The sequence below is a fragment of the Papaver somniferum genome, chromosome 8 (genome assembly GCF_003573695.1).
Source record: "Papaver somniferum cultivar HN1 chromosome 8, ASM357369v1, whole genome shotgun sequence".
In the NCBI taxonomy this organism is placed as follows: Eukaryota; Viridiplantae; Streptophyta; class Magnoliopsida; order Ranunculales; family Papaveraceae; genus Papaver; species Papaver somniferum.
Genome location: NC_039365.1, coordinates 8763308 through 8907486, shown reverse-complemented (window position 1 = coordinate 8907486; position 144179 = coordinate 8763308). Strand labels below are relative to the sequence as shown.

Below are 144179 nucleotides of genomic sequence, written 5' to 3'. Positions count from 1 at the left end.
GATCGAGTTTGGGCAGTAGTTCTCGGATTTTTCTCAATTATTTATATTAATGTGGGCCCGTTATAGATAAACAAGTCCGGTAAGTATTCCAGAGTCGAAGAAAAGATTTCCATTCTATAAAACAAATGAACTTTTCTCGGGATTGTTTTGGTTTGGAATAAGGAAATTACGTGGGTTAGAGGAGAGGATATTCTCTGGAGATTTGTTGCTATCAGTTCTTGACAGAGTTTGGAAAGTTTTGAAGATTTCATCCGCATGAAAAAATAGGAGTATCCTCGAAGTTTTATCAAATCAGGGAAGGTGATATTCACGGGACTTTTGGATGATTTAATTATGGAGGTTACGTGCAGTTATTTCCCTAGAATCGTTATCTTACCAAATACATAGGATTTGGAATAAGTCAGATCTCATAACGCGTAGAAGATGAGAGGAGAAAATACCGTGACTTGCCGACGAGGAGAAGAAGAGATTTTCTCGGTATTTTTAGCCCCTGTTTGATATATATAGGTTGTTTTCGAGTCAAAAAGGGATATATAGACCTAGGAGATAGTTTGGGATAGTTTCATAGCAAGAAAAAAGGTTGCAGAGGCGTCGGAGCAGAGAAGACACAGTCGAGAGGAAGAAGACGACCAAAAACCGTCACCTTTTCTTTCCAAATATTTGCTAGGGATTCTCCGTAACACTAGCTTCTGTAACAGCGGGTTCTGTAACAACTATATCTGTTACAAACTCGCTGCATGATATTATTTTTCAATAAAAACACCTTTTGAGCCATGTTTCTATCTTTTGGATGCGTTTTGAGAATGAGGAGCTAAACCCCAGCACTGGGACAACGGAGGAAGCCATGTTTTACAATTGATTGGTAACTATAATTGATTCTTTTTACTATTTGCACTTGTTTTTATTGATTTGTGATTTTTATTAATTAGTTGTGTCTTCGTTTGATGATGTATGCTTAGACTTAGAGCTTTTGATGCGTCTTGCTTATGATCTACAATTAATGTTTAAAAAATCTACTATTGGCAAAGAAATAGAATTAACAAAAGAGCTTGAACTGTCTAGAATCATTATATGAACCAATTGAATGTGATTAATGTTGGAATCCTGAGTCTCAGTCTCTCGAATTATTGATATCATCTTCTTCATATTTTCTTGTTTAATTAAGAATTAGTTCTAATATCAATCTTTATACGTCCGAGTTGAACGAACTTTTACTACCACTTTCTACAACTTGTTAAAACCACATCAATTTTGGCGCTACCGACGCAATCTTGTATTTAGGTTTAGGTTTAGGTTTTAGGTTTATTTTATTTTTAGGTATTGTATATTTATTTTTATTATTTTTTGTTCTTTTTTTACGTCTCTGGGTAGTTTTGTTTTTGGTGTGCAAGTTTTGCTGGATATTAAAGGTGGAAAGTTGGACTTGCCTAAAAGAGCAGAAAATCCCAAACTTATTTTATTTATTTTTGGAACTTTTTTTTTATATATTTTACTTTTATATAAAAAAAACAAAAACACGAAAGCACACGTGCACAACATTAATGCATCGTCTGGCATCGATTATTAGGAAAACACGTGGTTTAGTACGGTGAACCCTCTGGGCATGATCATCCGAAAAACCACAAGCCTTAGCCTCGTACCTTTGACCAGTGTTTGACTGTAGGTATATTTTTCTAAAGGTAACCCAAGCCTACCCGAAATAGTCAAATCCAACATTTGCATCTGCACAATTTTATTGCTTCACTAGTATTATTGCTTGTGTATGCGACGTTGGAAACGGGTAGGAGATAGACTTGAGGAAAACGAACTTTTTAATTTGTGTCAATCCCGTTACTCGGATTTAGGTGGTACTTATATTTTTGTCTAAATGATTAATGAAAATTATGATGATGTCCCGTTAAAAACCCTTAGGGATCGTTTGAACCCGTCAAAAGTAGTGTGTGACCCAGGTGTAGAGGTCATCTTCTACGGTCCAATTTGATATTATACCTGAGACTATTTGCATGCTTCGTACCTTTAGGGGGTTAGAAAATGAAAACCCGCATACCCATTTAAGAGACTTTAAAATGATTTGTGACACAATGAACTATCTGAATGTTCCCAAAGATGTGATTAGGTTACGTTTGTTTCACTTCTCTCTTGATGGGAAAGCCAAAGACTGGTATCATTTTATTCCTTCTAAAAAAATTACCACCTGGGATGGTCAAGTAGAGTTATTTGTTAAGAAATTTTATACACACCATAAGACTTCTTCTGTTCTGCAGTCTATCCAAACCTTTAAGCAGAAATTAGGTGAAAACTTCATGATTATGTATAAAGGTTTAGTGAATTGTTATACCAGTGTCCACATCACGGCTTTGCAAAAGCCCATATGGCCCAAATTTTATATGAGAGCCTTGATAGTGAAACCCGTATGCAGGTAGAAACAATTAGTGGTGGAGAATTTACCCATCAATATCCTGCCTGATGAATGTTTTGACGAGTTCATCGAATTAGCTGAGAAAACTAGGCAATGGGCTTCAATGAGAGAACCATAAATACCTAGAAATCCTATCCATAGGGTCGATAGAGTTGATTATGGGTCAGATATTCTTACAGGTCTAGAGGCCTTAGAAATGAATCAAGGGTCACACCATGCCAGATACGAAGAGCAAGCCCATGCTCTTTATAACAACTCTAGGTTTGAAAAACGTCAGATATTTGATATATATTCTGAGACTTATAATCCTGATTGGAGAGACTATCCTAATTTTTCATGGTCTAAGGGCCCGAATCAAGGCCAGACTAGTAATTCTCAGGCTCTCTCAGGGTTTGGATATATACTAAGAATATTTTAGGACCAGCATAATTTAAAAGCGTTTCAGATAAGAAGATCATGAGTTTAGAAGAGTCGTTAACCATCTTATCTCATACCACTGCAAAGGTTTAAGCAATCAGTTGACAAAGGTTTACAAGAAAACTCTCAGACTATTTCCGAGCTAAAAACCCAAGTTAGTCTCATTGCTGAGTCTTTGAATGAGAGAGAGAAAGGAAAGTTCCCCAATCAACCACTACCCAATCCAAGAGGAATTCATAAAGTTTCCTCTAGAGAGAAATATTTCAATCATGTGAACTATGTAACAACCCTTAGAAGTGGTAAAATAGTAGACAATAAGGTAACCATGCCTAATAGTGGACATACTGTATATCCACCCTCTAATTACCAAGATGAGGCCCAGGAGGAGCCACTAGATGAAGAGACTGATAAAATTTCTAGTGATGCCAATGTGGTTCCCGATAGGTCCAATTTGTGCCAAAGCACCATATCCACAGTTGTTAGCTCCAACAAAGAGAGAGTCGACTTTCAACGAAATACTGGAGATATTTAAGCAGGTAAACATTAACATCCCTTTATTAGAAGAAATTAGGCAAATGCCTGCTTATGCCAAGTTCCTTAAGGACCTTTGTACAAGAAAGCATAAGCTTAATGTCCATAAGAAAGCCTTTTTAGCTGGTCGGGTAAGTTCAATCCTTCTGAACCAAACAACCCTTAAGTATAAAGACCCTGGATGCCCCACCATATCTTGTACAATTGGTAATCACATGGTTGATAAGTAATTACTTGACTTAGGATCTAGTGTTAACTTACTTCCTTACCACGTGTATACCCATCTAGGTTTTGGAGAGTTGAAACCGACAAAAATGACACTACAATTAGCCGATAGGTCTGTCAAAGTCCCTCGTGGTGTCATAGAGGATGTTCTGATTGAGGTTGATAAATTTATTTATTCTAGTGGATTTTTTTGTTCTAGAAACCCAACCTGTTCACGACCCTAATGCTCAAATTCCGGTGATTTTAGGTCGGCCATTTTTATCCACGTCTAATGCTATCATCAACTGTAGGACCGGGCTTATGAAAATATCCTTTGGTAATACGACAACTGAACTAAATGTATTTAATGTTACTAGACAACCTTCTGATGAATTAGAGGAAGTGAATATGATTAGCACTTTAGTACAAGATCTAGTTCAGGATAATTGGGACGAGATTTTATTTGATGATTCCTTAGATGACTTTGATGAGACAATTCTCTTAAGTCAGATAGGTGACCAAACTGTAGAACTAAAATAAGCTCTCGATTACTTTAAAAACTCTACGGACCCTGAAATTCAAGCAATAGTTTTAGGTCTTACAAAGAGTAATGTTGACCCTAAGTTTGGGGGTAATGATCTAGAATAAGCTCTTGAGTATTTTAAAGCTCTTGAGTATTTTAGAGAAAGTTTCATATTTATCTTCATTCCTTATAGAACTTTTTTTTGTAACTACAAATGTTAGATTCTTTACACAACTAAAAATATTATATACACGACATCTATTTTTAGTTTTAATAATAATGTAGCATTTGATAGGGGTAGATTTAGATATTTCTCCGATCTCCTTTATATGTGAGTTTTTCAAAGCGGACTAATAAAAAAGACGGATGGAGTAGATTTTAATGTTAAGTTTTTATAAAATTAAAATGGGTGAATAATTAAGAGTAGTTTAGTAAAATTTTAATGCTTTTCATAGTGTATTGAAAAATTCAAAGAGGACTAAATAAATAAAAAAAAAGGAGAGATTATTTGTTAAGTTCATAATTTTTTCACGTTCCACGGTTTTAATTTGCCAACTTTGTCCTCTCTACAAATGAGTCACACCTACTATTAAAGAATTACACCTGAACATTGTTACAAGGAATCATTGAAAGACCAAAAGCTTAATGCGGGTCTTATAATAGGGTTACAACATCCAAAATTTTGTGATAAATTCGAAGTCGAGTTTATTGATTCTTGGATATGAAGATACAACATAGGATATAACAAACTGGCATGCCTAATAACTCATATGTGGTACTAGAAAATGTCTTCCTAGTTATATCGCGGATATTTTTGACAAACCTCCTTCCTATTCATTTCAAACGATATCTTATTGAACCAAACATCAATATATCGATTCATTTGGATCTCACGCTTAGTTACTTATAATACGTCCCAAAAATTAAAACTGGATAGACTTCCCTAAAGAAACATGTTTCTTGGTGAAAACCACTCCTTATTTTACAGCTCGTATCGTCTGTCCCCAAGGTTTCATGATCCCAATGTGCCAAGATATTGAAATTGTATTAGAGCACTACTCAGTCAAACTCGCAAGTCTTATTTTATTTTTTTTAATCTCAAGATTGTTTTCAATGTTAGTTGCATAAAATTATTTCTTGATTTCTAGTTCACCAAACTCAAGTCTCGGACAAGGATTTGAGTATGGTAGTTGGGTGTCAGACAACACTGAATAACCCTCAAATATCGAAGACTGAATACAAACGAAGACATTTGAAGAACTCCATTGACAAAGAGGTATATGAAAACTGAACCATCCTATTTCCTCAATACATTTACCATTCTATCTTATGAGACTATATCATATGATTTTAGAAGATTTATTATTTCAAAGAATAAATGTCGAGTCAAGATTGTCTTGATAAATCTCTCGAAATATGATTCAAGAAATGTATGTCCGTATATCCCTAACAATCGTGGTTAAAAACAATTTATTGTTCATGAAATATTCTTGTTTCAAGATGTTCATTTGGAAATTTCCCAAGGAATATATTAACTATACATGGCGATTGGGAACGTTTCGAATCAATACAATAGAGTTTTCATAACTTACTGAAATTCTAGATACATAGGAGGTACACCTACCTTAGTGGGCTGAGTTTCAGAATGGGCAAGGATACACATACCCTAAGGTTCCGAGTTCGTGAAATGTACAGAGTGACACGCACCCAATACGCTTATCCCAAGTATTTGAGTTCGTGAATAGCTAATGGTACACATAGACGGTACATGTACTCCAACAACATGAGTTCACAGACTGGTCTATAGGTATGCATACCCCTAAATATACTTACCCAGTATCGAACTAAGCATATTCTGGTAAATTACTTTCACAAATACGTGACATTGCTACAACTTTGACCGACACTTCTAAGACAACTTTTTTCACCAAATTCACTATGTGTTTGTGAATCATGGATTAAGTATTGGGTGTTCCATGAACACGATTTAGGCTTGTAAGTTCATAATTTATATGTTCCACAAACTATCATTGTACATGGTTTCATGACCCTGGACCATACTGTATATTCTTATGTGTAATTTCAAGGAAAACTTCTCACATGCTTACATGAATTCCTAATAAAAATTTCATTTAAACTGAGAAAGTGTTTTCTTGAATCCCAAGTTATCTTATTTTGATATCAAAAATACTTAAAGCTTTGAAAAAAATAATAAACAATGAGACTCATGCAACATGCCTTCTCCATCCCGGAAATTTCGGCGTCCCAGTTACTAGAGTTGTCATATCTTAACCTAGGTTTCCTATAAGAAACATAATTATGTTTACGACTTAAAGACTTTACTTAGTGATTCGTGAAGCTATGCCCGACTATCTTTTACCTGATAGTTCGTATATCATGATCTTGTTCTTATTGATAGTTGAGGTTCTCGTCGATATCAAGTCAGTAACGAGACATATAGTAATCACAAAGATCTCTTAGTCTCAGACTATGTGATTCCTCAAGATAGATATCTAAAACTATTCTTTGTTTATATTTATATTGAGAGGTGGTCAGTAATCCAGGCTTCTCAGCTAATTAAATGTAAGTGTTCCGGGTTTGTGAGGTTTGCCAGACTTTGTCTATTACAAACAAATTAAAAAACCTAGATACAAAAATCAAAACAGAAATCAAATAGGATATCTATTAGAGGAAGATTGGTATCAAAGGGTATCAATTACATAGAGTTTTGCGAGGTTCAAGAAGCACGACAGCAACTTAATTTCTTAGAGGGTTAATTCATCTCAACCAAATTCTAGTCCAAAGTATAATAGTAGGTTAGTATCTTTAGCGGATTAATACAGTTTGGTGTTCAAAGTTGAACGAGTTCTCGAGGTTTTTCTGCATGTGCAATTTTTCCCTTTAACAAAACTTCTAATATCTTGTGTTTTTTCTTTTCTGCATTATATAGTTTTATCTTTATTTAAGAATAACACAAGTAGTTTGTATTTGATCCAGATAGTTTAATTTTTTATGTAAAAATAACACAAGACAGATCACAAGTTTCATAACTCGTTATAACTCGAATCCTCTTGATTTGTATACGACTAAATTGATCTCAGATATTGATTTTTAAGATTGTACAAGAACTCTTCTATGCAATAAATTTCACGAACTTCTTAGTCTAACCATATTGATTGTGGAATATTAAGAGAAGAACTCTATATACATATTGTTAAGGATCTTTAATTTAATTAGATCGACTTGAAATTGTAATAGGTTATGTCCTTACAGGTTTCCAAAAAAAATATTTTGTGGTGTACTTGGTACCCTCTCCTTTTCAGTAGTGACATTTGTCATCTTAATTTGTTTCATCTACTACAATTCCATATTCTATATTTACCTTTAGTCAATGGGAATAATAAACAAGTTTAAAAAAACTAAGATATTATATAAATTTATTTTATGATTTAAAAGTGTCCTACCAGTTATATTCCACTGCGAGGAACAAAAAGTATATAATTAAATGATATATTCAATGTACTCATAATTAAAAAAAAAAATTATTACCTTCAATATCAATTAAGGATAATCATAATTTTGTTTGAACTCATAATATTGTTACAAATTTTGATTTTAAAACATGTTTGGATCTTCGGATTCTTTATGTTGCGATCATAATATATTATGGTTGATTTATGATCAACATCAATTAGAACAAGCAATGGTCCTTTTTATACAATCTAATCTATTTGAAATTAGTTTTTCAAATAAAGAACATAAATCATTGTAAATAAATTATCAAAGCTAATATATTCACTTAGACTTTTTCAATGGAGTGTATGTGAAGAAAAATTTCTAAATCGCTGTAGGATGCATTTTCATTTTCTTAAAAACAATTTCCAAACCTAACTTCTTAAGCCAATATGTAGATGACGTGGCCTAATTTTGGATAGAGGTTGTCAAAGTCAATGTCGAAACTTGACATTCACATAGAGGATGTGAATCGATCCTAGTCATCTTTTATTTATTAAATTATTTTTTTTAGGGGAGAGCAAAATGTGATGCTATGAGAGAAAAAATCGTACTCATTAATTAGAAAAACTCGATATTTTTTTAGTTTGGTCTAAAATATGCTTACAAAGCGCATAATCTTCCCAGTTAACACATATTGATTTTTTTTACTATATACTCTTTCTGTCTCAATATGTAAACCCAAAAAATAAAAACTAAGTTTTTTTTATGTTGTGAAAAAATAAACATTCTTTACAAGACTTCTCAAATGTATAATTGCAGCTTAAGTATGCACATAAGGCATTAACAAAGCTAAATTTCATTTTTATATTTTTACTAGATCCTAACTCGTGCCATGATGGTACATTCATAATTTTTTAACTGGTTATGTAGTTCCTGACGTTTGGATATTAAATTTAATACTTATCTAATGTCGAGTTTATCCCTCTTATCATTACAAAAATGAAGGAAAAACTTGAGAAGTATTTCCTCATGTATTCATATATGATACATTTTTATATGTTTAACGCTTTTACATTCTTCCAAATAATGCACCTCCCCGCTCGAGTTATATCCTAAAGCTAGCCATGAAATTATATCAGAATTAATTTTCAAGTGTCCTTTACCAGAGAACGACCGTATTTGATCATTTTTATTGTTTGCAATGATATCTTATTGATCATATGAAATGATACCGTCCTTTTGCATCCCCCTTATTTAAGTGACCTCGCAAAACCAAACATTGAACTATCCATGCTTTAACAAAATTACATCGCGCGAATTTATTCCTTCCAACAATAATTGTGTAGGTATCAACAAAATCCAGATCCTTGCTGATTTTGTTCCTTTTTTGAATAGTCCAAAAAAATTAAAATCCATAATAGACAACATTACATATCGCATGTATGTGAAATCATTTGAGATAAAAACCCATTCTACTCACATAATATGTATCTCCGATTCTTCAAAACTCCCACACATTCTACAACATCGACCTTAGAAGTGTAAGATTATTTGCCGCATAAAAATAATAAAACCATGATTATCTAGATCGCACCTCAATTAAAAAATAACAATAGACTCTGTTATCCGTTATTTTCAAATAAAAATAACATTGTATCATTTAATTTAAAAATATGTGAGAGTACACGAAATTAGTCTCTGGTCAACTCCTCACCAATACTTGACACAACCAAAACACCACCCACCACTACTATTGTTACTGAGACATATTACATCACAGCTTCCAACCACACCATTTATGTTAACGCCACCAAGATCACCACTACTGTTCACTTCTGTAATGTTTAACCAATCTAAGTATTAGTTTATTATCATTTTTAATTTGAAATTGTTGTAAAAAATTATTGAAAAATTATTAATACAGTAAGTACATTTTGGTGTTTAGAGGCAATTCTAATCCCAATCACAATCACCATTTATGACAAACAATTAGAGTCGCAGATTTTTCTTTGTATGGAAAAATCTCATTTGTTCTTTATCTATCCTAACTTATCCAAATTTTATTTTTTACTCTAGATCGCAGTGTTTGAGTTTGAGAAGAAGTAACAAAGTTGCTTACAACTTATAAGCCGGATTAATTAGTGTTTTTATCTTCCTCCATCATTTCTTGTTTGAATTTGAAAACTTAATCCTATTTCCCAAAATTTTCAATGAACCTATTTGTTCCGATATGGTGTCTTTTCCATGAGACACCATTAATAGATGTCTTTTGAAGGCGACTATTGGAGATGAAAAGACACCTCCAATAGTCATGAAACCCTCTATAAATTGTGAAGGATTTCTCCCATTTCATCACATCAAAATCTCTGATTTCTTTTTCTCTCTAAGCATCATCAAAATCCAATTATAACGTATTTTTTTGGTTGGGTTAAGGGAGTACAAATCTTGAATCAAAATCGCCGTCAAGGCTTCACCATATCCTGAAAGCATTATTACATTGACCGATTGTACTCATCAATTATTTGGGAAGAGTCGAAATATTTGCTGAAAAAATCTCAAGGGATTGAATTCGTTGTTACAACATTCTTTTCAGTTTTCTGACTTTACACCCTCTGGTACCCAATTTCCAACAATAACAAGGATAAACTCGAGGTGCTTTTTTTTGTTTAATAGTTAATAACTTGTTCATGCATTTTTAACTTAGCACCTAGAAAATCTACTAATTTCTTCAAGGGAACTTATGCTTATGCCTCGTTATGGTTCTAACGATTAAGTTGTTTTGATACAGAACATATAAAAATGAAATTTTTTAAAAAGTACGATTCCCTTCCTTATTTTAATTGAGTTCTACCCTATACTACAAATGGAGGAAATCAACATTTTAATAATTTGAGAAAAAATTTGATGGAGCCGTTTTTTGATGGGGGTATGGAGGACAAAACACATTTTGATATGTGTCTTTCATATTTATTATTTCAACAAATTTTGTTTCCAAAAATAAAGAAGATAAAATATATTCAATTAAGATAACCAATATCTTGTCCAAAAATACACTTCCTTTCTGTTTTTGGAAACAAAATTTGTTAGAAACAATTAATTGAAAAAACACATGCCAACATCTGATTTATCCCCCATGCCCCATCTAAAAACGATCCCATAAAAAAAAATCGTTACTTTTTGACTTTCAGAAGCAGAAAAATCAGAAATTAGTTTGCGCACATAATTTCAAAAAGACTTCTAGAAAAATAAGTTAACTCATTTTGCTTCTAACTTCTGCTTTTGGTATCCAAACAAGATACAAATATTGAGGGTCAGTTTCATCCTTTTATAACTCGTACATGGGAGGAGATTTTTTTTTCAGATGACATTTTTAACCTGCCTGAAGAGTTTGTGTGGCTAAGCGCTATTTAGACCGAAAATATTGGCAATAATTAGTGAGTCAAATACGAGTTGGTCTCTCCTCGTATCGCATTTTGCTTTCCTATAACAAAAATCTCATTAAATAAGTAATTTTTAATTGTAAAATTTATTTCATCAAATCTTTCCCCATAACTTTTTCCCTCTCTCTCTTTTTCTTGCAAATACATTTCACCAAATCTAATAAAATTTTAAATTAAGTTTGAAAATAAAATTTACACCTAAACAAAGAAGTTGATAAAAAAATAGCCAGTTGGAGATCAACTTTTTCCTTTAATTTTAAGGAAAAATTAAACCTTTTTTTTATTTTAAAACACACAATCACCGCTAGAGAAACTTTTAAGAAGTAGTAGATTTTTTTTTGAAGCATTAGAAAATATCCTATGATTCGATTTTTTTTGTAAGCTTTGATACGTTTTTCTTTTTCTTTTTGAAGGCATACTATATGGATTACTATATGAATCGATAAAATATATCAAATATGTTTATTTATTTATTTATTTATTTTTAATATATCAAATATCTTTGTTTCCATATTTCACTAATAATGAAATTATTCATATTTCCTAATTAAGAAAAAACATGTGACATACTGGCTTGGCACAGGCGTATACACACGATTTCCTTTCTCCCAGGTGTATACACACGGTTTCTTTTCTCCCAAGTTCAGATCGACATTTCCAACATTCTCTCATTCCACCATAAATACCACCATGCATGTGTATTCCAAATTAGTAAAGTAATTGGTGTGGAAGCCAAGGTATTACATGCAAAACCTCGCCATATACTATTTCATAACTTCATGATTTTGCCACATTCCATGGTTTGGAAGGCATTTTATTTGATAAAACTAAATTCCCTTTATTCATTTATTTATAATATACTCCCTCATAATGAAATGAACCATCTTTCTTAATCAAGTAAAACATGTGTCAGACTTAAACATGTATTGGATTGGCAAAAGTGTACATACATATGATTTGCAGTTTTCTTATTTTTTTCCGTCATTTTCTCCCAAGTTAACGGACCGATATTCCAAACATTCTTTCATTCCACAGTGAATACCCCCATATTTCTTTCTTACACACAAATTCATCCATTTATCTTCTTCCTCTTCGATCAAAACCCCATTTTCTCATTAAAGGATTTCAAAGTTGGTACTCTTGATACACCGAAACATGCTAGTAGAGAGGTGGGTTCTTTAGATACAAATCATGTATCAACAATTACGACTTCAACGTCATCAACACAATTATGTTAAGCTGAAGAAACATTAAGAAGATATTTAGCAAGACATCAATTTTTTACACGAATATCCATTTCAAAATTTTAAAGAATATTTGTATAATCAGGAAGTAAATGTGTTTAAGAGGACTGATAAAGAGACGGACGGCGTAGATTTTAAAATTAAGTTTTTTATAAAAATAAAATGGGTGAATAATTAAGGGTAGTCTAGTAAAGTTTAATGGTTTTCTCAATGTACTAAAAAATTCAGAGAAGACTAAAAAATAAATAAAAATGGAGGGATTATTTGTTAAGTTCACAATTTTTTCACGGTCCACGGTTTTAATTTGCCAACTTTGGCCTCTCTATAGATGACTCACACATATTATTCAAGAATTACACCTGACATTTGTCACTAGGAATCATTGAAAGACCAAAAGCTTAATGCGGGTCCTATAATAGGGGTACTCCATCCGAAATTTCGTGATCAATACGAAGTCGAATTTATTGATTCTTGAATACTAAGATACCACATGGGGTATAACAAACCCGCATTCCCAATAACTCATATGTGGTACTTGAAAATGTGTTCCTACTTATACCGCAGATCTTTTAGACAAACCTTCTTCCTATTTATTTCAAACTTCAACGATATCTTATTGGACCAAACATGAATATTTCAATTCATTTAGCTTTCACGCCCAGAAACTTATAATATAAATCTCAAAAATTAAAACTGAATAGACCTCCCCTAAAGAAACATGTTTCTCAATGAAAACCACTCCTTAGTTTCGGATCATATAGTATGTACCCCAAGGTTTCATGATCATAATGTGCCAATATATTGAAATTGTGTTAGAGCACTACTCAGTCAAACTCGCAAGTTTTATATCTCAAGCTTGTTTTCAATGTTAGTTGCATAAAATTATGTCTTGGTTTCCAGTTCACTAAAGTCAAATCTCTGACAAGGATTTGAGTATGGTAGTTGGGTGTCAGATGATATTGAATAACCCTCGAATACCGAAGACTGAATGTCAAAGGAATACATTTGAAGAACTTCATCGACAAAGAGGTATATGAATACTGAACCATCCTATTTACTCAAGACGTTTACCATTCTTTCTTATGAGACTATCTCATATGATTTTGGAATATTTATTATTGCAAATAAAAATGTCGAGTCAAGCTTGTCTTGATAAATCTCTCGAAATACGATTCAAGCAATGGATTTCCATAGATCCTTAACAATCTTGGTTAAAAACAATTTATTGTTCATGAAATATTTTTGTTTCAAGTTTTTCATTTGGAAATTTCCCTAGGAATATATTTATTATACATAGCGATTGGGAATGTTTCGAATCAATAAAAGAGAGTTTTCATAACTTACCGAAATTATATACACACAGTAGGTACGCCTACCTTAGTGGTCTGAGTTTCATAACGAGTAAGGATACACATACACATACACTAAGGTTCTGAGTTCGTGAATGTACCGAAGGACACACACCCAGTACGATTATCCCAAGGATTTGAGTTCGTAAATATCTAATGGTACACATAAACGGTACATGTAAGCCAACAACATGATTTCACTGAATGGTGTATAGGTATGCATACCCATACATATACCTACCCCGTATTGAACTAAGCATATGTTGGTAAACTACTTTCAAGAATATGTGACATTTCTAAAACTCTCATTGACACTTCTGAGACAATATTTTTCACCAAATCACTCTGTGATTGTGATTCATGGGTTAAGTCTTGAACGTTCATTAATACAATTTATGCTTGTAAGTTCATAAGGTATATTTTCGACAAACTATTATTGTACACGGTTCCATAAACCTGGACCATAATGTATATTCTTATTTGTAATTTCAAGGAAAACTTCTTACATGCTTACATGAATTCCTAATAAAAATTTCATTTAAACTGGGAAAGTGTTTTCTTGAATCCCAAGTTATCTTGTCTTGATATCAAAAATACTTAAAGCTTTGAAAAAATAAAATAAACAGTGAGACTCATGCGACATGCCTTCTCCTTCCTAGAAATTTCTGTGTCCCAATTTCTTGCTAGTCGTCCTCTATTAACCAAGGTTTCCTATAAGAAACATAATTAAGATTACGACTTAAACACTTTACTTAGAGATTCGTGAAGTTAGGCCCGACTATCTTTTACCTGATAGTTTGTATATCATGATCTTGTTCTTATTGATAGTTGAGGTTCTCATCAATATTAAATCAGGAACGAGATATATAGTAATCACAAGATTACTTAGTCTCATGATCTTTGATTCCTAAAGATATATATATCTAAAACTCTTCTTCTTTAATTTTCTTATATTTATATTGATAGGTGGTCAGTAATCCAGGCTTCTCAGCTAATTAAATGTAAGTTTTCCGGGTTCATGAGGTTTGGTAGACTTTGTTTATTTCCAAAAGGTTTAAAAACCTAGATACAAAGATCAAAACGGAAATTAAATAGTTTATATGTTAGAGGACAATTGGAATCAAAAGTATCCACTTAGGTTGAAGCAACTCTAAGATTGTAAAGGACGTCATCTAAGGATATCAATTACGTAGTAAAGTTTTGCGAGGTTCAAGAAGCAGGACTGCAATTGAATTTCTTGGAGGGTTAATTCATCTCAATCACATTCCAGTCCAAAGTATGATATTAGGTTAGTGTCTGTAGCGGCTTAATACAATTTGGTGTTCAAAATTGAACGAGTTCCCAGGGTTTTTCAGCAGGTGCAATTTTTCCGCTAACAAAACTTCTGGTATCTTGTGTATATTCTTTTCTTCATTATATATTTTTATCTTTATGTAAGAATAACACAAACAATATGTATTCAATCTATATAGTTTAACCTTTTATGCAAAAATAACACAAGACAGATTGCAAGTTTCATAACTCGTTAGAATTCAAATTCTCTTGATTTGGATACAACTAAATTGATCTCAGATATTGATTTGTGAGATTGTATAAGAACTCTTCTATGCAATCAATTGCACGAACTTCTTAGTCTAAGCATATTGATTGTGGAAGAGAAAGGGAAAAACTCTATATACATATTGTTAAGGATCTTTAATTTAATTAGATCGACTTGAAATTGTAATAGGTTACGTCCATACAGGTTGCCGGACAAAATAGTTGGTGGTGTACTTGGTACCCTCCCTTTTTAGTAGTGGAATTTGTATTCTTTAATTTGTTTCATCTACTTCAATTGCGTATTCTATATTTAACTTTAATCAATCGGGAAATAATCAACAATTTTAGGAAAAATAAGATATCATATAAACTTATGTTTATCTATTTTTTTTATTATTTATTTATTTTTATATAAATAAGTTATTATATAACTTTATGTTTATGTATTTTATGTTTTAGAAAAGTCTTACCGGTTATATTGCACGTCGAAGAAAAAAATTATATAATTATCTAATATATTCAATGTACTTATAAGAAAAGAAAATTATTACCTTCAATAACAATAAAGGATAATCATAAAAAAAATAAAAAAAATTGAACTCATAATATTGTTATAAATTATGATTTTAAAACATGTTTGGATCTTTGACTTATTTACGTTGCAATCATAATATATTATTATTTTGGGTCTGTCAAGTATCGATGGTTTATGTGGTTTCCTTGAGGTAAATATGACAATTAGACAATATATATATCCTTAGTGAAAAGCAGAAGTACCATGTATACCGCCAATTTTTTCGTTTGGTATGAGTATGAACCTGCGTAGTACTTTTTGATAATCAAAAGAATAAATTTTAATATGGAAGAGTAAAAAGCACAGATACAAGAATTTTGTAACCAGGAAAACTGCATCTGCAGAAAACCCAGGGACCTCGTCGAGCTTTGAACACCTTATTGTATTAAACACCTACAATACAAGCCTACTATCAATGTTTGGATATGAATGCAATTGACACCGAATTAAGCCTCTAAGCAATTCAACTACATTCGTGTTCCATACATCTCTTGAACCTCGTAATATCCTAAGAACTTGATTCCTTTAGTTGACGTCATATCCTAAGAGTTACTTCAATTTCAGTGAATACTTGTGATACAAATCTTCCTCTAACAGACAAGCATGTTTGATTTCCTTATGATATGTTTCAATCTAAGTTTAGAAATCTGTTTTCAATAGACAAAGTCCAGCAAACCTCACGAATTTGGAACACTTACACTCAGTTAGATGAGAATAAGGGTCTATTAACCACCTCTTAAGAATAATCCAAACAAATAAAAAAAGAGTTTAGATATCTATCTTGAGGAATCACAAAGTCCGAGAAGGAGAGAACTTTTTTATATCTTTCTTGATCTAATATTATGAAAACCTAAAAGATGAATAAAAACAATATTCGAATTCAAGAACTATCAAGTAAAAGATGGTACTTGAATGAGATTCATGAATCCCTAAGTGAAGTCTTCAAAGTCGTAACCTAGATAAAAGTTGTATAAAGAACCTAAGTTATATAGGACAACTCTATCTTAGTAACTGTGACACAAGAGTGCCAGCGATTATAAATATAAATCATGTTGCAACAATCTCTTTATTTATAGATTTTTAAGGTTCCAGGTATCTTTGCATTCAAGTTGATTGGAATTCAGTAAAATACTTTCTCATTTTAGATAAAATATTTATTAGGAATTCATGTAAGTATATGAGATATTTACCTTGAAATTACACAGAAGAATATGCATTATGGTCTAGGATTCTGGAACCATACACATTAATGGTTCATAGTGGCTAAGTCACCTTTTAACTTACAAGAACATAAAATGTTCAATATTACTCATATACAATAGAATTGTCTATCAGAGTTGTAGCAAAAGCGAACATAGTCATGTACAACAGTTCATGTACATCTGCTAATACTGGAACTGGACAAGTTTGCAAACCTTTTGGTAGTTCGCAAAGTCAAGGCTCAAGGGTTTCCTAACCTTGGAAATTCGCGAAAGTTAGATGATAGGGGTAAGCAAGCCGGATCTATGAACCTACCTCATTCCAAAACTAAGATGTAAAGGGTTTGCAAACATATACATTTCACAGATTTCATACTGCTTTGATAAAGAGCTATGAGGACATAGAGTTTCTGCATGCTAGTAATAAGAAGTTAGAAATATCAAAGAAAATATTATCATTCTTAAATGTTGTGTGACAAATAACCACACCATAATGAGAGAAAGCGTGTTGAGAGCGATCAATAAGCATTTCTCCTCGACTTCTGCCTCACTTAAAAGGATTTTATGATAATTGCACTCAATAAGACGGCTTTTTTATGGGTCTCACATGTGTGAAGGTAGGAATGAAGAGAGAAATCCTACACACGTTGAATGGCGGGAAGGAAACCTTACGAATTATTTCTGGAGACCCCACAAGATCGTGGGAAATAAAAGACTTTTTTTGATGATCTCTAAGAAAGGAAATCAGCCACTATTGCGAGGATGAGAGTACTTACCACCTTCACATCTGATCGGCAGTGACGAAAGCACCACTCACACAACATACAATAGAAACATCTTCCTTCCTTCGGCTCGTCTTCTTCATCTTCTCAGTCTTCGTCTTCGGTCTTCTACTATTGATGACAAACTCTTGAACTTCATAAAAATTTGACAGTTGTAACTCTTTTCACTTCAATTTCCTTGTTGCTTGAAACTTCCTTATAGATTTTTCTTCCCCATGGCCTTATTGAACAAATAACATCCTAAATGCAAATCTTTATCAACATCAGTTAGAACAATCAAAGGTTCCTTCTTATACAAGCTAACCTATTCGAAATTAGTTTTTCAAATAAAGAGCATAAATCATTGTAAATTACTTATCAGAGCTAATATATTCACTTAGACTTTCTCCAACGGAATGTATGTGAAGAATTTTTTTTAAATCATTGTAGGATGCACTTTCATTTTCCTTAAAATCATTTTCCAACCCTAACTTCTTAATCCAATGTGTAGATGACATGATGTAGTTTTGGTTAGAGGATGTCAAATTTAATATATGTGAATCGATCCTAGTCATCTTTTATTTATAAAATTATTTTTTTTAGGGGAGAGAAAAATGTGATCCTAGGAGAGAAAAAATCACACTCATTAATTAGGAAAACTTAGTATTTTTTTTAGTTCGGTCTAAAATATGCTTACAAAGCGCACATAATCTTCTCAATTCACACGCATTAAAAAAAAAATTTATTCTATGCTCTTTTTGTCCCAACATGTAAACTCAAAAAATAAAAAGTAATATTTTTACGTTGTGTGAAAAATAAAATATTCTCTGCAGGATTTCTCAAATGTATAATTGCAGATTAAGTATGTACATAAGGTATCAAAAAATCTCAAGTTCCTTTTTATATCTTTACCAAAGCTTAACTCGTGTAATGGCACATACATAAATTTTTTATCTGGTTATGCATTTTATGAAGTTTGGATATTAAATCTAATACTTGTTAACTGTCGAGTTTATCCCTCTTATCATTACACAAATCAAGGAAAAACCTATAGGTATATCCACTCTTCACTCGACAAGTCTTTTCTCATGTATTCATATATGATACACTTTTGTATGTTTAACACCTTGACATTCTCCCAAATAATGCACCTCCCTGCTCGAGTTGTATCCTCAAGCTAGCCATGAAATTATATCAGATTCAATTTTGAAATGGCCTTTACCTGAAAAAGACTGTATTTGATCGGCTTTATTGTTTGCAAAGATTTGAAATGTTACCGTCCTTATGCACCCCCCCTTATTCAAACGAACTCTCAAAACCAAACATTGAACTATGTAAGCTATAACAAAATTGTTGGAGGAAACTGAGTTTTCACTTAAAATGTTTTTGGTCTTGGTGTGTTTTGATCTTAGGACTTAGGGGTTTTATAGATGCTCACTCATTTCTTTGAGTGAATGAATCTCTCTTTAGCCGCACATTGGATATAATATAGAAGAAGCTCCACTATATAACCATTTTCTTATGGATATATTTACACACGAGGGTGGATGGGGTGGCCAAATATACATGTTTCGACCCATGCATATGTGTGTAAACCATGCACCAAGTCCCGTGTCTAATATAATTTATTTTTGCAAGATTTTCTTTAAGAAATTAATTCCAAAAATATTTTATTAAGAGTTTTATTTTGGGAAAATTCCTTTTACGCGTTTAATTTTTTTACAAGACACAAAAACTTGATTTACAAGAAATCCGAAACCCTAGATATTAAATTTTCTTATATAAATACTAAAGGTTTTCATAGTTAAAATTACACATGAAGTGCACCTTAGTTCTGTCTTCTTTTCTTCATATTCTTCGTTTTATGCGACGTGTTTTTCATCCAATCCCTGTTGCTAAGTTAAAGAGTGGGTAGCTTGAGTTGTGCCAACACGAGCTATATCGGGCAGTATTATCCTGGACACATCTTCTCTGTAAGGGGTTTAGCATTACTCATCTCGATTATACCCGCGAACTAATGTGTTTAGGACAACTTGTTGAACCTGTGATTCTTCCCTTGTCAAGTTGTTTGTGGTATAATTTTCGTCTATTCTTTTATATCTAACGAGCTGTTCATTGTTGCAAGATTCCAACAATTTATAACATTATCATCCGCGCAACAATGGCAACAAAGATCGACGTTAAAATACCATAGAAGTTTAACATAAAGGATTTCAAGAGATGGAATCCAAGATGTTGTTTTTCCTGAGCAATCATGATCTTGATGCAGTGTTGCAAGGTCCTCTTGATGTTTCGATGAATAAAGAAGATAACAATGATGATGATAAAGCGTATTATACAAGGGGTAACTATATGGATAAAAATCATATCATGAACGGTTTGGAAGATGCGACGTATTATTTTTTCAATGCTAAAGATAAATTGAACGCTTATGATTTGTGGACTTCATTAGAAGCAAAGTACCAAGATGAGACTGCAGTAAGCAAGAAATTTCTGGTAGCAAAGTTTATGGATTTAAAGATGACGAATCATAATCATGTTGTTGATCAATTCCTTGAACTTTAGAAAATCATGAACGAGATTCTCGCTGAAAGTATGGTCATTCATGAGAGATTTCAAGTATCCGTGGTAATTGAGAAGTTACCATATTCTTGGACGGAGTACAAGAGAAAGCTAAGATATGACACATCCGAGATCAACATGATTGAATTGGGAAAGAAGAGTCAAGTGGAATAGATGTTGTGCACCAAAAACAAGAATGTGTCATCTTCAAGGGGCATGACTAATAAGGATCATGTGTAGGACCTGTTCACCTCCTATCAGAAGGTAGGAGAAGGAGAGAAACTATATATGAGTAACTCATCTGCATCAGGGGATACGGGAAAGGGAAAGGTCGGTCTGAATGTCACATTTAACAAGACTCTCACATTGAATGAAGTTCTTCATGTTCCATACATCTGCAAAAATCTTGTTTCTTGCTCTGTTTTAGATGATAAGGGTTTTAAAGTTACAAATTGAGTATGGAAAAGTTGTAGTAATTAAGGGAAAAGATTATGTGGGTCAGGGTTATAAGACTGAGGGTTTATATAAACTTAATGTAACCTGTCCTGAAGTGAAATTAATGATGCTTATGCTTACATGTGTGTGTCATTTAATGTTTGGCATGGTATACTTGGTCAAATAAACTATAAATCGATGCATAAATTGGCTAGCGTAGTCTGCATACCCAAATTCACTTTAGAAAAAAATCATAAGTGTGAGATTTGAGTAGAATATAAGCATGCTAAGAAATCATTCAGTAAGAATGTCCAGAGAAACTATAAACCTTTAGAATTAATCCATTTAGACCTAGTTGATATGAAGGAAGTTCAAATAAGAGGTGGTAATAAATGGTTTGTTACTTTTATGGGTGATTATACGAGGTACTTCCATGTTTATTTACTTAGAGGGAAGGATGACGCCTTAGAATCCTCTAAAATATATAAACGTGAAGTTGAAAACCAATTAAATGCTACCATTAAAAATTGTTAGGTCTGACCGTGGTGGTGAATATGAAATTCCTGTAGAATATTTCTGTAAAGAAAATGGCATAGTACATGAAACTACAACCCCTTGTTCACTTGAATCCAATGGTGTAGTTGAACGTAATAATCGTACCCTTCAGGAAATGATGAATGACATGTTTATTAGTTTGGTATTACCTTCGAATTTGTGGGGGAGGCTATCTTCTCATCCAATTACATCCTGAATAGAGTACTCTTTAAAGGATCAGATAAAACTCCATATGAGTTATGGAAAGGTAGAAAACCATCTTATGCTTACTTCAAAGTGTGGGGTTGCTTGGAAAAGGTGACCATCCCTCCTCGTAAGAGAACTAAGATAGGACCCAAAAGTGTTGATTGTGTTTTCATAGGGTATTCCGAGCATACTAGTGCTTATAGGTTTATGGTTACGAGTTCTAAAATTTCTGACATATGGTTGAATACAATTATGAAGTCTAAACACGCTGAGTTTTTTGAGAATGGTTTTCCTACGAAACGTGATTCTATAAAGAGATGTTTATATGATCCCTTAGATCAGTCGTAAACTAGTCAGTCTTTACCTTTAGAGGAAGATGCACCAGAAATAGAGCCTAGAAGAGGTAAAAGGGTTAGAACTGAGAAAACCTATACTGGTTGCAATAAATACCTAGTTGAGTCTGATCCACATACTTATAAAGAAGCCATGAATTATCCTGAAGCTCCATAGTGGAAAGAAGCTTCGAGTAGTGAAATGGATTCCATCCGAGAGCTTGCAGATTTACCTCCATGGTCTAAGGCCATAGGTTTTAAATGGATCTTCAATAAGAAACGTAAGATAAATTGAAATGTTGAAAAATACAAGGATTGGTTGGTAGCTAAAGGCTACAAATAGAGAGAAGATATATAGTTGTTTGACACCTATTCACCATTGACTAGAATTAACTCCATTAGGATGTTAATTTCTATAACTTGTGTCTATAACATAGAGATACATCAAATGGATGTAAAGATAGCGTTTCTTAATGGTGAATTAAATGATGAAATTTATGTGAAACAACTCGAGGTCTTTGTAGTTAAATGTTGTGAGAATAAAGTTTGTAAACTGATTAAATCTTTGTATGGATCGAAACAAGCACCTAAACAGTGACATGATAAATTTGATCATGTGATGATTTCTAGTGGTTTTAGAATTAATGAATCTGAGAAGTGTGTTTATACTAAAATTTTCAAGGATGTCAGTGTGATTGTGTTCTTGTTGATGATATGCTTATACTAGGTACAAACATGGATGTTATCGATTCCACTAATAAGTTGCTAAATGAGAACTTTGACATGGAAGACTTAGGCCCCGTTGATGTAATATTAGGGATGAAGATTAAAAGAACTTCTAATGGATATATTTTGAGTTAATGTCATTATGTTGAATTTATACTTTGGAAATTTAATCAGTTTAACTGTAAACCTTCTTGTACTCCATATGATTCTTTTTGTACTCTCAAGAATAATAAGGGTGATAGAGTTAATCAACTTGAATAATCGAGAGTCATAAAAAGTCCGTTGTTTTTGATGAACTGTATGAGACCAGACATTTCTTATGCTGTGAGTAGGTTAAGCATATATACTTGTAATTCGGGGCAGATGCATTGGGATGCACTTATTAGAGTGTTGTGATACTTGAAGTACGCAATGAAATTGTATTTGAGTTACAAATGGTATCCTTCCATCCTTGAGGGATTTTGTGACACAAACTGGATAACAGACTCAGAGGAGTCTAAGTCTACGTGTGGATATGTATTTACTCTAGTTGGTGTGTCTGTTTCTTGGAAGAGTTCCAAACAGACATGTATAGCTCGATCCACTATGGAATCGGAGTATTGCATTAGATAAAGCAGGAGAGGAGGCCGAATGTCTAAGATGCTTTTTAGAAGACATTCCTCTCTAGAATAGGCCTGTGCCAGCTATATCTATACACTGTGAGAGCCAAGATGCTATATCGAGAGCTAAAAATAACATTTATAATGGGAAGTCCATACATATACGTAGAAAACACAATTGTCTGAAAGAATAATCTCAAGAGGCATTATTTCCATTGATTGGATAAGGTCAAAGGAGAATATCGTGGACCCTTTGACGAAAGGTTTGTCCAAAGAGATAGTTAGTAATTCATCGGGGGGGATGGGGTTTAGGCTCAATAATTAAAATTTCCATGAAGGATACTCAACCTTGCTGATTGGAGATCACAAAATCAAGGTTTTGAATGAGACAACTAATTTGTGGTGGGCAAAGGAAACACTATCAGAGAATTTCATTATATGTCCCTTACTTACGGTGTAGATGTAATAGTGTGACTGCATGTGGATGATGACTTTTAAATAAGACTCAATGAGTTCTATAGTTTCAGTTTAAGATTGAAGTGGGGTGTAGCAGTAAACACTCTTGATGGAACTCACATATATGAATGAGGAAGTGGGTCTGCTTCCTATAAGAATTAATAAAGTCGATTTTCTAGAGCATTCTGAGAAAAAGGATATGCCCAGGGCCAAATTGGACAAAACGGCACGAACTTAGCAACAACTGGAGGATATCATGCGTGGTTGTTATCGCAAATTGGAGTAACACTAGAAGTTCAATACATCGCGTTCATTGTTTCTAGCAAGTAGTTTCGGTAACTTCTCACTAAGCAAGGGTTCAAGACCTCATGGACACCTTTTCCTAAATGGTATTTTCCGTATTCTGATTTTTCATCTTTTTGTCGAGATTTAATTCATGTGGGGGATTGTTGCAAAAAATGAGTTTTCACTTAAAATGTTTTTGTTGTTGGTGGGGTTTGATCTTAGGACTCAAGGATTCTATGGATGCTCACTCGTTTATTTGAGTGAATGAATTTCTCTTTAGAGAAGGAGTTCCACTATATAACCATTTTCTTATGGATATATTGACAAACGAGGGTGGATTGGGTGGATCAAAATATGGCTGAAATATACATGTTTCGACTCATGCATATGCGCGCAAACCATGCACCAAGTTTTTTTTGTAAGAAATTAATTCCAAAATATTTTCTTAAGAGTTTTATTTTGGGAAAATTCCTTTTACGCGTTTAATTGTTTTACAAGAAGAAAAAACTTGATTTACAAGAAATCTGAAACCCTAAAGGGTTTTTTTTTTTTATTTATGAATACTAAAAGTTTTCATAGTAAAAATTAAAAATGAAGTGCATCTTAGCTCTGTCCTCTTTTCTTCATCTTCTTTGTTTTGCGAGGCGTGTTTTTCATCCAATCCATGTTGCTAAGTTCAAGAGTGGGTAGCTTGCGTTGTGCCAACACGAGCTATATCGGGCAGTATTATCCTGGACATATCTTCGCCGTGAGGGGTTTAGCTTACTCATCTCGAGTATACCCGCGAACTAATTTGTTAAGGATAACTTGTTGAACCTGTGATTCTGTCCTCGTCAAGTTGTTTGTAGTAGAGTTAATTTTCATTCAGTCTTTTATATCTAACGGGTTATTCATTGTTGAAAGATTCCAACAAAAATTACATCGCGCAAACTCATTCGTTCCAAGAATAATTGTGTAGGTATCAATAATGTCCAGATTCTTGTTGATTTTGTTCCTTTTCTGAATAGTCCAAGAATATTAAAACCCAGAATAGACAACATTACGTGTCACACGTATGTGAAATTATTTGAAATAAAAACCCATTCTACTTACATAATATGTATCTCCGATTCTTTAAAACTCCCGCACATTCTACAACATCGACCTTAGAAATGTAACATTATTTGTTGCATAAAAATAATGAAACCATGATTATCTAGCTCATAACTCAATTAACGAACAACAATGGACTCTGTTATCCATTATAGTCAAATAAAATTAAAGTTATACCATTTAATTTAAAAATATGTGAGACTACGCAAAATTAGTCCCTGAACAACTCCTCATTAATACTTGCCACCACCACAACACCACCCACTAATACTATTGTTACCGAAACATCTTACACCAGCATTTCCAATCATGCCATAACGTTTTCCGTTAACGCCACCAAGATCAACACTACTTTCCACTTCTATAATGTTTAACCAATCTAAGTATTAGTTAGTATGAATATACTATATATATTATAATTTCCAATAAAATAATTAGTTTATCATTTTTAATATGAAATTGTAGAAAATTTATCGTAAAAGATTAATGAAACATTAGTGATACAATAAGTAAATTTTGGTGTTTAGATGCACGAAATTCGACGCCCAATCACAATCACCACTTATGAGAAACAATTACAGTCGCAGATTTATCTTCGTAAGGACAAGTCTCGTTTATTCTTTATCTATTCTAACTTATCCAAATTTTATTTTTTACTATGGATCGCAGTATTTTGAAGAAGTAACAAAGTTTCTTATGTTAGAGCATAGCTCGATTGAACCCACTAAGCGTCGGTATGTCAAGTTTGGTTGTCATATTTTAGTGAATCAAAACTCATTTAAAAGAGTTGATTGATTATACTAGAGTCAACTTCGTGTAGGTTATCTTGAAAGTATTAGGATATGAGACTTATAAGTATTAAATGAAGACTTGAAGATTGTGAAGAAGTATGGAGCTATAACGACAACATCATCCTTCCTCTTGAGGTTAGTAATATTTGACTTGAAATATTTCATTCCCTAACGTCCCTTTTAAGTCGTGCATATTGAAAACATAACTGTGAAGCTGTGTATGATACTCTAGTTAGACATAATATTAAGGAATACAATACGAGGTTTATTGCTTAACCATTAAACTTTGTATATAAGACATCGACATAATCGTATGAATGCTACTGTGATTGTGTATGGGTATGAGTGAAGATTTCATCTTAGGAAACAATGTTTTACATTCTTTTAAAGGAAGAAAGTTCACAAACCTGTTTTGTGGATCGAAAGGGAAATCTCTAGGTTTATTGGTATTGTTATTCATTGCAAATATATTTTAAATTACCAATATGTGTGTTTAGTATAACCGTTCATAAACTTGTTTATGTACCATGGTAAAACTATTCACAAGGCCTAATTTATGTATTGGTATGACTTTTATTAGTGAAACCGATCTTAAGTACTCACTCAAGATAGTATGATCGATGCCTTGTAAACATCAACTTTTATTTGGTGATGGGGGAACCGATCCTAGTAAAAGGTGCAACAAATTTGAAAGAGGGGAATCGATCCTTGTAAGAGGTGCAACACGTTTTTAATAGATGGAGGAAACGATCCTATGAACATGTGCAACAAGTTCTTAGAAGATGGGGGAACCGATCCTATGGACATGTGCACCAAATACAGGTAGTTACCATAAGTATGTGGGGAGCCGATCCTAGTACCTAGTCAACCGAGTTTTGGTAACTAGCGTGACTATGCACGATATTCACATGGAGGTAGAATCGAAACTTGTTTTTGTAGAACCGTGAAACCCATCATTGGTGATTTGATAGGATAATCAATCACATAGTTCTTGGAAGTCAGATGAACCAATTCTAAATTCGTTTGGAAGTGTGACAAATCGGTTTCAAGATTGTAAGTATGAAAAAAGACTTGCAAAGTAAAGATGTCGACATACTTTGAACATGTGCATTAACTCTTATCATTAGTTGCTCAAAGATATTCCTTAATATCTAAAGGAGAATCCCAGGACCGAAATAAATTGAGAATATTTTAATTAAGGTTTCTTAGTTTTTATAAGCTATATAATTTCCAGCAATTAAATGCATATATTTAGAAAATAATAATTAGTAATGTGCATTCACTGATTATAGATTTTTCTATTGGGATTTCGGTCAATATTTGGACAGTGCATTTCCAGGAGTTATGAAAACCGATTTTGTTTTTATTGCATATCTTTAAGAGTATTCGGTTTTGGAAATTCCTTGGTGTCCAAACTTCCTTGTCTATAAATATTGAAGTTTGCATCTCTAGCAAACTAATCCTCGGAGCCAGCAAAACTACCTCAGTTATGTTGTTACCGATGGAGCCGCCTATTAGAGAGGAGAGTACCCTAATTAGGAGAAATCTCTTACGGCCGCTCGGTTTAAAGAATTCTTTGGCATTGAGAATCTCTATTTGTACCGTTGGTAGGAAACTAGATAATTGCAGTTTATTTTAGTTTTCGATTGATTTGGTTGACTAAAGGTGGTTGAACTTTGATTGCACCTAGTTTGTTTATGCTTGAGAATATTCTCTTCTGATATAAGATTCACTCAAACTAGATCAAAGTTTTGACGGGTATCTTTAGACTGTTTGTAGATCTAAATACGTCTTGTGATAATCCAACATTAATAGACTCCGTTCTGTGTGTGATTGATCACAAGAAATACAAGTTGATTGTGTGCAGGTGCTGATTGAAGATCAAAGAAGATTCGAAGACAAGAATATTTTTTGGGTTCATAATATTTGGTGTGCACAATACTTGTTTCGGCTGGAAAGGGATACAACTATAATCGTTTTATCTTTGTGATATATTGGATTGATTAGTTGAGTAGATTGACATCAATACACTTCTTTGTGATTAATAGTATTGATTGCATAGTCTAACAATTACTTCGATGATTGTTGAGAGATAGATCTAAGGACCTAAATAAGGAGTTTATTGGTTAAACGGAAGAGCCTTTGTCAAACTCATATCACGTTGTTTGAAAAGAGTTGTTACCGAACAGATTTGTTGTTCCTTTACTGTTTGGAATACGAACCAAGGGAATTTTTCCAAGTGCGTGACTTACTGCAAGTTGGAGACGCATAAATACTGAATAAACTAAGTGAACTATAGGTTTAGTTGCTTGGTCTCAACTATATGAAGTTGATTTATATTTTGTATAGCGGCTTAATTCTGAGAGTATTCAATCTGGACTAGGTACCGAGGTTTTTCTTCATTTGCGGTTTCCTCGTTAACAAAGTCTTGTTGTGTCATTTACTTTTATTTTCCGCAATTATAATTGTGCTATTATAATTTAAAGTAAATTACACAAGCGTTAATTCATATTTTACTTGATAGTCAATCCCTAGAGTTTGGTTAAGTCCGAACCTATTATCAAGTAAACATACTTCGTTGTTGTATTGGCTCGATCTCGTATCCATAGACGATCACACGAAGTGTGAACCGATTAGTTGTATTGTCTCGACTCAGTACATAGACAATCACTTTCGGAGAAGGACTTATATGTGGAATTTTTTTAGATTGAGGTATATTTGGGTACCCTCGTCTTTTCAGCTTACAACTTATAAGCCAGGTTATTTGGTATTTTTATCTTCATATATTGTATCTTGTTTGAATTTGAAAACTTAATTCTATTTTCCCAATTTCTATAAACGTGTCTGTTCCGATAAGGTATCTTTTCCATGATACACCATTATTAGATGTCTTTTGAAGGCGTCTATTGGAGATGAAGAGACACCTCCAACAAACATGAAACCTCTATAAATTGCGAAGGCTTTCTCCCATTTCAACACATCAAAATCTCTGATTTCTTTTTCTTTCTAAGCATCATCAAAATCCAATAATTTTTTTTGTTGTTGTTGGATTAAGGAAGTACAACTCTTGAATCAAAATTGTCGTCATGGCTTCATTATATCCTAAAAGCATTATTACATTGACCGACTGTACTCATTAGTTATTTGGAGAAGGTCGAGATATTTGATGAAAAAATCACAAGGGCTTGAAGTCGTTGTTATAACATTCTTCTTTATTTTTTGATGTTACGCCCTTTGATGCCCAATTTCCAACAATAACATTGGTAAATTTGAGTTGCTTTTTTTTTTTAATTTGATAATTAATAACTTGTTCATGCATTTTTGACTTAGCACCTAAAAAATCTACTAATTTCTTTAGGGAAACTTATGATTGTGCCTCATTATGATGCTAACAATTAGGTTGTTTTCTTACAGGAACAGATAGAAATGATTGTTTTTAGAATTTACAGTTCTCTTCTTTATTAGGCCGATGGATGAATCTATATATAATGACTTTGTTTCAATGCGAAGCATGACTGTTTTTTCTAATTTAACACAAAAAGATTGGATTTGGGTGGTTTGGTGTCATATCCTGGAAATTTCCAAATTGTCCCTACCTTTTGTTCCAATTACTATAACTACTCGTGTGTCGTATTTTTTTAGGGGTATAATTGACAATCAAACTTTAATATAACGTATCTAAAAATTCGTGCCTTGGATTTTACAAATTTTATCTCGTTGGAATGGTCTTAAAAAGCTCTACGCAATGAGTACAAACAACAATATCAAATTTAGAGATTTTATCAAAAATTCAGAAGTGTTTATCATTTTAGAGACAATTTTCAAAAATTAAATGTATATCTGTGATGCAAACCACCACAAAGTATACGTAATACTTATGTAGCCATATTTTGGTTTATGCATCACATTATTTTCCATTGCAACTAATAAAACGATGTACTCCCTCCATTTTAAAAAAAGCGATACTTTCAGTTTAGGCACAATTTTCGAAAATTGAATGAATGACCATTATGCAAACCACCACAAAGGATGCTTAGCACATTATGTCAGGAAAAATGATACTTTCACGCCGTGTCACGAAAAATGATACTTTGCGCCATCGGGAAAACTAATACTTTCGCGCCGATTTCTTCGATCGGCCGACCCACTGTGACAATGGTCATTTAGTCTTAATTAGCTTCTACCCTATACCACAAATGGAGGAAATCCACAATTTAATTAAGTTGTTCAGATATCATTCTAGAGGTTGCCTTTTGGTTTCCGGAGATAGAAAAATTAGAGATTAGTTTGGGTACAGAATTTCAAAATGATTTCTAGAAAAAGTAAGTTAATTCATTTCACTTTTGATTTCTGCTTCTAGTATCCAAACAAGATACAAATATTTAGGTCAGCTTCTTTTCCTTTAGAAATCGAATATGGGAGATCTTCTTTTTAGATCACAATTTTAACCTGTCTAAAGGAGCTAAACACTATTTAGAACGAGTTAGGAAAAATACCGGTTGTACATTTTGCCTTCCTTATGAGAAAAATATTATTAAATAATGATTTTTAATTCTTAAATATATTTCACCGAATCTTTCCACCATAATTTTTTGGTTCTCCCTCTTATTCTTGCAAATATATTTCACCATAATAAAATCCTAAATTAAGTTGGAAAAGGATATTTACACCTAAACAAAAACGTTCCTAAAAATATAGCGAGTTGGAGATTAATTTTTTTCCTCTAACTTTAAGGAATAATTAAACATATAAATTGATTTAAGGATGTCTAGCTTATGGCGCCACATTCTAAACGCACACAGCGGTCGTTAAAGAAGCTCTTAAGAAACATTGTTATTTTATTTTTTTTTTATTTTTTCTTCTTCTTCTTGAAAATCCGTCTAATCATTTATTTTTAATAATATCAAATATTCTCTTTCCTTATTTCCCTAAAAATAAAATTAATCATCTTTCCTAATTAAGGAAAAGCACGCGTCAGACTCAAACAAGTACATGTGTTGACACAGGCGTACACAGACGATCTGTTTTCTTCTTTCTTTTCTCCCAAGTTAAACAGACCGACACGTTCTCATTCCACAATAAATACAACCATGCATGTCTTTCTTACGCAAAAATTCATCTTCTTTCTTCTTCCTCTCAAATCAAAACCCACATTTCTCATTAATGGATTTCAAAGTTGGTTCTCTCGATACACCCAAACCCTCTAATGGAGACGTGGGTTCTTTAGCTACAAATCAAGTATCAACCCTTAAGACTTCGGCTTCATCAACACAGTTATGTTCAGCTGAAGCAACGTTAGGAAGACATCTAGCAAGACGTTTAGTACAAGTTGGTGTGAGTGATGTATTTGCAGTGCCTGGTGATTTTAATCTAACGTTACTTGATGATCTTATTGCTGAACCTGGGTTAAAACTAATTGGTTGTTGTAATGAACTGAATGCTGGTTATGCTGCTGATGGTTATGCGAGATCTCGTGGTGTTGCTGCTTGTGCTGTTACTTTTACTGTTGGTGGTTTAAGTATTTTAAATGCTATTGCTGGTGCTTACAGTGAGAATTTGCCAATCATTTGTATTGTTGGTGGTCCTAATTCTAATGATTATGGGACTAATCGCATCTTGCATCATACTATTGGGTTGCCGGATTTTAGTCAAGAGCTTCGTTGTTTCCGGACCGTCACTTGTTATCAGGTATGAATCTTTGCTTTGGTTTTTGCTATGTGTTTTGTGATTTTGGTGGTGATCATTTTGTTTCTGGTTTTTTTGTGTAGGCAATTGTTAATAACTTGGAAGATGCACATGAACAAATTGATACTGCGATTTCGACAGCTTTGAAGGAAAGCAAGCCTGTTTACATCAGTGTCAGTTGCAACTTGTCTGCCATACCACATCCCACGTTTAGCCGAGAGCCTGTTCCATTCTGTTTAGCATCCAAGTAGGAATCTCTAACTTTCTTGTGTTTTTCAATTTTGGGGTGGTTTTGCTAGGTGTTTATGTTTTTGTTTATTGTGGGATTAATTGCAGGTTGAGTAATAGTTTGGGTTTGGAAGCAGCAGTGGATGCTGCAGCTGAGTTCTTGAATAAGGCAGTAAAGCCTGTGATGGTGGCAGGTCCAAAACTAAGGGTTTCCAAGGCTTGCACTGCATTTCTTGAATTGGCTGATGCTTGTGGTTATCCAGTTGCGGTGATGCCATCAGCCAAAGGACTAATGAAGGAGACTCATCCACATTTCATTGGGACTTACTGGGGTGCAGTAAGCACAGCTTTCTGTGCTGAAATCGTCGAATCAGCTGATGCTTACATATTTGCAGGACCAATCTTCAATGACTATAGCTCTGTTGGGTACTCACTACTTCTGAAGAAGGAGAAGGCGATTATCGTTCAACCTGACCGTGTTGTGATTGCTAATGGACCTGCATTTGGATGTGTTTTGATGAAGGATTTCTTACCAGCATTGGCTAAGAAACTTAAGCGAAACACAACTGCTTATGAGAATTACCACAGGATTTATGTCCCAGAAGGGCTTCCTCTTCAGTGTGACCCAAAAGAGCCATTGAGGGTTAATATATTGTTCAAACACATTCAAAAGATGCTATCAGGTGACAGTGCTGTGATTGCCGAGACGGGTGATTCCTGGTTTAACTGCCAGAAGTTGAAATTACCCGAAGGGTGCGGGTGAGAAATTTGCATCAGCATCATATTCTTGTTATCTGCTCTTGTTTGTTATAGTGTTTTTAGAATTTACATAAGAATATATATCTAAGTGTTGTTATTGTAGGTATGAATTCCAAATGCAGTATGGGTCTATTGGTTGGTCAGTTGGTGCAACACTTGGATATGCTCAGGCTGCAAAGGATAAGCGAGTGATTGCTTGTATTGGTGATGGAAGCTTCCAAGTAACTGCACAAGATATATCAACAATGTTGAGGTGTGAGCAGAACCCCATCATTTTCCTGATAAATAATGGTGGGTACACCATCGAAGTTGAGATCCATGATGGACCTTACAATGTGATCAAGAACTGGAATTACACTGCCTTAGTTGATTCTATTCATAATGGTGATGGGAAATGCTGGACCACCAAGGTATATTGGGATATCAAATTTTATAGTTTGCTTGTGTTGTAAGGGTATAAACTTATTAATTACTTTTATGCCTGTTTGATGACTACAGGTTCAATGTGAGGAAGAACTGGTGGAAGCGATTGAGACTGCGACTGAAGTTAAGAAGGACTGCTTGTGTTTCATTGAGATTGTAGTTCACAAGGATGATACAAGTAAAGAGTTGCTGGAATGGGGTTCAAGGGTTTCTTCTGCAAACAGTCGTCCACCAAATCCTCAGTAAACACGTTCCGAGCCTACAGCTGATGCCATTAAGAAGTCAAATTTTATGAACAATCGAGTCTAGAAAAATAAATTCCAGTACGTCTAATTTAAGTTTAGGTGATCAAGTTTTAATAGGGTATTAATTATATGTCTGTTTTGATCTCTCAGTTACGAAATGCTGGATTTCATAGTATTGTTTGGTGGAGAGATCCATTATTCATTTAATAAAATATTAATAGTATTTGCTTGTTCTTGTTACTTTCGATTACCTCCAGCAAAATTTTTATTTGTACATATTTCGAGACTGAAATGGTGAAATCGTTCTAAGTTACAAGACAACTGATCTCACTGGAACAGTACGTTGCCAGTCTTGAAAAACATCCTGTAGTAAGAGATGCAGGGTCTCTAGGGCTCAGAGATATGGTCAAGAACCTCAAAGAGTGCTGTTCCGTTGTGCTAGGAAATTTCTGTTAGCCCAAGTAAAACCTACTTATAAGAAGAAAAAAAAAGCAAGCACTCAATCAAATTTCTCTCAATCAAATTTTATGTTAGCAGAGAATATAGCAGTCTGGATTGGTTGTGTACCTACATCAACAATGGGCGGTGATGATAACTCATTGCTTGTTACTGAGGTATGCTGCACACATACAGGCTCTTAGCTCTTATTCATGCAATTGAATTGATCAATCAATCGTTACAAAATACCCTTCTTTAGTAAATGTATAGATTAGAAACTCTTTTAATTAATACTCGATTATTTAATAAACTCTTTTAAATAATATTTTTGGCCGGTTCCCAGTCGAGGACATCGCTAAAATTATAAGATACTACTTTTTTGATTACCTATGTGCCCCGTATGAAATATAAATTAATAATGGATTATATATATACATTCAATACTTTAATGATTTACGAAGACTTTTTAAAAAATGATTTAATTGTCTTCTGTTTTTTGCTAAAATCAATATCGCATTGAATTTCATCTCTAATTTTTCTTATCATTGAAAGAATTTTTGGTGTTGTTGGATTATTCTTCTTGTGCTTGAACAATGCTTTACGAATTTCATCGGTCATTGTTGATTTTTTAGCACCTTTAAGATGAGAAGCCATTTTTGTGTGTATGATTTGTTTGTATTAGTAGTATGATTTCATATTGTATTTTTATATGAAATATTTCTTTTTTGATAAAAATTTATTTAGAAAATATGATATTGATATTGTGTTTATAAAAAAATATGATTTGATATTGATATTGTTTATATAAGAAATTAAAAATATGATTTGATATTGATATTGTATTTATATAGGAATATAAAAGATATGATATGGTATCTTGCTTGTATAGAAACTAATTATTTAATATGAAATTTATTAATTAATATCTCGCTTAATTAATAAATTTTGATGGTTCCGACAGCATTAATTTATAGAATTTCTACTGTATAATGGAGTCCGACTTTGTGCATCCCTGTTTAACCGGGGTGCACATTCCTCCCATTCTAATTAGCTAAAAATTCTCCGACGTTATCTATTTTTCACAATTACTATCCATTTTTATTTCCTTAAGAAAATAAAAAAGATGTATCGGGAATTATCAATCCAATTAGTGCGCACATCTCTCCATAATTCAATTAATTGTGATTTTTCTTTTCCTTCTCTCTTCGGAGCAACAAAGAAGATGGAAGGCCTGGTTCATAAGATTCCATAAAAAAAAAAATCTCAGCAGTAAGTTTAACCTGCACATAAGAATGGAAATTATTAAACTTCCTCAATCTCTGGAAAACCCTAAAAACACGACGGCATTACCATTACATGAATTGTGTGATCCTGTAACTGGTTCTTTTCATGCTTATGAATTGTGTGATCCTGTAACTGGTTCTTTTCATGCTTATGAAGATACAACGTCTATAGAGGTAATCCGGGGATATAATCAGTCTTGCAACAACGAGATTAATAGATATGAAGATGACAGTGATTCCTATAACGACTTTGGATAACATAGTTTGGGTTCTGCAAGTGATGAAGAAAATGGTGAAATACAAGATCAATCTTGTGATAAGCCATAAAATGCAGAGTCAGAAGAACGATTTTCTGGTAAGATGATTGAAATTGGGAATGAAGAAGAATCAAAGGTGGGAATGATATTTGAAACCACACAGCAAGCTTATGAATCAATTCTTCTTAATATAAAGGAGAATGATTTTCCTGACTTGGCTGAACCACAGTAAACCTAATATTTTCTCCAATAAAAATAAGCCACCTGTAAGATAAGGAAATATTAGTTGCTTTTCCGAAAAGATACGACTTCTGCTAGCAAATTCTGATATTTTTTACGAAAAGACACTAAATTGTTGCGGTTGTACTGATGATGGAAAGACGCTACTGTAGGTCATTGTGTATATCAAGATTGGGAAAAGACACTCCTCTTGGTCAATTTGTATAAAAAGATTGCCCTTCACAGAAAACAGACGGTCCCAAAGTTGCATCGAGACATAGTTATGTTCTACAGTTTTTCTGGCTTTGGAGTAATTAGAACCATTAGATACAGTGAAGAATCATTAGATAGAGGACTGATATAAGGCTTGCAATGAATAGACATAACCAACAACATCCGGTCTAGGCGAGAGAGTCAAGAGAAAGAATGCGATGTAAGGTAATAAATTTCATTAGGGTTAGAATCCCTTTCATGGGAATCATTGTGAAAGAAAGTCATCAGTGTTTGGGTTTTATTCCGATTCTTTATGTGTTTACGTTTTTTTTTTTTTTTTTTTTGATTTACCAAATCTATAGAGAAGAAGAAATCTCCCGAACCCCAAATGATTCTTATTTATATTAGGGACTGCTTTGAGCAGCATTTGGTTAGTTTCATCCAATTGGTCTAAATCCTCTATCTTGCATGTAAAATGTTTGATAAATAAATTTTTTTGAAAGACCTTTTAAACAAGAATTTGGGACTTCTTCAAGTATTGCTTGATTGTTTACTGCACCTTTTCGTTAGATTTCGAACAAATGCATGAGAAACAAGATTTTAGTTGTTTAACTCATTTTCATTTTTATTTTGAAAAGTAAAGCACGATGAAACATATGTATATGTAATTATCTCTCTTGCATACAAGTATTTCCTGAATCAAATATTTGTTCTATGTTTTTTTCGGGAACTTCCAAGAAGCATACAAAGTTCAGGCCTAGCGTATACTTATTAGTCATCCTCGGAATCGGTTGATATAGGCGACACATGAATTCCCAAGGTACGCGCGCTGCAACTTGGTGTTTGGATCTATTTATTGTGTTAAGCCAACTTTGTAGTGAACTTGGTTTTTGGATCTTATTATTTTATTAACCCTACTTTGTAGTGAACTTCCTGTTTATGTAGGTAGCATTAGGTTCTTGATAAGGAACCGCTCCCAACATACAACAGGCTGGATCATATCAGGCACAATTGTTATTAGAAATCTTAAAATCTATTATCAATGTAGTATTATGCTGATGTGATTTAAAAAAAATAGCAAAAATTTCTCATTGAATCTTAGTTTAACTAAGTTGTCATTATATTTGCAGGTGTGGTTGTGAGACCAAGCACAATTGAAACCACAAAGATACACCGAATGCTCCATCAAGTCTGTAACAGAAAGTTAGATGCAGATCAATGACGATTTTAGGATTGAACTAATTTTGAGTTTTTCCTTTAAGTTTATGCCGGCTTCTTTGTCTTTTTGGACTACAGATTAAGCTGCAATGATAACAATGAGGTAAGCTTTCACAATTTTATGTTTGTTTGCATTACTTATACCAAGTAATTGGGCATGGTCATTTCCAAGAACTCTTTATGATCTAGCTCACTGTTGGGACTGTAATCGCTTCTCTACTACTGGTAATCATTATTGGAAACTTATTCCGGCGGCAGTAATATGGACTCTTTGGAAGGAGAGGAATGCTCGCACCTTTGAAGAGAAGCATACCTTTAAAACTGATACAGACTTAGGAACTGAAGCAAAATCTCTTGTGTTGGCTTGGGCTAGTTCGTTGGGTTTCAATGCTTATCTCAACTTTTCTTTTTCTGTCCAACATTGGGACAATCTCTTTTCGTAATTAGTCCGTAATTTTTTGTTTTTGCCTTTGCTACCACTGGTAGCTCCTCTGTACATTCTTTTCTTCTATAAAATCTCTCTTTCTATCAAAAAAAAGCATTATACCAACATCCAAATCTTATCAAGTCCCATAAGTAGTTCAGACCAAGACCAAGTAAGTTTTCTTTGATTCACGTACATTTGCATATAAAATCCTTCATTCACAGCAAAAAATCGATAAGTAAACTAAGCCAAAGGTAGATGATACGTACTTACTTTAGTGCTTGAACCAAATCAAGAATTCACAAACTAAGCCAAATGAGGATATTACATACGCACGTTACTTTATAATGTTTGAACCGTTACCTTCCATTTTTTGAGACTCCGATACTATGTCACAGATCAACAAAGTGGTTTCTATCATGTTCGCAATATGTGTCGAAGCTGACGTTGCAATGGAAAAAAAAAACAATAGAGAAACTACTGCAACGAGTCCAGAGTAATCAATAACATAAGAAATCAATAACATGAACAGCAATACTTCCTTCTTCCTCTTGATGAGGGACCATGCTACCAAGAGAAGCATAATTTTCTAGACATGGTCAATGTTTTGGCAATCCCTTTGTTTAGACCCTACACAAAAAGAAATAAGAAGACAGTAGAAAATAAGACTCTTACCTGTGCAATATTATGCGGAAATATGGATGGATTAAGACTCTCGGAGGATTGGAGAATTGCCCATATACTCAGGACTTTATCACGAAGTTGCAACAAACTTTGTTATTCCCTCCTTTATAATTTTTAGAATAAAGAATCGTAACTCTTCCAAAACATTAGGAGCGAAATTTCTTGGTCAAGTGACTCCTGATTGATTTGTATCTTTAATGTAATTTTCCCTTGGTTAAACGTACCCTACACAGGAGAAAGAAGAAGAGAATGGAAAATTAGATTCTTACATGGATGGATTAAGACTCTCCGAAGATTAGAATTTCGAAAATTGCCGTATACTCAAAACTATATGACGAATTGCACAGTCTTTGTATCCCTACTACTGGAAGCCCAACTCCCGTCGTCATTAGACACTAAAGATCTCCTTGATAAGTTTTAGTGAATCTGTCGCGAATAAATATGGTTTTTAAGTCTAAGAGTCGTAACTTTTCGAAAATATCTTGAGCGAAATTTCCAAGTGACTCCTGATGAAGAGTCGTGTCTTTTCTGATTATTTCTTTAAAAATAATTTTCCACGTGGGATCACAATTTAAGAGAAAAATATTTATATTAGGGACTGCTTTGAGCAGCATTTGGTTAGTTTCATCCAATTGGTCTAAATCCTCTATCTTGCATGTAAAATGTTTGATAAATATTTTTTTTTGAAAGACCTTTTAAACAAGAATTTGGGACTTCTTCAAGTATTGCTTGATTGTTTACTGTACCTTTTCGTTAGATTTCGAACAAATACATGAGAAACAAGATTTTAGTTGTTTAACTCATTTTCATTTTGATTTTGAACAGTAAAGCACGATGAAACATATGTATATGTAATTATCTCTCTTGCATACAAGTATTTCCTGAATCAAATATTTGTTATATGTTTTTTTCGGGAACTTCCAAGAAGAATACAAAAGTTCAGGCCTAGCGTATACTTATTAGTCATCCTCGGAAGCCGTTGATATAGGCGACACATTAATTCCCAAGGTACGCGCGCTGCAACTTGGTGTTTGGATCTATTTATTGTGTTAAGCCAACTTCGTAGTGAACTTGGTTTTTGGATCTATTTATTTTATTAACCCTACTTTGTAGTGAACTTCCTGTTTATGTAGGTAGCATTAAGTTCTTGATAAGGAGCCGCTCCCAACATACAACATGCTGGATGCATATCAGGCACAATTGTTATTAGAAATCTTAAACCTATTATCAATGTAGTATTGTGCTGATGTGATTTAAAAAAAAAAAATAGCAAAAATTTCTCATTGAATCTTAGTTTAACTAAGTTGACATTATGTTTGCAGGTGTGGTTGTGAGACCAAGCACAATTGAAACCACAAAGATACACCGAATGCTCCATCAAGTCTGTAACAGAAAGTTAGATGCAGATCAATGACGATTTTAGGATTGAACTAATTTTGGGTTTTTCCTTTAAGTTTATGCCGGCTTCTTTGTCGTTTTGGACTACAGATTAAGCTGCAATGAAAACAATGAGGTAAGCTTTCACAATTTTATGTTGTTTGCATTACTTATCACTCCAACCTATCTGACATATTATCCGTGTGTAATATGCATATCCAACCATAATGTTATATGTCTTGGTTTGTAAAGGTATCTACGGGACTCATGGAATGTGTGTTATGCAGTTTCATCAGGTATTGGTCATTTAACAGTAAAATGAATGTTATAGAAGGGAATCATGACGCAACATGCGCGAATGGCATGCCAAACCCTTGGCCCCACCATGCCAAGCAAACCGCACCTTGCCTTGGCCCCACCATGCCAAGCCTTCCGTACCAAACCCTTGGCCCCACTATGCCAAGCCATCCGCGCCATTGGCCTTGGCCCCACCATGCCGGCCTTTCCTATGCGGCTACCAAAACGAAGGCGTGCGACGATCAACGACTACCCTTCCATCCTGGATGCAAATCCTAGCCGTCCAAGGTCGCCAAACAACGCATGGTAACCTTTGGCTCAAAACCCTAGTTTTGGCCACGCCAAACCGCGCCAAGGAATGCCATGCCACATGTACCAATGGCATGCCAACCACCTTGCCGCGCCACACCATGCCTGCCTTCCCTATGCGGCTACCAAATCTAAGGCGTGCGACGATCAACGGACACCCTTCCATCCTAGATGTAAATCCTAGCCATCCAAGGTCGCCAAACAACGCATGGTAACCTTTGGCCCAAAATCCTAGTTTTGGCCACGCCAAACCGTGCCAAGGCATGCCATGCCACATGTGCCAATGGCATGCCAACCACCTTGCCGCGCCATACCATGTCGGCCTTCCCTATGCGGCTACCGAAAGGAAGACGTGCGACGATCAACGACCACCCTTCCATCCTAGATGCAAATCCTAGACGTCCAAAGTCGCCAAACAACGCATGTAACCTTTGGCCTAAAACCCTAGTTTTGTCCACGCCAAACCGCGCCAAGGCATGCCATGCCACATGTGCCAATGGCATGCCAACCACCTTGCCGCGCCATACCATGTCGGCCTTCCCTATTCGGCTACCAAAACGAAGGCCTGCAACAATCAACGACCACTTTTTCATCTAAGATGCAGATCTTAGCCGTCCAAGGTTACCAGCTAACGCATGGAAACCTTTGGCCCTAGTTTGGTCGCGCCTAAACAAAGCCAAAACCCTAACTTTTGGTCGCGCCTAAACTGGGCCATATTAGAGCCATACTGATCATACTTTCATGCCACTGTCTACCAAACGAAAGGTTGCAATAATCAACAGCTACCTTCCTCTTAAGATGCAAAATCTCGACCGTTGAAGGTCACCACCGAGCCGACAAGTCTCCCAAGCTCAACTTGCCAGAAAACAACAACATGCTACATATTTTTCACGAAACCACTCGAGACATCAACACATGTCACAAACTGGGGGATGCTCATTGGTATTGGTTTGGCGGTTTACAGCGTGCGGCGTACACTACACTCGTTATTAGAAAGTGTCATAAGGATGAGGCGGTTAGTAAATACAGGGAGTAATGATGAAACACTTTCTTTTATGGAACATCAATTTCCAAGCGTTACCGGTTACCACCTCCTCCCATTTACTCACCCGTTTTCTATTTCTTAATGAGACCAGAGTACGTTTCACTTCGACTTGTATAAATAAGCATTACCTATTTCCACCGAATAACAAGTTCTAGTCAGGAGCATACAACACTCAGAAAACATTTGCTAGCTTCCCATCTGTTAGCTTTCCACTTTCTGATACAAGTCAAAACAACTACTCTTCTAGAATCAACTATTCTGGTCTCAACACTCTCTTCGCTTCCCTCCCCAAAACCAACCCTTCTCCTCCACTTTGTGACCGAAGCAAGTCTAGAACGACCATTTCTTGGTTTAGGCCGGACTTGTACAGATTGATCTCTCGAATATAAAGTACTCCCTTGCAGTACATTGTTTAGGGTTTAGACTTGTTTCTCACCCACGTCACACGAAATTACCGAAACCAGCAGAAATTGTTTTCACTCTCAAACACTTACGTACACACCTACAACTTCCAATGGACTTCAAAGGTAATCTTAAATGAATGTCCACCTGAATTTCTTCCAGAAGAAGAGTAGCCATCGCCATGCTTCTTCTACGTCTTGTAAGAAACTGGGTTTCTGTTAATTATCTTCTTTTTAGGGTTAACACTTTTTAGGGTTTTCAAGAGGGTTTCTGTTACGGTCACGCGAGTAACAGAAGTATTCATGCTTGATGGACGACCATGCCATGTAATGGGGCAAAAAAGGCCAGGGAAATCCAGCCATTTTTTTTTCTTCCAGAAAAGGCGGGTGATTTTTTTGTTTTTGGTGAAAAATAAAGCTTTGGTCTTTAGACGCATATACATGCAAGATTTTAAGTTTATTCTAGGTGGTACGTCCGTGCGCTGTACGGACCTGAATTGGTTGTCCCAAATTAATGTAAATAAGTTTAGCAGAAGGCTTGCAACAGAATTGTATCAATTATGGCTTGATTAAAACAATGTCGTTCCAAAATGGACTGCTCCATGTTGAAGATCATTCATTATCATATTACAAGTTATATGTCTATTGTTTTCACAACGAACTTCTCTATAAGTAGATCATTTCTCACATACAAATTAAACCCGATTACCTTAGCACTAAAATGAGAAACACTTGCTTGTAAAACTGCCTGCTATCAAAGCATCCAACACATCAACATTAAGCAACATTAAGAAAAAGAAAAGAACATTGGCTCTGAACAATGGGAAGACAATTATAACGTGAATTACTCTAGGATTTGATGTATCTTCTTCTACCATTCTTTCGATGGGAAGTAATATATAAGTTCTCCCCACCTTGCAAATTATCTTTGACATTTGGACCCTCGTTATAATTGCACTATACACATCTTCTTGCACCACAAAAAAGTTAAATTCCCAAGACCATTTTAATCTATGCAGAGAAACAATGACATTTTGCAGATGACTCTGCTAACATTCTCTGGTTTCTTCTCAACTACTAATTCTCATTTTTTCAACTAATTAACTAAAAGAACCTACAAATTAAATTATCATAAAAATGGTTCCACTTCAAAAATAATGTAATTGTTCCATACATCCTGGAAAACACCTACTTCGAAATTTGTATAGATGCTTGCATGTTGTACTTGAATCAAACGAAACCTAAACTGAGCAAACCTTTATGTTCGAAGTTTGACATGCAGTTAAAAATATAAATGGTCATGATCCTATATAAGCCGAGCTATTCAAATGACTAATAGACAGTTGTAACATAACTTGAGCCTGGAATATGTTCCCAATTTGGTGTTCCCAGTTCTCATTCAATTGTCAGTGACATAGCAGACGATACTCTTCTCCCCTTGGTCTTTTCTTCTCTGCTTCCCTTTTAGTCAAGTTTGTTCTCATAACTTGAGACGACTTAGAAATTGTTACAACAACGGTATTCACCATTTTACTACACAAAAGAAAGAAAGAAAAAAAAACAAAAAAAAACAAAAAATGCAAATATCATGTTTAGCAAAGCAATCATTGTGAAATTATATAATAAGCATAATGTGAAATATAATGAAGTTGCAACAGCTACTTAAGCAATTGCTCACATACTGGTTCAGCTGAGATATTTTTATGACATTGCTTTGTTGTGTTGTTGCTTGTTGACTGAATGGACATGAATACAGAACTGCATAGGTACATTTGTTAGAGGATAAGACCATGAATTAAAGAATACAACAATGATGCATCTATGGTAGAAAGAAGACTTTACCTCAGTGGCAAGAAAAGATGGCATTAGGACTCGAATAAGTTAATTAGAGGGTTATGTTAAAAGCATTTGCTCCTAGAGTTTGTGCCCAACCTTCTAAGTTCTATCCAACTTTTTTTTCTGAGAGCAAAGAGGCAAATTCTTAGAAAACTAAGTTTCATCAAAAGGATTGAAAGGTGGGAAAACACAAAGAGAGATTAGCTACCTGTGAGTATGAAAAGATGATTCAATTGTTAATTTGGGCCAAGTGTTGTGCCGGCGTACCCTTGGTTGGGATTTTTAGACTGCAATATTCTTGGCTATTTTCGCCAGTTCTATTGCCAACTACACTTACAGATATTCTCTTCCCCCGGTGTCGCAGATACAGACAAATTGTTTCACCTTTGTTCTCAGGATTCTCAATAATCCCTGCAAGTTTTCAACTATATTGGTCAACCAAATGTATCCTCAAAAATAAGATAACAGTGGAGGTTAATTATACGGGTGGGGTTAAAACTATATTCAACAGTGTACGGGGTGATTCATATTAAGCTAACGTTTTTACGGGGTGGTGTCATTTGATTTTAATATATGAACTCGTCAAATGACCGGATTCTTGTAGGTATAAAAGAACATTGTACCTCATACAACATGAAATTAGTAAAAGTGAACTAAGGAATGATAATAATTGTATATATTGTATATATAATTTGAGTACGAAATATTGGCTCCCGAATGAAAGTTAGGTCAAAAGCTTCAATTCTAGAGCTCTGGCCTCCGGCCAATAGAAATCAAGGATTACTCACCAAATTAGGGCCAAGATATACAACCTTTCCTCCACTCTTCCCTCCTAATCATGAAACAACTCTAGGAAACCCTACTAAAAAACCTAAAGAAAAAAAATGGTGAAAAAGCGACGAGATACACAACCTGCTCCAACACCTTTTTTAACACCATATGAAGCCTGTCATAATCGCTATTTGCGAGCCAACATAATCAGAAGAAAACACCAGCTCCCGAATCATCTATCATCCATCAGTCAAGGTTGGTAAATCCACACTTCCGTTCCTTCTCACTCACATATTATTTTTTTCCATGATCAGATTCTTTTTCATAAATTAACTTGATCGTATTTTTTAACATGCAATCTGATCCGATGCACGGGGTTAAGCTATCAACTACAAGATCTTATTTTAACTTGATCAGATTTTTTTCATATATTAACTTGATCGTATGTTAGGTACTTTTTTTACATGCAATCCGATCTGATGAACGGGGTTAAGCTATCAACTACAGGATCTTATTTTATATTACATGATCTTATTTTATATTACGTGATCATATTATAAATCCATATACTAAATGGTGTGATCTTATTGTATATTACGTGATTGTATGTTAGGTATTTGATCATATTATAAAGCCAACATTAATGATAACTATGATCTGATATTGTACATTCTTACATAATAGGTATGGACGAGCAAATCAAACAGCGTATACTACGTAGGCTATTCAACTATAAAAAAATTCGTGCCAGGGAGAACAGGAGGCTTCGCAAACAACTTCTCGGTACTAAGAGACCAGCGCAACGGTATAGGTTTCTGGACGATGAAATACCACTAGAATCCAGCTCAGATGATGATAGTAGTTCTGATTACGACGACTCAGATGAAGATGACATATACCAAATATCCCAGAGTCGAGATGTTGAGCATTCTATAAGTAAGATCAAATTATATCAGGTTTCACTAACTTACATCAGATATAAATCATCAACTGTGTATTTGGGAATATCAAATGTTGCTCAATATGCCTCTAATACTTTGTAAATTTGGGACATTTTCACAGGATTAGCTATCAAGAAATCGGATTTCGGCGCACCAGCTCATACATGCAAGCATTGTGTTACCCTCATCTTACACCGGAGGCCAAAGATATATGATGCAACACTATCAAGATGCTATTGCAATCTATAGGAAAATTGGTGTTCCGGATATCTTTATAACTTTCACCTGCAATCCCAAATGGAAGGAAATTATAGAAGCTCTAGCTCACATACAAGGTCAGCGACTAGAAGATAGACCCGATATCGTTGCTAGGGTATTCAAGATAAAATTAAAGCATTTGATGGAAGTTCTCCCAAAGGGAACACATTTTGGGAAAGTCAAAGGAGGTAATTTTAAATTTATTTGGTTGCATACTATATTCTGTGTTGTTTAACTTCGTACTAATTTGTATATTTTTGTATCTACAACAATCTACACTATAGAATTTCAAAAGAGGGGCTTACCACATGCCCACATTTTATTGTTTCTGGATAAGAAGGATAAACCAGAGACACCATCCGATATTAATAGAATTGTCACAGCAGAGATACCTGACAAGGAGAAGGTTCCTGATGGATAAATGTTGTTGTCAACTACATGCTGCATGGACCCTGTGGACTTTTAGAAGATGGTTCACCGTGCATGAAAAACGGGGTGTGCTCAAAACAATATCCAAAAGATTTCAGCCGCGAAACCAATGTTGACAAATATGGTTATCCAGTTTACAGGAGACGTGATAACGACAGAATTTCCAACAAAAATGGTATTGATATGGATAATACGTGGGTTGTTCCTCATAACAGGGATTTGATAGTTATGTTTGATGCCCACATCAATGTTGAGGTATGCAATTCAAGAGGGGCATTGGTTAAATACTTATTCAAATACATCAACATGGGTAAAGATCGAGTTACTACTATTCTCGAAAAAGATCCAAATTTGAATGAAGATACAGGGGAAGAGGAAGTATTAATTGATGAAATAAATAATTACTTGGATTGTCGGTATATATCTGGGGCAGACCGTGTTGGAGGATTTTCGATTTCGACATTCAGTTCCGTGATCCATCATTGGAGCGACTACCATACCATTTGGAGGGTGAACACCGGGTAATATTTTTCTCTTTCCTTACATTACGTATAAAATCCAGACTTGATAGTTTCCGCATATAATTTTTTTTTTTTAATAAACTAATCCTATTGTAACAATGAACAGATCACTGTCGCACTCATGAACGACAGTGACATTTATATTTTTGGATTTGTGATTATTTGATCACGTTTTCTCCTATAAAAACCAGGTAATATATCGTGATACGGACGATGTAGAAGATGTATTGGATAATCCAAGCTCCAATGTCACGAAATTTCTAGAATGGTTCGAAGCAAACAAGAAGTATCCAGAAGCAAGAGAGTTGACTTACGCAGATTTTCCATCTGAATTTGTATGGGACAAACAATTGAAAGAGTGGCGACCAAGGCAAAGAGGGAATACAGTCGGTAGACTATACAATGCTCACCCGAGTTCAGGAGAAAGATATTTTCTCCGAATCATATTGAATGTGTGCAAGGGGGCAAGAAGTTATTCTGAGTTTAAAACTGTTAAGGGAACCACTTATACAACTTTTAGAGACACATGTGCAGCTCTTGGATTGCTATCGGACGACAACGAATGGCACGCTGGTCTGCAAGAAGCATCAACATACAGCACAGGTGACTTATTGCGCCAGATGTTTGTCATAATGTTGATTTTTTGTGAAGTAACCGATCCAAAAAAATTATGGGAAAAAAATTGGAGTTTGTTAGCCGAAGGAATTCAGCACATGGATTACATTTGGAACTTCCTGAATCCCAGTTAAAAAACCTCACCTTGGTTGACATCGAAGAATTAATGAAGAGAAATGGTAGAACTCTTGCTGAGTTCCCGTCCATGCCTATCCCAGAAAAGGAAAAAGAGTATGCTTATAAAAATAAATTAATAAAGGAAGAGCTCGATTACGATAAGGAGAAACTAAGGAATCAGCATATTAGCCTGAAGAATGGTCTTAACTCGATACAAATGGAAATATTTGATGTTGTTAGCTAGTCTATTTAACAAGGTAACGGTGGTTTATTCTTTGTTTATGGGAATAGTGGCACTGGGAAAACTTATCTTTCGAACACTATAATAACCGGTCTACGTGTAAAATCCAAGGTTGTTTTGGCAGTTGCATCGTCTGGTATAGCATCATTGTTGCTTCCCGGAGGAAGGACTGCACATTCTCGGTTCAATACCAATAACTTTGGAAGATAATTCCACGTGCGATGTTAGTCAAGGAACTCAGTTGGCAAGGTTGATATGTAAAGCTGAAATAATAATTTGGGATGAAGCACCGATGATTCACAGGCATGCTTTTGAATCTCTAGAGCGAACTTTCATAGATCTCATGAATCCGAGCAAGGACAAGACGAAAGAAAAATTGTTTGGAGGAAAAAATCTGCTACTAGGAGGTGACTTTAGACAGATATTACCAGTTATTAGAGGTGGAATCCGGGAAAATATTGTTGATGCTTCTATTAGTAGGTCAAAATTATGGAAGCACTTCCATGTATTTGAGTTGTCAGAGAACATGAGATTATTGAACGGAAATTGTAGTTCTGCGGAGAAACAAACGATATCCGAATTCGGCAAGTGGATTTTGGATCTTGGGGATGGGAAACTACCAGCAAAAGCAATAGAGGGTGAAGACGAAGAACCAACCTGGATTAAGATACCCGATGACATGTTGATTAAGGCTGACGAAAATCCCATCGAAGCTATTGTTGCCGTTTATCCTGATTTGATTGCTAGATTTAAGGATAAGAATTACCTAAGGGAGAGATGCATCTTAGCACCAAATGCTCAAAGTGAAGAACACGTTTTTCTGAGTTCGGATTCAATAAGTCCCCAGTCATATGATTTTGAGAATGCAGAGCTGTCATACAATCAAGAATATCTAAATGCTCAAAAACTATCCGGAGTACCTAATCATGTACTTCGATTGAAGCTTGATGTGCCAATAATGCTTACAAGAAATATAAATCCAAGTGTTGGGCTTTGCAACGGTGCGATACTCATTGTTACCAAAATATGCGCAAGAACTATTCAAGCTCGGATTATAACGGGAAGTGGTGCTGGTAGGAGTGCTTGCATTCCAAGAATAGTGATACAACCAACAGAAACTCACCTTCCTTTTATCCTGAGAAGAGTGCAGTTTCCTATTAAGGTATGTTTTGCAATGACGATAAACAAAATCCAAGGTCAGAGTATCGACAACGTCGGAATCTATCTTCCAAACCCAATTTTCTGTCATGGACAGCTCTACGTAGCAGTCTCGAGGACAACAAGCCGAAGTGGGTTGAAGATTTTAATTGATAAAACAAAGGATATCATGCCAGAAGGATATACTCAGAATGTGGTGTACAGAGAAGTATTCAAAAATTTGCAACAAGTAAGTGATCTTTCTGGCTCATTCTACTACATTTATATTTATACTTTAAGCGATAATACCATTTCTATAACAAGTTGTGCTCTTAATGTTTCCACTCCAGAAACAAAAAATATTTATGATGCAAGGAAACACACCTGGTGGAAATCAGTTTGGAGAAAATCATATAAATGACGAGGAGATAAATGAAAGCAATGACGAGAGTCAGACGACTGATGACGAAATGCCAATGTTGGTTGAAGATAGTGATACTGAAATGTCGCTATTGGTTGAAGATAGTCAAAATGAAATGTTGTTGTTGGTTAAGTATAGTACTGACGACGATGAATAAAGATCAAAAGACATTGTTTGGAGACCATACTACTTGGAGACTGCTTATTTCTTACAGAATTTTTATAATTATATGGATTTTTTATGACTTATATTTATTACGTTTTGGGTTGATCTAAAACAACTCTTTTCATGGTTGTTTATAGTGATCATGAAATATAGGGGAGAAGGGACTTGATTGTTTGCAAGTGTGGTCACTATTTTAAGACAGTCATAGTCTTCATGGAATTGTGTTTCTTTGGAAATTGGTACCAAACTCGAATACTGTGTAATAAATATAATCAGACTATATACATGTTAGAGGCAATACTAAGCATCCAAATGTTTTATGTCCTTCACTAACTCCTGCCCATTAGTAATTTATCCAACTTCGATTGGATTTGGTCAAGTATCCTTATTCTGGACATAAAGTACCCAGTGAACCACTGACACCAACGATCAAAGTTAAAAAAAAAATTAAAAAAAAAAGATACGCATAGATTTTAAAGTTATCTTAAACAACAAACCTTATCTTAAACAAGAAACCCTAATTGCAACGTAATCTCTACCTTAATAAATATACTCAATGCAATCGTAACATAAACCTATCATTCTGAGGTAAAAGTTGCTTCTCTCTATAATCCTTCTTTTAAACATGACTTCATCTATCTATAACACCTAAATTTTTGATGCAGGAACAAGCAAAAAAGTTATGGCCAATAATTTTGAAGAGCCTATTGCGGAACACGAGTACACTAGCATTGATACTGTGGGTGATGGTTTCTTTGATTACACTGAAGAATTCTTGAACAGTTTGGAGTGGGAGAATGTACCACGGAATGTTATTAGGCTCTAAGTAGGCATGACAATTGTAGTTGCTAGAAGGATGGTTTGCAATGTTCCAAATAGAACCTCAGTTTTGGTAAAAGGATTGTCTAATAAGCTAATTAAAGCTGAAATACTTAGTGGAGAAGAAGCTGGAAATGTTGTTTATTTACCTAGAATTTTATTCAAGGTTTACTACTATGGAATGGGTGTAATAAGCATTATCCATAGAAAGCAATTTCCAGTAATTGTAGAAATCTAAAATACAAATGTGGAAGAAACTTTTCTTCATGAAAAAATCATGATATTTTGCTACTTAAATGATTTTTCTTATCTATATAGTAAATAAACTGTTGTTTTTACTTCCTTCGTGGTTCATTGATTTAGCTCCTTAACTAAAAAAGAAATTAAGCAACATGGAATGGTACAGTTGGCCAGCAAAAACTATGCAGACCTTTCGTCCAAATAGAACTCCAAACTGTCACCCAATTAAGTACAGTTACTATGCATACCTTTCGGAAATCTATAATTCTTCCCTATCAAAATTTATATTTGTTGGAGTAGATAAATACAAATTTAGAAAACAACAAATTTCCTAATTAGATAAGCACATATTTATACATTCCAACTAAAATGGATCCCGAATTTACACTAACAGATTTGATTTGTTACTTCCCCTATAAGATATATATATATATAAATTATTTAACTCTATTTACAGTTTTAAATACTAGAGCAGCAAGCAACCAAGGAAAGGAGGAATCATGACGATAAAAAATTTAGAATTCTAAGGACATGGGATACCAAACAATCAGACACCGATGAATTTTTCAGCTTTCATATGATTTTGCTGGATGAATATGTAAGTTATTATATTCTGTGAATGTTATTTATGATTTATTCTTAGGCAGAAACTAATGAAACAATAAACAGGGAGAACAAATACATGCTCTGTTGTCCAAAGATCATTACAAGAAACACATCCAAAAACTAAAGGAGGAGAATGTGGTAACTATTAACCACTTTGCAGTTTCAGAGGTCAAAGGAAAATGGAGACCTATTCCTGGAAATTCAATATTATGCTTCAGCGATAACACTCATGTGACCGTGGACACCATGTACAATAGAGAAATACCGCTACAAAAATTCGCTTTAACTGATCTGAATGAACTTAATCAAAGAAACGGCGACGTAACTCATTTTACAGGTGATTTATCAATATAATCTCTTATGTCAACTATAATTTATTAATCTAACTATGATACTATTCCTTTATATAGACGTGATGGGAATACTGGTGGGTATATCAAAACTAGAATATACAGGCCAACCATCCAAGCACTCTTAGATTAAAAGGGAGATTTTATTACATACTAAAATATCCTCATCTAGAGTTACGCTCTGGGGAGATGTTGCTAGGCATATCGGAGACGAGTACTTAGAAGATACCGACAAATATGATGTTCTTACAATCACCTCAACATTGGTGGAGAAATTTAATAGTAAGTCATGATAATTCATTCCACATAACAGCACGTATACTTTTCATTGAATGAATCGGTCACCAATTAATCCAACTTTTCAGATGCTTATTGTCTTTCAAGCACAATGGCAACAAAAATTTATGTGGATTTACCAATACCCGAAGTTAAAAACATACGAGATAGGTAACTATTTGATTATGCCTATGAACCCTATAACATCTGATTATTTTCAAATACAAATACACTAATAACATTGTTTTTCAATAAATAGATATGGACCCTACTTGGTGGTAATGTTTATTGATTGCTAGAGGAAACAACCAAAACCAATCGAAGAAATGCTTTTTCATAACAGAATGCCTCTGGGAGAAGGATGCGGCTTAATTCACAATGAGGAAAATTTGGTAAGATCCATAAATACTTACAGGTTGGTATTGATCATCTCATAATTTGCTAATATTTTATATAAAATAGGAAATGACCTTTACTAGCAAGGGAAAATAGTTGGAGTTGTACCAAACTCAACTTGGTATTACTTAGCATGTCCAGATTGCAATTCATGGAAAAAACAAACTTAAGTGGAAGAGAATGGGGCGCCCCATGCAATTGCAAAATTAAAAGACATGTACCAAGGTAACAATATTACTGCACTCATCATGTCTTAAACCTAAATAGCATTAAACTAACAAAAAATTAATCGGCTTAATACTTGCGCAGGTATAAGCTGGAATTGCGTATACAGGATGAGTCTGGAACTGGAACATTTGTTATTATAGGATCTGTTGCTGACGCTCTATTCGACGACAATGAAAGGGTCTCAGTGTTTATCCGAATTAATGCACTAATGGGAAAAGTATTTACCAACCAATCACAATACATAACATATTTTGCCAACATATATATAACAGCACCAAACTAATTTTTTTTTTTGTGCAGAAAATGTTGGCAGAAGAAGTAATTGACATAATATTATTGTCCGGGCGCACATACATATTCGAAATCCGGATTGTTAGGAAAAAACATTCTGCCTACAGGATTGTTTATGTGCAGAAGATATACCATGTCAATCATGAATTAGAAGACAAATATGAAAGACTGCAAGAAGTTGAAAAACAGGTACGGAATCGAAAAATGAAACAGAACTACCAACCACGGGCACCATCAAAATTTGATAAGAAGGCTATGCATTTTCAGAATCCACCGACTCCTTTGCAATCTATGAAAATGTTATCCGTTAGAGAGGTAATCATTGAATATATGCTTACAAACACTATTTAGCATAAATTAATTCACGCAGACTATTCACTAACAATTCCTATTTCATGCTAATCTACAGGAAGAAACCCAGAACAATGAAATGGAAACATTAGAAGAAAAAACACAAAACACTGACATGGAGACGGATTAGAAGATAAATGACAAAAGCCAACTTAGCCGCATAACCTGTTTGGTTTATTTTTTAATTTTTATTTCTCAGAACTTATTAAGTTTCATGAGTATAATAGACTCAAAACTTCTGTTTTATTATTTTTTGGAACAACATTACCAGAATTAATACAACCTTTCCATTGAAACTTATGTTTTAACACCGGCCAAACTCTTCCCCATAAAATTGATTCAACCGACAAAATGTCACCTTACTAAGTAACGTTGTTGAGGAAACAATGGATTCAACCACCAAAATGTCACCTTACTAAGCAACCCTGAACAGCAAATCACTATACAGCAAATCCTGCCAGTCACCGATGTAAAGCAAGATACTACCTTAGCTGAATTTCCATCCCTTTAAGCTGGAAGTTAAAAATTGAAGCAACTATTGAACCCCTGAAATAAACCTACCAGTCACCGATGTAAATAGAGGCTCATAACTACACGCCTTTCATGTTGATATTCCTCTGTTGGATGTGCCCTAATTAAAAAAATTCTTAAACCCAATATCGCACCAATCTAAATGACATTTCTGAATCTGGAAGAAGATTTAAAAGGTCTGATCAGAATAAAAAAAAAGATTTAAAGGGTATTGACTGCCATAATTAAAAATAATCTTCAACCAAATTCCTTTGAAATATTCTACAAAATTCTTTTCAGAATTGTATCTATCTACGTGAAGACACTTCCAAATGATATTCTCATTTTCAGATTTTTATCTATCTAAATTCTATTCTTACATATCCAAAGGATATTCCCATTTCCAGATTTATATCTATGAATGATAAACATACTTGATCCCTTTTACAGATTTATATCTATCTAGATTTTATACGTACAAATCTATGAATGATAAATATACTTGATCACGAAGGAAACTACCATATATGCGTGTATATAAAGCATATAAGGCTGCACGCATAAACTCACATCGATACAACGATCATCACAACAAAAAACTAAGTGTTCTTCAAACCATTATACCATACTAACAGCAAGATGAAAAGAAAGAATAAGGTTTCTACAAAGAAGGTTTATTCCAAGAATAGCCAAGGTATGTGTTCCATTATAAGTCATATTTTTTACTTAATGTTTAAAACATGAATTAAACTATAATAAATATTCTATGATTTAATTTACATGTTTTCTGTGACAATGTAAAAAAATGTACTGCGAAGGTAGTGTACACACCATTAAAAGACCTGAGATTCAAACACTCAAAACAAGACGATCAAGGTGAAAGTACTCAAAGTCTGGATATCTGAATCCAAGAAAACTGGTGAAGTGTGGAGCCTGGAAGTGCACGTAATGGATGAGGAAGTAAGTATTAGACAGCTCATACTTTTAAAAAAAAAACTTTGAAACAATAAAATAAACACATTGTATGTTTTCACTTGAAATTACAGGGTACGCAGATGCAACTTAAGGTGAACAAAGATAACATTGATATGTTCCTAGAGAAAATTGAGGATGGATGTGTATACGCCATTCAGCGTGTAACCCTACAGGTTCCCACTGGAGGATATATAATTGTAGCTTACCATTATTTTATGTGGTTGAATAAATACGCCAAAATTCAACGGCTAGAAGTGGATGCATCCACTTTTCCAACAGAAATATTCACTTTCTTGCCTCTGGAGTTGGTACCTGGAAGGAAAAACGATAACCAGTTCTATACAAGTAAAAGCATAAACCAAGTTTTATTACCAATCCAAAAATTTATCCTCTTTAACTAACATCTTCAACTGTTGATTTGTTGTTGCTTATCTTTCAGATGTAATTGGAAGATTGCACTCCATATCTAACATCGTCATCAAGAAAGTTGAGGAACATGATGGAACAAAAGATGTCAACATGTGAGAGATTTAAATCACTAACGATGATGGGTACTACTTTTTTCATTTCAAACCAATTTAATACAGATTATAAGATCAAAGAACTAACACTTACTATTACCTGTATTAGGGGAGAGACGATGAAGATAACTCTATGGGGTGACTTAGCGACTACAATAGATGATGGAATACTAGATAGTAATGAAAATGCCGCAGTGATCATCATAGTCACTGGAACATTTGTCAAAGAGCGCATGGGTAAAAAATGCATATAATGTATACATAAACAAAAACTTAAACCCACTTACCTAATTTAATTGGTTATTATTACAGGGATAGTCAATCTTTCCACTACACAAGCATCAAGAGTTTTTGTGAATTTGGATTGTGAACAAGTTTAGTAATTTAGAATGAGGTAAGAAAAACATATAATATAAAATGCAGTTTATAGATAATCACAATAAAATTAAACCATACTACTGTTTACACAGGCTTGGAGAAGAAATTGGAGAAATAGAAGAGATACACCTTGAATAGGAGAAAGATCCTTTTGAAGACAAAATTTCCCTCTATGAAGCCAGTCAGATGCTGATGGACTATGAAAATACGGTAAATACAAATTTATGTTGTAGTTATACATTAACCTATATTAATTTGAAACATTTAAGAATATACATAAATGTGATTCCGATTTGACATAGGACAAGGAGTTTTTCTGTGAAGCATCTATTGTTCGAGTCAACCAGGGAAAGGAGGGAAAGGGTTGGTATTACATAGCTTGCAAAAAATGCAAAAAACAAGTCCAAAACAAGGATGGACAGACTACTTGCCCAAGATGCAAACAGAAATTTGATGGAGAAGTACTGCCATGGTAAGGGAATATAAAACATGCCAATTATGTGATGTGATAAAGAATGAAACCTAATCTAATTACTATTCATTGAAACAGGTATTGGATCACCGTAAGGATCAAGGATAACACAGAATATGCAGACATTAACAATTTTCGGATTTAATGTGGAGAAGATGCTGAAATATACTGCGGCTGAACATGTTCCATACGTTGAGTGTTGCCAGAAGGTAAGACACTTATCTACTCTTATGATTAATACATTTTATTTCCAAAAAAAATAAAAATACAAAACTGAAATGTTACATGATTTGTAGATGGGTGAACCAGAAAAAGCTACACAAGTGTTTGATAGACTAATTGGAGAAAAGTTTGGATCTAAGCTAAAGATGACTGAAGACAACATCGAAAAATAGTCGGACAGTTACACAGTTTTGAAAATTCATACTATGGTGAAAAAAAAGAACATCTCCAATGAGCAATTGGGTCCGAAAACACCAAAAAAAGACAAGCAACAGAAGGTCGGGATTTTGGAGGATAAAACACGCCAAATAGAAAAGCAGCAAAAAAGAAAGAGGCTAAGGCGTATGGTAATTGAAAAGGAAGATGATGAGGATGCTCAAAAAGATGATGAAATGGAAGAGGATTTGGATGAAGAAGAAGATGATGAAGATGAAAATGCTATGGTGGAAAAAAGTAAGACCACCACTGAGCAAAAAACAAAGAGGCTAAGGCGTATGGTAGTTGAAAAGGAAGATGATGAGGATGCTCAAAAAGATGATGAAATGGAAGGGGATTTAGATGAAGAAGAAGATGATGAAGATGAAAATGATGAAAATGCTATGGTGAAAAAAAGTAAGACCACCACTGAGAAAAAAATAAAGAGCCTAAGGTAGATGCTTTTAGAAGATGATGAGAATATAGATGAAAAACAAGATGACGAGGATGAAAAAGAAGGTGCAGGTGATGAAAACGGAAATGAAGGTGATGAGGATGAGTAGAGTGCATATGATTCTCTGTTAGTGATTTGAGTAGGATAACTTTATTATTAGTTTCATTTTTAGTTATTCTTTCTTAGTAATTTCATTTTTAGTTTCATTCTTAATGATTCTTTCTTAGTTCATTTCAAGTAAATGTTTGAGAACTATCTTAGTACAGTTATGAATTATATTTTCTTACAATAGGACACACACATCTTTACATTTTCAGCACAAATAGCAACTCAATTAACTTAGCCCCGTGCAACGCACGGGGAAGACACTAGTTTATATGAAAATTGTACCTCCTGTTTGTCTTCATTTTCCTTCTAGCTCGGGCTTCTTAGGTAGTGAATTCAAGCGAACACAATCTAAGCATCTTGGTCACCCAAAGTCGACTGAAGCTTTTTGACATCACTGCAAAAGCAAACGAAATTTTTTAAATATAAACAGAACCAATATATTATCCCCTCAGTCCTATGGTTCAGAAACATTGCAATCCAAAATATAAAGATAGGAACACTTATAGTCTGGTCATGAATAGGGTGAATAAGCAACCAAATAGTCTGGTCATGAATAGGGTGAACAACTTGTTACATTTAAAAATATTGTTAAGTTACGACAGATAATGCAGAACAATGATACAACATAGAGACACAATCATGTTATTTTCCTTTAGCTGATAGATGTTACGAAAAAATGCCAGTAACCTGCAATATATGTCGCTCAATTTTTCCTTTCGAACAATGTCTAGGTTAATCCCCTGCAAGAATATCTAGACTATGATCCCTAATGCCAGTGGGTATAGCATAAAATCTATGTAGAAGTAATAAATTTCAACAAATAGAGATAATGGATGATGATTTTACCCGTGACTTTACTTGATTTGTTGGTACTGTGCGAAGATCAGGGCTACGAAACAAATAATAGAAATTGGAATCAGTAACAAAACAAAAAAACATCTACAGTAAATTAAACATGAATCCAGTGGCACCCATATTTATATCAAAAATTCTCGACGAACCAAGAAAAAAAACAAGGGAGAAAATACCGCCTCTCACACACCCTCCCCTGCACGTCTCCCGAAGAGCGGGTCCCAATGGGATCCACCCAAAAAAAAAAATTTATGAGAGACGGTTTTTCCATTGTTTCCATCTTTCGGTTCGTTAAGAACCACTGTATTTATATATAACAACAACTTCATTAACCTACTGAACGATGAATATGTCACGAATTTATATATAACAAACCTTTTTGTCATCATGCATGAATCAGATCGAACACTTTATGTGCAACTGAGATAGTAAGTACTTTTATTCTTTGCAGAGAAAAAGTAGATGAACACGATCAAACAAACAAAAGATGTTTAACAAAATAAGATACAATGAACACTTTTACCTGATTATACCTGGTGTTCTTCTCCACCTAAGACGAAAGCAGGATATCTTTTCTTACCTGCAACGAAAAACAGAAAAATGCAAAGACGGATTTTACCTGATTATCGTGCGATAGAATTAACGGCGAACAAAATAGAGAGAGAGAGAGCTGGCGACAGACAGAAACGTGAGCAGAATAGGAAATAGGGTTTGGAAATGTGCAAGTCACTTTAATATTTATTCTGGTCGGGAGTGCTACCGGATGAAACTTTGGTGGTGTGAAAAACTAGGATGATTCTATTGGATGAAATATACTCCAGTGGGGCCAAAAGCTCTTAGAAGAGAGCTTTATTCAGCTTTTAACCACAACAGAGGAAATTCACCTGAAATCATATTATTAATTAATTGTGTTCCTATCATTTTTTTGTGAAGAAGTATCTAAATTGTTTCTTTTGTTCTTTTAAAGAAGAGATTAACTTGTAACTAGTTTATAACAATTTCGTGAATGTCCAATGTGATGCCAACTAGTGCGGACCAAACTATATCAGTTGAAGAGACTAAGGCTTAGTTTGGTATTGTTGCAGCTTTTATAAAAGCACTTTTCTGATGTGCGTTGTTGTACTGTGCTGTGAGACAAAAACAGTTAGACGTTTGGTAAAACATTGATTAAGTTTAAAGCTTAATAAAAAAGCAACCAAAGTGTGTTTGGTAAAGTATTAGATTCAACTATTGTTGTTATGACAAATGACAAAAACAGACATATCTCTGAAAATAGTTTTATTCAATTTTAAAGGGTTTAAAAATAATTATTATTTTTTTATGTAAAAAAAAATATTGAATCATTAAATTAACTAAGTGTTACTATTATTATGATTGTTAAAAAAAATTATTTTACTTAAGCACTTTTTAATATATATATATGCATAATTTTCAAACAAAAAATCAAACCAAAATTAAGTAATTATTAAATATTTGTTTTTATTTTTATTTTTGATAAATTAAATGAAATGTATCATAAAATAGTTTGAAAATAAAATATAATAATATTTAAAGAATAAATTATAAGAAATAAAAAATTGAATGTATATATATATATATATTCAAGGATAATTTTTGTCATTTACAAAATAAAATAGGGACAAAAACGATAAATCAAATATTAAATTTTGGTGGGACCAAAGCTTATGCTTTTGTAGCTTTTAAAAGCTCCTCCTCCCCGACTTTTAAAAATTGAGAAATTTGGGAAGTGCTTTGGGTAAAAAGCACTTTGATTTTTTTTACCAAACACCAATTTCAGAAATTGTTAACATATATAAGTTTTGAAAGTGCTTTTGGAAAAATAAAAGCATTACTAAACCCAGCCTATACAGGTAATGAATTCCGTTGCCGGTCCTTCCCGGACAGCAATCTCAATCCCCTTCATGCGAATCGTGGTGTTACATATCTATTCGTAACACAATTCATCTAGGTGATTCTTGTTTCTTGAATTGAGTCCTTAATGAAGCCAGACAAAACACAAAGCTTTGGTCAAAATTATCATAGAGTACCTATTCAGTCAGGTCGCACCGTCGCAGTGTTGATGACAACCCTCACAAATTAATGAGTTTCAAAGGGATATAAATGTGATTTTCTGTGTTGCCTCAGCAGTTGAGAATATATAAGGCAAACTGGTAGGTATATCTTGGATAAGCTATCCTCCAAAACTGCGTTAGCTTGTAGGAAGTTTTGCAGTTGCATCGATATGCTGCAACTTGAATACCTGATCTAACTGAATACCGTTAGCAAGGCGCATATATATCCATCCGTATATTGAAGTTTCAGATGTTGGGTGTGTTTGCGCATGGCGACTATTGATATAGAAGATACAAGGTGAAGTTCAACTATATTTATTTTTTCGCGTGGTTTATGACTTTTATTTGGGCCATATTATTTATTTTTTTTGATCGGCAAAATTATATTAGTATATTAGAATAAAAGAATAAGAGTGATTATAAGTTGCTGGACATACCAGCCAAGCAACCAAAAGAAAAGAAGGGAAAAGCAAGATGTTAGAGACAACAAAAAATCAAAACAAGGTCCTAACAACCGCAAACAAGAGGGAAGCTCTACTTTCGCATCAGATCAGCCCATTTGAATACCAAATTCTGAAATCTAAAACCTCTAAGAGGTTTTATTGGAATTGACCAATACAACAAAACGGCTTTGATATCCAAAATAATCCTCTCTTGGTCTTTTGCTATACCATTGAAACATCTATTGTTTCGCTCCTTCCAAAGTATCCAACAGATTGCATATGGAAGCAGCTCCCACATGTGATTTCCAGCCATCGAGAAATTTCGGGTTTTTATCTCGTCGAAGGCATGTATGATATCATACCTTTGTACTCCCAGCACCCCAAATTCTGAAAAGAAATGGTTCCAAATTGGCCGAGTAATTCGGGAATGTAAGAATAAATGATTGATTGTTTCTGTATCGGCTTTGCATAAGTAACACCTGTTGGCTAATTTCCTTCCTCTTTGTTGAAGAACTTCTTGAGTAAGTATGGAATTATGGTGTACCAGCCATATAAAAAAGGAAATTTTTGTTGGTACATTAGAATTCCAAACCGCCTCTTTAAGAAAAATGATAGTTTCTTGTTCCCTAGCCAACAGCTGCTCATGGCAGGGCCGGCCCTGATGTAATCTCCCAAACCGTCAACTCAAGTTGCATTTTATGGTATATATAATATAATATGGGAAGGGCCATATTATATTATATATACCATAAAATGCAACTTGAGTTGATTATTTGGGAGATTACATCAGGGCCGGCCCTGCCATATAAACGGCACAGCTGATGCCAGTAAAATTTTATGAACAATCGAGTCTAGAAAAATAAGTTCCATTATGGTATTATGTCTAATTTAAGTTAAGTTGATCAATTTTTAATAGGGTTTAATAGGGTATTATATGTCTGTTTTGATCTCTCAGTTACGAATTGCTCGCACTACAAAACAAGTAGCTTTTAAGGACGGCTGTTTTGAAAAAACCGTCCCTAAAGAAGGATATTTGGGACGGTGATGGCCTGACCGTCCCTAATAGTCATAAAATATTTAAATCAAGGCTAAAATATGTCCGTCCCAAAAAGAAAACATGACCAAATAGTATTAGTGACGGTGGACCAGGGGATGGTACATAAACCGTCCCTAATACCTCTTGGGACGGTTTTTTGTCCTCTTGGGACGTTTTTTGGCCATCCCAAGAGGCCTTCTGTTTTATAGTGTCGATTTCATGGTATTGTTTGGTGGAGAGATCGATTACTCATTTAATAAAATATTAATAGTATTTGGATATTTAGTATGCTTGTTCTTGTTACTTTCGATTTTCTCCATCAACAATTTTATTTGTACATATTTCGAGACTGAAATGGTGAAATCATTCTAAGTTACAAGACAACTGATCTCACTGGAACAGTACGTTGCTAGTCTTGAAAAACATCCTGTAGTAAGAGATGCAGGGTCTCTAGGGCTCAGAGATATGGTCAAGAACCTCAAAGAGTGCTGGTCCGTTGTGCTCGGAAATTTTTGGTAGTCCGAGTAAAACCAACTTATAGGAAAAAAAAAAGGGAAAAAAAAAAGAATTAGCAAGCACTCAATCAAATTTGACGTTAGCAGAGAATATAGCAGTCTGGATTGGGTGTGCACCTCCTCTGACAATGGGCGGTGATGATAACTCATTGCTTGTTACTGAGATATCTTGTACACATGCAGACTCTTAGTTCTTGTTCATGCAATTGAATTAGTCTAGTCAATTGTAAGAAAATACCACTCCATTTTTGTAAATTCAAAATAGATCTATAATACCACTCCATTTTTGAAGCCAAGAAACTGCGAGACGGAAAGAAAGGTAGAAATAAGAGAAATAAGAAAACTAAGAGGCGTTAGTAATTTTCCTTCCCATATTAACTTGAGTATTTGCAGATCTCCTCATTACCAAATGCATCAGATATAATATATTTTTTCCTCAAATCTTTCTCACCTAGCTAGCACCTTCGTGTTTCCTCGCAGTCTTTTTCTTCACATAAGTACAAGTTCTAAGTGATACTAAGATGTCCACATAACTAAATCACATAGGAAAGTGCCTATGCTTAGAGTTTGATCTTAGTTAGGAAAGTGTCTTGAGTGGTAGTCAAGTTTGTGAACAATATAAATAGGTTGTTGAGCCATGAATGTTATCACATCGAATTATTATCAATGTAGTCTTTTATGCTTCCGCGTTTGTGCTCTCCTCTCTCTTGTTCGTTCTTTAACTTGGTATCAGAGCAAGTTTCGATCCTCACCTTCTCTCTCTTTCTCTACTTTCTTTTCATACACAGAAAACTTAAACTTCCCATTCATCTTCTTTTTAGCATCTTCTTCTTCAATTCTTTATTATCAAATTCTTTATTCACGTCCGTGTTTAATAATTCTTCTCAATCTTATCAGCATTAATCTCTCATTGTCACTGCCATTAGCTTAGCTCCAACATCAGCTCCATCTTCGCTACCAAGCTCGAGCCAACTTCCAAGTCCGAGCATCACTTCTTCTCTGTTCGTCAATCGCCAATGATGCTCAAACTCCATCGCTACTGCCAACCATTCATGTCTTCACCATCAACCACAACACAAAACCCTTGTTACTGCCTTTATATCCCTTTCATCCCGTACAACACAACTAAACTCGATCATCACCGTGTCTTCCATCAACAACTTCCAGCATCAATGTCATCACAACAATTGAGTTCTTCTCCTCCACTCGTCTTCCATCAATCACCACTGCTATGGATGTCATCATTTCCTGTTTTCATCTCTTCACTGCACCATCGTGATTATCACGAGCTTCTCCATCATCACCATTACTGGCAGCAAGGTCTCTTGTTCTTCCCAGCTCTTCTCAATAGCCATATCCTCGCTGTCCATCTTCACTGATACATCAATGGCATCAAGCCAATTTATCCATCGAAATCATCTAAGTCCACCAACTTCATCATACACTGCAGCCAAGCCGACGACAACAACAGTTCGAGCTTCCCACTTCTCTTTATCTTCTGTCGATCACCATGACATATTCTAACTCCTTCGTCACTACTGCCAACAACTACCAGCTCTATTCTCTGTTTATATCTCCACCATAACCACATTATCTACTTCAGCTTCCACGATCACCAAACTCCAAAGTTCAGTCCATATACTCCTTTTCGTCATCGTAAGCTAACGTCGAGTCCTCCGTCATCTTCTATGTATTCTCTTCCATGTCCGACTTCGCAGCACGCTACCAAACTTGTAACTTCTTATCACTACCACCTGTTTCTCATTCTTATTCTTTTTACACAACAGTACATCTCGTCCATACCTCTTTCTTATTCTGTCACGACTTCTACCACTTATTCCTTAATCTTGATCACTACCATGTTAATCTTTCATTATCGTATTAATCTTGATCTCCCATCTGTTTGGTATACGTACCTCCACTTAATCTGTTCCCTCTCCACTTGCCCCAACTACCTTATTTACTCGATCCTCTTTTCTTCTCAACTTTGTGTTCTACTACATAGCCTCCCTTATTCTTTAACCTTCTTTACTTAATTAATCACGTTCTCTATCTTTTAATCATCTACTATTCTTTCTTTAATATCATCTATTGTTTCTTCTTTTAAATCTTCTATTATGTCATCTTTTCAATTTTTCTTCAACCTCACTCAATCACATCCGGTTCTATGGTTGCTTTGAAATTTCTTGATGTCAGGTTCAAGCTCACGGTTCAAGATCACCCGTTACGCTTGCGGGAGGGTGTTAAGGCATACACTTAACACACGTTTATTTGTTAAACAAGTCTTTTGTATTTTAGGAAATTGGTTTACGTTAGGAAAGTGCCTATGCTTAGAGTTTGATCTTAGTTAGGAAAGTGTCTTGAGTGGTAGTCAAGTTTGTGAACAATATAAATAGGTTGTTGAGCCATGAATGTTATCACATCGAATTATTATCAATGTAGTCTTTTATGCTTCCGCGTTTGTGCTCTCCTCTCTCTTATTCGTTCTTTAACTTCCCGCTTGTAGTAATATCGGGCATGTTCACTGTTCTAACTCTTCCAGTTTTCATATCATATAAAAGCAAATCCTCAAAAGTATCTAATAGAATTTCACTATTTTCAAAGAACCATAACGGTTTACAAAATGAAAATCTAGAGCTTGATGGTGGAGCATCCCAAGCTCCATATTCGAATGTAAACTGCTTAATCCAAGATTCTTGCACTCCATATTCCCGCATCACCCAAATATCGATCCAAAGAAATGTCACAACAGATAAACAAAGACAGTCTCCCAAACCGCCTACAATTGTATACCGATCGTCATTGCCCAATTCTTGTGGAGGTGCAGTAATTCCATCAGGAAAAGGCAGATGGATAAGTCTCTCTCTGCTAACATCAAAAGCAACTATAACTTCAGAGGAGCCTTCTTGCACAGTGGTCACACGGCCTAACCAGTGAAGCGCCCCTTTGAGAAGCAAACCAGGATATCTTCTTCTACGAGAAAACTTGTAATGTTTTACACTTCCACCGCTTCTCCAACAATTCAACCCTAACGTATAAACTTGAACATCAAAACAACCTGAACCCTTTCCAATTTTCACCACCTTATAATCCTCGATTATGTTATCATGACCAAATCCATATCTAAAGTTATACCCATCATACTCAACCACAAAATCACATTCAGACTCTATTTTCTTATATTCACCTGTCGTCGGATTCCATATAAAAATACTATTATCATCATCTACACCTATTGTTCCACTAGCAATACCTAAGCAAATCAAGCCATTACAAGAAGAACCTAACATTTCAAGTGCTTTAATATTCTTATACCGAAACGGATAATCCATAAAAACAGCACCATCACATTCTAATGATGATGGTATTAACTCTAATGACAACGATGGTGATTAGGATGATGCTGATATTGAAGCATAATCTATTGAGTAAATTGTAGGGTTAATACCTGACCAGTACAGGGAATGACTGATCATGAGTCTGTGATTCTTGTTGGTATGAACTGTCTGATGAAGACTGAGTCTTAACAAACCTAGGGTTACAAAGAAGAGAACACCATACCTTACATACGCACCTACACATTCCAATGGACTTTAAAGGTAATCTTATATGAATATCTACCTGAATCTCTTCCGGGAGAAGAGTTGCCATTGCCATGGCTTCTTCAACGCCTCGTCTTCTAAGAAATTTGGATTCTGCTGATTATCTTCTTCTTGTAGGGAATTGCGAGATTTGGGGAATTAGGTTTCAAGAAGAAAGTATCGGGGAATTCTGTTTCTGTTACGGTCACGTGAACCAAAATATATCACGAGCTCAAACGGCTCATGCCTCTTGGACGGGGTTGCGGCTATGATGTGGACGGGCCACATCCCCTGAATACATTCTCCTGTCCTTTCAAGAGACCAAATAAACAGGTAAGAAACTTCGTCGCCGGCCTTTTCGGGATGGAAAACTCAATCCTAGAGTTTTCAAGAGACCAAATAAAGCAGTAATTAAGTTAAAACTTACAATTGCATGTATTATTCCCAGGTAAGAGACCGTTAGGGTTTTCAAGATCATTGCAGTTAATTAAGTGCACTATGGTCAATTGGTTTGATGGTTTTCCTCTTTCAATTTTAATATGTAATTGTGATGGTTTTGTATGCTCTACTTTGAGCTGATACTCATTTGTCACCTTCAGTAATCCATTTCTAATTAATATATATATATTGATCTTTTTATCCAGCTCTTCATAAAATATATTTCAATATTGGCTATTGCCCCCAATGTAATTCACCGCATTGTTCAACTTTGTTCCATCATTCACCGCATACAACTTCCTAGCTCCTTGCTGCTTTGAGTCATATAGAACAAGTTCCTTGATGTTATCTATCAAAATCTCACCGCTTTCATATGCCCAAACCAGCTCTGAATTATAACTGAAATGAGCAGCTGTTTGGGTAAAGGTAAAATGTAATTGTTAATATCAATCCCAAATCCATATATATCATTACAAAGGTGATCATGAACAATACCGGACGTGAATATAAGTAGTTCTCTATATTCTCCGGTTGTTGGGTTCCATATACAAATACTATTATCCTCATCAGATGTACTACATGACATGCCCAAGCAAATTACCCCATAGGTATACATTAAGACATTTGTTTGGTAAAGGAGCAGAGTCAGATATCAAGTAAGTTTCAGATCGCGAATCAGATCCAGCCAAAAAAGAAGCCAGTTACCCATCTATTAATGCTAAGGGATATCTTTGTTTACTATCAACACGTACTTCGACTTTCCATGACAAAAGTCCTCGGTTGTTGGGTTCCATGTACCTCGACCCAAAAGTAGAAACCCTAGACTTGTATTTTCTTGCCTTTTTTTTCTCCTCTTCAATGTCAAAACCCTGGCAAGGTTTGGATTATCAAAATCGCAAATCTTTATTCTTCACCCTTTGAGTGTCCAGTTTATCGTCCTCAACACATTCTTGGCGATGATGGAATTGCAAACCCTTGAAGCTGTATCAAGTAAGCCAAGCCTTCCAGATGATATTCAAGTAGATATCTTTATGAATTTACCACTGAAATCCGTCGTGATCTCTAGGTGCGTATGTAAGCTCTATGTAATCTTCTTCGTAATCCTAAATTTATCAAGTATCACCTCAATTATAGTATCCAAAATAAGAACGTTAAGCAAAAGCTCATGTTGTATGATAATTTCAACTGGTCAAATAGGAAGCACTATCTTGTGTACTCACTAGATTATGCTTCAATATCATCATCACCATCGCTAGCAAATAACAAGGCTATTAAAATAGATTTCCCATTCAAAACAGAAAGGGTGATAAGTATGTTGAGATATTGGGTTCTTGTAATGGCTTAGTTTGCTCAGGTTTTCTTAGTTCTAAAGAAGGACTTGCAAGGGAGTACCCAATTATTATTTGGAACCCGTCGAGCGGAGAAGTTAAGGAAATACTAATACCGTCAATCCATATCCATAAGTACGATAGACATGGGTTTGGTTATGACTGCAAAAGTGACGCTTACAAGTTGGTAAAAATTGGTGATTATAAGGAAACTGGTACTTATGAAATTCAAGTTTATACAGTTGAATCAGGTTCATGTAACGATATTCAAGCAATTCCATATTCTTTTCCTTGTGATTTTAGGAATATTTCTGGTTTGCTGTTCATTGGTTAGGCATTAACACTACCCAAAAAATCTCCTCTGAAGTTGTAGTGTCATTCGATATTAGCACTGAGAAAATTGTAGATGTTCCATTACCAGAATCTAATCTAGATAATCCTAACCGCAGGAAATGCTATAGAAGTGTGGCAGTGTTGGATGACAATCTTTGTTTATTGAATGTCGAACATGGTTCCCTCGTTGAGATATGCTAGAGTATGGAGTAAGAGGATCTTGGTCTAAACAATTTTCAATTGCTCAACAACCATTTCCCTTGTTTAACTTTAATCAATATTTAGAGTTGATATGTGCTTTAGAAAACGGTGAGCTTTTGATGGTTGGTTTTACGAAATTTGTTTTATATGACCCAAAGAATAAAAGATTTAGTGACTTCAACTTGAATGTCATGCGTACTCGCATATTGATAACAAATAAGGCAGTAAGGTACGTGGAGAGTCTAGCTTCACCTACTCATGGGGTACTTACCTGGGAAAAACAATTGAATGAAGGTCTGGTCTCCTCTGCAGCTAATATTTGATACGTATTGACTATGCATAGTTTGTTTGCCGTGTTTCTTGTAGCACTTCGTTTTGCTATATATTATGAAACAGTTCTTCTGCGCTTTTTGTCCAAATTCAAAGCTGGAACCTCCTATAAAGTTTCTGATTCTTATACTTTCTGTTCATGTAATTGAGCCCAATTCTATTCTTCTAGCAGTCATCATTAATTAATACAGAAAGCAGATCATTCAGAAGATTCTATTTTGATGGATTTTCAGTAACAATATATTGTTATACCACACCACCTAGATTAAAGATGACAAGCTGTTTTGATCTTACCAAAACACCAAATGGGTCGTTAATGAAGCCTGACAAAAAATATTAAGTCAACATGTCATATTAAGTCAGGCGGCAGGGTTAATGACACAAATTATCGAGTTCTAAAAGGATCTTGTTCAGCTGATCAAAATGTGATTTTCTGTTTTGCTTCAGCAGTTGAGAATGTAAGGTAATTTGCTCTACCTTGGACTAGCAACCCTCCCAACTCGTGCGTTGGTTTATGAAGTGAAAAGTACTAAAGAATTCTTCGTGTTGTCAAATTTGCTTGTGGGCAGTTATGCACTTACATCGATAAGCTGCAACTGCGTACCTGTCCATTTTGCAGGGCGTATTTTGCATGACAATTGGTATCGGGAGATTCAAGGTGATGGATTAATTAAACATCAGACCATGGGCTTCATAGACTAAGGCACTAAGCCCTTAACCGCTTCACCGGATCTAGTCTATGAGATTTAACCTTTAGTCCTATCGAAAGAAAGAAACTCTGTAAGCCCTTTTGGTGCAGCATTCTCCGAAGACCAATAGCAAAACCCTAGATTTTCACTTTCTTTTCTCTCGTTTTCTTGCGCGTTTTTCTTTTCATCCTCAACAGATTTCTTGGTATGATGAAGCGCAAACGGTTTATGAATGAAGAAAATCCTAATACTATACGTGAAGCAGGATTAACACAAACAGGTATGTCAAGCCTTCCAGAAGATATTCAAGTAGATATATTTATGATGTTACCAGTGAAATCCATCTCGATCTGTAGGTGCGTATGCAAGCCCTGGTATAACCTTCTTCGTAACCCTAAATTTATTAAGCACCACCTCAATAACACTATCCAAAATAAGAACAATCATAAGCTCATGCTTATTGATAATTCGAACTGGTTATATAGAAAGTATTTGTCGATATACACGATAGATTTTGCCTCAGTAACATCTTCACCATTGCCATCATTTAATAGCGCTGCAAAATTGGAATGCGTATTCGGGAACAAGGAACATAAGATTTGTTGAGATATTGGGTTCTTCTAATGGCTTGGTTTGCTTAGGTATGTATTCCGTTGAAAAAGCTATTGCTTGGGAGTCTTGGGAGTCGTCTAATAAAAAGTGTCGCATTTGTATTTGGAATCCATTGACAAGAAAATCTATGGAAATAATAGAACCAATTTTCTGTTATTATATGAACCATGGGTTCGGTTATGACTGCAACGGAGACACATACAAACTAGTAAAAATTGGTAAGAACAAAGAAACTGGTAGTAATGAAATTCAAGTCTACACATTAGGATCAGATTCATGGAACAAAAAGGAAGCAATTCCATATACTTTTGCTCCTCATTATATGATGGATTCTGGTTTGCTATTTAACGGAGCTCTTCATTGGTTATGCACAAACACCACTCGAGAAACCTCCTTTGATGTTATAATGTCATTCAATATTAGTACCGAGAGAATTGTAGATCTGGCATTACCAGAACATACTCCAATAGGTCCTAGCGGCACACAAAGGTACAGAAGTGTGGCACTGTTAGGTGACAATATTTGTTTATTTGATGTTACTGTTACTGGCAATTCCACGGCAGAGATATGGGTGATGCTAGAATATGGAGTCCGAGATTCTTGGTCCAAACAATTTTCAACTGCGCATCAGTTTCCTGGCTTTCGTGAAAAGTTGAGATTGCTGTGTGCTTTAGAAAACGGTGAGATTTTGATAGTTGGTACTAATGAATTTGTTTTATATGATCCGACGAAAAAAAGATCTAGAAACATTAATGTCGACAGAGAAACGATAAAAAAAAAAGTGGTGAGTTATGCAGAGAGTCTAGTTTCACCTATCCCGGGTACTTACCGTGATGAAATACTTTTGAATGAAGGCCTGCAGCTCATTTGATTATAGAGTTAGCATAGATTTATTTTGAATTTTGGCTTTGGCGTGCTTTTGTTTAATAGCACCTCTTTTTGCTGTATACTCTGTATATCATGAAATAGTTTTGTGCTTATTTTCCAAATTTAAACCGACACCTCGTAATAATTAATAATGTTTCTAATTATCATCCTTTTCGTTTTTGTAATGGAGCTTGATTCAATTCTTCTTGTTTTTGTAATTTTCACCTGGTCCATATGCATACATTCAAGTAGACATCTTTATGAAGTTACGAGTAAAACCCATCTCGATTTCTAGGTGCGCATGTAAGCTCTGGCGTCAGTTTCTTTGCAGCTCTAACTTTATTAACTATCACCTCAATCATGCTAACAATAGTAAACTCATGTTTATCAATAATGACTACGTGTAAAATATGCAGTGTTTTATGTATTCATTAGATGATGCTTCAATCTCAAAATCACCATTGCAATCCTATAAAAGAACTTTTGAGAACAACAAGGATTGTGATTTGGGTCAAATATTGGGATCTTGTAATGGCCTGATTAATTGCTTAACTATTAAAAAATAAAATGGGTGACAGAAGCATTATATACAGACTATAACGGGTGACAGAGATATCATAATATTTGTAAAAATTGGCGATAATAAAGGAACTAATAGGTTTCATATTCAAGTTTTCAGACTAAGATAAATATAGGGATAGGGAATGTCCATGTGAGGAAATGCGATTACGTTTTTTCTCATTATATATATATTAAATGCCCATACCGTTAAGAATAGCAACTTGCAGCAGAAAACCCTCATTTGATGAAGGTCCCTTGTCCAAACTAGTCAATGCTGAGTATATATTAGGGAAGGTCCAATGGTCCATCCCATAGGTTGCCTCATGTAGACTAAGCAATGTTCGATCACCCAAAAAAGAAATACCTACTTTAATGGATGTTCGAGGTTGGTATGTGCTCTAGAAAACGGTAATCTTTTGATGGTTGGTATTGAGGAATTTGTTTTATATGACCCACAGAAAAAGAAAGTTGGAGACTTGAAAGTCCAGATAGGGAGAGTGAAAACAGATCATGCAAAGAGTTATGTAGAGAGTCTAGCTTCACTCAACTCAGTTACTTATGCGGGGAATACGTATTGAAGGAACATCAACTTATTTGATTAGATATGTACAAATGAGTTAGCAATTGTAGGATATATGTTGACTTCTCATATTTTGTTTCATCTTTGTTTGGTGTGTTTTTGTTGCACTTTTTTTGGCTAGATATCATGAAACATTTTTGTGCCTGTTCTCCAAATTTTAAGTCGACACCTCGTATACTATTTCTGATTCCTATCTTTTTTTGTTAATTTAATTAACTCGATTCTTCTTGTTTATGCAATTTTCACCTGCTCCATATATACACAGTACATTATCATGTTGTTGTATATGACGAGCAAGTCTTTCACCTTGGTTTTTGAGCGGAACTTTTATGCTTCACTTAATTCAAAAGTTAAAAGCAGATTGAACAAATGTGTAGAAATTGGATGAGCCCTGCATTCGAAAAACTTAAAAAGATTGAGCATTTATCCTATATTCCTATTACACCACTTCAGCTATCTATTTGCAATTCTGGACCAATACTATTGACTGAGGTTGTAGAAAGGCTTCCATATCTTTTGAGCTTCCATACAGTGCAAAAAAGAAAAAAGAAAAAATGATTAGTTGATTCTAGTTTCCTGTTAGACATGCTGCAGCTGTTAACCTGAGTTCTCCCTCTTCGCTGCAACTTATCTTGAGATCAGTTGGCTTCAAATGGTGGTGTACCAACCACATTTCTCCTTCATACTGCATCACATTAATATTTTCATAGCCGGATACCATGGATTATTCATTCAAATGGGATGAACTTCATATATATTTTTGGTTCATGTAACTAAAGTAAAGTATCATGAAGTTAACTGAACATATTATATATGTGCATTGTTTCGGTTAAGAGGTGCTTCTGATATATTTCTGTGGAGGTAGTGGTTGACTTAAAGTGGTATTGGTAACAACAAATAAGAAATACGAGTATCGCATTTCCGCTATATCATTATGGATTGTGGTAGTCTATCTGGTAGCTATACTTGATTCTTTCAGTTTCTCAAAACCTAAAGTTGGCTCATACGAATTGGAATATAAGTCTTTCTGGTAGCTATACTTAGTTCTCTCAGTTTAACAAAACCTAAAGTTGGCTCAATGAAATGAGGATTGAACATCCGACTTTGGGCTTCATAGACCAAGGAACTAAGCCCTTAACCGCTTCACCGGCTCTAGTCTATGAGTTTTAACCTTTAATTATATATATACCTCCGAAGACCAAAAGCAAAACCCTAGACTTTCACTGTCTTATCTCTCGTTTTTCTTCTCATACTCAACAGATTTCTTGGTATAATGAAGCGCAAACAGTTTATGAATTATGAAATTCTTAATAGCAAACGTGAAGCAGGATCAACAACAACAGGTATGTCAAGCCTTCCAGAAGAGATTCTAGTAGATATATTTATGGAGTTACCAGTGAAATCCATCTCGATCTCTAGGTGCGTATGCAAGCTTTGGTGTAACCTTCTTTCTAGTCATAGATTTATTAAGCATCACCTGATCAATAATGCTATCCAAAATAAGAACCATCATAAAATCATGCTTATTGATAATCTCAACTGGTTAGACAGAAAGTATTTTTCGATCTACTCGATGGAGTTTGCTTCAGTAACATCTTCACCCTTGCCATCATTTAGCGGCGCTGTAAAATTGGATTGCGCATTCGAAAACAACAAGGAACATAATCATGTGGAGATATTGGGTTCTTGTAATGGGTTGGTTTGCTTAGGTATGTACAGCGTTGAAAAACGTTTTGATTGGGAGTATAAGTATCGGATTTGTATTTGGAATCCATTGACAGGAAAATATAAGGAAATATTAGCACCAATATCCAATATTTATAGGAGATATGGGTTCGGTTATGATTGTAACAACGACACTTACAAGCTGGTAAGAATTGGTAAGAACGAAGAAACTGGTAGTAATGGAAAGCAGGTTTACACATTAGGATCAGATTCATGGAGCAAAATGCAAGCAATTCCATACTCTTTTCCCCGTAATCATTATCATATGAAGGATGCTGTTTTGCTATCTAATGGAGCTCTTCATTGGTTAGGCATTAATACCACTAGAGAAACCTCCATTATCATTGGGAACACTTTTTACATCAGCTGGGTATTGGTTGGGTTCATCCTACGACAGTTATGGAATTCCTTTGGAAGTGGAAATTGAAGTTTTCTATTAAACCTCTCATTTTCTTGAGGTATTGTTTACCTTTTGCGATATGGTGGTCGGTGTGGTTAGAAAGGAACGACATCTTAATAGCGCAGAAACAAGGAAGAAAAACCTTAACTTCTCTTATTATAGATATCAAGTTGTTGATTTTTAGTTGGACCGTTAATGTTGAGTCGTTTAAGCAGATCAAATTTGATGATTTTGTTTTCGATTGGGTGAATTTGTTTAGAGAGTAGTCCAATGTAAACTCTCTAGTCGCCTATCTTCGTGTATCTTTGGAGGGTGTCATCTTGGCACTCTTTCTTTCATTTTTAATATATCCTTTGCCTTTTTCAAACAAAAAAACCTCCATTGAAGTTATAATGTCATTCAATATTAACACCGAGAGAATTAGAGATGTGCTATTACCAGAACATAATCCCATACACCCTAAACACAGATATAAGTATAGAAGTTTGGCACTGTTGGGTGATAATCTTTGTATATTTGATGTTCATGCTGATTACTATGGCAATTCGGTCGCTGAGATATGGGAGACTCTAGAATATGGAATTCGAGAATCTTGGTCGCAGCAGTTTTCAATCGCCGAACAAAAATTCCCCAGTTTAATGGATTTCCCTGTATTAATCAATGTTCAAGGTTGGTATGTGCTTTAGAAAGCTACTTTTTGATGGTTGGTACTAAGGAATTAGTTATATATGACCCAAAAAAGAAAACCTTCCGACAGTTGAATCACCAGATTGACGGAATGATAAACAGGGGAGTGAGTTATATAGAGAATCTAATTTCACCTAATTATTGAATGAACATCTGCAGGGTACGTAAAAATGAATTAGCTGAATAATTTGATTTGACATGTAAGAATTAGCTGCATGTATATGTTTGTTTTGATTTTTATATTTCTTTGGTATGTTTTTGTAGCACATCTTTTTGCTATATATCAAACAGTTTTTCCATTAATTATTTCTGATATATCTTGTATATCCTTTGCGTTTATGTAACTGAGCTCGATTCAAGTCTACTTCCAGTCACCAATAGAGGACGCAGTTCATCTACGTGTTCCTTTTTCTGGAACAAAGTACAAGTTGAGTCATAAATAAAGTCTGGCCACCGTATTGATCATAAAGGGACGCTCATGCAATCATAGATAACAACGTGCTCAATCTAAAGAATCTTAATCTTAAAAAGTGAAGTTAACCAAGGGAGTGAATATTTGAATGATCACAAATGGAAAAGATATTCAGCATTTATGCATTTTCTGCTAAGGCCCAAGGATATGAACAATTGTTTTCCTTTTTTGTTATTGTGAATGGTAATTTCACTACTGGGTTCAAAGCCAAAGAACGGATCTAGTTTGTACGTCCGGAAAAAACTGTATTCAAAGATCGGTATCTCGTCCATAATAGGAAAACAACATTATGTATGACACTACTCTATTATAGCATGAGCAAGCAAAGCATCAAGTATTTATCCAGATAAGCCTTAGAATAAATACAGTGGAGATATCATCCTCGATATGTCAAATGTTTAGCTACACCGACGAACAAATGATAAAATTTTCCTTCCCTTCAACGCAAATACTCCCTCAATTCCTTTTTAATAGGCTGGTTTTGTTTTTAAAGAAATTAAGAGTACTAATCATTGAAAGAGGTCCTCGTGACACTTGTCATTAAAAAAAATGAAGTGAAATGGTCCCATGACACTTGTCAGTAAAAGAAGTAAAGTGAAATGGTCCACATGACACTTGTCATCAAAAGAAATTAAAAAAAAAAGTGGTCCCAGAAAATTAAATTAACATTTCAACATATTTTTGAGACGTTTGTTTATATAAACCAGCACGTTAAAAAGGAACGCATGGAGTATAAAACATCCACATTCACAGACACCCGAGCCTGAGGTATGCCATCATAGACTTTAAACTAGATGCATGCGAAGTTGCCCTGTATTATCATTTTAAAGCGCTGACCAGTTGTTGTCATCCAAAAATCCGAACCGAAGTAAAAGCAGGCAGTTTTGGTAATAGTCTTACTGTTTGATGAGCTGTTACAGTGTGGACTCCAATGGGTCCAGTTATAAGTTACCAAATTCAGAAAATGAAGTATTAAATCAGAAAATGAGGTCTTAATGATGAGATCCTTATAAATAGTCTTACATTCACAACAAATGGAACCCATTACCTGAAACGCATTGTTTTTGCAACCATTTCTTTTCTCGGCTGTATCGCCTCATTGCTTCGTTCCTCCATATAAGTTTTTTATAATGGGGAACATACCATCTTCCAAAAGAGAAACAAAAGAAAAAGGGAAAGCAAAAAGAGAAGTAGCCATGTCAAAAGTGTTTAGCCTTCCGGAGGACATTCAGGTAGATATACTTTTAAGATTACCTGTTAATTCAATTTTAATTTGTAAGTGGGTTTGCAAGCCCTGGCGTAATCTTATTCGTAGCCGTAAATTTATTCAGTATCACCTTAATTTTAGTATTCAGAAAAGTAAATCTCGTCTCATGGTTCGAAGTTTGAACGGGCAAAGTAGTAAACCGAATATTTACACCATAGATTATGCATTGCTATCTTCCTCAGCTTCGAACTCGTTAGAATTAGATGATGTATGGCAGGAAGCTTTCCAAATGGATTACCCGTTTCAATGTAATGAAGTCAAAAGAGTTTGGATTCTTGGTTCCAGCAATGGGTTAATTTGCTTAGGTATTTCGACTACTGGTAGACGTGAATTTCACGAAGATAGTAGGATGTATATATGGAACCCAACCACTAGGGAATACAAGAGAATACCAATACCGCTAAACGATCTCATATATGACTTGAATGATACTTTTTACAATGTTAGATATGGGTTTGGTTATGATTGCAATACTGACGATTATAAGGTGGTAAGAATCGATGATTATGCAAGTTCTCATCACTACCAAGCTGATGTTTATTCATTAGCATCCGGTGTATGGAGAGCTATTCCAACCATCTCTTACTCCTTCAGAAACACAAATGGAGGTGTTCTTTTCAACGGAGCGCTTCATTGGCTAGGAGGTACCACCAACAAGAAGACCGCTCCCGATGTTATAATCTCCTTCGATGTTAGCAAGGAGATACTCATCCATGTGCCGTTTCCTAAAGAAACTATGCAGCGTCCAATTTGCAAAGATGTGGGAGTATTGGCTGACTGCTTGTGTCTATATCTTGGAAACGATGTACGTACTGAAGTCTGGGTGATGATGGATTATGGAGTAAGAGATACTTGGACTAAGCGATTCACCTTCACCCAAGATAGCTTTCCTGGATATGTCTATCCAAACCCGATATGGTCTCTTCGAAATGGTGAGATTGTGATCGTTACTAACTCTGGTCTTGTTTTATATGATCCACAAAATGGAATCGTCAGAGACTTGAATGTTTATTCCCAAGCAGATGATATGTGCGACTTCTCTACAAAGATAAGTCATCACATGAGTTATGTGCAAACCTTAGTTTCTCTTGGCTCAGGTTGTTATGTGGGGAAAACGAATAGGATCCAAAATGGACATATATGGAGTTATTAGCGAATCATGACTAAGCTTAATGAGGTAATTAACCACGACATCTTTAATTCCTTCTATGTTTTATTTTCTTTTTTAGAATAGTTGAAATTTAAGAAATTAATGAAGATGATGTATGGCCCTGCAGGAGCAGCTTCTAACTCAAGAATTAAGAATGGAAGGCTATGGAGAGCGCAACTCTTGAACTAGACACGACTAACCATATATTCATTTTGAAAGCATCTCTCTTTGGTCCTCGGGAAAATGCTGCAAGAGAAGGAATTAGTAGAGAGCCTAGTTTCACTTCAGTCCTGCACTTAATGTTGAATTCTTATAATTTTGTATTTTCATTTGTTTTTCTTTTGTTGTACATATCTTTCTCCTAGAATTATTCATAATCCTTTTAAATTGTGTGAAAAATCTAAGGATTTCTTTAAACTTGCCCAGTCAATGCAGTCATAGTATTATAAAACCATTTACAGCATTCTTTTCAATTAAAATTGAAATGAAAATCGTATATCGTCGATATCCCATTCTTGCTGTTAGTGACGCGTACAATTATTTACTTAACCACTATCATTCATTGTCTTAAATTCTTCTCCGATTTTGATCTTTGTATGTAAAGTGCTTCAAGTTTGATTTCCTAATTAACTTAGCCATGTGGAGAAATAACCGAAACATGATTCAAAAGATCAAGATATGCCGTGGTTACTATGAAAGATTCATATTCAGTACTACTTAACACGCTCACTCAAATTGAGAATTCTACTTACTGTGAAAGATAACAGTTGCCAAGTCAATTCACAATTTCAAGACTGGTAAATCATAAGCTTTCACCTGGGTTGTGCACTGCACGTACTCAGGTATCTTCATTTACCCTGATTTATCAATTTAGATTATGTACTATCCAGTATCATTGAAAAAAAATTGTAGAAGAAAAATATTTACATTTGACTAATAAAGATGAAGTGCATTTGAATTTTTTGTACCTACGGTTGTCGAAAATAAAGCATGAATTCAAAAGTTTGTGCCACGTATGAATTCATCCAACTTTTTGCAGGTAGTCTTCTGGTTCCCAACATTTTATGAAGAGTTGTTCACGACATTCATAAAACCTTAATGTTGGCTTCTGAATTTTGGAGAGACAATGATACAGTGAAGGAAATTTGGAGTCAAATCTTTTCCCTTTATATAGTGCCCATATCTAAGGCTATCTATAATCCTTAAAACTGAGTTTCTTTGGAGGGTTGTGTCTTTTGGTGTTTATCCTACCAGTCCAAATTCGTTCGCACTTCTTTATAGAGCGTATATTTAACATATTTTTCTAATTGGTTGATTATTTAACAGATGTCACTATTATCCTCCATATTTAGAATCTCAATCTTCGTTACATAAATCACTAAATTAAATTAATGGTGGAGATTGACCTGCACACCCGTTAAGGAATGTGCACAAATTCGGACTCAAAGCAGTTCTAATTATATATTTTATTCGTGTTTAGAAAATGGGGCTTCATGTAAATTAGACACGACTCTACCTATATCCAAAGAGATATGGAAAGGCCACGGAAACATATCTGACCGTGACAAAAAAAGCTTCGGTCACGTTTGTGAGTATAACCGTGATAAGGACAACCGTGACCAAAAATCATAGTTGACTAGTGATGGATCTTTCAAGATAAATACAAATCCTGGAAGATAGACAAGGATCTTCCAAGATAGATACAAATCTTGAGAGATAGACATGGATCTTTAAAGATGGATACAAATGTTATGGAGATACACACAGATCTTGCGAAGATTATACATGGATCTTCCAAGATAGATTCAAATCCATGGAAGATATACACTACAAGAAAAAGTGTCTCTTGCGACAAAATTAACTGTCTAAAAAATTGGTTGTTGGTTCCCTGTAGCTACTAACTTTTGCGTCTGAAAAAATAATAGTCACTAGAAAAAAATATATAAAAGGATCTTTCAAAATAAACGTAAATCTGCGGAAGATAGCCATGGATATTTAAGGATAAGTAAAAATACAGGTGGTTATTTAGGATAACTACAAATCTAGGTGGTTATTGGGGATAACTACAAATAGATTTGTTTTTGTTTTTCCTATAAGCAGAGGTTAAAATCCAACTCTTTAGAGGCACAATTTGGACATTAGCTAACACGAAGAGAAATCATTGTATTATCATAATCAATAAAATATCTCTGCCTAAGGGGATTCATATGTGGACGTAAGCATCACTTTCCGAACCACATTAAATTCATGTCTCCTTTATGTGTCTTCAATTCGTTTTCAAACCTTAATTTGGCATCATCAACATCATAAACCGTTTTTAGTGTCTAAAAGTAATTTTAGGTACAAACATTGGCGCCGACTAAGGGGATTCGTGTAAAACAATCGTGTTTTCCGTTAAGAAAAGTCTGGAAGAAATCCTGCACGGATTCTATGCAAAAATCACCAAAGAACAAAAAAAAGCCAGGGTTCAGAAAAATTGTTGAGAAATAGTTAAAAAAGTCGTTACGAAGGTCGAAGAAACCGTTGCGATAGTTGATGAAACTGTTATGACAGTTGAAGAAACCGTTATAAAGGTTGAAATAACTGTTGAGAAAGAATTGAAGAAAAAGTTATTACGACAGTTGAAGAAACTGTTACGAAAGAGTTACAGAAATTGTTGCGAAGTTGAAGAAACCTTTACGAAGGTTGAAGAAACTTTTGCGTAAGAGTTGAAGAAGTCGTTGCATGTAGCACAAAGTGTCAAGTAAATAAAATAATTCATTAGATGGTTCAACTCTGGTCCACATTCAGTCCCAGTTAACCGGTTCAGTCTGGTCCAATCCTGCTCAATTACGGGATAATCTGGTCCAAACCCTTCGGGTCCAACCAGTTATCACCTCAACAACTTAGTCCAGTCAGCATGCTGCCACATCAACAAGAACAACTATCGCCAATAGTCTTTGACTTGTATGTCTAGGTCAGCAACACTATCCAATCAGCGTTTTCCATGTCATCATGTTGATCCAGTCATCTACCGTACCACGTCAGCTTTAGCTCACGCGGTTCGTGAAAAATTCGTTTCGTCAATAACTTCTTCAATTTCAGTCCGAATGGAGTGATTTTTATCTCGTTCGAATCGTCTTTGGATTCCCTACAATGTAGGTGAAAAAAATCCCGTTTTCGAGATACTATTATATGCACTTGGGTCAGCAACGTGATCGAGGTCGATGTTCATGGATATCGATTACTTCAAAGTTCGTCGGATTTGTTCCTTGAGATTCGAAATCAGCACCCAAGCATTCTGGATGTTCATCGTGATTCCGTTGCTAATAGAGGTGTACGCACCCCTCGACGTAATACTCGAGTTTTCAACCCATAAGTGACGAGAGCGTTTCCAAGAGTTGGAAAGGGAAAACAAGCAACTCGCATTGGAGAAGAGGAAAAGAAATTGAAGAGACACCTTCTTGCGTTCTGAATCTGACAGATCGAACCATCATACTCGGAAAGAAAGTGACGCCATGCCAAGATAGCATTTTGAGTGCGATTACAAAAAGAAAAATCACAATGGATCAAGAAACAGATATGGAAACGGAGAAGATACCCAATCATAATCTCATAACCATATATCAAGTGAGAATAGGATATGGTAGATACATTTCCCTCTTCAATTGGGGATGTCTTTGCAATTTGAAAACATCTCTACAGATAATGGAGGCGGCAAGAGAGTCGCCTAGCACGTATCAAAACTTACATGTTTAAGAAAGTCGAACAATATGACATATCATTTTAATGGGGTCGGCTAGGTTGAAGGAACAAACCCTTGGGAAGGTAAGTCCAAACCGATTGTTGCATTATAAATCAAATTTATAGTCATAATTGAGAATACTTATTGCATGTATTTACTAATTAAATACTTGTAACTTTTTTGTAATAAAGGAAAAGACAAAAATAAAATATTTTGCTTGTAAAGGAAAAAGTTGCAATGTTCTTCTAATAAAGATAAAGGTGAAATAAAAGTGTTTTAATAAAAGCTGGAGCTAAAAATTGAGCGAAAGAAAAATATTAAAAAACACATGGAAATATGCTCTGATCGAGGGTGAATTCTGCAAGTAATTTTGGGTACAAAAATATACATTGGGATCAGATTTTGTAATTGTATCCACAACCCCATCTTTTAATGTTTTCATCCTTATAGAAGCACAGATTTTTCATTTTATGAAACAAATTTTGTTTTCCATGGGAGCTGTTAACCTAATGTCCACGACATCGGTAACTGTGGAGAAGTTCTCTCGATGATTTGACTATTTTCCTAATTTCAGAATTAGTTATTAGAGATATTACTTGTATCTTAGGTGATTATTTTTTTTACTCAACAACCTTCAAAAAGGTTAGTGGTCCCTCTCAACAATTGGCAGAAGCCAAATAGGAAGAGTAGACCAGTACATAGAGGAGTTGTTTGTTTTATCCCATAAAGCAAGTTCATGAGCAACGCTGAAAATTAAAAATACATATGATTAAAGAAGACGAGAAAAACAGAATATATCTTTGTAAATGGCATTAGTTCTTGGGTCACCATCGAACCACCCATAAGAAAAATCGTCAATGAGATCTTTTGCATCGCTTTCAATGATAATGTGAGTTACCTTTTTCTCCATAAACTTCTTTATAAATGCCTAGATAGCTCAGGCCTCAGCCTCCTCAACATGTTTAACTTCACACACAATTGAAGCACAAAAAAGAAGCTTTACTGATAATACTTATAACTTAAATTATTCAGCAGTCTTGTTTTTGGTATTCTCATACTGTGTTCCCATGTAACAAAAGAGTTGAGACAATAAGAATTTATTAAGTTTTTTTTTACTCTCATATAGTAAAAAAGACCAATCTTATCTTTGTATCACCCTTTTTCGGTCCTCTCCTATGGATACTGAATCTTCTTTGATTTCTTCTTCTACTTCATCTTTGATTTCTTTTTCCGCTACATCTTCTATTACTTCCCTATTCTTTCAACATCATCACATCATCATTTTAAAGCTTGATGACACAAATTACTCGTTATGGAATGTAAAATTTATACCGTATCTCCAAGGTCATGATTTAGATGGTTATGTCACTGGAAAAATCCATGTCCCTCGCCCACTCTTTATGATAAATCTCCCAATTATGATTTTGTTTCTTTGAGAAAACAACACAAAATTTGTCTTAGTTGGTTATTTTCTTCCCTTACTCCTGTTATTATTCATCATGTTCATTGTGTTTCTACTTCTAAAGAGGTTTGGGTTTCTCTTGAAACTTTGTATGCTTCCAAATCTACTGTGGACATCGAATTTCAAATGTAATCTTAGATGAATACCTACCTGAATCTCTTCATCGGGTAGGCAAAAACCGCAAAACCTTATCCATTGTTAGTATCCCTTATAACATTTTCAATGAAAGAATGATGGGTAAGCCTTTTTCCGAGGTAAATATGCCTCTCTAAGATGGGAAAGAATTGGATATACATGTAGGCTCTTTGGGAGGCTGCCTGTGCTTAGTTATTGTCGTGAGATATGGGTGATGCAAGATTATGGAGTAACTGAACCACCTTGGGCTAAAAAATTTAAAATTACTACCAACAGCCGACGAATCATTTTGTAAAACGATATGGTTTTTGAAATCGGTGATATATAATCTAATGATTGCACGGAGAAATTTATTTTAATATGACCTAATTAACAAATTGAAGGGTTATAATGGTACTTATACTTCCATGAATCTAGGGTTAAAAAGTACAGAACACCATACCTTACATACACACCAACAAATTCCATTGGATTCAAATGTAATCTTAGATAAATACCTACCTGAATCTCTTCCAAAAGAAGAGTTTCCATCACCATTGGTTCATATACATCTTGTAAGAAACTTCAAGAAGATAGAATTTGAGAATTCGGTTTTTGATACGGTCACGCCGCGCGAGTAACCGAAGTATATCACCATCTTAGACAGTTCATGGCATGCCTCATGGACTATATAATGGGGTTAAACCAGCCGGAAAATCTAACCCCCTTTTTTCCGAAAAGGCAAGAGAACTATTTTGGTTTTTTTATTTTTAGAGACCAACAAATTTTGGAGCAGAAACTTCAATGAGTGTCCATAAACAAAGAAAGTCTATCAAAATCCAAAGCTAATATTGAGTTATAAACTATAAGTATTTATTCTTTTTCATATGGATATTAATTGCTTTAGTTTTTTTTTCCTTGAATATGACGATTTTTAAGTTAATAATTAAATTTAGTTAAAAAAAGAATCTATAATAAAAACCAAGAAAATGGGAAGAAAAGAAAAAAAAAGCCGACGGGACGGGACGGTTTTGGTTTCCTATATTGTAAACCAAGCATAGATTTGTTTTGTTTGTTTAATTATAATAAATTATATAGTTAATAATCGAATTTTGAATTTTAGTTAAAAAACGAAGCTATAATAAAAACCAGAAAAATCGAAGAAAACCAAAAAATGATGGGACGGTATTGGTTTCGAATATTATAAGCTGAATATAGTCTAGTTTGGTTTTTGGTTTTGCATAAGAGACATTGGTTTGATTCTTGGATTAGGCACAAAACCAATCCAAATTGAACCACGAGCAGCCAAGTGGGAGGAGGACACCTCATGGCTGACAAGTCATGCTGGCATAACCTTATCTAGCATTATGCTTAAGTTTATTAAAAACAATAAATCAAAACTTATATATCGTAATCAAACCATAACAAACCATAATATGAATTATGACTAACCGACGTAACTTAATCTAAATATGAAGATTTGTTGGGCAAACACATTGAGCTAACAATAATTAATTAAACACCAGTAATTGAAGTTTTGAACCAAGTTACACCATTCTTGGTAACATTTATTTATATTTGTTTATTTTTTTATATGTGCATCCAGCAGCTACCCAGTCCATCACTCATCGGATTGATATTTATTTATCCGTGGATATCAATCCGATAAGTGATACACTGGACATAGGTGGAAATCTCATATCAGTCACTTAAATGAGTTGGAAGCGGATGGTATCAAATTCGTATCCACCTATCTGGTATTCTCTCCTAGACCTTATAAATGTCAAGAAATGAACTAGTCTTTAATAAGAGAAATAATGGGGGTCTAAAGATCATGTCAAATTAAAAATTAAAGCTTTCGAAAGCAGATTTTTTCTTTCTGGTACCAAATAAGACAAGGTTTTCCATTTATTTGGTGGGATTGCATGATAATTGAATCATATATATATATAACCCGGAGAAATTGGGGTATAACCAGATTGGGTTTACCTAATAAGACAAAATCAGATCATTTAGAGGTGAAACTCAATGCCCCTTAGCCATATATTTTCAAAAATGGCTAATTTACCCTTGCTTAATTAAGACTAATAAATCTGGTTAGGTTAATTAGTTGATTAAAATTTTGAAATTGAGTTTTAGTTAGATTGAATTCATGGATTTTGTGGGAAGATTTTTGAGATTTTTTTTTTTTTTGAGAATTCTGTTTGTAACGGAAATGAAATTACACTACCCAAACACTTACAAAATTGGGATTAACAAGATGATGAGTGATTTCATACTCAAAATTTGAGAAGAAATACAAACTTCTGAAACTGAAAGTATTAAAAGTCGTCTGGGTCGACAATGTTAAAAGATGACGACCACAAACAGACGACAGGGTCGACAAAAAGAATACCCTGCCGACTTTAGGATTTTTGACATACAGAGAAAGGTGTTTACAAATGCATGTTTAGTCGGCAAGGTATTAATTTCATAACTTACCGACTAAACCGTAGTCATCAAGGTATGAGGATGGATACCGTGACGACCCTTTGAATGCTAATTTCACATATGAAAAGTCGCGATATTCAACCTAGGAAGAGAACGACTGATAATAGTCGGCAAAGTCGATAAAAAAGATACCATGACTACTAGTATTAGTCGGCAAGGTCGACAAAAAATACTTTGCCGACTTTGATAAAAATGTGGAATCATATTGGGTATGATTTTGTATCCAATCTCAAAACTTGTAGGTGTTTTTTAGTTTCGTTTTGATTTTACTTTTTTTTTTCTTTCTCTTTTTGATTTCATCATGTATAGTATGGTTAGAGTTTTAAAGAGATTTTGAAAATTGTTTTGATAGGTTTTAGTTTTAAGGTTGAATTCATGAATTAATAGTAAGAGAAATTTGGTCTTTAACGTTTTTTTAGACACCCCTTAACACACCATCTTGATGGATGGGTTTAAAATCGGTATACCCCAATATCGCCAGGACATATAAGGTTATCTTTTATTGAAAACGACCTCACAACCATTACGTCTTATAAGATTTTATATTTATTCTCATAATCTTGTATATATGAATCCAAAAACCGAATACTCGTTGTTGAACACCATGATACAATGGTGTGCGAAATATACGCAGTTTTTAGAAATGATTCATCTTTTTCCTATAAAAAACTTTGAACCACGTACTTTATTATTATTTGAGATAATTTAGAACAAAAACCAGAAGCCATGTTACAAAAAAAATAATGAGACTAAAAGAATTTTCTATAAATATTAAGGTGTAAAGAAGATTGTATTTAGACCTGATACATATACAAAATCTTTCAGTCGGAGCAGCTACGATGTGGTTGGGCCACACTGTTGAAGTATGGGGCCTCTCTTCTTTTCTTGCCACGATTAGGAAATCTTTAGTTATTTTGTTTTCAAGGGGATTTAGAGGGGCCTAATTTTTAGGACAAAAATAATTTTCATACTTTTTAAAGTATAAAAAATAGGATATGTTTTTAGATAAAAATATAGGATATGTTTTTAGATAAAAATAACTTCTCATATCATATATATATATAAAAATAAAAGGGTTTAATTTAATGAGTGGTGTTGTGTTGATATTCCTAGGGACACAAAAGAACCTAGAGTTAGTCTGTTTCTTTATTATGGGGTCCCGAATCGTCACATATGTGGTTGTTAACTTTCATTAGAGAAAAACTGTTTGGTTAGATTTGATTATGCAATAAATCTATTTAACATATTAAAAAAATACATTATGTATAAGTAAAAGAAGAGGGGACATATTCAACGATGCAATTAACAGACCAGCCCAAGCCCAGTTATAGCACATACGGACGGGCTTGTAGTCTTTACTACCCATTAACTTTAACAGGTCAGGCTGGGCCGGGTAGTAATAAAAATTTAATGCCCATAGCCCGTCCATAACCATGAAATAATACAGGCCGGACCAGATCGGACCGGGAAAGCCTCGGGCACAAGAAATAATTTGGAAATTAAAAGAGTATATAGTTTATATATTTTTTGCTTGATGAATGCTGATACATTTGTAACTCGTTCAAGTGTGATCTAAAAAAATTTCCAACCCCAATAAATCGTTCAAGCAATTCATATTCATTACTGTGAAATAGTTCAAGCAATTTAATTCATATTCATTATTGGGAAAGTTATGTTAATAAAATCTCAAATAACATATAAGTAACCTAGAGTATTAAAAAAGAAATAAAAAAAGAAGGGAGAAGTTTTGTTAATAAAATATAAAAAATTACATATATATAAGTGATTTCTTTTTATGTATTATATACTTTAGCCTATCTAATTTAAGCTTTATTGAGATATAAATTATTAAGTAGGAAGGGTAATTAAACATGCTAGCGGGTAGTTAGGCAGGCCGGATAACTAAACATGCTATTGGACAGGTAAACAGGTCGGACTCTAACATTTGAACTAAAGCCCGGGTCCTCCCACTTATAATTGTCGGGCAAGCCCATGACAGGCTGTTGGGCGCCCCATGGGCTCCTTCGGACCCGGATGGTACAAGGCGGGCCGCAGGCTTCCGGACATTCTGTACACCCCTAGGCAAATCCGCAAGAACTAAATAACACTCGAGCCTTATGGCACGGCCGTACGGGTCAGGCCCTTCTCGTTACTATTACAGCTAGACTAGATTCTGAAATGAAATGGTATTTGTTCTTCCCTCTTTTCGAAAAGTAAAAACCCTAAATAATTCCCTTCAACAAGGAGATGGCAGCTATGTCAATGTCACGTCTTCCGAGAGATATTCAAGTCGAAATCCTTCTGAAATTACCAGCAAAATCGATATTAACTTGTAAGTGTGTATGCAAACTCTGGCTTAATCGAATTTCTAGCCCTAAATTTATCAATGATCATCTTAAAATTAGTATCCAGAATAAGAACAATCATAAGATCATGCTTATGGATAAGGAGTCAGATACCGGTAAGCGTTTGATATACTCTATAGATTATGCTTCAATTACATCAACACCATATTTATCATGTGAGTATCTAGGTGAAAAAGCTTCTCTCATGGATACCCCATTTGAATACAAGAAAGGTATGGATGTTAGGATTTTGGGTACTTGTAATGGTCTCATTTGCTTGGGTATTTTAATTGATACAAAGACTAGCATTTGTATTTGGAACCCAACAACTAGAGAATTCAAGGAAATACAAAATTGTGATTTTCATATCAGCCCCAGCAAAATTTCTAGAGATGGATTTGGTTACGATAACAAAACTGGTGATTACAAGATGTTAAGAATTGCGGATGAGAAAGAATCTGGTTACTGTGAATTTGAAGTATATACATTTGGATTACAATTGTCAAAAACTGTTTTGACTTTCCATCATGAGTTTCCAATTGATGTATCACTTCGTGGTGTTTTTCTGAATGGATGTCTTCATTGGATAAGCAATTATCCATACAACCTAGGTACCTCCAAGTATATAGTCTCTTTTGATATTAGTAATGAAAAACTTATGGATGCGTCGTTGCCAGAAAAAAGTATAGTACATCCAGAACCAGAAGATAACAACACGAAAGAGTATATGAAAGTAGGAGTATTGGGAGACTGCCTTAGTTTAGTTTTAGTCGACGAGGAGTATGTCCGAGCTGAAGTATGGGTAATGCAGGACTATGGAGTAAGACAATCTTGGGCTAAACTATTCACCACCACCCATGAATCAATCACCATGTACGCATTCCTCTGTACGCCGATGATTTTACTCAGAACTGGTGAAATTATGATGTATACGTGTGACGGTTTTGTTTTATGTGACCCAAAGAATGAAAGAGTTGGAAAGGTGAGTAGTTTTCTTCAAAGAAACACACTTTGATATGTGCAAACGTATCATTTAGTGATCATTTAGTGATCATGGTGAAACCGACTCTAACTCTGATCCCGTGATTCAAATATAATAGAGCCGGGAATAATTACATCAACAAACTCATGAAGGTGTTGAGTAAAAATGTCTATTGGTGGTGGTAAATATGGCGCACGCCATGAAGATGGTGATTGATGCCATATACCCTGGGTATGTTGTGGTGGTGGTTGTGGATATGTTGGATGGTTTCAAGGTTGCAGTAGAAGTGATTCTAATGGAAATGGGAAAAACTAGGAATTTAGTGTTAGAATGATGGTCTGATGATTCTCCTGATTATATTTTCCTCTTTTGATCCCTGGTTCTGTTCAGGTATTTAGGTTATTAATGAAGTTAATACAGATGCTTAGAGACATATCTAGAACTGCAGTGCAGCTAACAGATGCATTGAGCAAAATTGTGATGATGATTATGCTTCACTAGGGAGTAAGGGTACAGAATATCCTGGTTAGGAGGTTTTGCAGCATGTCAACTGTCAAAGTCTCTTTGTAACCTGATCTATTTGGCCGAAGAAAAATGTTAAAGGTAATGGTTTATTTCACTCAAGTTTGTTGATCCTTAAAACTTCTTGGCATAACATTTAAACCGAAAACAATTTTATAATGGAGGCAGACCAAGATAAACTATTTTGATGTATAGATGGTTCGAAAATAAGATTACGTTTTTCTTTATTAGTTGAAACTAGAATATGACCCGTGCCGCAACGTCCCGGGATTGTGTTGGTGTTACTGTAAAATGTGACACTATTACCTCATACGACACAGTAATATTCTTTTATTATCAATTTTGTAATATTGAGTGATGAAGTTTTCGCTTTTTATTTTATAAATAATGATTTTCTGAACACCATTTTAAACAATCGGTTCTTCACAGTACATACTCATTTTTTTTTCCATACTTTGTTTTCCTCGCGTTTTTAGGGGCCACTCAAAAAGATTTAGGGGCCAACAATAAAACAAAAAAGGTCACCCAAAGGGAAAATATAGCCATCCCTTATTTCGCGTAATTCGTAATGGCAAAATTACCCTTATATATTCGGAGGATATGATAACATTTTTATCCTCCGATCGCAATCGGAAGCCAAAATATTACCCAGACTTCCGATTGTAGTCGGTGCAGTATTAGAATGATTTCTGTTTCATTTTTTCCATTTCTTTTTCATTTTTGAGTTGTTAGAGTTATAGAGAAGAAGGTGAAGGAAAAAAGGGAAAATCCATTTTATCACTACAAAATGGATGGATATGAAGAAGAAGGTGAGAATCATGGCGAAGAACAAAATGTTGAGGGTTCACGACCGTTTAGAGAAGACGATTTGGGGTATATGTTGAATGATCCAAACTTTTGTGGAGAGGAAAACCTAGACGACCCTTTCATGGAAGAAAATGGAGAATCGCCTGATATTGAAGCTAACGATGCATGTAAAACACAGGTATTGTGTTAAGAAACTCAATTACTCGATTTGCATGCGTTTGTATGCTTTTGTAAACAAGAAAACCCGATTATTGCATGCATTGAATGCCATGAACTACCCAGATTCGGTAGATAATTTCTCGAATAAACTTACGAATATAACACACTGAGTACCAAATATGTATATTCGGTAGTTCCAAGATAGTAGTTTACTCCCGAATATGAGAAAAAACTCCAAACTGGTTTTCCAAAAAGATCTACATTGGGTAGTTATGTAGAGTTATTTACCCCCGAATGGCCCCAAAAACGAATTCCTCAAAAAAATTCAAAACTCAGTATTCTTATCCTTTACAATAGGTAATAGTTTAACATTATTTGACTGTCGAATATAACAGTGGCCTCAAAATAAAATTTACGAAAACTTGAAAATCGGATGTTTATCGATTAAAGTTATCTCCCGGTTATTTATATTCGGCTATTTTACTATATATTTTAGCTTCCGATTATATCATTTTTTGCACTCAGTAAACTGTGTACATTCATTTGCATAAATCATGTGTTTTGGGTAACCGATAGGATTCCGAATATAGTATATTCGGCAGTTTGACTTATTTAATAACCTCCGATTATTGTATAATAATCTGTTGCTTTCGTATGCAGGCCGTTGAAGAGTTTTTTGATGATTTCTATTTGAGGCCCGACACTTCCCTATACTATGCAAACGATTTGGTATACTCATTACTACTTTTCTTTTCTTTTTCAAAATTTATATGTTAAATGGTTATGCTTATTAGATTTGTTTTGTTTTATGCACGTTTAGACATTTGGAAGTAAGAAGGAGGCAAAAGAATGGCTTATGAACAAGGAAAAAGATAACATGTGCATGGTAGTTCAAAATAATCATGTTAGTGACACTCGATTTGAAATGATTTGTGAGCGAGGTGGGACGCGAAAGAGTCACGAGGGAAAGAATAGTAAGTACGTACGGAAGACGAATAGGAAATACCGAAGCAATACCAAGAAGATAGGATGCCCATTTAAGATTGTCTTCTATAAGCCCGATGGTATTAAAGGTAAAGAGTATAAAATGTATAAAGTTGATAACGGTTGTCACAACCATGATGATCCGTTGGATTTAATTGGACATGTAATGGTTGCCAAGTTAAAACCACATCAAATGCAGACGGTGAGGTCTATGCGGATCCAAAAAGCGAGTGCGATCTTAAGTAAAATAAAGTCGGACGACCCCAACAACTTGTCTTCTTTGTCTACAATTAAGTCGGCCCTAGCTACGATCAAAAGGACTGAATGGGATGGTAGAACGGTCATGCAACAATCGGAGTGGTTAGCGGAGTTACACGGCTACACCTTGAGAAGGGAAGAAAAAGATGGTACAGTGCTTCGTATTTTCTTGGCACTTCCCTAAATGATCCAATTGGCTCAATGCTTTCATCAAATTTTGTTGATAGATGTTACTTATAAGACAAACAAGTATAACATGCCGTTGTTGAACATTGATTTCCATACTTCGGACAAAATCACGTTTACGATTGCATGGGGTTTAATGGATCATGAGAACAATGTGAGTTTCATTTGGATGTTGGAGACGTTGAGGTCCATTTATAACGGTGATAATTTTCCAAGGGTTATTGTAACGGATAACGATCAAGCCTTAATGCATGCAATAGCGGTAGTGTTTCCGGAATCCCAACACTTGCAATGTACGTGGCACATTCAATGCAATCTCAAAACCAATTGCCATCATCATTTCCAAGCTAAAAGACCAAGGAAGGGTACCAAGAGGTCAAAGGAAGAGGATGAGCGCATTAGTAAATTAACCGTGGAAGAACGTAAGGAAGAGGATAGGCTATTTGAACAAAAGTGGAAGGAGGATGGAATTATTTGGAAAATGTTCATGAAAGCATGGGACAAAATCGTTTGGTCGATGACCGAGGAAATTTACGAATGTAACTTGAAGAAATTTGAGGATGAATACGGCACGGACTACCCAAAACCGGTTGAGTATTGTAAAAAACAATGGTTAATGATTAAGGAGAGGTTTGTGTTTGCATGGACATATGAATATCGTAACTTCAAGAACGAGGCGACAAGCATTGCGGAGGGGTGTCATGGTCGACTAAAGAAAATACTAATTGGTAGTCAAAATGGAGTTGTGTCGATCCAAGAAGTTATCCATGAATTCACCAATCGTGATGTCGTAAAGATTAGGAAATGTATGCAATTTAGTGTACACCAATTCCCGATGGAACATATTAAGGAAAAATTTCTTCTAAGGGGAGTTGTTCATAAAGTTTCAAGATGGGCAATAAATCGCATGATGAAACAATTGAAGTTATATAAAACTTATGATGATGAGAATACGGTTTGTGTTTGCAAGGATATGATAGGTATTGGACTCCCGTGTCGTCATAAGTTGGGTAGGTATGTTGAAATGATTGACATCAATGATATTCATCCATTTTGGAAGCAATTAAATTTCACTCCGAACACCCCGGTAGTTGATGGTCCGTCTTTCTTGGAGTCGGAATTGTGTGCACGAATAGCCGAGCGTTACGCTACATCAAACGGCACCAAAAAGCAAATATTGATGCATAATTTGGAGGAAGCCCTTCACCCTTGTTTAAGGGAGGTTGATGAACCTATTAAGCAAAAGAACACCGGTAGGCCGAACACCGAAGTGTCGAGGACCATCCAAAGAAAAGAGTTGAAGGAGTATTTGTCTAATTAAAGAATATTGTCTAGGCACGAGCGTTCGGAAGCCGAATTTGAAGATGAGCCGGAACCTAAGAAAAGAGGTCGTCCAAGAAATGATCAAAGTGGACCAACCACCCGACAAGTAAGGCCAAAGATCTCTACAGAGCCTTCTCAAGTAAGTCAACCCAATGTTATCGAAGAAGTTGTTGAGCAAATGAACGCCTCGCAACAAACCCAACCAATGGAAATTCTTACTATAAAAGAGGACAGAGGTACTCTTGGTTTCCCTAGAGATCTTAATGGAAGACCAAATCGATCCACATATACAATATATAAAGAGTATTTGGAACAACTCCCTCCACTTATCATTCCATTTGTTTTGTCGACCGACGAGGTTGATGGGGATGGAAATTGTGGGTTTCACGTTGCTACGGAACAAATGGGTTACTTTAGAGAGGCGGATATCGAAGATGTCACCCAATGCCAATATTTAAGAAATAAGATGGCGGTACAACTAGTGAAGGACAAGGGGTTTTATATGGAGATGATGAGGCGAGGAGATAGATACGACAAAGAACAAGAGTTCAAAGACTTAGTTGCGCGTGTGAAGTGCCGAAAGGGATTGAAGACAATCGGATCCAAGTATTGGATGACAATGCCTAAATTTGGATATCTTCTAGCGAACGTTTTGAATTGCGTGGTACATTTCTTTGTTCCTCCTATGTATGGACTTAGCATGACGTTTGCACCCACAAGAACGGCTTGCGACGAGTCGGTTAAAGATAGAAGAATCGTAATGGCATTTGTGAATGAAATGCATTTTATCGGTTTAAGAGTAAAGAAAGATTGTCTGTTACCTCCGTTGAGTAAGTGGCACGATTACTTCTCGATGAACCATTGCAAGGATTGGGTGAAACAATATGAGTCCAACATGGTTGATTGGGATCGCGTTATGGACAACAACTTTCCCGCTGAGTTACTCGAATTAGTCCCCTCGGATGATGACGATGTTTGATCGTTTATTTTTCGAACATGTAATTTGTACAAGTTTTTTGGAAACTTTTTTGTGAAGATATATGATTTAATTGGTCGCAAAAAATACAATGTTGTCTCCCGAATGTAGGAATCGGGCTCTTTAATTTTTCCTAACTATCCGATTATATGCATTTTGAACTCAGAACCGAGGAGAAATTGGAACACTCCTATATTCGGTAATACATATACATATCTTACTTCCGAATGATGTGCCTTCGAAAGTATATTACTTCGTTTTACTTCCGAGTATTATAATCGGTTGGTATTGATACACCTTTTGATTCCGAATATTATAATCGGTTGGTAATGATACACGTTTTAATTCTGAATATTATAATCGGTAGAACTCTTAAATATCTATCTACCGATTTGGTGGGTATTTCGAGGCACGGCTATAATTTTTTTTGAAACTATGTAATCGGAACAACAGTATTATAACACTTCAATCCGATTAATCATATTCGGGAATTCCATATTTTATCAAACCGCTGATTAATATTAAAAATTTGAATTTACAGCACTCAAACATCACATGTTATTCTTTTTTCCCAGTCCGAGATGCAACAATCAATGCATCTTCGAAATGTAGAAACGACTCTCCTATCCACTTGGAATAAGCATCTTGTGCCGCAAACCTGTCGTCTCTGTGCCTAGCAAGAATACGGTTGTACTCGGTGCACAATTTTATAACATGGTGCACCCTTGAAGAAACATGGGATGGTTCATAATTGTGGCGTGGCTTCTTGTACTTTCCAACAAAAGGACCCAATGAAACGTTTATCCAAAATATACAATCGTCCTGCTGTTCTTTGGGTAGATCTTTCACAATATAATAATTTTTTATCCATTCGGTCTCTTCCTCAACTTGTTTTAATCTTTCTCTTTGATGGAATTGTTCTTGACCTCGCTTCTTAGCCTTGATTTCCTCTTCCTCCTCCTTCGTTGCCACTAACGATGGTTTACTTTTTTTGGGTTGTTTGTTCCTTTTTTGTATTTATTCTTCCATTGCTGCAATTGATGTAGTTGTTCGCTTGCATCTTCGAAGTATGTTGTCGATTGATGATGGACTTGACATTGAAAAGGTTTTTCATTATGATCTTTTACTCAATAATAACTGAGAGGGGTTACCCTCCTTATATAGATTAGAGTTCCAACGGCTCTAATTTTTGAAAATATGGCCGTTGAGGTTTCTGAAAATATGGCCGTTGAGGTTTCGTATCAATGATGCACTACAATCGGTTGCTAACGATACACGTATTTCCTCCGAATAGGACATTCGGTAGCGAACTTAAATTTTTATCTACCGATTAGGTTGGTATTTCTAAACACGACTATATTATTCGGAGGCTAATTTTTTTTTGTAAAGTCCCGAATGTACGATGGCCCAAAAATCAGAATTTGGGAAAAACTGATACTTTTCAAATTTTGAACTTGCAATAATCGGAAGTCAACTTAGTTACCCAAACTTCCGAATATGGGTTGTCTAACCTTCTATATTGGCCCTTGGAACCACCTAGAGCCATGGCATGGTTTGTCTTGAACTTGTAATATTCTGAGGATAATTTTTTTTTGTAAAGTCCCGAATGTACGATGACCCAAAAATCAGAATTTGGGAAAAACTGATACTTTTCAAATTTTGAACTTGCAATAATCGGAAGTCAACTTAGTTACCCAAACTTCCGAATATGGGTTGTCTAACCTTCTATATTGGCCCTTGGAACCACCTAGAGCCATGTCATCGTTTGTTTTGAACTTGTAATATTCAGAGGATAATTTTTTTTTGTAAAGTCCCGAATGTACGATGGCCCAAAAATCAGAATTTGGGAAAAAAAGATACTTTTCAAATTTTGAACTTGCAATAATCGGAAGTCAACTCAGTTACCCAAACTTCCGAATATGGGTTGTCTAACCTTCTATATTGGCCCTTGGAACCACCTAGAGCCATGGCATGGTTTGTTTTGAACTTGTAATATTCGGAGGATAATTTTTTTTTGTAAAGTCCCGAATGTACGATGGCCCAAAAATCAGAATTTAGGAAAACTGATATTTTTCAAATTTTGTACTTGAAAGAATCGGAAGTAAACACAACACCCGAACTTCCGAATATGGGTTGTCTAACCTTCTATATTGGCCCTTGGAACCACCTAAATCCATGGCATGGTTTGTTTTGAACTTGTAATATTCGGAGGATAATGTTTTTTTGTAAAGTCCCGAATGTACGATGGCCCAAAAATCAGAATTTGGGAAAAACTGATATTTTTCAAATTTTGTACTTGAAAGAATCGGAAGTAAACACAACACCCGAACTTCCGAATATGGGTTGTCTAACCTTCTATATTGGACCTTGAAACCACCTAAAGTCATGGCATGGTTTGTTTTGAACTTGTAATATTCGGAGGATAATGTTTTTTTGTAAAGTCCCGAATGTACGATGGCCCAAAAATCAGAATTTGGGAAAAACTGATACTTTTCAAATTTTGAACTTGAAAGAATCGGAAGTAAACACAACACCCGAACTTCCGAATATGGGTTGTCTAACCTTATATATTGGCCCTTGGAACCACCTAAAGCCATGGCATGGTTTGTTTTGAACTTGTAATATTCGGGGGATAATTTTTTTTGTAAAGTCCCGAATGTACGATGGCCCAAAAATCAGAATTTGGGAAAAACTGATACTTTTCAAATTTTGAACTTGCAATAATCGAAAGTCAACTCGGTTACCCAAACTTCCGAATATGGGTTGTCTAACCTTCTATATTGGCCCTTGGAACCACCTAGAGCCATGGCATGGTTTGTTTTGAACTTGTAATATTCGGGGATAATTTTTTTTTAAGTCCCGAATGTACGATGGCCCAAAAATCAGAATTTGGGAAAAACTGATACTTTTCAAATTTTGAACTTGCAATAATCGGAAGTCAACTAGTTACCCAAACTTCCGAATATGGGTTGTCTAACCTTCTATATTGGCCCTTGGAACCACCTAGAGCCATGGCATGGTTTGTTTGAACTTGTAATATTCGGAGGATAATTTTTTTTGTAAAGTCCCGAATGTACGATGCCCAAAAATCAGAATTTGGGAAAAACTATACTTTTCAAATTTTGAACTTGCAATAATCGGAAGTCAACTAGTTACCCAAACTTCCGAATATGGGTTGTCTAACCTTCTATATTGGCCCTTGGAACCACCTAGAGCCATGCATGGTTTGTTTTGAACTTGTAATATTCGGAGGATAATTTTTTTTGTAAAGTCCCGAATGTACGATGGCCCAAAAATCAGAATTTGGGAAAAACTGATACTTTTCAAATTTTGAACTTGCAATAATCGGAAGTCAACTCAGTTACCCAAACTTCCGAATATGGGTTGTCTAACCTTCTATATTGGCCCTTGGAACCACCTAGAGCCATGGCATGGTTTGTTTTGAACTTGTAATATTCGGGGATAATTTTTTTTGTAAAGTCCCGAATGTACGATGGCCCAAAAATCAGAATTTGGGAAAAACTGATACTTTTCAAATTTTGAACTTGCAATAATCGGAAGTCAACTCAGTTACCCAAATTTAATATGGGTTGTCTAACTATATTGGCCCTTGGAACCACCTAGAGCCATGGCATGGTTTGTTTTGAACTTGTAATATTCGGAGGAATTTTTTTTTGTAAAGTCCGAATGTACGATGGCCCAAAAATCAGAATTTGGGAAAAACTGATACTTTTCAAATTTTGAACTTGCAATAATCGGAAGTCAACTCAGTTACCCAAACTTCCGAATATGGGTTGTCTAACCTTTATATTGGCCCTTGGAACCACCTAGAGCCATGGCATGGTTTGTTTTGAACTTGTAATATTCGGGGATAATTTTTTTTGTAAAGTCCCGAATGTACGATGGCCCAAAAATCAGAATTTGGGAAAAACTGATACTTTTCAAATTTTGAACTTGCAATAATCGGAAGTCAACTCAGTTACCCAAACTTCCGAATATGGGTTGTCTAACCTTCTATATTGGCCCTTGGAACCACCTAGAGCCATGGCATGGTTTGTTTTGAACTTGTAATATTCGGGGATAATTTTTTTTTGTAAAGTCCCGAATGTACGATGGCCCAAAAATCAGAATTTGGGAAAAACTGATACTTTTCAAATTTTGAACTTGCAATAATCGGAAGTCAACTCAGTTACCCAAACTTCCGAATATGGGTTGTCTAACCTTCTATATTGGCCCTTGGAACCACCTAGAGCCATGGCATGGTTTGTTTTGAACTTGTAATATTCGGGGATAATTTTTTTTGTAAAGTCCCGAATGTACGATGGCCCAAAAATCAGAATTTGGGAAAAACTGATACTTTTCAAATTTTGAACTTGCAATAATCGGAAGTCAACTCAGTTACCCAAACTTCCGAATATGGGTTGTCTAACCTTCTATATTGGCCCTTGTAAAGTCCCGAATGTACAACACAAATCATTGTCATTTATCTGCTCTTCTTTACTTTACGACCGTGACTACCTCCCAGTCCTGCACGACCACGGGTTTGAGCACCTTCAGTTGGAGCAGCTTCAGTTGGAGCACCTTCAGCGCTCGATGAAGCTCGAGTTCTTTTACCCGTCTTTGATACTGCCACCTTGGGCGGATGCCTCTTCGTGACTTTCTCCCCAAACTGGGCAGCATAATCTTCGTTATCCATATTATCAACTAGGTCTCTAGCCTCTTTGATCTTCTCAGCTGGCATGGGATCTCCGCTCTTCAGGCATGCAGTTAACATTTTGGAAACACGCTTGAACCTATTCACCTGTTTTTTATACGTAATGACATAACATCAAACGGTAATTACCTAAGATTTATAGGAATAATATAAAATGAACAAAAATATAAGAACACGCACCAGTCTATCATAACCAGCTGGTTTGTCTTTGATGATACAATTATAACTTGAACCCGCCGCAGTAGTGTTGGATTTGATTTCACGGATAACCAAAGGATGTGATACGTTGTTATACCAACTCATATAGTCTGGAGAATTTTCATCACCTCGGGTGGTTCGTCTACCAGTGTCGATAATGAAGTCATTCCTCTTATCCCAGTTATCAAGAACAGTAGGTGGGCCTGTGTGAACAATCGTGAGATTGTCACCACTAGAAGAGCACAACTCCAACTCCAATTTGTAGTAATCCCCCATTTCCTCCACAGGTTGATGTTGTATATACCCGTGTTGTCGCATCACCCTAGAGGGGTTATACATCACATATCTGTGGGGTGCCACAATGGTCCAAAATAAAGGGACAAGTCCGACCGAACATTTATATGCCCACTGGCTCGATCTTCCTTGTATGGATCAAAGCATACGTCGAGGCCTTCAATTGGTCCAAAATCTCCCTCATGCGAATCAACTGCTGCTCTTTTGTCCTAGAACGGTTGTCTTCAAATATATACTTTGTTCCTCTAGGAGTACCTTTGCACCACCCCGGGTTCTCTCCGGCCAACTTCAGGATAGGGAAGTGGTCATAGATCCATGCCTATATACATAAGAAACCAAGTTTTAGTAAATAGATTGTGTATATTCGGTAGTAATTTCCAAACATTATTTGATTATATAATCGGAAATAAAACTAAGTACCTATCCACCGAATAACCAACATTCGGAAATAGATATGGATCATTTCCTAACGAATATGCGTCATTTGGAGTTCAGTAACCTATAGTTTTTCTGGCCTGTATATTCGGTTCTAATATCAAAGAATATTTCCGATTATATATAATCGGAAAACAAAATAAGTACCTAGCCACCGAATAACCAACATTCGGAACAAGAGATGGATCATTTCTACCGAATATGCGTCATTTGGAGTTCAGTAACCTATAATACTTTGGCCTATATATTCGGCAGTAACTCCCCAAGACTAAACTCTGATTCTAAACAATTTGAAGTAAAACTAAGTAACATGTTCCCGAATATGCATAGTTTGGAGTTATGAATATGCATCATATGTATTGTCTACCGATTAACTATAGAGTAAGTTATAGAGTTAAAGAAAAAACCTGCAATAGATCCACGTTCCCGGCAACTTGGCAGGTTCCTAGCCTCTAAGCCTTTCTCAACTCTTCCATCAAGAATGCTAGGCACGCCGTGCCCCAAGAATAGTCACCGACTTCATGGAGAGGATCCAAAAGTTGTATAAGGTTGGCGTCGATCCGGTTGCCAGAAGTATTGGGGAATATGACACATCCCAATACACAAAGGAGATATGCGGTGGCAGCGTGGTTCACTTGCTCATCAGTTAACGTTCCATTCTTTTCCTTCTCCAAGGTGCCTGGGAACATATTCATCAAAGCTGTAATGTTGATCTATCTTGTTCTGTAACTTTCATGCCTCCTAAACTCTGCTGTTGTTGTCTATTCATCCCAACCTAAGCACTTTTTAGTTAGAGCATAAAGTTGTGCCCAACTTAACTGCTTTGTGTAGTTAAACTTCACAGCTGTGCCTTGGTCGGGAAGGTTAAGAATCTGCACAACATCATCCGGGGTAATCGTCATCTCCCCAAACGGCATATGGAAAGTATCAGTCTCAGGATAGATTCTCTCCACGAACGCCGATATGGCCACACGATCATGTTCCAACAATGAATTCTCGGCGGCATTAGCTAACCCCGAGTTGGCAACAATTGACTTGAACCTTTCACATTCACCGGATAAAGGCCACGCAAGCATTTTTGTTGGTGCGGCGGTAGGTTTGAGTAGACGGACCGCATCTTGATGATCCTATTAAAGTACATAAAAAAATCCTTAATACAAATATTACGATATAACACATAGACAATACATTAATAAAAAATAGTAATTTTATTACCTCGGTTTCGTATATTTCTCTGGCCCATGAGTCTTTGTATCCAAATAGCAATTTTCCTCCATCCGCCGGTAGCCCAAGGATTGTGCCTGCTGGAATACCCTTCTTCTTCAAGTGTTGAGGGACAAGATGTGATGCTTTCTTAGCAATATCCTTCTTTACACCATATTTTCCTTTTTTGGCTTTTTGGGTACCACTTGGTTGTCCTTCTTCTTCTACTCTTGGCACTGGATCAACTGGTTCAATTTCATGGTGGGGTGTAACTTGTGGAGCAGTTGGTTCTGCACTTTGTTGAGCGGCTTGTTCAACACTTGGTTGCACCCCTTGTTCACTTCCTTGTTGTTCTACACTTTGTTCAGCACTTGGTTGCACTCCTTGTTGACTGCTTTGTTCTTGTAAGCTTTGCTGAGCACTTGAATTATCTTTGGCACTCCTTTCCCTCCTAGTACTAGCTGTCACTTTCTTCCTCCTTTCTCGATTTTGTCTAAACAACAAAGAAAGGAACAATATTTACAAACTATACAATCGGAAGACAAAGTATGGAAATATAACCCGAATGTACACATTCGGACGTAAGAAGACACATACTGTTCCCGAATACAAAACAATCGAAAGCTAACTAAACATATTTACAAACGAATATGCATCAATTGGAGTTCAGAAGCTCTAAATTTTTCATCCTACACAATCGGAAGACAAAGTACACAACTATAACCCGAATGAACAAATTCGGAAGTAAGAAGACACATATTTTTCCCGAATGAAAAACAATCGGAATATAACTAAACATGTTTACAACCGAATATTCATCAACTGGAGTTCAGAAACTCTAAAATTTTATCCTACACAATCAGAGGTATAAAACATTATATTGTCTTCCGAATAAATACTGGCCCCAAAATGGGATTTTTCTTATATCAGAAATTTTGAGATTTTTTCAATATATATATATTCGGTAGTGAGTGTACTTCCGAATACTGTGTGTCTACTTAAATATATTCGGGAGACAAAAAATTCATTAAACTACCGATTATTACCAGTTTGTATCCAGGAAGATATGGCCAACAATATTCGGCCGATAACCATTAAATATTTCTCCCGAATACTGTCGATGTTCTTGAGAAATGAAGAACACGACTATATTCGGAAGTAAATAAGCATGAATATCGCCCGAATCTGGATAAATAACCGAAAACCCTAGAAATTTTTTTTCTCGATTCGTCGAATTAAGGCGAAATAAACCCCCAAAATGATAGATTCTTACCTAATTGGGGCCCTTTGAAGTTGACGAAGTGTTTGACTATCGGAATTGCAACCACCGACTACATCGACGGGTACTTCTTCTTCGCGTTCTTCCCGTTCTTCTTCATTTGCAGCAACAATCTCTTTATTTCTTGCTAAAATACCAATCTTTGGATCGATACCCCGAGCAACGTTTTTGGTTCTAGGTCTGTAGATTTCATTTCCCTTATCCATTGTTTTATAAACGAATCGACGATGTTTTGATTTTACGATTCGCGAAGATATTTCGGTTGAACACAAGAATGAGGGAAAGTTTTTTTTTCTTCCACAATCGGAAGATAATATGAAACTGGAAGAAGAAGAGTTGAAATGAGTAGAATTTTTTTTGATTTGGTTTTTATACAGTTTTACCAGAAGGACATTTATGTAACTTCAATATCATATAAGGTACCTGATAGACGCATTTATGTGTCTAATTTGTCCTCAATATTTCGTATTGTTAGTACTCGTTTTCGTCCTAATTTTGGTGTTTTATGTATTTGTAGGCATTTTTGGGAATAAAACATTTTTTGGAAAATTCGGCTCGAAAAGTTGATTTTGGCACCTGGAGGACACATGTTATGCGGACTCTCTACTTTGGATAAGGGGCACCCACTTGATAAGGGGTGACCACTTGATATTCGCATCCCTGAACTGGATAGGGGGAGGTCATCTTCTTTGTTTGAATTCTTTTTTTGGCGGGAAAGAAGTGTTTCGCGTCTGACAGTTAGGAATCGAGATTTTGGGCTATCCATGAAGAGATTAAAGCTATGATTTCTCTTGGGCTTGTTTCTTAACCCTCATCAGGCGAGGTAAGGGTCTTGGAGTGGATCCAAATTGTCTGGATAAGACGATCAAGAGCTAAACAGGGTATACGTGAATATTCTGGGAGATATTCTCGAGAATTTGTTCACAACAGGGACCGGGAATATCTCTGGTGATTGGTTCGGATATATGGAAGTTATTTGAGAATATATTCACTGCGACGTTGGCTTCTATGTTTAGAAGATATACAAGGAAATCTCGGTGATTCCTGTGAGAGTAAAGAGAAAATATTCTTGCATTCAACCGAGAGGATTCAGAGTTATGACGGGATATTTTCATCCCCTGTTGGCTATATAAAGAGGTTACGAGACTCAGAGAAGGTTGTCGAGAGTTTGGGGTCGATTGGGAGACCACAGGGAGGTTGCAGAGGCGAAGAGAAGAACTGCAGGAAAGTTTCCTGCTTCTGTTGAAGAAGAAGAAGGAGAAGACGAAGAACAGACGTCCCAGGACCGTCGTTCTTCAACAGTGTCAACTGAAGCAGATAAGTATCGTTGTTTTACAGCAGTACACTTCTATCGTTGATTTTTGGACGCCTTTTGTGGGTCGTAGATTCACTGTTTTATATTTTTTCACTCTTTTAATCAAATTTTGAGCATCAATTATGTATTTTGAGAACATGATTAATATGATTAGCTAAACCCCAACACTGGGATGATGGAGGAAGCCGTTCTTTACGCATATGATAATTATATTAATTCTTTTTTTTTTTGACTACTTGCACTTTTTATTAATCGATTTATGATTTTTCTTAATTGGTTGTGATATCGTATGATGATGTATGCTTGGTCGTAGTGCTTTTGATGCGTCATGCTAGTGATATACAATAAATATTCTAAAAATCTACCTTGGCAAGAATGAGAGTCCTTATGATTTGAGCTATAATTGTCTCGAATAAATATATGAATTGTGTGAATGATTAATGGTGGAATCCTGTGTCCTAGTGTCTCTTGATCCTGTGACAAATATTGTGTATATATTTTTGTTTTTTAAATCTTTACAAGTCCGAGCAACGAACTCTTATTTACTGCACGAAAAATACTACAACAGTACCCCTTAACTAGAGTCTTTGGCTGGGTATAAATTGATGGCCCCTAAATCTTTTCGGGTGGCCCCTAAAAACACGAGGTTTGTTTTTGGCACTTTATATATTGGCACCAAAGTAAATTATAGATGTTGACTTGAGAATGCCACGAAACTAAAGTAAACATGTACCGGTTGGTGCCAGATAATGTGGAGTAGTAACTTTGTCGTTCTACATTCAGCATCTCCTTACCTTTGTTGTTCTACATATGTGAGTAGTAACTTTAAGTAATTGGATGATTTGGCAGTATACGGTCTTAGCCATGATTGACTAAATTCCCGAAGTTACCGTTTGCATTCATCAAGTATACGCAAAGCCCATCACACTGATTGGCTATAAAAGTATTTCAGTGAATCTCATTTACTTGTATTTTATGAACTCAAATAAATACATTTAGACATCTCTGGATAACAAAATAAACAACTCTCACATCCAAAAATCCAAACATAGATATAATCTCAAATTAAACCTAACCGGAATAAGATGTCATAGCAAAGACACTACACCAAAACCAGAATTTTATAACAATGCAATCTGTCACAGTTTATTTTTCAGTCACAGATACATCTGTGATAAATCCTGTAACAGTTATAACTGTTATTAAATTTTGTATTCGTGATATTAATAAGGAATATTAAATTCTTTTATTAGTCACAATAATATTTGTTGATAATTTTACAGACAATTATAATTCAAAGTAATGATTCCACCCAAATATTTCACCACATCTAAAACAACTCCAATATTATAGCACTTTGAATTTTACTTGTCACTAATTTTCCCACATTTGTACAATTTAACAATTATATTTCATTTCTATAAATCAAGATACATTTTTATTTTTATTTTTAATTTTCTTAATATTAGAAAACAGGATCAAGAACAAGTCAACAAGCAATGACTTTATAGAAATTTGACTTTGACATATCTGCTTCTTCCGAAGACGGTGAAAATTACCAGACTATCCTTATCAGAATAAGTGTAGTAAAAGTTCTGAAGATTGTGAAAATGACCAGACTATCCTTATCAGAAATAAGTAAAGTAAATATTATAGACTGTTAAAACGACCATATTACCCTTAATGGAAAAAAGTGCAACAAAATATTACGCAGACTGTAAAAATTACCAGACTACCCTTATCAGAAATAAATAAAGTAAATATTATAGACTGTGACAATGACCATATTACCCTTAATGGAACTAGTGCAATAAATATTATGGAAACTGCGAAAATAACCAGACTACCCTTATCGGAAATAAGTAAAGTAAATATTACAGACTGTGAAAATAATCATACAACCCTTATAAGAACTAAGTAAAGAAAATATTGCAGACTGTGAAAATAACCATTTTACTCTTACTGGAAATAAGTGCAATAAATATTATGGAGACTGTGAAAATGACCAGACTACCCTTATTGGAAATAAGTAAAGGAAATATTACACATTTTGAAAACGACCATTTACCCTTACTATGAAAATGACCATATTACCCTTACTAGAAATAAGTGCAATAAATATCATGAAGACTATGAAAATGACCAAACTACCCTTGTCAGAAATAAGTAAAGTAAATATTACATACTATGAAAATGACTATTTTACCCTTATTGGAAATAAGTGTAATAAATATTCTAGAGACTATGAAAATGACCAGACTACCCTTATCAGAAATAAGTAAAGTAAATACTACAGACTGTGCAAACGACCATATTACTCTTACTGGAAATAAATGCAATAAATATCATGGAGACTGTGAAAATGACCAAACTACCCTTATAAAAAATAAGTAAAGTAAATATTACAAACTGAAAATGACCGTATTACCCTTACTGGAAATAGATGCAATAAATATCATGGAGACTATGAAAATTACAAAACTACCCTTATCAAAAATAAGTAAAATAAATATTACAGACTATGAAAATGACCACTTTACCCTTATTGGAAACATATGCAATAAATATTATGGAGACTGTGAAAATGACCAGACTACCCTTATTGTAAATAAGTAAAGTAAATATTACAGACTGTGAAAATGACCATGTTACCCTTATGGGAAATTAGTGCAATAAATATTATTGAGAGTGTGAAAATGACCGGACTACCCTTATTAAAAATAAGTAAAGTTAATATTTCATACTATGAAAATGACCATATTACCCTTACAAGAAATTAATGATATAAACATCGTGGAGACTATAAAATGATCAAACTGCCCTTATCAAAAATAAGTCAAGTAAATATCAGTCTTTGAAAATGACCATTTTACCCTTACTGGAAATAAGGTTAATAAATGTTATGGAGACTGTGAAAATGACCAAACTACCCTTATCGGAAATAAGTAAAGTAAATATTACAATCTATGAAAATGCCATATTACCCTTAATGGAAATTAGTGCAATAAATATTATGGAGACTGTGAAAATGACCAGACTATCCTTATCGGGAATAAGTAAATTAAGTATTACAAACTGTGAAAATGACCATATTACCCTTAATGGAAATTAGTGCAATACTCTGAACATGACAAGACTAGCCTTATTAAAAAAATTAAAGTTAATATTGCAGACTTTGAAAATAACCATATTACCCTTATTAGAAATTATTGCAACAGATATCATGGAGACTATAAAAATGGCTGAACTGCCCTTATCAAAAATAAGTAAAGTAGATATTATAGTCTGTGAAAATGACCATTTTAACTTAGTGGAAATAAGTGCAATAAATGTTATGGAGACTATGAAAATGACCAGACTACGCTTATCGGAAATAGGTAAAGTAAATATTACAAACTGTGAAAATGACCATACTAACCTTAATGGAAATTAGTGCAATAAATATTATGGAGACTGTGAAAATGACTAGACTATCCTTATTGTAAATAAGTAAAGTAAATATTACAGATTGTGAAAATGACCATATTATCCTTATTGTAAATAAGTAAAGTAAATATTACAGATTGTGAAAATGACCATATTATCCTTATTGGAAATAACTGCAGTAAATATTATGAAGACTGTGAAAATGACCATTTTACCCTTACGGACGGAAAGGTAAAATGGTCATTTTTCGGTAAGGGTAAAATGGTCATTTTCACAGTCTATAATATTTACTTAACTTACTTCCGATAAGGGTAGTCTAGTCATTTTCTTTGTTACCATGATATTTATTGCACTAATTTCTAGTAAAGGTAATTTGGTCATTTTCATTGTTAGTGATATTTACTTTACTTATTTCCGATAAGTGTAGTCTGGTCATTTTTACAGTCTCCATAATATTTAGTGCACTTATTTCCCCTAAGGGTAAAATGCTCATTTTCACAGACTGTAATATTTACTTTACTCATATCCGAAAAGAGTGATCTGGTCATTTTCCCAGTCTCCATAATATTTATTGCACTTATTTCCAGTAAGGGTAGTATAGTCATTTTCACTGTCTATAATATTCACTTTACTTATTTCCGATAAGGATAGTCTGGTCATTTTGACAGTCTCCATAATATTTATTGCACTTATTTCAAGTAAGGATAATATAGTCATTTTCACAGTCTGGATTGTTTACTTTATTTATTTTTTATAATGGTAGTCTGGTCGTTTTCACAATCTCCAACGTACTTATTTCACTAATTTCCAGTAAAGGTATTATGGTCATTTTCACCGTTTGTGTGATATTTATTGCACTTATTTCCAATAAGGGTAGTTTGGTCATTTTGACAGTCCCCATAATATTTATTGCATTTACTTCCAGTAAGGGTAAAATAGTCATTTTCACAGTTTACAATATTTTCTTTACTTATTTTTGATAAGGGTAGTTTGGTCATTTTCACTGTCTCCATGATATTTATTGACTTATTTCTAGTAAGGGTAATATGGTCATTTTCACAATCTGTAATATTTATTTTAGTTATTTCCGATAAGGGTAGTATGGTCATTTTAACTATCTACATGATATTTATTGCGTTAATTCCTAGTAAGGGTAATATGGTCATTTTCAGTGTCTGTGTGATATTTATTGTACTTATTTGTGATAAGGGTAATATGGCCATTTTGACAATCTGCAATGTTTATTTCATTAATTTTCTATAAGGGTAGTATGGTCATTTTCACCATCTACATGATATTGCACTAATTTCTAGTAAGGGTAATATGGTCATTTTCACTGTTTGTACTTTTTACTTTACTTAATATGGTCATTTTCTTAATCTGTAATATTTACTTTACTTATTTCCGATAAGGGTAGTCTGGTCATTTTCACTCTAGTAATCTTTGAACTTGTGATGTTCAATTCTGATGTTACAGGTTACAAAAGTTAGAAACTCAGGTCTAACTCTAGTAACTGATGTTCATCCGAATCAAAAAACTCAGTTCTAACTCTGGTAATCTTTGAACCTGTGATGTTCAATTCTGATATATTTCGTCTTCAGTTCATCCGAACGGGAAACTCAAGTCTAACTCTAGTAATCTTCGAAACTAGGATGTTTAAATCTCATATATTTCATCTTCAGTTCTCTTGTCTAATTATGGTTTAAGTCCAGGGGCAAAATGGCCATTTTATAAAATTTTCCAACTAATGGAAAAATAGACTTTCACTAACTTTCGGGCAAGGGGTAAAATAGTCATTTTTCTAGTCTCTGAAACATTTACTACACTTATTTCCCATAAGAGTAGTCTGGCCATTTCCACAGTCTTAGGATATTTATTGTACTTATTTCAAATAAGGGTAGTCTGGTCATTTTCACAATCTGCATAATATTTAGTTCACAAATTTCCATTAATGGTAATATGGTCATTTTCACTGTCTGTAATATTTATCTTACTAATTTCAGATATGGGTACTTTGGTAATTTTCACAGTCTCCATAATATTTATTGCACTTATTTCCAGTAAGGGTATTATAAACATTTTCATAGTTTGTTATATTTACTTTACTTATTTCTGATAAGGGTAGTCTGGTCATTTTCACAGTCTTCATAATATTATTTGCACTAATTTCCATTAAGGGTAATAAGGTCATTTCATAATCTGTAATATTTACTTTACTTATTTCCTATAAGCGTAGTCTGGTCATTTTCCCTGTCTCCATAATATTTTTTGCATAAATTTCTAATAAGGGTAATATGGTCATTTTCACAGTCTGTAATAATTACTTTACTTATTTCCGATAAGGGTAGTGGGGTCATTTTCACAGTCTCAATAGTATTTATTGCACTAATTTCCATGAAGGGTAATATGGTCATGTTCACAGTCAGTAATATTTACTTTACATATTTCCGATAAGGGTAATCTGGTCGTTTTCACAGTCTCCATAATATTTATTGCACTAATTTTTATTAAGGGTAATATGGTCATTTTCACAGTCTGTAATTTTTATTTTACTTATTTCTGATAAAGGTAGTCTGGTCATTTTGATAGTCTCCATAATATTTGTTGCACTAATTTCTATGAAAGGTATATGGTCAGTTTCACAGTCAGTAATATTTACTTTACTTATTTCCGATAAGGGTAGTCTGGTTATTTTTCATAGTCTCAATGATATTTATTGTACTTACTTCTAGTAAGGGTAATATGGTCATTTTCATCTCCAGTTCATCCGAACAAGAAACTCAGGTCTAACTCTAACAATCTTTGAACCTGTGATTTTCAAATCTGATATATTTCGTCTTCAGTTCATCCGAATGAGAAACTCAGGTCTAACTCTAGTAATCGTTGAACCTGTGATGTTCAATTCTAATGTATTTCGTCTTCCGTTCATCCGAACGAGAAACTAAGGTCTAACTCTAGTAATCTTTGAAACTGTGATGTTCAATTCTGATATATTTCGTCTTCAGTTCATCCAAACGAGAAACTCATGTCTAACTCTAATAATCTTTGAACCTCTGATGTTCAATCCTGATATATTTTAGTCCTCAGTTCATCCGAACGAGAAACTCAGGTCTAACTCTAGTAATCTTTGAACCTGTGATGTTCAATTCTGATATATTGCGTCTTCAGTTCATCCGAACGAGAAACTCGGGTCTCACTCTAGTAGTTTTTTAACGTGTGATGTTCAATTCTGATACATTTCGTTTTCATTTCATCCGAACGAGAAACTAAGGTCTAACTCTAGTAATCTTTGAACCTGTGATGTTCAACACTGATGTATTTCATCTTCTGTTCATCCGAACGAGAAACTAAGGTCTAGCTCTAATAATCTTTGAACCTCTGATGTTCAATCCTGATATATTTTAGTCCTCAGTTCATCCGAACGAGAAACTCAGGTCTAACTCTAGTAATCTTTGAACCTGTGATGTTCAATTCTGATATATTGCGTCTTCAGTTCATCCGAACGAGAAACTCATGTCTAACTCTAGTAGTTTTTGAACTTGTGATGTTCAATTCTGATATATTTCGTTTTCATTTCATCCGAACGAGAAACTCAGGTCTAACTCTAGTAATCTTTGAACCTGTGATGTTCAATCCTGGCATATCTCGTCTTCAGTTCATCCGAATGAGAAACCCAGGTCGTCCTTTAGTAATCTTTGAACTTGGGATGTTCAAATTTGATACTCCCTCTGTCTTTTTTTATCTGTCCTAATTTCTACTTTGGTCCGTCTTTTTTATCTGTCCGCTCTGTTTATAAACATATTTTTCTATTAAACTCTCAAATATAGCCTTTATTTTTTTATAATTATAGGATCATTTTTAATATAAACTTATTCAAAGTTTTTATATATATATATATTCAATATCTTTGCATTAATCATCATTCCTATTTTATATAAAAACTTTTATGGATATATATAAAATTCCTGATAAAACTTCTACTTATTCTTACATAATTTTAGTTTTGGTAATAGTGTAACATTGAATAGGACTAGTCAAGGGTTAGTCATGACATTTTATAGGATTTTCTTAATATTTTGACAAAGTCAATTAGAACTGTTAATTTAGGACGGAGGGAGTATATTTCATCAGTAATCTTTGAACCCCGGGATGTTCAAATCTGATAAATTTCATCTTCATCCGAATGAGAAACTCAGGTCCAACTCTAGTAATTTTTAAATCAGGGATATTCAAATCTGATAAATTTCATTGATACTTTTACATATTCAGATCATGGGTGTCACATTGTATTTTTTTTGTTGGGATACTGTCACATTGTTCAGGGTGTTATAAAACAACCCACCACTTTTAAAACGGTGGTGCTATTCACAGCACAAAGACACCACACTACTCACAACTCAGGACATCTAAACCCCACATCTCTAAAATGGTGAACCTTTTTATCCAGCGGTGGGTCCTGGCTGAAAGTCATGAACCAATACTCTTGCAACACCTAGCGTTTGAGCTGTGAATAGAGCTCTAAGTGGAGCTGTGAATAGCATTTCCGCTTTTAAAACAGCAAAAACCGTTCGATGGATTTTATTTTTTACACGTGGCAAGAAACTAACTATCCGATCTTTTGATACCAATTAGATTGACGTCCAAGGAAATAATCGTCCAGCTTACCTATACTGTAACACAGTGAAGGTTGGGTGTGGGAAACACACCATAAAAGTGAAGATGAAACCCAAATCTAACCTAATTTTTCTTTCACTCCGCCTCTTTTAGTTCGCAGTGTTCCTTTTTCTCCCAAACCTTAAATCAAATCAGATTCTTCAATCTCTTGGCCGATCATAATCAACCACACCTTATTGTGATTCACTAGCAGTTCGTATGAGTTCAGGGAAACCTCATCACAATTTGAAAAAAAAAAAAATTATCACCGAATCTTCAGTTTACAAAATCAACAACAAATCAACCAAATCTTAAGTAAAATGTTTTGCAGTCACCGAAATAACAATTATCCTATTCGTGAAGCTAGCGGTGCAAAGAACTACCAGATTTGATAAATGGGTTTGTAGCTATTTTTCTCATACTTCTTTTTATTTTTCAGATCTGAGAAGTTCATAATGAGGATAGTCTTTTGGGTTTCAATGTATCTTAATGTAATAATCTGATTATTTATTTTGGTTTATTGAAACAGGAAGTTGAAGAGAGGATAGTCTTGAAGCTTCTAAGAGTTATTTCTGAAGTTTGAAGCCTAACTTGTTCAGATCCGTAGAGAGTTGAAGAGTCTCTAACAAACCCCCAATTTCTTACTCTTTTTATAATTTTTTTCCCTCATTTTTTTCATCAAAATCTGAAGTAATGGGTATAGGGATTTGATTAGATTAGCCATTTAGTTCTTCTCAAAATCTATGCTACCAGATCAAGTTCAAATAACTACGATTGAAATCCATTCAAGGTTCTTTTAATGATGGTGTGGTAGTGGTGATGAACTAAGAATAATTGTTTCAAATGAAAGATTTGAGTAAGTTACTTCAATTTTGGTTTTCTTTTGTTTTATCTTTATGGGCTTTAGTTTTCAATTGAAAATTTGGTTTTATGTTGATTGTAGGAAGGTTATTGGTCTAATTTTCTGTTGTCTGGACTCGTTCGTTAAGACAATTGAGGTGTGGAAACAAGAGACTATATTGAGCAAAAGACCAGCAGCAAAATTGCACTTTGAGTCTTAGAGAAAAATCCTGAAAGAACAGGAAAAGGGGTAAAAATTCTTATTGTATTCTTTACTTGTACTTCAGTAATGGCAGGGCTAATTTGTTGGGGTTGCATGATAATCTTGCAGAATGTGGTTCTTTAGTTTTGGATCTTGTTGGTTTTAACTTGCTTACGTTATTTTGCTTAATTTGTTTTAAGAAAGAAGTTGGGTTGTTTGTGTACTATGTAGGGTGCTCAAAATTTTGGTCATAGTAGTAACGATAAATCTCCTTGTTCTGTACAAACATTTTTAATTTACTCATCAATTGTTGCTGAATAAATTATATAAATCATATGTTTTCATTGTATTTGAGTTATGGTGTTTTCTAACATTGCGATTGTTACCCTCTTACCTTAGCTGTTTTAATCATATAACGCAACTTGAAGTGTTGGTTATCTCATTTCGTTGGTTAAGTGGATCTGATTCAGATTGCAAATTAAATAAAACTACTTAAACAATCTAAGGTAGCTATGGTAAAATGATACATATCTTCTGAGTTTTCTGATGCTTAAATTGTTTCTGTAGTGTGTCCTAGAGGGATACAATGGGACGGTGATGGCTTATGGACAGACTTGCACATGGAAGACATTTACTCTTGGACTGCTCGGAGAGGAGAGGAAGATACTGCAGCTCGTGGTAGTATGGTTCGAGCGATGGAGGATATCTTAGCTGATGTTCCTCCAAGCGGATTATGTGTCAATTTCTTAGTCGCAGGTTGTTAACCTCATTTTTTTGGGTGCTTGGTTTTAGTTTTAGTTTCAGTTCCTGTTTGCTTGTTTTGTTTGCTAATTAAGTTCAGTGAACAGATTAAAGCTATGTGACACATGGTAGAAAACAGTCCACATGAAGTCACAAGGTTGCTTCGAGATTCTTTTGGAGGTAATCCATTCTTAGGGTATCTTGTTTCAATTTGCATTTCATTTTGCTATTGGAGGATATATATTGCCTGCCACACACTTTAGTTGGATGTTTTTATTGATTTACTACTCCTGTACACTAATTTGTATCTGCAATTAAGTTCATATGCATGTCAATATATGATTATGTATCTTCTATCCGTACCAGGCGCAATAAGAACCTCATTGGTTGTTACGATCAGGCCATCTCCCGTCATTGGGGAGACACTTTAAGTACATTTATCGTGTTTGGAAAACAGGTGTTTTCTTTTTATTTTTTGCATAATCTCCATGTTCAGTTCCTCTAATTGCAAGTGTCATGGTTGTAGACATGTGCTTATATTTTAGGTCTTGCAATCCTTAAAACGGAAGGTAACTTGTATTTGAGTCTTCGACCGGAAAACTTATTTGTTGAACTTAAATTATAGTAGCTTTACAAGCTTTAATGTAAATGCTTGATGTCTTTTCTTACGTTCAACTAACTGTATTAGAACTTTGGAAGTTTTCTAACATTCATTCATTCTTAACTAAGGCTATGAAAGTGGAGAATATGGTGGAAGGCAGCAGAAAGTATTCCATGGTGAGCTTGAAAGAATAGCTGTAGAAGCACAAGGTCGTGTCTCTGAGGAGCTATTCATAAGCATTGGAGGTGAATTATTTAGCCTTTTAGTTACTTCGACATTAAATTTGAGATATAATGTTGACTTCTTATTAAATGTATATTTCATATGAAATACAAACTATCTTTTTGTAGGGAATCCCGGTTTGTGTTCATGAAGGCGTGGTGATGCAACTGCATTTAATGCATCTAGATCGCTCTTAGGTCTGTGCCTACTGCTGGTGGTGTTAAGATCTCGTGCTGATACCACTTTGGAATTTTCGCTATTCGGTAAATTTTTGCTCTTGGAAAATTCATTATGGGTTTTTGTAGTTACTTAGTTTCCAATGGGTAGGTTGTGTGCATGTGGAATGTGCCTGGTAGTTGTTCTTTTATCTTTGGTATTGGTTATTTAACTAACAAATCATGTACGTCTTTTAGTTGTATACTTGTATGATTTCTTTAAGCATACCATTCATGTATAACTATGTATTCGTCTAAGTAGTGTCCTCTACTTGTTTCCTTTTGTACTCTTTGCTGGGAGTGTCTTTAGTTTTGATTAATGGTCTAGAATTATGTGAGATGATATTTTTCTAAGCTCGTTACATGGTATGATACATATAATAAACTTGAAAAATCATATCATTAATTTGTATATTTTTGTTCTCTTGTAACTTCTTCTCACATTGTGATCTGAAGTTGTCTTTATTGAAGTTGGGCTTGTTTCTGTTTGGTTGCAGCTCATGAGTGTTGGCTTGATCCTTCACATGGCAAAGGCTCAGAAGATAGTTGATGGTGGTCTTTGGAGCAGTTGCAGTATGAAGTATATGTGTGGAAGAACCCTGATTTTGGGTATGCCAAAATCTTCTTAGGCATATAAAGCACAAGTCCTAACTTGGGTGACCTTATAAGGGGTACCCTATGGGGTGGTTCAATTATTTATATGCCCTTAAATCCTTTAAATTACTATTAATCTATCCCTAACCCTAATACAAAACCTATAATCAACTACACCTAAAATCAATTTCATTCACCTTCTTCTTTTTCCTCTCCACAGCCGAACTCATTCACCCTTCCCTTTCTTTTTTTTTTCATCGTGAAAATTTAGTCGTCGATTCGTGAAAATTTAGTCGACGATTAAACTCATCTATATAATGGGTCTTCGTAAATCAGCATCTCGTTCAAATCGATTGACTCAATAACCCATTGAAGAAGAAGAAGATTTAGAGAGTGAAGAACAAACTCAAAATCAACCACAAAATCAACCAGAAGAAGAGATTGAAGAAGAACCAACTCCGGAAATAAGAATAAGAAGGTTAGTTCTACAAACCCATCTCGTATTTGATGTTTTAGATTGATTTTGTTTTGCGCCGAACCATACCCTGTAACCGCCGCTGAACATTTAGAGATGGGTTTGTAGAACTAACCATCTTATTCTCATTTCCGGAGTTGGTTCTTCTTCAATCTTTTCTTCCGGTTGATTTTGTGGTTGATTTTGAGTTTGTTCTTCACTCTTTAAATCTTCTTTTTCTTTAATGGGTTGTTGAGTCGATCAACTTGAACGAGATACTGACTTACGACGACCCATTATATAGATGAGTTTAATCGTCGACTAAATTTTCACGAATCGACGATTAAATTTCCGCAATGAAAAAAAAAAGAGAGGGAAGGGTGAATGAGTTCGGCTGTGGAGAGGAAGAAGAAAAAGGTGAATGAAATTGATTTTAGGTGTAGTTGATTATAGGTTTTGTATTAGGATCAGGGATAGATTAGTAGTAATTTAAAGGATTCAAGGGCATATAAGTAATTGAACCACCCCATAGGGTACCCCTTATAAGGTCACCCAAGTTAGGACTAGTGCTTTGTATGCCTAAGAAGAAGAAGGTGAATGAAATTGATTTTAGGTGTAGTTTGATTATAGGTTTTGTATTAGGATTAAGGATAGATTAGTAGTAATTAAAGGATTCAAGGGCATATAGGTAATTGAACCACCCCATAGGGTACCCCTTATAAGGTCATCCAAGTTAGGACTAGTGCTTTGTATGCCTAAGAAGATTTTGGTATGCCCAAAATCAGGGTTCTTTTCCTTGGCCATCATTCTATTGATGGATATCTTGTACGTTTGTATGAGGGTTTATATTGGGTTGCTGGTTGCTTATCATGTACGAGGGTTGTATGAGGGTTTATGTGTGAGTTGCTTATCATGTACGAAGGGTTGCGGACAATCAATTTTGTACATAACATGTCTTTAATATAAATTTATCTTTACCGATCCAAAAAAAAAAGACTGCAATCTCAGCACATATTGATATATCAGCCTTTGTGATAACAACTGCTTTTTTCCAAAGAAACCGCATACTGAATTTTTTTGAGGCATACTTATTTCTTATCCCATCTAGGGTAATTTTATAAGGGATGTCTAAAGATAGTGCAATTACTTATATATTCTTAAACAATCTAGTAAATTCCATCTAGGTAAGGGGTGTCTAAAGATAGTGCAATTACTTATATATTCTTAAACAATCTAATTACTAGAGTTTCCTTATCTCAAAAACCTAAAATCAAAAATCAAAATAACCTTTAAATTTAAACATCTTTGACTCCAATTCAATCAAGCAATCAACCAATCAAAAGAAAAACAAATTAAGTGAGCGATGTTGGAGTGCGAAATCCAAATCTCAATTGCTCCTAGATGTATTTTAGAATGCATTTGTAACAAATCCATCTTGTTTTTGGTTGATTTTATTTTGTTCTATCGATAAAATATGATTTCAAAGATTAAATTAGGGTTTTCGATAAAATATCAATTTTGAGCCGAACCTAGTATATGATTTAGAGAAACACTATGTTCGGCTAATACAATTTTTCTAGATTTTGTTCGAATCAGCCGAACCTAAATTCGTCAGTTACGAAGTGAAGTTCGGCTGATAACTTGTGAGTTGAACCTCAGTTTTTTGAAAATACACCTAGGTTCGGCTAAGAACGATTTTGTTCGAATCAGCCGAACCTAAATTCGTGAATTACAGTGTAAAGTTCGGTTGATAACTTGACATCCGAACCTCTGTGTTTCGAAAATACATTCCTAGGTTCGACTGACAAGTTGTTAGCCGAACTTAGATATATTTTCGAAACATATAGGTTCGGCTGACAAGTTATCAGCCGAACTGTTCATTTGGTCAGTAGATTTGGGTTTTAAAGATTCAATTTTTTGATAAATTCAACTTATAAAAAGGACATTAAACCTCGTATAGAAGTCTACCCCTGATTTGAATCACACATTTTGGTCATTTCTAATCACTAAAATCTCAAAACCCAAGTTTTTTTCACTTCTTCTTCTTCCTCTCAAAAATTCCAACTCTCTCACATAAATTTGATTTCTTTACTAATTTAACACTAATAATTTAATTTTTAATCGATCCTTAAAATTCCTAATTAATCAAATCTAATCATAATCATTAACACTAATTATGTAAGGGTAGTTATGTCATTATCAAAAAGGATGGATGAAAGATGATATTGTTTTTTATTTAGTGACCCTATTTTGGTATTATTTAGTATGCCTCGAAACAGGATGATTTCCAAATACGCTTGAAGCCAGCAGTAGGCCCAGTACAGAAGTCGGGTAACAAACGTGGTGCTAATCTCAGGGGAGGGTGCCTTAATCAAACTTCCTATTGGAACATCAAGGGACAGTGTTCAGTATTTATTCACACACTCTCTCTGAAAATCTTAAAAGAATCTCAAAAACCCTTACACCCATCCATCATTAAACAGGAAATCCCTGCCAGCAACGATCTCTGCACAAAGGTATGTTCTCTCCCAACCTCCTCCTCCTCCCTGTGTCAATTTCTTGTTCACCTTTGCAATTTCATTTCCCTGATTAAGGGTTTTTGGTTGGTATAGGGTTTGCTAATTTCTAATAAGATTAGAGAGGATTTAGGGTTTTGTATAACATTGTTATGGTAATTCCTTGGATAACATGTTTTCCCGACTCTTTTTCCATGTCCTTGATCTTTAGAGGTGAATGTGTGTTTCTGATTCTTATTTTTATGAAATATTTAAAATGAAATCATGTCTTAGCCTCAGAAAAGTTAACATGTATGGGCTTCATATGTTGATCCCATATAGTAGGGGATTATACCCGAAGGTCCCGATAGGTTCAATGAAAATCACTGACATTCTGCAAAATTTACTCCACCGGAGAGATTTTACAATTCAAAACCATAAATTTTCTTTCTCTAGAATGGAAATTGCTTTTGCTATTTCTTCCCCAACTCCTGTACTCAAATCGTCTCTAGATAACTACTCAAAATTTCAGCTCAAAGGACGAGATTAGATCAAAGGAAATCATTCCAGTTCTCAGAAAAGATCAATTTCTTTCTCTACTACGAATTTGGTCACTGTTTATTCTTAGGTGTAAGATTTTATGTATATTTTGGACAGCTTAGGGTTTATTTTGTTTAGTCTACACATTGAATTTGTTAACACAAGGCATTTGGTTTTGATTGTTTGCCAGTTTTATTTACCTTTCTTTTGCTCAACATCAATTGAGCAAAAAACATGGAACCTATGAATTCTTTTGTTAGGGTTTTAGGTACATAATTGGGTGTTTTTTGTGTAATGTTTTTGTTGTGGTACAGATTATCTGGATTAGAGACTTGTTTTGTTTAGAAAGAGGTTACAAACCACTACATTGGAATAAGAAAACATGCTGCATCAGGAGAGGTCAGGTGATGATCCTCTTTTAGGCCCATTTGAACACTCTATACCTAGGTCCAAGTAATTTTAAAAGTAGACTTTTACGCCTAGAAGGAATAGTAGGAGTCCTATTCCTAGAAGGTTACAAAAATAGGGGGTTCCTGTAGAGGGACACATCCAGAAGACTAGAGGAATACTAGAGGAAAAACAAACCAAGAGGAAGAAACAACACCTAGGTCAGAAATAAACCTAAAAGGTAAACGTTGTAAGTTCTTACTCTATAGCAATAAAATCAAAGTTTTCTGTTTGCAAATTACTTGTGCTTGTATTCTACTTGTGTGGCTATTTTCTATCTATCGTATTTGGGCTCCAATTTGATCAAGGGGAAAGCATCATTAACTACCCTAGATTTGTCATTCAACCCACTGAGTCTAAACGTTTGAGTAAATTGTCTTCACTTTGCTAGTTTAGGCTTTGTGTTTAGTTAGATTTCTACATGTTCATTGTAAGAGACATCTTATGATGAAGTTTTGTTGTGATTGAATTCATTGTCTTAAGGTAGATTTTTTTTTTGTGTGTGTCTCAGTTTTTTTATTGTGTTTGTTGATATTCTTTACTGTATTTTTCATGGAAGCTGATGTTTAGCACTCGTTTCCACAGGTTAGTAGCTTTCAGGTTGTTTGCAACTCTTGTGTTAAATAAAAAGGTGGAGAACACGTCGCCGCTGACATTGGTTGTGCCTGAGCATATTCTTGACCCGTTGCTTGCTAGTGCTAATTGTGCCAAATTAGACCAAGCCCTTGAAAATCTTATTGAAACTGCTAAAACTCCTGATGGTCGTTTGAATCTTGCTTCAGTCAAGATCCTACCTATAATTCTTGACCTCATCAAATGTCAAATGTCCTCTTCAAATCATGTTCTTGTTACGTTGTCGTTAAAACTTCTTAGAAACCTTTGTGCGGGAGAAATATTGAATCAGAATTGCTTCATAGAGGAAGATGGAGTCGATGTCGTCGCTAGGGCATTTGATTCAATTAGTTTTGATACAAACTTCGGTGATGAGATTATCGAGATTATCCGATTTGGTTTGGAGCTTCTAGGCAATGTATGTGGAGCTGGGGAGGAACATCAGGCTGCTGTTTGGTTTCGACTCTTTCCTGTTGTATTTAAAGATATTGCTAGAGTTCGAGTGAAGAAAATTTCTGATGTCTTAAGTATGGTTTTATACTCTTGCTGCAACGGAAGTAATGAAATAATGAGGCAGCTTTGTGAGGTTCAAGGGTTACAGATCGTAGCGGAAATTTACAACTGCTTCAAGAGGTAACTTTTTGTGTCTTCTTATGCATAAGTGTTTTGATCTCTTTATGATATGGATCACGGTTGCTGTGTTTTTATGCAGAACATATTTTTGTATTTTTTATATTTATAGTCTTTTGTTATTTTATTAGATGGTCTCGGGGAAGATTGGTTGTTGGGGCTTCTTGCAAAAATATGCCTCGAGGAATCCTATTTTTCACCGTTATTTTTTATGTTGAGCACAGCTAGTGTTGTCGAGAAGAACAACAATTTGAAGGACACTGATGATATTTTTACACTGGAGAATGAATTTCTATTGAGTGTCCTCTATGAGACCTTGAACAAGAAACGTAATGAACTCGTACCCAAGAAGTTTGCCCTCTCTGTTCTCGGAATACTTAAGAGAGTTGTTACAGTAGTTGATTTTTTCTCGAGAGGGCAATCCAAGCTTCCAACTGGTACTCCTGCAGTTGATGTTCTTGGGTATTCAATTAACATTTTGAGGGATATTTGTGCACAGGATAGAGTTAAATTAAGAAGTGAAGAATCAGTTACCATAGTTGATTTATTACTGTCATCAGGACTTCTTGATCTTCTTATAGATTTTCTTCGTGAGCTGGAGCCTCCTTCGACAATCAAGAAATCTTTTCCACAAGAGAGCGCTTCTGTACAATTGAAGGTTTGCCCTTATAAAGGGTTTAGGAGGGATATAGTTGCTGTTATAGCCAATTGTTTGTATGGAATGAAGCATGTGCAGGATGCTATTAGGCAGAAAGATGCTATCCTTTTGCTGTTACAACAATGTGTTACTGATGACGACAATGAGTTTTTGAGGGAATGTGGAATCTGGGCAGTGAGGAATTTGCTCGAGGGAAACGAAGAGAACCAGAAAATAGTTGCAGAATTGGAGATTCAAGGGTCTGCAGATGTGCCTGCACTTACTGAGCTTGGGTTTCGAATGGAATTGGACCCCCATACTCGGCGTGCTAAGCTTGTCAACATCTCACCATGTTAGATGCTTTGCCTTCGTGAACTGGTAAAGCTGCATTCTTCTTTCTTAATAGCTCTACTCTCAGATATAGTTGCACATCACTAATTTCTCCTTGGATTGGGTATTTTCTGGAGCCTTTAAACAAAAGTCTTGTGGTGAACTTTTTTTATGGGCCAAGGGTGCGGTTTCTGTTGAGCCATGATTACAATCCAAAGGCTCGATTCGAGTAAATACGTAGACGTAGTTCTAGAATTTTGTAGAAGTGAACCTTACATATGAATTCTGTACAGCTTGAAGTAGAATTTTCAGTTTTCCGTCTTTCTTTAATTCTGCTTCTCCGTTTTGTTCATCTTTGTGATCATAGTTTTAAATTTTCATCTTTTCATCTTTGTAATCATAGTTCAGATTTTAAATGTAGTAGGGTTAGACAAGTTGTGCTAGGCATTGGGGCCTCGCTTTGGCCTGATCAGAAAAAAATAAAAATGATAAAATGAAAAGAGACACGAGATTAAAGAAAAACCAACTGTAAATATCAAGCGAAAAACTAACTGTAAATATCAAGCTCAGAAGCACAGATGGAAGGCAGAAATAAGTAAGAAATCAGTAGGATATCCTTTCAGATCAATTCAGATTTCAGATTTACTACAGGATCAGAAACAGAAAATACTGTTCTCCTGTTCTAAATAATTGTGTGCCTAGTTCAGTAATTGCTTAGGAAATAACTGTAATACAGAGAGGATGATTATACACAGACTGATACAGCTGATTGTTGCAAGTTTGGGGTCTCAATTTGAACCCAACTTATGCCACATCGAAATGCAGAAACTATAAAAACAAAAACTCTTTCAAGAGAAAGAACTTCGAACTTTGATTGAAGGAGAGACGACAGATGACCATCAAGCAAAGATTACATCTGAGCGGAAAACATACTTAACACCCTTCGCTACATTACGGGCCTCATGTAACATGCAATTATCTCCATGGAGGTGAAGCAGAGCCATCCCTTCAGCGGGGGCAACCTATTAGAATAATTTATGTTAGAAACAAAATGATCAATACAAGATGTAGCTCAGACACTAATAATAGCGATGGTGATTTCAACGGTTCTAATAAGTAAACTGCAGCAAGTAAAATAAACAAAATACCTCCGCAACAACACCTCTTCGAGGACCGTAAAAGACAGTTTCTCCTCCAACTAAAGGCTCCACAGAAGCATCTTTTTGGCTGCTCATCTCTGTCTTTGTTTTCTGACCCGACCCACCACCACTAAGATATATTAGCAATGTATAATACGTTCTCCGTCCATCACCTAGTTCAACACTTTCATCAATGTGACGTCCAAATCGCTGCCCAGTCTTGTATCTAAAAAATCAACACGCCAACAACATTTAAGAGAAAAATAAATAAATGAAGACTCTTAATTCATTCTGGCAAAAATATCTAACAAGAAACCATAACAAAGTGAACCATTATAATGCCATACAATCAATCATCTGTTATGTACCCCCTGCCATCCTACATTAGCCAACTAAGAGACTGGTGATCAATATCACTAGTGCGGATGAACGCTTCCAAATTACATGCAATCCCTGTAAGTGTTGTGCAATTTGAATGAATGCATTGGTTGTGATCTCGGTTCTGAACAACATTCAAGAGAGAAAAAAATAGAGACTCCTCATTCGTTCTAGCAAAAACAATTAACAGGAAACCATGTCATCCAATCAATCATCTATTATGTAACCCGTGCCATCCTACATTAGCAAACTATGACACTGGTGATGAATCTAGAAGCTCTTGCACACTCATCCTTCAAAATTGGTTGAGAACCAAATACTACGTCATTGGAGCGCAACCTATAGGCTATAAGATGCATCGGGATTACATACGACTAGTGTGTACAAATGCAATCCCCATAAATGTTTTGCCATATGTACTGAATTCATCAAAACTCGTGCTGTTTGTGTCAATTTGGAACACGCAATTCATTTTAGTCAATTCAGCTCATACTAGTCTAAAAATTAGACTCCTAATTCATTCTAGCGTAAGTAACTAACAGGAAACCATAACATCATCTGTTATGTACCCCATGCCATCCTACATTAGGCAACTATGAGACAGGTGACGGGTCTAGAAGCTCTTTGACACTGAAAATAACCAAGAACATTACAGCATGGGAGGGCAACCTATAGGCTATAAGAAGCCTCAAGTTTACACACCACTAATGTTAACGAATGCAGTCCAAACTACATGCAATTCCCATAAATGTTGTGCAACTTTAAACTGAATTCCTCAACGCTAATGCTGTTTGTATCAATTCGAAACACGGAAACTACATAATGCAATTCACTACAGCCAATTCAGCTCATACTAATCAAAAAAATTCCAGAGAGTAGTGTATTTACCTGTAGAATCTAATATTAGGATTCAACCCAACAGCAACTTTTCCCCGGATTTTAATATCAGTGAAAAACTTGTTCAACCCAGATTCCCAAATAGTTTGTGCTAAAACAGGATCATCCACAGAAATCCGATCATTATCTCTGAAAGCTTCTCCTCTAGTAGGTCCAAGACTTCCTTGATGAGCGAAACCCATCAACTCTGCAGCTTGTACAAACCCTTTTGATTCCGCAGATGTAAAGAAATTCGGCACCTAAAAAAAGTCAAAAAATAAAAATAAATTAAAACCCTAAAAATTGTAAATAAAGTAAAATTTCCCAAATTCAGCTTGAAATTCAATTCATCATACCGTAAAGAGATGAGTTTCTTTGAGAACATTGATTTGAAGATCCTTTTTAGGATTAATTTTCGGCCATTTTGATTTCTTCTTGGAGTCTTCTTTTTTTCTTTCCGCCATTGTTGTTGTTTCCGCGACCTTTACTGGGATGCTTTTTCTTTTTCTGGTTTGGTCAGTTTGTAGGTTTAGACTGGGGAGCCGTGGAACCATGGCTCTATAGAAAGAAGAGCTTACAAGGTCTAGGGATGATGCCATGTTCCTCGTGTATTTAAGGTGTCCCGGACTGATTCCAGTGGGATTTGGGCCATATGGTAGCCACGATTGTGTAGACATTTTTGGGGGATTCGTTATTGATTTTCTTATCTTAGCCTGTTTGGTAATATAGTCCAATACCACACTGGCTTGGTTAAGGGCAATTCCTATGACAATGGCCAAATAAATTTTTTTGTTCAGTCACGTGATGGTCAAATTCGATTTTCCACTATGGTAAAGTAGTGGGCGTTGGATAATCAGGCGCATGTTCGTGGCCCAAACGTTGGCGTGGGAGACAGAGATGCAGGCGTGGTCGACAAAAACTTTGGCGTGTGAGGCAAAAATGCTGGCGTGTTTGACACCTGCGCGGGCTTGTGACCCAAAAACTCCAATGTTCGAATCTCCAACGCCTATATCTGCAGCGACTCTATTTGAACAATATAAATTCATTCCACTTATTTCATTTTCAGCCACAATTTTCCTTCTTCTAAAACTCTTCTAAATCAAAATTTTCTAACACAATATGAACAACATAGAGTGGCAAAGAGTATAAAGAAGAAAAGAGATCGAAAAAATGAATCGGCACCGCTGCCTAACACAGGTGTAGATTATTCTCAAGATCGAGAAGCAGAGTTTTCTTCGCCAAATATCGTTGTTGCTCCATCATTAGTCCAAGATCATGTGTCGGGACATCAAGATCGTTCTGAGGTTTATTATAACATGGTAGGTGGATTTTATGAAATAAATGGAGTTTATAAATGTCTACCCCTTACAGTCCGAGAAAGGGTTGACAGATATCCTTGGCGTGCGTTTTATGTAATGCAGCCTAGAAAACATAACAACAAAATTCTGAAAACAGTGGTATAAATGTGGTGGTCAACGACGCACACATTCCATTTTACGGATTTCGAAATTGGTAAGTTTTCTTAACTTAACTTAAATTAATTTTTGTAATAATTATTATATAATCAGAAGAATTAATTATAGTTGATATTATAATAGGAATTACGCCCCTTGATTTGTATTTCACTGTTGGGATCCCAAGTGGAATGTGAGATCCGCCACCATTCAACCAAGACGAATGGCTATCAAATATTAAATGGGAGATGCTTTGTCCCTCGTTTGTGGAATCATAAATATGTCAAGATTATAAAGGTTTGAAAGGAGGTGGGATTAGATGTGCATCGTTGAAGTCTTTCCTAACCAAACCCAGAAACCAACTACATGTAGACGACTATCTTGAACTCGAAAGGTTGTTTATCTTATGGGTACTGGGTCAGACATTCTTTCCAAACTCAACCACTGTTGATCATGTTGGTTGGTTTGAAGCATTAGCAGATCTCGACAAAGCACCAGATTATGACTGGGGATCTGCAATTTTAGCAGAATTGTATTTTGGGCTTGATCTTGCGTCAATGGGCAAAGATAACTACACTGGTTTCTGGGCATCATAGAGGTAAATATTAAAATTCTTATTTTTAAATCTATTATTATTACTGAATTTAAATAATTTTTACGAACAAATGTAGATTATTTAGTAAAAATACTAAAATTATGGAGTAATTTGCAGTATTGGTGGTATACCTATTTCCGTGTTGGTAAACCAATCCTAAAAGACGGGACATTTAGATTTCCAATGTTGGACATGTATATGAAGCACAACATAGATAAGAACACTGACAGCGACGTCTTTAGTTCCAGCTTTGTTCAGAGGTTACATCAGATGATTCGGAGCCACAAAAAAATAATTCTTCACCCTTATGTTGATTTACCTCAGTATGGTGATGATGTTGGAGAACGTATTCTTGATTATTCTATGCGTAGAGGTGTTTTTTACAGTCCTGAATCACAAAGAGGGGTTTGGTATATGGGAGAAAGAGTGCAGTACCAAATACAAGGTATATTTACAATTGCAATTAACTCGCTACCACATATGCAAACCTCTGCATCAGATTTTGATCGGTTGAGAAGAACCGGTTGGGAGAGGTATGAACTAAATACAAAGACAATGAAGAGCAGTACGTCAACTGGTACAAGTCAATTACGAAGCATGTAATTGGGACACATAACATGCTGATGCGTGTCGTAGGTGTAACAAATTAGTGATCTTAATTTCACTCAATTAACAAGTAATATAATGAAAGTCAAGGTCGTTCCCACAAAGAGCAGGGAGATTTAGTTGTCAAAAAGTGTCACAATGGGGGGTTTGTTTTAGATTTTAGAACAAAGTAAATAACAAAGCAATTAAAAGTAATTAAGATTGAAAGAAATATGGAGAGAGATGATCGAGGAGTCCTTCTTCGTTACTAAACCGTCAATGAGTTAATGTATTCATCAATTCATCATTAATCATAGATTATTATCAACTGTGGAATAACAACTAGCGCAATGCTATCCCCTAAAGTCCTTTGGTCACTGAATACCGAAGCGCTCGAATATCAGATTCTATTCGTCGAAGCCACCAAGTAGTAGCGTACGCAAGGTGTAACTTGGTCGAATGGTTTATATTTTACGACTTCGGTTAATCTTAGTAGTTAAACTCTTAGCGCAAGGTCCACTTTCTAATGTTGTTCTACACGCGATTGCTCCACAGAATCCCTCTGCAAGGTTTCACGTTTTCTACTTGCGTATGGGTTATTCAACAATGACACGGATATCCTAACCCTTTACTAGCAATAAATCAATCAATGAACTACTATAGTTGGCCATCTAGAGAAATCAATTAATCAATCATAGACATTCATTAAAGTAGAAGCAAACAATAATCATATGAAGAACTCAAAATAGATGCATATATTAATCCAAATCAATTCTAGAACTTAGAATTCATACTCAATCAATGGTGGGTTTAGCTACTCATGGATGTAGAAACACCCATGTTAAACATATAAGAAAATGAAAGAGAAATCGTTACGATAATGAAATCGCTCTAAAATCCTAGCTTTTCTTCCTTGTATTCTTCTCTCCAAAGGCGTGTGATTCAAAGATTAAAAGATAGAAATTCTCTTATTATAGATATATCCAAATTGTAGTTGCACCCGTGCACCAAATCCTGGTCGAATGGTCTCCAATCTTGCCAAAATCGCACCAAGAAACACCACTTCCAAAGTATGGCCGTACCCAAGTCTCTTGAGAATATCCAAATGGGCACATACAAATGATGAAGGTCCGTCCTATTAAGTCTTAAGCATGCATTGTATCACTGTCGGATCCAGGTAACCAACAGCATAACCTAGTCTTCACCTTAGTTCCCGCAGACAGACTACTCTCCGTGAAATATTTTTTTCCCTGAGTTTCAGTTTTCTCCCGTCAGAATCACGGATACTCATGCCTCCGTGAGTTTTAAAAGTTACGGGATTTTTAGTTTCTCGACCGGAACTGATCGTGTAGTGAAGGAGATGATGGAGGCAGCCCCAAGTAAACTTGTTGTCTGCCTTTAACGATTTCCTTTCAACTGTCAGTCTTGCAAGACCGAAAGTTCAGTTTTCTGCATCATTCTTCTTGAACTGTCAGTTCCGGGGAACCAACAAGCTTAATGATAGACACATTTTTGTGTCCGATTTGTCTCGATTCTATATATTGTTAGGGCTCATTTTTGTACTTATTATGGTGTTTTATTTATTTGTAGGTATTTTTGGCCAATAAACATTTTTGGAAAAAATTGGCTCGAAAAGTTGTCGGAAAGTACTCGGAGGACATTTGCTATTCGGAATCTCACTTTGGATAAGGGGTAACCTAATTACTAAGGGGCATCCCATTTCCAGGCAGTTGCTAATCACATCCCTACTATGGATAAGGGGCAACCATCTTCAACATTTCAAAAACCAGGTTTTGGCGGGAAAATAGTGCAGTGAAGAACAGTTTTGACAATCGTGATTTGGAGGAGTTTGAGGTCGATTAAACCTCTGATTTTCATAGGATAGACTCCTTATGGGTCTAGGAATCTGATATGGGTGTTTAAATCGATTAGACTGGGCTCAATCGACGGGTTTTTCTCACAACAGAAAATATGGAAAGTCACGTGTGTGACCTGTTTTAGGAAATTTTAGAGAGATTAAAGCGCTGCAAACCTTCCCAAAGATTTGTATCTATCTATCTAAGGAAGAGTTTAGAATAAAAAAGAAAGCTCAGAAACGCGTAGAAATTCTAAAACAAGAAATTGCCGCAACTTGGCCGTGAAGAGAAGGAAAGAGATTTTGGAAGATTTGGTAGAGATTTAATCGGTATTTTTGATATAAATAGATGTCTTGGGTCATATAGAAGAGGTGTCGAGAGTTTGAGAACCTAAGGAGAGCCAGAGAGGAAGAAATCAGAGCTTTACCAAACTCTGTTTCTGCTGCTGCTGCTGCTGAAGAGGAAGAACGCGAAGAACATTGACGCACCGGAAACAGTCACAGAACAGTGTCGTTGTTTAACAGTTGAAGAACATTAAGCTGTGCAGGGCAGTCGTATTATAGGGTCTTAAAATCAGCGACAAAGCAACAGTTTTTCTGTAACAGTTCCATTGTAACAGCTGTTTTGCAACACCAATACACTGTTGCAAACAGTCTGTGTTATTACTTTTCACTTTTTTAATCATCTTTTGAGCAACAAACACATATTTTGAGATCATGATTAATATGAGGAGCTAAACCCCATTGCTGAGGCGATAGAGGAAGCTATTTTTCCAACAAAAAGTGGTATATTCTATTTTATCTTTTTATTTGCAATAATTATATGATTATTTTCCTTGAACTATTATTGAATATGATTTTTATTTGATTGATTGTGATTTATTTTGATGGAGTATGCTTAGTTTTAAGACTTTTGATGCTTCATACTTGGTATTTACAATTATTACTTTTGAAAATCTACTTGTTGCAATATTTTAGAATCAAATTAAACAAGAAAATTGCATAAATATAATTATTGGTTTAATCACTTTGAACTTGGAAAATAGTGAAATCTTAGCCTCAGTGTTTCTTTTAGTATTGATATCATCTTTGATTGAGTTTGCTATAATTTTTAGTGAGTTTTCTATTTTAATATTAGAATTTAAGTCTAATTAATATCATTCACAAGTCTGAGAATCGAACCACTTTTACCACTATCTACAAATCACATCAATTTTTGGCGGCGCCGACGCGGACTTGTTTTTAGGGTTTTAGATTTATTTATTTATTTTTATTATTATTTTTGTCCTTTTTTATGTTTTTGTGTATTTATCTTGTGTCTACAGGTTCTGGATCATAAAGAAAATTGAGCCAAGGAGTTTGGTGATTTCATAAAGACTTGGAGCTAAATGTTAAAGCAAAAAGAACAGAAAAGAAGACAATTTTAGTTTAGGGTTTGTTTATTTTATTTAAAAAAAAAAACTGTATTAGGGTTTATTATTTTTGTAATTTTTCTTTATTTTTTTTTGACTTTTGGACTTTGGGACATTATTTTTTTTTATTACCCTACGGAAGGATACTTTAAATATAAACTGTTTGCAGAGAAGGAGGACAATTACGATATTGTCTCTGCACCTTGGGTTCGTACACTAGACATCGGAGTCAGTGGCCCGAGTCGACTGCAACCGATTCATCCCCCGTCTGGAACGGGAGGTAAGATTCTAAACACTCGCGAACCCCCTGCCAGCGAGTTGCTGGACTCCTTCGTATGTATATATGTTGAGGACTGAATACAGACATTTATTTTTCTAGTAAAGGGCAAGGCCTGGACATACAAGATAAGCATTCAGATTTCATCACCGTTCTCTTCTTGCCCACTTTAGGAACACGTAACCTATGCGAACCTAAGCCTAAAATTTTGATTAGAACGAGACCGATAGGGTAACGAGCTTAACAGGAAAGTCATTCGAAAAATATTGGTTACTCTTTTAAGCATACTTCGAAGTTCTTGACGGTTTCTGTAAGTTGAATGCGTGACTGCGCCGCCTTGTAATACCGGTGAGGCCTTGGGTATCAAAGCTCCACCGAGCTTCCCTCGCCTCTATTCAACTTACGTTAACTCGGATTGATTCCAGAGGGGTTTGCTTAAATTGTAACGAATTCCCGTTCGAAGGATTAGAAGCTGGTCTAGAAACAATCTAAGTGGAGCCATCATGCTTTTTGTTTGCTAGAAATCAATAGGTTTGATTTGGTTGAGTCGGCCTTGATCTGTGTTTGCTTACCCTTCCAATTTAGAAAATTCTATTGTATGCCTGAACGTAAAAGAGACGCACTAGGTAGATTTGTTAAAGAGAAACCTAGTAGTTCGAAGCGTCTCGATTACCTTAATCTAGAAAGTCCGATTTTGAAGAGTCTGTTTTTGAACGTTCTTTGACTGAGGAGAGAATCCTGTTGCTCCGATAGCGCCAGAAATGGCAACTTTGAAAGCTTTGTTGAATCCAACTAGGACTACCCGTCCTTCGTGTATTAAGTTAGCTGAAACGGAGGCACCCTATGAACTGAAACCTGGGACCTTACAGATGCTCCCAATCTTTTTAGGGAAAGAAAATGAAAACCCTTATTACCATGTTAGGGATTTTGAGGAAATTTGTAGTACTCTAAGAATTAGAGGCTTAGATGATGATGCTTTGAAACTTAGGTTATTCCCATTTTCCCTGAAAGATAAGGCCAAGTCGTGGCTGTATAGTTTGGACTCCGAGTCAATTGAGACATATGAACAACTTACATCTGCCTTTTTCAATAAGTTTTTCCCTAGGCACAAAACATCGTCTATTAGGACGCAAATATGCACATTTTCACAACAAGAGGGAGAATCTTATATAGGTATTTGGAAAGGTTCAATGATTTATTATCCAGTGTCCTCATCATGGTTTAGAAAAGGTTAGGCTAGTTCAGATCCTTTATGAGGGTTTAGATTATTCCACAACGACCATGGTTGAGTCTCTATGCACTGGTGGATTTGAAAACCAAAATTTTGATGCGGCGATGAAATTTTTTTAATGAAATCGCCGAAAAAACCCAGCAATGGGAAAATAGTAAGGCACCTCAGAAAACAATTCTTTTAAGTAGAGGAAAAGTTAATAAGGTAGAAGGAGGCTATGAATCAGATGCCAAAATTGTTGCTATAGCAAAAAGGTTAGAAGTCTTAGAAGTGGGCCATACTAGTGGTAGAGTGGAGCCTTTTTGGGAAGGCCAGAATATTGAAGAGAAGGCCAATGCTCTTTATAATAACACTAGATTTGATAGCCGTCAAAAGATTGACCCATATTCAGAAACCTATAATCCTGGTTGGAGGAACCATCCGAACCTTTCGTGGTCTAAGGGCCAAAGTCAAGGTCAGTTTAGTAATTCTAATGCGCCCCCAGGTTTTGGCTATACTAAGAATCCTTCAGGACTAGCTCAGTTTCAGAATCATTCAGATAAGAAAATCCTAAGTTTAGAGGAATCTCTCGCCTTGTTAACTCAGCAAACTGCAAAATTCCAGTTATCCGTAGAACAGAGTCTACAAGCTAGTAAAAGGATATGACAAGAAAATAGTTAGGATATTTCCGAGTTAAAAACCCAGGTTGGTCTGATAAGTGATTCTTTGAGAGAAAAAGGTAAGTTTCCTAGTCAAACACAACCCAACCCTAGAGGAGTTCATGAATTAGGTGCAAAACCATCGAATCAATTGAATACTGTTAGAACCCTTAGAAGTGGTAGAGTTGTAGACAATAAGGTAACCATGCCCGATAGTGAACATACTGTAGTTCACCCCTCAGGATCTCACCTCTCAGAACCAGTAGCTGAAGAGACTGATAAAGTTTTGATGATGTGAATTCGGTTCCTGAAAGGTCTGATTTTAGGCCTAGAGCCCCATTTCCTCAACTATTAGTACCAACAAAGAAGGAATCAAACTTTAATGACATAGTGGAGGTTTTTAAGCAAGTTACCATAAACCTTCCCTTATTAGATGCAATTAGGAAAATTCCTGCTTATGCCAAGTTCCTTAAGGATATGTGTACGCGAAAGCGAAAACTTAGCATCCATAAGAAAGTCTTTTTAGCTAGTCACGTAAGTTCAATCATTCAGAACACCACAACTCCAAAGTACAAATACCCAGGTTCTCCTACCATTTCTTGCACAATAGGTAACTTACGGGTAGAAAAAGCTTTACTTGACTTAGGAGCCAGTGTGAACTTACTGCCATTCCATGTATACTTACATCTAGGACTTGGTGAAATGAAACCTACTCAGATGACACTATAGTTAGCTGATAGGTCTGTTTAAATCCCTCGAGGTGTTATCGAGGATGTTCTTATTGAGGTCGACAAGTTTATTTATCCAGTGGATTTCGTGGTCCTAGATACCCAACCTGTCCCTGACCCAGAGAACCAGATACCTGTGATTTTAGGTAGCCCATTTTTAGATACGTCTAATGCGATCATTAACTGTCGAAATGGTGTGATGAGTTTATCTTTTGGTAATATGAATATGGAGATGAACATATTTAATGTCAGTAAGCAACCTCATGAGCTAGATGACACATGTGTTGAGGAGGTGAACATGATATAAGCCTTAGTTCATGAGTCATTACCAAACATCTTGTCTGAAGATCCATTAGAAAGTTGTCTATCCCATTTTTATAACCTATTTCATTATGAATTCAAATTTGTTAACCTATAATTAGTGGATAAACTCTTAACTCAAGATATTTTAAGAAACATTAAATGAAATCATAATACCATTGGTGGTGGCAATGTGAATCTGATGAGAAGTGAGACTTGTTTTTTTTTTCTTTTTCTAAAGCATAAGTAAGATATATATTTATAAAAATATACGTACATAATATTACTTATATGATTAAGTGTTTATTTTTGGATGATTTATATGGCTAATTTTACAGTGTTGTTTGAGGGTGAAAACAGTTTCTGCTGGTTTCAGTAATTTCGTGTGTTGTGGGTGAGAAACGAGTCTAAACCCTAAACAATGTACTGCAAGGGAGTACTTTAGATTCGAGAGATCAATCTTTACAAATACGGCCTAAACCAAGAAATGGCTGTTCCAGACTTGCTTCGGTCACAAAGTGAAGGAGAAGGGTTGGTTTTGAGGAGGGAAGCGAAGAGAGTGTTGAGACCAGAATAATTGATTCTGGAAGAGTAGTTGTTTTGACTTGTATCAGAAAACATAAGCTAACAGATGGGTAAGCTAACAGGTGATTTCTGAGTGTTGTATGCTTCTGACCAAAACTTGTTGTTCGGTGGTAATAGGTAAGACCTATTTATACAAGTCGAAGTGAAACGTACTCTGATCTCGTAAGAAATGGATACGTATGAGTAGGACAAAGGTTTCCACGCATTAGATGGTGACTTTGGACGGCTAAGATCTGCATCTTAAATGGAAGGGTGGCCGTTGATTGTCACAACCCTTCGTTTTGGCAGCCAATGGCATGGAGAAACGCTGGCATGGCTTTGGCACAACGGTGCGGCTGGCATGCCATTGGCACATGTGGAGCGTCGGCATGCAGGATAATAACAAATCGAAACAGAATATCTTCTTTCCATTTCCTTCCATATAACTCCTCTAATCAATGCAGAATATACTCCCACGACAAATCTTCTCCAAATCAGCATGTAATAACACAAACAATATCTTCACCTCTATTTTCTTCAAACCGAGAATATATCCTTCCTTTTACAAATCAAAGGCAATCACCGCTCCTCCCCTTATCCAATCCGGGAGCGCGAATATCAATTAGGATGCCCCTTAGTAATTGGGTACCCCTTATCCAAAACTTAGAGTCCGAATAACATGTGTCCTCCGGGGTACAAAAACCACTTTTCGAGCAACTTTCTCCGTAAGAAATTATTTCATAAAAACACCTACAAACAAGTTTATTAGTGATAAAATGAGTCCCAGCTAATGTATTTATGAGTGAAAATGCTTCGCACTTTCGTGCTCATCAAATTCCCCCACACTTACATTTTGCTAGTCCTCGAGCAAAACAGAAAACTGACCCGCTACACAGCTGGTCATATAATAAGAGAGAAAGAGAGACCCGCTACACAGCTGGTCTTATAATAAGAGAGAAAGAGAGACCCGCTACACAGCTGTTTCTTTTTTTTTTAGACCCGCTAGATAGCTGGTCATATATTTTTTTTATTTTATATATATGTATATATTTTTTTAGACCCGCTACACAGCTGGTCATATAATGCAAGAAAAAAGAAAAGACCCGCTACATAGCTGATCATGATGTGCAAGGAATTTCCTGAAAAAATAAAGTAAAAAGTTAACCTCTCCCCCACACCTAAACATTACATTTTCCTCAATGTAATTGAGTCATCCAACACAAATATTAAGATGGGAAATGCAAAAAGTAAACGAATATAAAAAAAAAATACACCTATTGGAATATACAAAAAGGATCCCCATAAACTAACAACCTGAAAATTTGGGGATCAACTCAAAATACAACATTTACAAATGACAGCTTCACACTTATGTTATCACGATGCGGAGACACTGAAACTATCAAAAAAAGAGACTTACCTCCAAACCAGGTTTTTACAACACAAGGAAGTGTGTAAAGAACATAATATGGGGATATTATTGGGACTGGAAAATTTTCAATTGGCTCATGTAAGATATCAGGAATAGGCAAGTCCTCTGGGTACTTAGATGCAAAGTAATCCAACAACACTTTAGAAGCACACAATTCTAAACCTAAATTAGGCAACTTTTGGAAATCTAGGGGTCTAGAAACAACCTCTAAGTTGGGTGAATTATCTTGTGGGATGGATTCATCTATGGAATTAGGCAAATCATCCACACAATCATCCACAGGGTCATCTATATGTTCTGTTTGTAACAGAGAGTCACTGCAAGATTCATCATCATCAGCATATAATCTTTGATATTCAAGAACTCTCAACATTTGTTCCAAACTAGGCGGTGTGTGTTTGTAATACTTCTCATATATTGTTAAAGGTGATTCTTCACTTACCACATGTGGAGTAGAAACTCCATACTGTTGCCTATGCTTATATTCAGCAAGCGTCATATCAGATGAGGTTTCCTGATAATTTGACTTTCTACGCTTATATTCTACCAGCGTCATCTTAGGTGACGTCTCCTAAGAAGAAGTCATCATCCTCAAAAAGTCCCTAAAAAGAAACGCATAAAAAGGAAAAAAAAAATCTAAAATAAAATGAAAATACTGTACAAAATAAAAATAAACCTAAAAATTAATCTAAAAACAAATCCGCGTCGGCGACGCCAAAATGATAAGATTTTTAATTGTTGTTGTACTAAATAAAAATTCGAACTCTAAGACTTGTGAAGATTTAATTTAAAGATTTAATGAAAATGATAAATAAAAACGAGAGTTACTGGGACTAGGATTTCACCGAATTCATATCATCAAGTTCAATTATTTATTCTTCAACAATTTTAGCTCAATAAATAAAAACATGGACTCTTATTTTTGCCAAGATATATTCTCAAAATATTAGTTGTAAATCCTAAGTATGGGACATCAAAACATCTAAGAAAGCATGACCCATCAAATGAAATGACAACTAATTAGTGCAAAAGTCATATCGAGAATAAAATAATTTTACCCATGTATGAAATTCGGCTTCCTCCGACGTCCCAGTATTGGGGTTTAGCTACTCATGATGTAGACACTCTCAAAATATTTTTTATATATCTCAAATGGTATTTACAATGAAGAAAAGGAGAAAAATAATATAAACCGCTAAACAGGCGTTACAAACTCTCCCAACTCTCGATGCCCATCTATGACTCCAGGAAACTCATTATATAGTCTCAACAACACCCAATATCTCTTGTTCAATGCGCAAATATTTTCTCTTTACTCCATTATTCTCCACGGGAATATTTTCCATTATTATCACGCGATTCTAAGTTGTTTGATTCATCCCAAAACCCCCCATTAGACATCCGCAAATATTAACAGAATATCCTACGTAACTTCCTACTATAACTCAGAGAATCAAATCACTTAAACCCGAAAATATCTTCTTTTTAATTCTCTGCCAAATCATGGAGATTTTATTCTCCTTCCCTTTTCTGTTACGTGTATATGAGCTGTTGAACTATCTTCAGGATAATAACAAATCAAAACAGAATATCTTCTTTCCATTTCCTTCCATATAACTCCTCCAATCAATGCAGAATATACTCCCACAACAAATCTTCTCCAAAGCAGCATGTAATAACACAAACAATATCTTCACCTCTATTTTCTTCAAACCGATAATATATCCTTCCTTTTACAAATCAAAGGCAATCACCGCTCCTCCCCTTATCCAATCCGGGAGTGCGAATAGCAATTAGGATGCCCCTTAGTAATTGGGTACCCCTTATCCAAAATTGAGAGTCCGAATAACATGTGTCCTCCAAGGTACAAAAACCACTTTTCGAGCAACTTTCTCCATAAGAGCTTATTTCAAAAAAGCACCTACAAACAAGTTTATTAGTGATAAAATGAGTCCCAGCTAATGTATTTATGGGTGTAAATGCTTCACATTTTCGTGCTCATCAGCTAGCCAAATGTGTGGAGGAAGCTTTATCTTCGATTGATGATATGCGGAAAGTGACTGGCCACACCGTTTCCGAGGACGTGATCACAAGTTGGCGGTTTCATCGTGATATGTGCGTAGACCATGAGACGCTTTGCTGAGATTGAAAAGTTGAAAGCCATAGCGGTCGAAGGCCTTTCTGCGGATGAAATCACACGACAGGAGGAGGAAATCGAAAGGTTGTCCAGGAAGCTCAGTCTGAAAAGGGCGGCTCTCGAAAGCGCGAAGGAGGCTTTCTCCAAGAAGAGCAAGCCGTTGCTGGATAGTTTTCCTTGAATGCATTCCTGTATTTTGAACTTCTTTATTTAGGGTTTTTTTTTAAAGGCATGAAACGCCTAGTTTATGGTTTGATTTGAACTGATAGATAACTGTTATCTATGAGGATTTTGGATTATTCTTCTTGGAATAAATTATTTTTTTAGAACAATGTTGTCTTGGTTATGATTGCAAGTGACGCAAACATCTCAGAAAACCGTGGAACCGTGAGCGTTGCGTGTCAGTAGAGATCATGGGATGAAACATAACATGGCTATCAGTTTTATTATTCCCGTGAAAAATTGAAGTAGTAAATCTAAGCAAGACTTACTCGGTTTTTCGGATCTCCTGACGAAAAATGAATCTTCCAGGTGTAAGTCCGAGTTTTGTGGGAAGCACCACCGTGATTGTGGAAAGTTCCCAGTCGTCCCTGAGTCGCCTGATAACCAAATCGTCAATCCCTGGTCGGCTCGTTTGCTTCTAACCTCTGGGAAGTCCCCAGTCATCCCTTGTCGTGTCATGACTGGTGATATGGCCGTCCAATAACCGAGTTGTGAATCCATGATCAAATCGCGTGCTTCCGCCTCCTTGAAAGTCCCCAGTCATCCTTTGCCGTGTCATGACTGATAACTAAGCCGTCTGGTAACTGAGTCGTCGATCCCTAAGCGGATCGTTTGCTTCTATCGCCTTGATGCCTGGGTTGAAGTATGAGATCGGGATTATAAATTGATATTGTAACTGAGAGATTAATCTCCCACTATGGTCGTCAATTGTTTGAGGGTAAAAACAGTTTCTGCTGGTTTTGGTAATTTCGTGTGTTGTGGGTGAGAAACGAGTCTAAACCCTAAACAATGTACTGCAAGGGAGTACTTTAGATTCGAGAGATCAATCTGTACAAATCCGGCCTAAACCAAGAAATGGCCGTTTCAGACTTGCTTCGGTCACAAAGTGAAGGAGAAGGGTTCGTTTTGGGGAGGGAAGCGAAGAGAGTGTTGAGACCAGAATAGTTGATTCTGGAAGAGTAGTTGTTTTGAGTTGTATCAGAAAGTGTAAGCTAACAGATGGGAAAGCTAACAGGCGATTTCTGAGTGTTGTATGCTCCTGACCAAAACTTGTTGTTCGGTGGTAATAGGTAAGACCTATTTATACAAGTCGAAGTGAAACGTACTCTGATCTCGTAAGAAATGGAAACGGGTGAGTAAATGAGAGGAGGTGGTAACCGGTAACGCCTGGAATTGATGTTCCATAATGAAGGAAAACGTTTCAGCATTACTCCCGGTATTTACTAACCGCCTTGTTCTTATGACACTGTCTTGTAACGGGCGTAGTGTACGTCGCATGCTGTAAACCGTCAAACCAAAACCCTAATGGGCATCCCCCGGTTTGTGACATGTGTTGATATCTCGAGTGTTTTCGTGGAAAACATGTAGCAGGTTGCTGCTGTTTGGCAAGTTGAGCTTGGTAGACTTGTCGGCTCGGTGGTGACTCTCGATGGTAGAGATTTGCATCTTGAGAGGAAGGGTAGCCGTTGATTATTGAAACCCTTTGTTTGGTAGCCAGCGGCATGAAAGCATGGCCGGCATGGATTTGACATGGTTAGGTGTGTCCAAGCTTGGATTTTGGCATAGTTTAGGCGCGGTCAAGAACTAGGGTTTTGGCATAGTTTGGGCGCGGGCAAAATTAGGGCTTGGCGTTGGGAAAAAGGTTGCCACGCGTTAGCTGGTGACCTTGGACGGATAAGATATGCATCTTAAATGGAAGGGTCGCCGTTGATTGTCGCAACCCTTTCGTTTTGGCAGCCAACGACATGGAGAAAGGCAGGCATGGCTTTGGCACAGCGGTGCGGCTGGCATGGTTGGCATGCCTTGGCGCGGAGATGTGGCTGGCATGCCATTGGCACATGTGGAGCGCCGGCATGGTTGGTATGCTTTGGGCGCGGAGATGTGGCGCAGCATGCCGTTGGCACATGCGGCATGGTTGGCCTGCCTTGGCGCAGAAAGGTTGCACGGCATGCCTTGGCGTGGAGATGCGGCTGACACGGCATGTCATTGGCACATGTGGCACTATTGGCATGCGTTGGCGCGAAAAGGTTGCACGGCAAGCCATTGGCACATGTGGTGCGGCTGGAATGCCTTGGCGTGAAGATGCTGCTGACACGGCATGCCATTGGCACATGTGGCACGGTTGGCATGCCTTGGCGTGGAAAGGTTGCACGACATGCCATTGTCACATGTGGTGCGGCTGGCATGCCTTGGCGTGGAGATGCGGATGACACGGCATGCCATTGGCACATGTGGCACGGTTGGCATGCGTTGGCGCGGAAAGGTTGCACGACATGCCATTGACACATGTGGTGCAGCTGGCATGGTTTAGGCGTGGCCAAGCTAGTATTTTGGCATAGTTTAGACGCGGCCAAAAACTAGGGTTTTGGCATAGTTTGGGCACGGCTAAAATTGGGGCTTGGCGTTGGGCCAAAGGTTACCACGCGTTAGCTCGCGACCTTGGACGACTAAGATTTACATCTTAGATAGAAGGGTGGCCTTTGATTGTTGCAACCCTTCGTTTTGGCAGCCGTGAAGGAAAGGCCGGTCATGGCACGATTTAGGCGTGGCCAAGCTAGGATTTTGGCATAGGTTAGGCGCGGCCAAAAACTAGGGTTTTGGCATAGTTTGGGCGCGGCCAAAATTAGGTTTTGACGTTGGGCCAAAGGTTAGCACGCGTTAGCTGGCAAACTTGGACGGCTAAGATTTTCATCTTAGATGGAAGGGTGGCCGTTGATTGTTGCAACCATTCGTTTTGGCAGCCAGCGGCATGTAGTAGCGCCGACATGGCTTTGGCATGGAGACGTCGCTGGCATGGTTTTCCATTGGCACGGTGGCATGGTTGGCATGCCTTGGCGCGGAGACATGGCTGGCATGGTTTGCCATTGGCACAGTGGCGCGGCTGGAATGGTTGGCATGCCTTGGCGCGGAGACGTGGCTGGCATAGTTTTCTATTGGCACGGTGGCGCGGCTGGAATGGTTGGCATGCCTTGGCGCGGAGACGTGGCTGACATGGTTTTCCATTGGCACGGTGGCGCGGCTGGCATGGTTGGCATGCCTTGGCGCGGAGACGTGGCTGGCATGGTAGCGCAGCTGGCATGGTTGGCATGTCTTGGCGCGGAGACGTGGCTGGCATGTTGGCATGCCTTAGCGCGGAGATGTGGATGGCATGGTTTGCCATTGGCACGGTGGCGCGGCTGGCATGGTTGGCATGCCTTGGCGCGGAGACGTGGCTAGCATGGTTTTCCATTGGCACGGTAGCGCGGCTGGCATGGTTTGCCATTGGCACGGTAGCAACTGACATGGTTGGCATGCCTTGGCACGGAGACGTGGATGGCATGGTTTGTCATTGGCACGGAGGCATGGCTGACATGGTTGGCATGCCTTGGCGCGGAGACGTGGATGGCATGGTTTGCCATTGGCACGATAGCGCGGTTGTCATGGTTGGCATGCCTTGGCGCGAAGATGTGGCTGGCATGGTTTTCCATTGGCACGGAGGCGCGGTTGGCATGCCTTGGCGCGGAGACATGGCTGGCATGGTTTTCAATTGGAACGTGTGGTGTGAGAATTAGGGTTTGGTATGAAGATGATGTCGGTCAATACTAAGGGTTCTGTCGTGGAAAATGACACGTGTATATATAAAAAAAGGTACCCTGGTAATTCTTACGTAGGTATGTTGAATGATTCAGTAAATGTGCTAGTGGCCGTAGTGACATCATGTCAGATGTAAGGTTTTACGATTTTATTTTGGACAAGTGTATATTTGGACATTATTTTGGACAAAAAACCTAATTCAGCTTAATCTTGGGTTTCAGAATAATGGTTCCCGGTAGCATAGGGAAAGAATTCATCCCATTCAAAGACATCCGATGGATGTATGATTTGTAACCTCCTTCAATTATGGATATATACATTGATAACCCTCATAATTAGCTCTTAACCAAATAAAAAAATTAACATGCCAATGAAAAATGTTTACCTTTAATTAATAAAAAACTAAAAAATAATTATCCTATAAGAAGCATACAAAAAATTTATTTTTTAAAAGATATCTTAACAGCTTAGGCATCTTTTATCAACCCGAAAATAAAGAACATCGTTAGAACTTTTGCCAACATAAAAAATAAAACTTATTTATTTATTTATTTCATATACAATTCAATATGATTTTGAATAATAATATGCACGTATGTTGATTCAAATACAGTCGTATGCAAAAAGATATGAGTCAAAAAAAATTGAATTACAAAACAGCAGGGGTTTTTGAGGTTTTGACGGTTGGATAATATTTTGAAAGACAAACTTTTCATCCGACCATCCCAGTCTCATCCCAGCCAAAGACATCCGACAGATGTAAGATTCGTAACCTCCTTCAGTTATTGATTATGCATTGATAACCCTCATAATTAGTTCCACGCCAGTTAAAGAAATTAGTATACCAACAAAAAAATCCTTACCATTTAAATGCTACAATTATGTAAAACTCATATTTTCTATATTTTTTTCTAAACAAAAATTTGACTCATATCTTTTTTAAATCGAATTAGCCCAGCTTCATCAACCTACAACAAATAACATTAGAACATTTGCGGTTACAACATGTAAAACCCTTATTTATGCCTTGAAATAAATTAATTGCCCTTCATCAACCTCCAGAGAACAAAGAACATTATGTTAAGAATACAGAAAATTCATTTTTTCATTTGATTCATTTTTATTTACTTTTTTGGAAATAATCGAAAAATAAAAATAAATACATATAATTGAGAACTATCCAAATAATGAATCGCCAAAAAATTTCACTTCAATCATAGGCCTAATTTAATTTTAAGTGAAAAAAAAAATTATTTTCAAGCCCTGAAGACTCGAAAGCTTGCATTCTTTGCAGCCTTACAAATGAGACAACAATCTAGCTTGGAGTCGTATTCCTTTTCAAAGATACACTTACAGTGAACCTCATTCTTTTCATAAACCTTTCTCACTTTTTGGGTGGTTTTCTTTTTCCTCTGAATCTGCTAAATTAATTTTTTTTTTATTTTCTTGGTCATGATTGTCTTTTCCTCCATAACAACATGATTGAGAGTTGTCATATAAATATTCAATTACTGACTCATTACTATCACCAAATCTTTTTTATTCTCATGATTCACCTCCAGCTTTCAATTCCTGATTTGGTGTTATTGTTATGAAAATATTAAGATATTTAGTAGATTTAAGGCTACAAGCAATACCTTCATCATTCTCGATATTATTGAACGAAACAAATCCGCTTCTATGTATTTAACTGTTTTAATTTCTCTAAATCAGTCATTTGGTATCTCGGTCGCTTTTGCTGCTAGTCCTTTCAGAACTTACTCCACCAATAAACGTTACGAACATGGGCATCATAATTGAGGCTAAAAATTAAAACATGCATTAAATAATTAGGGTTCATATAACTCAATCTTTTTCCTGTTTTAAGTAGATCGGAAACAAATATTTATGGACGAAATAAGGGAAAGAGTAGAATCAAGGATAAAAGCAATGCCTTGAACACGATCTAACTCCTCTGATTTCCCTCTCCACTATAGGTTTTCTTCACTTGGTTATACTCTTCATCCCCTTAATCATCCTCCCCACATACACGTATTATCCACTTATAATCACTAATTTACCGTCACAATTCATTTCACTGAAACACTTACCAATTAAGAAAATAACGTCTGTAGTATAAAGTCTGCATGCATAAGAAACGACTGCTTTGTGAGTATCATATTATTAGAGCAAGTCTTATGGTGGAATCCATCCATCTTCCATCTTCCACGCCACCTCAGCACTTGGAACTGTGGATGGAAGTGCAAGTGTAAGGGTTGAACACAGAAAACGCTAATAAAAATAGCGTAAAACGCGAATAATAATGGCGCAAGGAAAATGCTATTCAGAATAGCGCTGGACTCAAGTCAACGGTCAAAACGCTATTCTTAATAGCGCCAAACGTAATTGTTAATGGCGCTAAGAAAACGTTGTTTTTAATAGCGCTTAACGCTATTGTTAATAGCGCTTATTGATTCTTATATCCAGTAACACCATCGACCCCTTCTTCTTCTTCCTCAGTTCATCTTCAACTCATCAAAAAAAAAGGAAAAGCCAAACCTAAAAAAACCCCTTGTTGATTTCTGGCATGATGGTTCAAATCAATGAAATTTCTTCAAAGGGTTTGTTCTCTGCTTCATAAGGAATCGAAGCATACTTAAATTTCTCAATTTGATTGAGAATCCAAAGAGAGGTTAGTTGAATTATAATTTGAGTTTATTTTATGGTTTGATGAAATGTTAAGGCTTTAGATGATATTATTGTAACAATTTTGATTCTAACAATGACGAATTTGACATGTAATTTAGGGTTTTAGATGATGAACATTGTGTAATTTAGGGTTTTAGATGATGAACATTGTGAAATTGCCATGAGATAATGAATTAATTAACCAATTTAAGTGCATTGTGTGACTATATTGTTTTTATTTGATGATTTTGTGTAGATTATGGATATGGATGTGTATATGATCTTGAGTTCAAAAGAATCGGATGAGAAACATATTTCTACGAGTATAGACCCACTTGATACACAACATGATACCACATTTAGAAGTAATCTAGAATACCTTGAGGATTTGTATAATCGTGTGGTGGTTCATGAAAGTGCTAGTCAAGTTCTTCAAAATTCCGGCCTTGCTAGATTTTTTTAAATTAGAATTAAGAGAGCTGATCAACAACTAGATTATGCAATCATAGAGAGGAGGTGGTATAGCACCAATTCGTTTCATTTCCCAAACTTTGAAATTGGTTTCACCCCTTTAGATTTTGTTCACTTAACCGGAATTCCTATTGGAAATGGTCGTAGAAGACTGGAACATGCCGCTTCAAGTAAATGGAAAAGTATAGAAAATCAAAAACTAGAGGATACCTACTTTAGACCTATGCATGGGTATGCACACTACAACAAGCACTCACCTGAATTTCCTATTAGTTTCCTCACAAAATATATCAAGGAAAACCCAATTAATGATAAAAATTGGGAGATTGTGACTCGATACTTCTTATTATGGGTGATTTCAAAAGTTTTAATGGCACGTACCACTACAAGAGCAAGCAAAGGTTGGATCGCTTCCTTGCGTGATTTGAATGCGATTGGTAATTATGATTGGGGTTCGGCTTGTTTTAGTCACTTGTATAGTAGCATGAGTGCGGTTGCTAGAGGTGGAAAAAACATGTGTGGAATGGCGATGGTTTTAGAATATTGGTTTTACATATATTTTCGTACTTTGACGTCTTTTCTCCAAGAAGGTGTACCGACTGATGTATGGCCTGCAGTTATGATATTTAAGAAAGATAGTCTAGTGAAGTTGCAAAGGGGTACTTCCAAACACTCTCTTAATACATCTCGCCAACAAATTGAGTTGAGGACAATTGTTGGAACGGAATGGAAACCATGGTCTACTACTATGTATAGAGATCATCCCGATATAGTGCATGCTCATGAAATCTCCAATCAAAGAGTGTCTTTCTATAATCCGGAAAGCGAAACTAGTATCATGTATCTTGGTGAACGGTTTTTAAGGCAAACAAGGGGATTTTTAACAATTCCAAGAAGTCCACGTGAACGTTTGGAAGACCTTGCCACCTCCCATGATCCTATTGATGTGGTTGAAGGACGAGACTATAAACATGTTGATCAGAGCATGTATGTGTGGTGGTGGAAGCAGGAATCTATTGGATTTTTTCTCCCAGAAATATATCGTCAAGAAAACAGAGATGAAGTTGGATCTGCAAGTACTCAAGATCCGACATTTCTGGTGAATCAGGTCCCCCCAATACATCCATCACGGTATAAGTATGACAACGTCTCGCAAGATTCACCTGAATTTCCAAGAGTTTCTTTCTGTACCGTACGTTCAGAAAGTGAAGGCAACCGTGTTCAAGTGCCTTTGCAAGCACCCGATCCTCCTCCATTTACGTATGATGTTAATTGGGGAACAAGGGTTAGTAATTTTTGGTTTTAACTCCTTCAATTATTTTGTTTGCCATATTATTATGATTTTCTTTACACATTAGAAGTTCCTTAATATATTTGCTATCTTGATGTTTCTTTTCAGGAGCAATGGAAAGATTTTGCGCACATGTTGGCTATGTTAAATCTCACAAAGGACCAGTATTGGTTTGAAATAGATCGGGCACGTGCTCTTGGGGAAGGATCGACGTCAACCCAATCATGTTATGATATTGGAGACAACTCTCAATGGTCTAGCCGTAAAAGACCATCCACAAGGCAATCAGACGATATACATGGTCATTATGTTCCACAAGAGGAAGTAGTTCCATAATTAGTTCCAGAGTCACAATTAACTCAATTGATGAATAGTGGTGGGATTGGTCTAAGTGAAGATGAAATGGCAAGGATGTTAGGATTAGGATGAGGGAACTTGTCTTTTCTTTTGTATGAAACTTGGATGTGTTTTCTTTAATGAATTTGTCTTTAATGAACTTGGAATGAACTTGTATGAATTATTTTCTTTAATGAATGTGTGCATGAATGTCTTCTCTTTTGTATGAATGTTTTTTCTTTGTAAGAATTCAAAAATCTTGGAATGCTTACAATATTTGAGTTTTGTTTACAGGTGCAATGTGGACGATGAAAATCCGCTAAGGAGGTATGTACTAATGACGTATGGTATCGATCTTATCATTGATGATGATAGCGAGGAGAGAGCAATTATGGTGTACCAGTATATGACTCAAAGAATGCATAGGCTCTTCCAACCGGTGCCTC

At 35.6% G+C, this 144179-nt stretch overlaps 8 protein-coding genes and 1 long non-coding RNA gene across 10 annotated transcripts; 7 read left to right on the top strand and 2 right to left on the bottom strand.

Moving 5' to 3' along the window:
• The first annotated feature begins 30838 nt into the window (after nucleotides 1-30838).
• LOC113306918 (pyruvate decarboxylase 1-like) lies at nucleotides 30839-33088 on the top strand. The gene is made up of 5 exons (XM_026555834.1): nucleotides 30839-31363; nucleotides 31444-31607; nucleotides 31697-32347; nucleotides 32451-32757; nucleotides 32846-33088. Exons 1-5 carry the CDS (start codon nucleotides 30839-30841, stop codon nucleotides 33014-33016), a joined length of 1818 nt encoding a protein of 605 aa, XP_026411619.1. The 3' UTR covers nucleotides 33017-33088.
• A 30331-nt stretch (nucleotides 33089-63419) lies between these two features.
• Nucleotides 63420-64274, bottom strand: LOC113305031 (F-box/kelch-repeat protein At3g06240-like). The gene has a single exon (XM_026554145.1). It carries the CDS (start codon nucleotides 64272-64274, stop codon nucleotides 63420-63422), a length of 855 nt encoding a protein of 284 aa, XP_026409930.1.
• A 7461-nt stretch (nucleotides 64275-71735) lies between these two features.
• Nucleotides 71736-72614, top strand: LOC113305030 (F-box/kelch-repeat protein At3g06240-like). Its single transcript, XM_026554144.1, has one exon. It carries the CDS (start codon nucleotides 71736-71738, stop codon nucleotides 72612-72614), a length of 879 nt encoding a protein of 292 aa, XP_026409929.1.
• A 2262-nt stretch (nucleotides 72615-74876) lies between these two features.
• On the top strand, nucleotides 74877-76734 carry LOC113305029 (F-box protein CPR1-like). The gene is made up of 2 exons (XM_026554143.1): nucleotides 74877-75972; nucleotides 76625-76734. Exons 1-2 carry the CDS (start codon nucleotides 74877-74879, stop codon nucleotides 76732-76734), a joined length of 1206 nt encoding a protein of 401 aa, XP_026409928.1.
• A 9466-nt stretch (nucleotides 76735-86200) lies between these two features.
• Nucleotides 86201-87781, top strand: LOC113305028 (F-box/kelch-repeat protein At3g23880-like). The gene is made up of 2 exons (XM_026554142.1): nucleotides 86201-87280; nucleotides 87671-87781. The coding sequence occupies exons 1-2, from the start codon at nucleotides 86201-86203 to the stop codon at nucleotides 87779-87781; spliced, it is 1191 nt and encodes a 396-aa protein (XP_026409927.1).
• A 22333-nt stretch (nucleotides 87782-110114) lies between these two features.
• LOC113301338 lies at nucleotides 110115-113639 on the top strand. Of its 2 annotated transcripts, XR_003336233.1 has the most exons (9): nucleotides 110115-110411; nucleotides 110542-110868; nucleotides 110956-111102; nucleotides 111622-111810; nucleotides 111903-111975; nucleotides 112162-112252; nucleotides 112525-112641; nucleotides 112747-112881; nucleotides 113331-113639. It is a non-coding gene; the product is annotated as an uncharacterized LOC113301338 (long non-coding RNA). The 2 variants fall into 2 exon arrangements; XR_003336232.1 differs by lacking the exon at nucleotides 112162-112252.
• Nucleotides 113640-113852: 213 nt separating this feature from the next.
• On the top strand, nucleotides 113853-119907 carry LOC113302027 (ataxin-10-like). The gene is made up of 3 exons (XM_026550863.1): nucleotides 113853-113905; nucleotides 117949-118608; nucleotides 118737-119907. The coding sequence occupies exons 2-3, from the start codon at nucleotides 118187-118189 to the stop codon at nucleotides 118831-118833; spliced, it is 519 nt and encodes a 172-aa protein (XP_026406648.1). The 5' UTR covers nucleotides 113853-113905; nucleotides 117949-118186; the 3' UTR covers nucleotides 118834-119907.
• LOC113305027 (ataxin-10-like) lies at nucleotides 118938-119599 on the top strand. The gene is made up of 2 exons (XM_026554141.1): nucleotides 118938-118956; nucleotides 119055-119599. Exons 1-2 carry the CDS (start codon nucleotides 118938-118940, stop codon nucleotides 119597-119599), a joined length of 564 nt encoding a protein of 187 aa, XP_026409926.1.
• Nucleotides 119908-120151: 244 nt separating the features above from the next.
• LOC113301861 lies at nucleotides 120152-122643 on the bottom strand. The gene is made up of 4 exons (XM_026550703.1): nucleotides 122322-122643; nucleotides 121978-122225; nucleotides 120721-120937; nucleotides 120152-120594 (listed from the first exon to the last, which is right to left on the bottom strand). The coding sequence occupies exons 1-4, from the start codon at nucleotides 122640-122642 to the stop codon at nucleotides 120472-120474; spliced, it is 909 nt and encodes a 302-aa protein (XP_026406488.1). The 5' UTR covers nucleotide 122643; the 3' UTR covers nucleotides 120152-120471.
• Nucleotides 122644-144179: the final 21536 nt, after the last annotated feature.

Excerpts from the sequence above, each read along its gene's own strand:
- LOC113306918 (XM_026555834.1), top strand. The coding sequence starts at position 30,839 with ATGGATTTCAAAGTTGGTTCTCTCGATACACCCAAACCCTCTAATGGA. Across the intron at positions 32,348-32,450 it reads AAATTACCCGAAGGGTGCGG|GTATGAATTCCAAATGCAGT; the intron begins GTGAGAAATTTG and ends TTGTTATTGTAG. Across the intron at positions 32,758-32,845 it reads GGAAATGCTGGACCACCAAG|GTTCAATGTGAGGAAGAACT; the intron begins GTATATTGGGAT and ends TGATGACTACAG.
- LOC113305031 (XM_026554145.1), bottom strand. The coding sequence starts at position 64,274 with ATGGATTATCCGTTTCGGTATAAGAATATTAAAGCACTTGAAATGTTA.
- LOC113305030 (XM_026554144.1), top strand. The coding sequence starts at position 71,736 with ATGAAGCGCAAACAGTTTATGAATTATGAAATTCTTAATAGCAAACGT.
- LOC113305029 (XM_026554143.1), top strand. The coding sequence starts at position 74,877 with ATGGGGAACATACCATCTTCCAAAAGAGAAACAAAAGAAAAAGGGAAA. Across the intron at positions 75,973-76,624 it reads TGTGATCGTTACTAACTCTG|CATTCTTTTCAATTAAAATT; the intron begins GTCTTGTTTTAT and ends AACCATTTACAG.
- LOC113305028 (XM_026554142.1), top strand. The coding sequence starts at position 86,201 with ATGGCAGCTATGTCAATGTCACGTCTTCCGAGAGATATTCAAGTCGAA. Across the intron at positions 87,281-87,670 it reads AGAATGAAAGAGTTGGAAAG|GTATTTAGGTTATTAATGAA; the intron begins GTGAGTAGTTTT and ends GGTTCTGTTCAG.
- LOC113302027 (XM_026550863.1), top strand. The coding sequence starts at position 118,187 with ATGTCCTCTTCAAATCATGTTCTTGTTACGTTGTCGTTAAAACTTCTT. Across the intron at positions 118,609-118,736 it reads ATTTACAACTGCTTCAAGAG|ATGGTCTCGGGGAAGATTGG; the intron begins GTAACTTTTTGT and ends TTATTTTATTAG.
- LOC113301861 (XM_026550703.1), bottom strand. The coding sequence starts at position 122,642 with ATGTCTACACAATCGTGGCTACCATATGGCCCAAATCCCACTGGAATC. Across the intron at positions 122,226-122,321 it reads AAGAAACTCATCTCTTTACG|GTGCCGAATTTCTTTACATC; the intron begins GTATGATGAATT and ends GACTTTTTTTAG. Across the intron at positions 120,595-120,720 it reads GAAGAGGTGTTGTTGCGGAG|GTTGCCCCCGCTGAAGGGAT; the intron begins GTATTTTGTTTA and ends TTATTCTAATAG.